The following is a 144,179-nucleotide window of genomic DNA, read 5'->3' on the forward strand; positions in this document are numbered from 1 at the left end:
CTATTTGCAGTTATCACCTCATTATTTCAGTATGTGGGCAGACTTGTTTGTCATGTACCGGAGTAGAAACCCGATCCGACTGTCAGCACGTAACAACTTGTTCAAACGATGAGGTATGTATAATATGACGATGGTTAATTGTTGATTTAGCAATGACGATAGAGTATGGTGGTTGATATGGCAATGGTAATTAGGTATGGATAACATGTCAATGAAGATGAGGTATGAATGATATGTTAATGAAAATACGGGAATGAATGATACTATTAGTTACAAAGTGTGCTAGTGACCTAAAACGGTATATATGGGGTTAGTAAATTCCATATGGGTTTAGAGCGAATGTATAGGAGGTAAAATAAATGTCAATGACGAAGGATGTGAATATGTCTATGACGATTATGTTTGGATAACTTGTCAAGACGAGTCGATACGGATGATATCTAATAGAGAATGATTGATATATCAATGACGATGAGGTATGGAAGATATGTAAGTAACGAAAGGTGTGAATGAAGATGAAGTATGAATGACATGTCAACGACGAGTCGATAAGATGATGTTTTGGTATAGATGAAATGTAAATGATTTTTTTGTATAGATGAAATGTAAATGATGTTTTGGTATAGATGAAATGTAAATGATGTTTTGGTATAGATGATATGTAAATGATGTTTTGGTATAGGTTATATGTCTATGATGTTTTGGTATATATGATATGTAAATGATGTTTTGGTATGGATGATATGTAAATGGTGTTTTGGTATAGGTGATACGTAAATGATGTTTTGGTATAGATGTTATGTAAATGATAATTTGGTATAGATGATATATAAATGATGTTTTGGTAAAGGTGATACGTAAAAGATGTTTTACTATAGGTGATATGTAAATGATTTTTTTGGTATAGATGATATGTAAATGATGCTTTGGTATCATAGATGATATGTAAATGATGTTTTTGTATAGATGATATGTAAATGATGTTTTGGTTTAGATGATATGTAAATGATGTTTTGGTATAGGTGATATGTATATAATGTTTTGGTATATATGATATGTAAATGATGTTTTGGTATATATGATATGTAAATGAAGTTTTGGTATAGATGATATGTAAATGATGTTTTGGTATAGGTGATACGTAAATGATGTTTTGGTATAGATGATATGTAAACGATGTTTTGGTATCATATATGATATGTAAATGATGTTTTGGTATATATGATATGCAAATAATGTTTTGGTATATATGATATGTAAATGATGTTTTGGTATATATGATATGTAAATGATGTTTTGGTATAGATGATATGTAAATGATGTTTTGGTATCATAGATGATGTGTAAATGATGTTTTTGTATCATAGATGATATGTAAATGATGTTTTGGTATCATAGATGATATGTAAATGATGTTTTGGTATCACAGATAATATGTAAATGATGTTTTGGTATCATAGATGATATGTAAACGATGTTTTGGTATCATATATGATATGTAAATGATGTTTTGGTATCATAGATGATATGTAAATGATGTTTTGGTATCATAGATGATATGTAAACGATGTTTTGGTATCATAAATGATATGTAAATGATGTTTTGGTATCATAGATGATATGTAAACGATGTTTGGTATCATAGATGATATGTAAACGATGTTTTGGTATCATATATGATAAGTAAACGATGTTTTGGTATATATGATAAGTAAACGATGTTTTGGTATATATGATATGTAAACGATGTTTTGGTATATATGATATGTTAACGATGTTTTGGTATCATAGATGATATGAAAACGATGTTTTGGTATCATAGATGATATGTAAATGATGTTTTGGTATCATAGATGATATGTAAATGATGTTTTGGTATCATAGATGATATGTAAACTATGTTTTGGTATCATAGATGATATGTAAATGATGTTTTGGTATAGATGATATGTTAACGATGTTTTGGTATCATAGATGATATGTAAATGATGTTTTGGTATAGATGATATGTAAATGATGTTTTGGTATAGATGATATGTAAATGATGTTTTGGTATCATAGATGATGTGTAAATGATGTTTTTGTATCATAGATGATGTGTAAATGATGTTTTTGTATCATAGATGATATGTAAACGATGTTTTGGTATCAAAGATGATATGTAAACGATGTTTTGGTATATATGATATGTAAACGATGTTTTGGTATATATGATATGTAAACGATGTTTTGGTATCATAGATGATATGTTAACGATGTTTTGGTATCATAGATGATATGTAAATGATGTTTTGGTATCATAGATGATATGTAAATGATGTTTTGGTATCATAGATGATATGTAAACGATGTTTGGTACCATAGATGATATGTTAATGATGTTTTGGTATCATAGATGATAAGTAAACGATGTTTTGGTATATATGATAAGTAAACGATGTTTTGGTATATATGATATGTAAACGATGTTTTGGTATAGGTGATACGTAAATGATGTTTTGGTATAGATGATATGTAAACGATGTTTTGGTATCATATATGATATGTAAATGATGTTTTGGTATATATAATATGCAAATAATGTTTTGGTATATATGATATGTTAACGATGTTTTGGTATATATGATATGTAAACGATGTTTTGGTATCATAGATGATATGTAAATGATGTTTTGGTATCATAGATGATATGTAAACGATGTTTTGGTATATATGATATGTAAACGATGTTTTGGTATCATAGATGATATGTAAATGATGTTTTGATATATATAATATGTAAACGATGTTTTGGTATCATAGATGATATGTTAACGATGTTTTGGTATCATAGATGATAAGTAAACGATGTTTTGGTATATATGATAAGTAAACGATGTTTTGGTATATATGATATGTAAACGATGTTTTGGTATATATGATATGTAAACATGTTTTGGTATCATAGATGATATGTAAACGATGTTTTGGTATCATAGATGATATGTAAATGATGTTTTGGTATCATAGATGATATGTAAATGATGTTTTGGTATATATGATATGTAAACGATGTTTTGGTATCATAGATATATGTAAATGATGTTTTGGTATAGATGATATGTAAACGATGTTTTGGTATCATAGATGATATGTAAATGATGTTTTGGTATAGATGATATGTAAATGATGTTTTGGTATCATAGATGATGTGTAAATGATGTTTTGGTATCATAGATGATGTGTAAATGATGTTTTTGTATCATAGATGATATGTAAACGATGTTTTGGTATATATGATATGTAAACGATGTTTTGGTATCATAGATGATATGTAAACGATGTTTTGGTATCATAGATGATATGTTAACGATGTTTTGGCATATATGATATGTAAACGATGTTTTGGTATCATAGATGATATGTAAATGATGTTTTGGTATCATAGATGATATGTAAACGATGTTTTGGTATCATAGATGATATGTAAACGATGTTTTGGTATCATAGATGATATGTAAATGATGTTTTGGTATATATGATATGTGAACGATGTTTTGGTATCATAGATGATATGTAAATGATGTTTTGGTATATATGATATGTAAACGATGTTTTGGTATCATAGATGATATGTAAATGATGTTTTGGTATCATAGATGATATGTAAATGATGTGTTGGTTTATATGATATGTAAATGATTTTTTTGGTATCATAGATGATATGTAAATGATGTTTTGGTATATATGATATGTAAACGATGTTTTGGTATCATAGATGATATGTAAATGATGTTTTGGTATCATAGATGATATGTAAATGATGTTTTGGTATATATGATATGTAAACGATGTTTTGGTATCATAGATGATATGTAAACGATGTTTTGGTATCATAGATGATATGTAAATGATGTTTTTTTCTATCATAGATGATATGTAAATGATGTTTTGGTATCATAGATGATATGTAAACGATGTTTTGGTATCATAGATGATATGTAAATGATGTTTTGGTATCATAGATGATATGTAAATGATGTTTTGGTATCATAGATGATATGTAAATGATGTTTTGGTATCATAGATGATATGTAAATGATGTTTTGGTGTTTTAGATGATATGTAAACGATGTTTTGGTATCATAGATGATATGTAAACGATGTTTTGGTATCATAGATGATATGTAAATGATGTTTTGGTATAGATGATATGTAAATGATTTTTTGGTATCATAGATGATATGTAAATGATGTTTTGGTATATATGATATGTAAATGATTTTTTGGTATCATAGATGATATGTAAATGATGTTTTGGTATATATGATATGTAAACGATGTTTTGGTATCATAGATGATATGTAAATGATGTTTTGGTATCATAGATGATATGTAAATGATGTTTTGGTATCATATATGATATGTAAGTGATGTTTTGGTATAGATGATATGTAAATGATGTTTTTGGTATCATAGATGATATGTAAATGATGTTTTGGTATATATGATATGTAAACGATGTTTTGGTATCGTAGATGCTATGTAAATGATGTTTTGGTATAGATGATATGTAAATGATGTTTTGGTATAGATGATATGTAAATGATGTTTTAGTATAGATGATATGTAAATGGATGTTTTGGTATATATGATGTGTAAATGATGTTTTGGTATCATTGATGATATGTAAACGATGTTTTGGTATCATAGATGATAAGTAAACGATGTTTTGGTATATATGATATGTAAATGATGTTTTGGTATAGATGATATGTAAATGATGTTTTGGTATATATGATATGTAAACGATGTTTTGGTATCATAGATGATATGTAAATGATGTTTTGGTATAGATGATATGTAAATGATGTTTTGGTATAGATGATATGTAAATGATGTTTTGGTATAGATGATATGTAAATGATGTTTTGGTATATATGATATGTAAATGATGTTTTGGTATCATAGATGATATGTAAACGATGTTTTGGTATCATAGATGATATGTAAATGATGTTTTGGTATCATAGATGATATGTAAATGAATACGGATAATAGATCATATTTCAAAGAAGATGGTCAAGAGATGATACAGCAATGTCGAAGATATATTTGGAAGATATATCAATGACCATATGAATACTTGGTACAGACGATTTGTCAATGACAAAGGTGTATGGATCATATGTCAATTGGAATTGGTTATAGATGTTTTTTCAAATAAAGATTGGATATCATCATAATCAATGGTATGTCATTTATGATGAGATATAGTTGATATGTCAACACAGATAGAGTATATTTCATATTTGCCAATGAGGAATGGTGTATGGATTATTTGCCAATGAGGATGGTGTATGGATTATTTGCCAATGAGGATGGTGTATGGATTATTTGCCAATGAGGATGATGTACGGATTATTTGCCAATGAGGATGATGTATGGATTATTTGCCAATGATGGTGGTGTATGGCTTATTTGCCAATGAGGATGTTGTAGGGATTATTTGCCAATGAGGATGGTGTGTCGATTATTTGCCAATGAGGTTGGTGTATGGATTATTTGCCAATGAGGATGGTGTATGGATTATTTGTCAAGGAGGGTAGTGTATGAATTATATGTCAATGGGGATGGTGTATGGATTATTTGCCAATGAGGATGGTGTATGGATTATTTGTCAATGATGATTGTGTATGAATAATATGTCAATGAGAATGGTGTATGGATTATTTGCCAATGAGGATGGTGTATGGATTATTTGCCAATGAGGATGGTGTATGGATTATTTGCCAATGAGGATGATGTACGGATTATTTGCCAATGAGGATGATGTATGGATTATTTGCCAATGATGGTGGTGTATGGCTTATTTGCCAATGAGGATGTTGTAGGGATTATTTGCCAATGAGGATGGTGTGTGGATTATTTGCCAATGAGGTTGGTGTATGGATTATTTGCCAATGAGGATGGTGTATGGATTATTTGTCAAGGAGGGTAGTGTATGAATTATATGTCAATGGGGATGGTGTATGGATTATTTGCCAATGAGGATGGTGTATGGATTATTTGTCAATGAGGATTGTGTATGAATTATATGTCAATGAGAATTGTGTATGGATTATTTGCCAATGAGGATGGTGTATGGATTATTTGTCAATGAGGATGGTGTATGGATTATATGCCAATGAGGATGGTGTAAGGATTATTTGCCGATGAGGATGGTGTATGGATTATTTGTCAATGAGGATGGTGTATGAATTATTTGTCAATGAGGATGGTGTATGAATTATATGTCAATGAGGATGGTGTATGAATTATATTTCAATGAGGATGGTGTATGGATTATTTGCCAATGAGGATGATGTACGGATTATTTGCCAATGAGGATGATGTATGGATTATTTGCCAATGAGGATGGTGGATGGATTATTTGCCAATGAGGATGTTGTAGGGATTATTTGCCAATGAGGATGGTGAGTGGATTATTTGCCAATGAGGATGGTGTATGGATTATTTGCCAATGAGGATGGTGTATGGATTATTTGTCAATGAGGATAGTGTATGAATTATATGTCAATGAGGATGGTGTATGGATTATTTGCCAATGAGGATGGTGTATGGATTATTTGTCAATGAGGATGGTGAATGAATTATATGTCAATGAGAATGGTGTATGGATTATTTGCCAATGAGGATGGTGTATGGATTATTTGTCAATGAGGATGGTGTATGGATTATATGCCAATGAGGATGGTGTAAGGATTATTTGCCGATGAGGATGGTGTATGGATTATTTGTCAATGAGGATGGTGTATGAATTATTTGTCAATGAGGATGGTGTATGAATATTATGCCAATGAGGATGATGTATGGATTATTTGCCAATGAGGATGGTGTATGGATTATTTGTCAATGAGGATGGTGTATGGATTATATGCCAATGAGGATGGTGTATGGATTATTTGCCGATGAGGATGGTGTATGGATTATTTGCCAATGAAGATGGAGTATGGATTATTTGTCAATGAGGATGGTGTATGAATTATATGCCAATGAGGATGGTGTATGGATTATATGCCAATGAGGATGATGTAAGGATTATTTGCCGATGAGGATGGTGTATGGATTATTTGCCAATGAGGATGGTGTATGGATTATTTGTCAATGAGGATGGTGTATGAATTATATGCCAATGAGGATGGTGTATGGATAATATATTAATGGTGTAAGGATTATTTTTTCGATGAGGATGGTGTATGGATTATTTGCCAATGAGGATGGTGTATGGATTATTTGTCGATGAGGATGGTGTATGAATTATATGCCAATGAGAATGGTGTATGTATTTTTTGCCGATGAGGATGGTGTATGGATTATTTGCTGATGAGGATTGAGAATAGACGACTTGCAATGGTGATAAGATTGCTCACAAAAGAAAAATATTTTTCTTTTTTTGATTAAAAACTTTTTTTTATTCAATAAGTTTGATTAAGGGGAGTGGGGGTTCAATGCCAAACGTATCTTTCGTAAAACCTAAATTAACTTTGATTATTTTTTGAGGAAATAAAAACCTTATTCTAATATGCTGTACCCAAAAGGTTCTTGCAATGATGGTAGTACAGGCTTATTCTCTTTTACAAACACAATCTATTTGTATTATTTTCTGGTATTTCATTTCACATATCTTGTACTGTACACGTTCTTTGCATGGGGCGAAAATCAGATGTAATTAGTCACTCAAACATGTAAATTATGCCAGTTATTTTGTTATAGAGATTTCCATTTCGATCGTTTAATTTTATCTATATATCAATATGAAAATAAGGAGATGGGGTATAATTGTCAATGATGCAACTATCCAAAAAATAAAATGGACGTAGGCAATAACGCATTTCACATAGAGAACAAAACAATCACCGTATTGCGTTTTTTTTCACGTTTTCTATTTATTATGAATTATTTCAGGTATGTTTTGTGCAAAAACAGACAACAGAATCTGGTTCAGTTTTGTATGATTTAGGATGTGCATATGAGCAGGTATTTACAAAATACAAGATGTGTACTAAATATTCTGGACTGATGTAAAATTCGTTTTCATATCAGCAGTTTTTCTTATCTCTTTAACGGATTTTTACCTTTAAATACACATTTTTTAATATGCAGATGCAGGTCAACCATGATTTAATGCATCGTGATAAAATATCATCAAAATCGAAAATAATGCATTTTGATTCTTACATCAATGAATCTTCTGTTTATTGTATCGCCTTATCCAACAATTTGTCAGTTTTGTAGACATAGCGTTGGCGGGATTTTAGGACGTCGAAGTGAAGGACATCACGTGTCTTGTACATCTTGTTGTAACGATACTTCAACTTGTAACATTGGTTTGAAATGTGAAAGTGATCATCATGGAACAGGTAAAAGACAATCCGTCTTGACCGATTTATTCGTAGTAAAATATGTATTCGATGTTATATCAATATCACTGACATCCAACCAATCGATATGCTTCTATCGTCTCCTCGATGCATGTTCACGTTGTGTAATGCTCGCCATGAGTGCGCAATGTCAATGGATCAAACTAAATAAATAAACTTGGTATATGCTCTTTTTTGGTAAGCACGCTGCATTTCGGAATTATCATGTGGTCCGATAAAGTGGCATATTTTCCCTGTTTAATACAAAGCAAGGTTGCTGTTCATGTTACTTATACATGTTATCGTTCATAATTTGCGTTACATTTGTCATTAATTTGGTCAATAAATCGCAATATTGCAAAAATTTCAAAATGAAGATATCCTTTGAAAAGTGAGGAAATAACATGAAAATCTATCTACAGATCACGAAGATGTAAATAAATACTTCAGGTTGATGAAACTAGCATAATATATAATTTCTTTAAATAGAAAATACATGTTTTTTTTGTAAAGGTTATATATTTAAAGACGGATTAAACAAATTCGATGCAACTTTTATAGCATTATATTTCTTTACAATGTATATGAATGCTTATATGTTTCGTACTGAATTTTGATTGTGTATGTACATTTTTTTTCAAAACAGGTTCCACCATGCCACGTGAATGTTCTGATATACAAGGACAGCATCCTGATGGTGTTTATAAGATATACCCGGATGGAATGTCAGCAGTTTTTGTCTTTTGTGATATGCATACTGACAATGGAAAATGGACGGTAAATTTCAATTTATCATGTTTATTATGATCATAAAAACTAAAAATGATAACCAAATCCAAAACAATATCCCACTGATGCAAAACACGGAAAAACTATCCAGCATGTAAAACAAAACTCCAGAAAATTTTCATTTGTATATCTTTCATGTTCTAGTAGCCTAATGTTCCAATCCTTTTGAAATATATTTATATTTCATATGTAAACTATGCATCAATTGTGTGTTTCTTACGTGATCAATACAATTACAGACATTAAAATTATTGGTTTATCTTGAAGTATATCATATTTAAAAAGATAACCTTCATATAAAACTAAAACAAATTAGTAAAATTCGATACTTTGATATGTCATCACGATAAACGTCATAGATTAAAACATTCGATTTAAACGTATTGCTTAAACATAATTAAGCCTTCTATATAGTCTGAAAATTTTGATAGTTACCATGTTTTCTGAATAAACAAAGTAGTTATGTAATTTACTGATGGCACTAATATGTATTTTGACATTCCCTCAGCAAAGATTTGGCTAATACATTTTGATTTTTGATTGCTTTCGATAAACTCAAATTCAAAATAGTTCCATCTCTTTTTTATCCGGATACATTCGTTCCATATGATATCAACCAACTTGCAACAGCGGATTTAAAGAGGATAGGGCGGGAGCCTCCCCTATTGAGCTTCATTTGTGATAAATGCATAGACATTTTAAAAGTTACAATCCAAACGTTGGCTTTCCAGGCCCCCTTTTCAAAATCCTGAATAAGCATATTTGTATCGACATCCTGACACCTCTACCAATAAATGCTTTGATTTACTAGAATAATTAGACTGTTGGTGCATGTATATAACCACCAACATACATAACCTTTTTATTGTGTTAGGTTATTCAAAGACGTATAAACGGATCGGTGAACTTTGAACAGAATTGGAAGACGTACAAAGAGGGCTTCGGTTATGCAAACGGTGAATATTGGTTAGGTAGGTTCTCTTTTATACTTCTTTCATTTGTAACACATAGTCAGATAAATGGCTATATAGATTTCATAACTAAGTCTTTTATACAGAGTATAGACGCTAATTATTGTGGACCAAATAAAGGCAACAGTAGTGTACCGCTAATCCAAAGTCATAAATAGATATAGACAAAACAAATTAGGTTTACAAACTAAATCCGAGGGAAACACACCAACCTTAAGAGAAAAAACAAAGGAACAACAAAAACACTGAAGTGAACAAAAACAAACGAGTACGCCTCACACACAGAAATGAAATATTAGATAACAACTGCCATTTTCATGACTTGGTAAAGGACATTTTAAGAAAAAGATGGTTGGTTGAACCTGTTTGTTTTGCCTTGCACATTTATGGCAATATTAAATATAACACTAAAATGACACCATAGCATGACACCATAGCATGACAGTAATACAGTAACAATATATGAAGGAACATTAAGAATTCGAACAAAATCGATCAAAACCATCGCACGTTTACTTCAGTAAAGTCTGAACAGCCAACCAACCTAGCAATCCCATATATTTCTTCTGCAATTAATTTTTAAAATTTTTATATACTAGATACGGACTATTATTTATAAAATATGTAACACCTAACTGAACAGTTGTTTCATTGGCACATCTTCTTTTTTATTTATAATTCATGTTGACGACGGAATGTACATCATGTATGACCCTACGTTTAAAGGTTGTAAATTTATTGGTTGTATTTAACGTCCTAACACATCTGGAGTATTTTGCGGTGACAATTAAAAAAAAATTAACAACACTTCTTCAATATGTGCAATTATATTCATCCCATTATATGCTTTTGTTTCATACACTTACTATTTCAGGCAATGATATAATACATGAAATAACCGTTCATAACCGACATGAATTAAGGATTGACATGGGTGACTTTGACGGTATCACTAAATACGCTAAATATACATTATTCAGTGTTGGGGATGAGACTAGTGAATACGAGTTGATGGTACTGGGATACACTGGAAATGCAGGTATATGTTAGCTCCGTTGTGTCCTTTGTTACATTCACATTACTTTATAACGTGTAACAGTACTTTTCTATCCCAAATTCCTGTAACTGTTTTGATGTTATATATGTTATTCTCATCGGAATTTGTCTAATGCTTAGTCCGTTTCTGTGTGTGTTACATTTTAATGTTGTGTCGTTGTTCTACGCTTATATTTAATGCGTTTCCCTCAGTTTTAGTTTCTTACCCCGATTTTGTTTTTGTCCATGGATTTACGGGTTTTGACCAGAGGTATACTGTTGTTGCCTTTATTTAGCAACAACTTAAATATAATCTACAACAATAACATCCATGGACAATGAAAAGAAACGGCGCCTATGTTGATATTATTTCTTCATGTTAAAATCACAATGAAGCCTCTTGGGACGTTTGATAAAGAAACCCTAATGTGCAGTATGATACAGAGCTAAATAGGAAGTGAACTTACTACGATTAGCTTCACTGCAGACATTGATATGAATAACTCAAATCTTTAACAAATGTGTAAAACATATATAAATCGAAAAGGAATCTTATTAAAGGGTATTTAAAAAAAATCATTATATAATCACGAAATTTATTTACAGATAATCTTTATAAAGAATGAACAAGAAATTGAACTTTGTAGTATCTGTGAAAACATTAGTCAATGTTTATGTTAAATCTAGAGACACTGTATGTAATACCTTCAAAATAATAGTCAAATAATCAAAATGTGGGAATTAATGGAAGAGCTGGTAATATCTAAATCTGGAAAACTGTTTTGTCAAATAACATCTCCCTTCTCTATTTTATTTTATTTCAATCCAATTTATAAATTGATAGGGTAAAATTCAATTAAATTTCAGGAGACTCGATGGCTTATCATGATGGTATGCTGTTTTCAACTTTTGATCGGGACAATGATAAGGATGTCAATAACTGTGCCAAGGCATGTCATGGAGGTTGGTGGTTCAAAGCTTGTCATCATGCTAACCTAAACGGCCGTTACCTTTCGGGAACTAGTCCATATGCAGATGGAATAAATTGGTATGCATGGCATGGATTCTACTACTCTCTTAAATCCGTGAAAATGATGATTAGAAAACTCCATTAAAGATTCATAAAAAAAATGTCTAGTATCTTATAACTTGTATAAGGAAGAGGAAAGTGATGCCTTTTATTTACGTTAAATAGTTTAATAGTAAAATTGTTGGCGGTATAAATATGAAACTTGTAAATGCAGGTGGGAAATGTTTATTTGATCAACCTACTGATAGTAGTCTATTGTTGTCCTATATAAAAAAGAAGATGTGCTATGATTGCCAATGAGACAACTATCCAGAAAAGACCAAAATGACACAGAAATTAACAACTATAGATCACCGGGTGGCCTTCATCAATGAGCAAAGCCCATACCACATAGTCAGCTATAAAAGGCCTCGATGAGACTATGTAAAACAATTCAAACGAGAAAACTAAAGGCCTTATTTATGTAAAAAAATGAACGAAAAACAAATATATAACACATAAACAAACGACAACCACTAAATTACAGGCTCCTGACTTGGGACAGGCACATACATAAATAATGTGGCGGAGTTAAACATGTTAGCGGAATCCCAACCCTTCCGCTAACTTGGGATAGTGGTATAACAGTATAGACGTCTTTTAATTGTTGTTGTTGAACCAACATGCCCAATAATCCACAAACTGAAACCAATAATTTTCGATTGTTATAAAAATCCGGCATTGTATTGTTTCCTTTTGATAATAAATATGCCATGAAAGAAATATATGTGAAAAAAATACTTTATGAAGAAGTCAGGAAACATAAAATGTATTTGACGCGTTTACTGTATATATAGCTATATTCATAATAAATTTAAAAAAAAATATTCTCATATCTTTATCATGGTTATACACCTGTTATGTAGAGTTGTCTTTGATCGTTTTTTAGGGATTATCTTCATAATGTAAATCGTGATAACTCCATTTCCAATGAAATATATGAACCTATATATATAAGTACGTCTGAGTCAGTGACAACTCTACAACAGATTTATCCATCGGATCGCCATCAATGATGGTGATACATGGCTGTGTACATAATGTATATACAACTCGTCTAAACATCAACCCAACAATGTTAGATCTGTAAATTTGCTTTCGCAAATTTTTGGTTCTTCCCTCGCCGGGATTCGAACCCATGCTACTGTGATATCGTGACACCAAATCGCCTGCACTGCAGCCGTCCCGCTAGACCACACGACCACCTGGGCTTCACAAAAGTGAAGCTTTCGGTGGGCATGTGTTACCTTTCCACGTCAGTTTTAATCTAGCGGCGTACTACAGTACATGATATACCGTATAGCGGGTTATTTTCGCGATTTTCATTGAATAAGGTATACGAAATATTTTTGCGGTTATTATTTTGGCGGTTTCGAAACTTTTATCAATACCTTTGCATGTACACTTTTAAATTGGCGGAATTTATTTTGGCGATTTTGTTCTATCCGCGAAAATAAGCGAAAATTTACACCCCGCGAAAATAACCCGCTATACGGTATAAGGCATGTAGATGTTATTGTTACAGATCAGCTAAATTATCTATAGTAATGGATCCTACAAATTCATGTAAGATACAGTCACAGAAAATAATTATATTCATAAGTACGTCTGAGTCAGTGAGACGGCTGTGTTTCTCAGTGTTCTTTGAATGTTTTGTTTTGTAGACAATTTTTGCTTGACTTTATAATATTTGCTTATTTCTACACCATTTTAATGGTCTCATGTGGCGATTGGCCGTATTGGCAATCATTCCACATATTGATCGTATAGTTTGTCGGCTCAATATTTTCGAAGATAGCGCTGTATCTATAGATGAGAAATATAAACGTCGTAATTAAACTTTACGTATTGTTAAGAGATAATGTCATTAAACGGTGTACTTTTATCTTGTTTTATATTTGGATTTTGCATTCATGTGCACCGTAAGTCACTTAATATTAGTACGATATAAAGAATTTCCATATCGATTTTGATTTTACCCATACAAGGAAATGCTGTTGTAGAATATATATATACAAATATTGAATTTCATTATTCATCAGAATAAAACATTTGCAAATGTATTTCAAATCAAACACAATATCACGCAAAACCATATTTCAACACATACTGTTGACCAAGAATGCTACAATATCATCGTAAAAACTATCGGATAAACTTTATAAGTTACTTTGGTACATGTATGAGCATGAAAGTTGTAATTTTAAGTGGTTTAATTATGTAAAATCTGTGTTTAATGATTGTGGCTTTTGTGAACTATATAATTTTCCGGAGCAAGTTGATTATAATTATAATTATATTAAAATTAATGTAAGGCAGCGTCTCCAGGACCAGTTTATTCAAAAATGGTTCTCAGATATAAACAATTCATCAAGGGGGGAATTTTATCTACACTTTAAAGAAGAGTTTTGCTTGGAACCATATCTGTTAAAATTAAGACGTGGTCATAGAGTAAACATATGTAAATTAAGGGTATGTAATACAAAGTTTCCCATCGAAACAGGAAGATGGAGAAATGTACCACGAAATGAAAGGATTTGTCCACTCTGTAAAGCTGGTCTTGGAGATGTATACCACTATATATGTAAATGTACCAACTGTGAAGTTAAGGATTTAAGGGGGAAGTTCATACCTCCATATTATTTAAAATATCCAAATGAAAAAAAAGTACTTGGCATGCTTAAAAATAGTAAAAGTAATGTGCTGTCTAAGCTGTCAATTTTTATTCAAAAGGTAGAAAAGATGCTTGTCTAATTTAAAACTGTAATAAACACAAACTTATTTTTGAAGATGTATAATTTAAAAATGTATTCTGTTTGTATTATGAACTATGTTGTAATTAATATTGTGTATATAAATATGCTCCTGTTACGCAGTCTTCTGCGGCTGAGTGTTCTCTAAAAAAACTAAAAACTAAACTAAAACAAAAAATGTCAAAAAGCTTAAAGTGCACTGTTATTTGAACAGATATATTCCATGGCAATATGCACACCGTATTGCCGTCGTCGGAAGTAGGTTTTGTATCAGCTCGACTGCGTCCGTCATAATTTTCTTGGCCTCTATGAAAGGGAATTATTTAATATTTGGTCTCCAACTTTTAATGATGTATTGTAGCGAGTCCGCAATTTATACATCTCTTATGTATCCACATTGTTTGTCGATAGCTTTTTGCAGTTATATCATCATTATTTCAGTATGTGGACAGATTTGTTTGTCATGTACCGGAGTAGAAACCTGATCCGATTGCCAACACGTTACAACTTGTACAAATGATGAGGTATGCATAATATAGCTTATGACAAAATAATTGAACTTGTCTGAATGAAAAAGAAATACAAATTATGCGCTGCTTGAATTTTATTTGCTGGATCGAAAAACAACTATGAGACAGGGCAACTTTCATCTGGATATAAAAAAAAACACAAGGAGATGTAGTATGATTGTCAATGGAACAAATATCCACAAGACTTCAAATGAAGTGAATGTAAGCAACTATAACTTAACTACCGAAAAACTTTCAACAGGAGAAAATCCATACCGTATCATCAGCTTTGTCATGTTTTCTATTACTTCAGGTATGTTTTGTCCAGAAGCACACCACAGAGTCTGGTTCAGTTTTGTATGATTTAGGATGTGCGTATGAACAGGTATCTATAAAATACAAAATGTATATAAAAGAATCTGGACAAATGAAAAATTCATTCTCAAATTAGTATAACGGTATGACATTACAATGCTTGCAAGGAGGTTATTGTTCACTTACTTACGGCGAATTATGCTCGATATTACGGATTTTGATGAAAAACGTGAACACCTACAATGCTTTGAACTACATCAAGCTATCCAAAGTCTTATATTAAGCTTTTACACTCACAGAGATACAGGCAATTAAGATAAAATTGTCAAATCATCTATAAATGTATTGAATAAACTTTAAAAACATCCAAAAGTTACAAATATATTATTTTTGATATTCAGATGCAGTTTAACTACTTCTTACTTCATACATTTAAAAGAAAAAGAAAAATTTCGCCCAATTACGTATACCTTGCTTTAATACATTCGGATTCTTAACATACCTTTTATTATTCAATCCATGGTAGTATTTTTAACACACATCTTTGTTAAGTTTTGCAGACACAGTATTGGAGGGATATTTGGAAGTCGAAGTGAAGGACATCACGTGACTTGTGAATCATGTTGTAATAACACAAGAACTTGTAATATTGATTTGAATTGTGAAAGCGATCATCATGTAATAGGTAAATCTCACAAACCTTTGAGTACTCGGACTGATACAAATTATCTAATTTAATTAGTGGTTTTGCATTCATCAAAAGTTTGACTACGATTTCCGTACTCAGGCAGAAAATCATCCAATCAAAATACTAGAATTGATTAAATTACTATAACATCATATATATTTCAATGAATAAAAATATGTTAGATTTCAAAAGTATACCTGTTTTTTTGGTACTGTCAATATTGTTTATACAATTTAAACAGAGAAAAGATAAAAAGAGGATAGAGGCATAGTTCAATGACATTGTGTCTTCATCAAATTGTCACTCGCATATCAGAGACAAACTAGTCACTGAATCCTGAAACTAAGCATACACGTATTTGTAAGCGAATTGTTTTTAAATATGAACTTATACATTCTACTGATAGTGATGTCTTTTGATCGCCTTTTAAGTGAAGCTATATAGTTTAATTGATAATACTTTTGTAAATTAAATTATCCATGAAATACAAAAAAATCTTAAATTGTCCGCTAATAAATTTTGAAAATTAAAATGAAACTAAATGTTTTAACTCTCTCAGACAAAGATGACTTTCGATGGATTTGCTTTTCGAAGAGATTTTCGGTACCAGGACTATAATTTTGTACGCCAGACACGCGTTTCGTCTACATAAGACTCATCAGTGGCGCTCATATCAAAATATCTATAAAGCCAAACAAGTACAAAGTTGAAGAGCATTGAGGATCTAAAATTCCAAAAAGTTTTGACAAATACGGATAAGGAAATATATGACAACTCGTTCAGGTTTTAGGCATCCTTGTCTTTCAAATAAATGGCTTTGGTGAGGGTAAAACCAGAAAAGCGCTTCTTGGCATTACATTTTTAGAGTATCTTTTTCACATTTTTTGTACATGTCCAATTTTTAACATATACTTATTATTTACACAATTATTAAAAAAATAAATTATTCAGCTTAATTTGTGCTGATTTTGTACATTTCTGCCGGTTTAAACAGGGTCCACGTTGCCACGTGAATGTTCTGATATACAAGGACAGCATCCTGATGGTGTGTATAAGATATATCCAGATGGAATATCAGCAGTTCCTGTGTTTTGTGATATGCATACCGAAAATGAAAAATGGACGGTAAATGTATACTCAATAATTACAAACAACACAGACTATGATAGACTGACAATGAATATTTGTACAAAATAAAGTTTCAAAATAACAAGCTTCTAAACACTGTTATAAATTGATAATATATAACTTAAAAAGCATAACAAATGTAGGTCCGTGTGCTTATTTTTGAGATATAAGCCATTGAAAATTTGGCGAGGAAAAAAATTCTCTAGACTTTTCGTACATTAAGCATTTGCACCCTTTTTCTAAATAAAATATATGAAAAAATAACCAAGATTTTAAACCATATTGTAATAACATTATGAAAATTAATTGGGAAAGTATTTAACGACACTACATGGATAAAACCAGAGAATTCCAGATAGCTTGCAAACATCTGTAAGTGTGACAATTAGTTATTTTATTTCTGAGTCAAATTTTACCAATGCAATTTTAAAAATTCATATTCTCCGTTCATTTGATTTATCTTGAAGAAGAGTCGAGATAACTTGTATTGCCTAAGCTGAAATAAATTGTAGGCACCATAATTACTACAATTTTGTAGACATTAAATCATGTAACATCAATTAATGTTTACCTTTATAATTGTTAGGTTATACAAAGACGTTTAAACGGATCGGTGAACTTTGAACAGAATTGGGATACGTACAAAGAGGGTTTCGGTTATCCAAACGGCGAATATTGGTTAGGTATATTTTGAATGAATAATATTGCATTGGTTAGACAGAATTAGTATGTATTTCTTTCCTTGTACGACATATTCAGTTATCATGTGTTGTAGATTTCATCCCTTTTGCACAAGGGAACGGTCTATTTATGTAAGTTAAGCTAGCAATGGTTAATATTACATCGAATGCTATCAAACATGTACTCAATTTTTATTTTGAATGACGTTTCCGGAGTACCTGAGATTCTCCCGTTTTTTTAGTGGGCTAAGTATTGCTCAATCTAGTTTTCTATATTGTGAGTCTGAATGCCCTCTTGGTATATTTTGTTTTTCTTTTACAGTCGACGTTAACGGGACATTTGAAATGTTTAATTTGATCATCAAAAACGTATTGCATTAGCATATGGATAACATAACTGTATTTAAAGAGTTGCCCCCGTTAATTTTGGATTTGACGGTTGCAAATATTCGTTTGATGGGTCTGCTTTGCGCCGCATGTAAAATTGCATTTGTGACCGCCAAATCGCTAGTTGGCGATGAATAAATCTACAAATACATCTCTGTTATTTCTTCAGTTTAAGGCTTATGCTAGGTATGCTTATTATTTACACAATTATTAAAAAAATAAATTATTCAGCTTAATTTGTGCTGATTTTGTACATTTCTGCCGGTTTAAACAGGGTCCACGTTGCCACGTGAATGTTCTGATATACAAGGACAGCATCCTGATGGTGTGTATAAGATATATCCAGATGGAATATCAGCAGTTCCTGTGTTTTGTGATATGCATACCGAAAATGAAAAATGGACGGTAAATGTATACTCAATAATTACAAACAAGGCTTATGCTAGGTATGCTCGTTGCCTTTATTTAGCTGTCATATCGACAGAATATCACATACTTCTACTACAATAGTCAGCTTTGAAATTTTAGTCATAGGAAACAATACGAAGGTGTGCCAAAATGTATTCAAATAAATGATACAAGTCTTACAGAAAGATGTGGTTTTTAAAGATTTTTTTTTTTATAACCTTTATAAGTTTTGATTAAAATAAGTAATTCTATTTCAAAATATGTCTTGTACCTTCGACTATACTATTATACTGTTCCAAGCATACACCTGTACAAAAAAAAAATATCAAATCCAACAGAATACTCCAAAAACCTATTTTTTATATAATCCTTCCGATGTTTATTTTCAAAATTTTCAGGCATTAAGCTTATTTCCTGAAATCTGATGATGATTATTCATTCTATTGCCAAACATAATTTTAGGCAATAAGTAAACTCTGGAATTTATGCATATTGGGTAATTTTTTCTTGATATAGAGTCGTTTCTTAATAATATTTCTAATTCTACATTTATGAACATACATTCATTTGACAGATCTTCGAATTTAGTAAGTTTATTTAGTAATTTGCATTTGAAAAACAGAATTAACTCATACTTTTTTTCTTGTTTGTGTGGTATTACCAAGTATCAAAAAGACTTAAAAAATGTAATTGTATCAAATTGAAAAAGAATAATTCTGTAGAATAATAATAATTATATTTCTTTAAAAATTTGTACACTTCATTAGACGAGCTGGTTTGAACTGGTCAAAAGTAGACCAAATTAAGATATTATTTTTTTTATCACATCATTTTTCTTTATTTTATTGGATACGTAAATTATCTTTGTTTATAGTTCCACAATTTTTGATAACAAAATGATTTTCTAACACTAATTTCTATCAAGTTTTTATATTTCTAAAATATTATTTGATGCACTTAAATATAAATAACAAATTTTACTAGGTAATTTATTTCTGGTCTCTTGTGGAGATTTGTTATATTGGCAATCATGCCACATCTTTGTTTTTTATATTTAGGATGACACTGGGCTCTGTACTTTTGCATCGTTAAAATCGGTGAAACTCGAGTTTGTTCTTCTGCTCATTTTCAAACGTAGGTTATTTTTTGCAGTAATAAAATAAAATAGTTGAAGTATTCAGTATTTATATGAAAGATGCACGATATTTTCCTATGATCTTTTAAGTACGAAACCGTGACGTTTCGAATTCAGGTCCCTCAAAACATAAAATGATTTTACCGATTACATATTTAATTTCAATTATTTACAATTCTAATATAAAACGTAGTCATATTTTTTTACTTATATTTTGTTTCAAAAAGTTTAAATCTACAATTATAATATAAACATTATTTATAACTGTTTATTTAAAACTAATAATTATTTTCTAATAATTAATTAAAATTTTCGGTTGAATTTGATACAATATATATTTTTTTTCATTTGCTATTTTTTTTACGCCAATACTTAGGACATCCCAGCTATTAAAATCCTCTGATAACTTCGATATGCAGCATGTTGAGAAATGTCGTAATTCGATCCTAACTACTAATATGTCATCATTTCTGTCCTAAAAATATCTCACAAGACTAATCTTGGGACAGTGTCGATAAACAAGCCACAGTTTTGATAATGTTATGTATGTTATTTACTCGCATTTACATTTTAGGTAATAAGCTTAATGCCTGCACACATTTTTCAGGATATAAGCTTAAATCCTAGGAGTTAATACTAATGCATAACATCATTTAGGCAATGGACTTACTGCCTAGGCGTTAGCTTATTGCATAGGATTTAAGCTTAATGCCTAATTTCACTTATTGCCGCTAACATATATTATAACGCAATTTCCAGAAACTTCCAATCAAATTGTGAACAACTCCATTTTTATTTTTTGATTTCTACAATACTTTTAACCAGAAAATCAACCTTTACGGTTTACGGTTAGTTATATATCAATTGAGGTTGATAAACGTCTTTTGTCAGAGTGATAACATTTCTTTTTTGACATCAATTTTCATAAATATTTACACATACCACCAATTATTTGAGATTCTTCATACATAATTTATGATATATTTTATTAGGAAATAATATTATTCATGAGCTAACCGTCCATAACCGCCATGAACTGAGAATTGACATGGAAGATTTTGAAGGTCACACCAAATACGCTAAATATTCATTATTTAGTGTTGGGGACGAGGCAAGTGAATACGAGATGACAGTGCTTGGATACAGTGGTGATGCAGGTATTTATATCGCTAACAAATCTTATTTATAATTTAAAATAAATAAAACTCTTGCAATCAGTGTGTATTTAGCAGTGACATGACTTATACTATGCTTGCTTTTGTTGCATTAATGCAAATAAATGACATAAATGCTGACATTGAACTTATACAAACATATCAAGAAACTAGACTAAAGTATAAACAAATCGAGAAATTATTTACAATATTACAATTTAGTACACATTTTCCCTATGAAATTATCTTTCTAATTCTAATGGAAAATACGAGTTTTTATCCAAATTTCACGATCCACTGAACATAGAAAATGGAACTTTTCCGCTATAGGTTAAAGGTCAATTAAGGAAGTTTCAGGTAACGTCTAACCAATTTAAAACTTAGTTCACATGTTTCCTATGATATTATCTGTTTAATTTTAACTATAATGATAGTGCGAGTTGGCAATGCTTGTACTATGGGCACATTCGAGTTACAACATAGACATAGTTTGCAGAAGTCATATGAGGCATATCCTGTTGTAATATTTGGTATATTCACATACCAAATGATCTTTAACTTCATAATTGATTGGTATTACAACTTTTTGATTTAAGTATCCAGTGTCATATGTGTATGTCCATGGATAGGAGTCTTCAGTCAAATGTTGCCATATGTTGGTGTTTGCAATCATTGTTTATTGTGGTATTACGATCAGCCTGTCGTGTTTCGCCTTGACTTATTTCACATTTTTAATCCGTTTTGTTTTTATCAATTTACTATATACAGTATTACAATTTTAATTGTGATCTGGAATTGATTTTAGCAGAAGTTTTTTTTCACATTGGAAATAAATCCAGATTTGATTGCTTTTATTATAATAAATCAATTATAAATTCTAATTTTAGGAGACTCGTTGTCACATCATGATGCTATGCTGTTTACTACGTTTGATAGAGACAACGACAAGAGTTCTGCTAACTGTGCTAAGGTATACCACGGAGGCTGGTGGTACTTAAATTGTCATATTGCTAACCTGAATGGACGTTATCTTTCTGGAACCAGTCCATACGGAGAGGGGATCAATTGGTATACATGGCATGGCTTCCATTACTCTCTTAAATCAGTGAAAATGATGATTAGAAACTACATTAAAGATTCATACTATCATATTTTGTTCTGTCAAATACATTTCTTATTGCATTGTCATTTGTCTACTACTATATTATGGTCCTCTAGATGTTGTTTGGTTTTTATTCGGTCGACATGTCGTTGTTGCATGTCATAGACGTCTTTTATTCATGAATTCAAAATGTCTTGATGCTAAGAAAAATATAACTCGTACTATTTCCAAACAAATACAAATAAGTCATAGAAGATATAAGTAATTATACCACACTTTACTGATTAAATCAATGCATATCTGTATTTTTGTGTTAGCTGTTTACATAACAAATGTTTAATGTATAATCAATTAAACCCTTACCCTAACCCTAATTCGTATCTTGGGAAAAACAAAATTGTAAAACACTTACGTCTTATGATCTCATCTATAATCAGTGATTTTCGCTTGCAGTATAGTAAGGGGATGAATTACAGAAGCTTCACAATCATTGAGATGAAACTGTTCAGTCAATGGTTCAGTTCAGTTCCGTATGCTTCTGATAATGTGCCCTTGTGAATTGTGGGACGGTTGAGGTAATCCGTTTGAAGCAGTTGGTTCTTAAGGAAGTTTTGTTTCATCATACCTTTTGCAAAATCATGAAATATTCACCATCTGGTCTTTGCAACACAACAACACTAGTTCAATAAAGTTAGGACCTATAGGTGTTATCTTTTATTTGGTCTCAAGTGGAAGGTTCTCATCGGCAATCAAACCATTTTTTTTAAACCACAAAACTCTTGATAATAAAATTAACGGTACCAATTTTCTTGCACCAGATGCGCATTTCGACAATACATGTCTCTTCAGTGATGCTCGTGGCCAAAATATTTGAAATCCAAAGCTTATATAAAAGATGAAAAGCTATAATCCAAAAGGTCCAAAAAGTACAGACGAAACATATCACCATTTTAACAGTTCTAGTTGTAGAGTTTATCAATTAAATGAAATTTAGACTGATTTTTTCCGAATTTGACTATAAAATGTGACATATCGATACAGAAACAAGTCTCAATTATTGCATGGGGACAATTGGTGACCGTAGGAAATACATGATACAATCTGTCGATAAACTGTACGGTCGAAACGGAAATCACTTGTTAAGGAGAAAATTGAGAGCCGTGTTGTAGTGGTTAGTGCATCGGACTACTAACACAAAGGTTCCTGGTTCGATTCCCGTTTGGGATGAAAATTTCAGGAACTCAATTTTCGGCTCTCCCTTGACACCATTTGCGAGTATGGTCTTGAGGAAACGATGATAGTCCGTCGGAAGGGGACGATAAATGGCTGACCCGTGTTAAGAGAGAACCATATCTCTTGCACGTTAAAGACACCCTTGTAGATTTCGAAAAAGAGTAGGCTAATGCCGCTACAAGGCAGCACTCGCACCCGCAAAGTGGAAAGGGATTAATATAAGTTGCAAAACTTGTTTCCTAATCCACTATAAATAAATATGTTTAAACTAAGGAGAAAATTTACACATTTATTCATCCCATTACAATTCCATTAGGTTTATCAAGCATTTTTACCTGTTTTATTAAAGAAGAAAAAAAACTTTATATTAGTAATAGCAATAGTATTTGCAATATGAGTTGTTAAAGGACCATTTATTTAAATAAGTAATGTTTAGTTTAAATGGCTACCTTTACTATCTTAATTCAGCGAAAATGATAATCAGAACACTACATTTAAGATTTGTATTATCATGTATCTTTTTTATATATTTTTCATTGCATAATCATTTGTCAATTACGGTCCTCAAGAGGTCATTAATTTGCATTGGGTCGTTTGGTTGCTGCGTCATTGACGAATAGCCAACGTCACTTTTTATACATGAAATGAAATCACATGGTATCAATTCCCGATAATAATAAATAAGACGTTGTATGATTTTTCCAAAGTATACAAATAATGCATAATAGATATAAGTAATAATTCCAAAATGTAATGCTAAAATCAATACATCACTGTATATTTTGTAGATTGTATATATATGATACATAATAAATGTGTACTTTATTATCAATTATATGAAACTTTGCATATTCGAAAGAAACACAAATACTGTAAAAAGCTCAAATCCTATATCTCAACTTAAGTCAATGATGTACGCCTGGAGTGTAGTACGGTGGAGGATTTGCAGTTGCTCCAAAATCGATGAGATGTGATTGCTCAGTCGATGGTGCAGTTGGTTGCGCATGCGTCTGATAATGTGCCCTTGTAAATTGAGGGACGAAATGTAAGGGCTGTGGTAATCCGTTAGAAGCAGTTGGTTGTTTAGGAAGTTTTGTTGCATCATACTCTTGCAAAATCCGGAAATATTCACCGTCAGGACTTTGAAGCACAACAAGTCCTGGTTCGATCTCATGGGCATAGCATGGCACTAACGGAATTTGTTGTCTTGCTGGAGTTATCGTCGTCCCCGGCGAATCTTCGTCACATTTACAACACCTCCATAGGTATACCAAAAGTACAATAATCATAACGAAACCAATTAACACGACTAACACGTTCTGGTTATTGTACTCCTCCCATCTGAAATGGACATTAATTTGTAAATATTTGCACAGTTACTTTTCCGACATCTAGCATTCTTTTAATTAATTTGTTTTAATAATAAAATTGTATTTTAAAAATGAATCAAACCAACGGTAAAGTTGGGGTTAGGAATATATAAAAATAAGAAGATGTGGTATGAATGAGACAACTATCCACCAAAGTTGGTGTTCATTATGACAAGTATACTTATTCCTTTAACTCTTAAAGTCTGAAATATAGGATAGAAATGAATGATATTCATGACATGAAAGCAGTAAGGTTTGTTACGCCAAATTTTGTTTTCTAAATGCTAGTATTCATTGTATTAATTGTGCCAATATTCGGAACTCATTTACGTCAATTTTCCTGTACACATACATGTATCTATCATACATATTAATGATTAATAAATATTTATTCTTATTTTTGGCTTATAATGAACCATTCATGCAATAATTGTTACACTAATCTCAATACTGAAGGAATGTATTCAAACACAATACAATAATCCGCGTATAATTTATTCAGTTCATCTTCAACACATTATGAAACGTATACAATTTCCTGTAAGTTTTAAAAACCAAACTAACATGAAAACCAATGAGTGATGGAAATCGATTTAGTATAAGAAAATGTGGAATTTTTCATTATAATAGTTTGATTTCAAACAAGAGCATTATGGTTTAAAGTCTTTATTTGAGATTTACCGACCGTTTTTGCTAAGTACTGTGGAGCTTGACAGAAACTGAATGGATTTCTCTCTTATTTTTTGAAGATATTTTCAAAGGCAATTTCAATGTCAAATATAGGCTCCAAGATATGTAAGTGTCTCCAATAATATGCATAAAGAAAACGATATGATAGAGATTAAATTATTGTGTATGAACAATGTATATGTGGTCCGATGGTAGATTTTTTTAAAAAGTATTCTATTAAATGTATAAAAATGAAGGAAGAGATTAGTCATTTTCCTACTATTTGGCGTAATCTTAAACTAGTATTTTAAATTTTACGCATATGATATTATGTAATTTTAAAACAAGTGCCGCAAACGTAGCATTAGCGAAAAATGTTGTGGCGCAAAAGGACGCATTTTTGGCGCAAACTGATTTCTCCCCCTAGTATTTTGTTCGCTTTAAAATTCCAAAACAATTTCAAAAAGATGAAAATTGAAAAGAAGAAAAAATGTAAACTAATCTAAAAACACTTACGAATCAAGATAGTAATCTCCCATTCTTCACTTTTTTTCTTCCTGAATAATAAAAATGCAAGTAAATGTTTTTTTTTTTTCAGAAACAATACATCTGTGCTGCTTATTATTATTTTTAATTAAAAATTGAAAAATACCGTCAAAATATAACCACTGGTGTTAAACTAATAATCGTAACTAAAATTACGACGATCCCAATATGGCGACAGCAGAAATTGGTAAATTATTTTCAGTATTTTTTTTCTCAAATATAGCCTGTTCTTGTCAAGAATTACTCAGCTGCAAGGGTTTTCTATACCATAACCATCATATTTGAAGCGTATCGGTGCACTATAATTGTCTAAGCGCTCAAGAAAATGATTTTACCAATTTCTGCCGTCGCCATATTGGGATTGTCGTTATTCAAGTCACGATTATCAGTTTTACACCAGTGATAACTGAACAATCACATCTATTTAATAATCCATAACTAGAAGTATTAACATACCATTAAAATTCATCACTGTACTCGTGAGGGTTAATGCAACAATGTATCATTAAACAACTCGCTTTCAAGATAAGAGTAAAAACAGAATGTTTACCATCTATGGTTCGACAAATAGTCCAGCAGTACATAGATGAGTTTTATTCAAGTCAATAGTTTTCTTTTCTTCTATCCTCTTCCTGAACATGCATGAACTATTTGCCACTGGACGTTAAGCAACCAACAATTAATCAATCAATCGTAATATATTCCATAGTCAATAGTTTTTTTTAATTTTAATTAGTATTTTGTCATTGAGTACATTCAGATGATGTATCTGTCAAAAAAAGCATGAACACCATCAGTGGTTGTCTTTGTTTGCTAATTCGCTGTTTCATCTAGAAATGTTTAGGTTCGAGTGTTCCTGATCCAGAAATAGCACTTCGTACGCAAACAAAAATATCAAGTGTTTATTTTCGTTCAGGGTAAAGACTATTGAGTCTTTCATTATTCTATCATTGTTCTTTCTACGAAATGAAAATAGTGTCAAGTCAGTGATCTTATTTCTATTGTTTATGACATTGTAAGCTGATTATAATCAAGACTTTTTGAAATATTACCCATAATGCTTTAGATAGGGTTGTGTAGCTAATTTTGGTACATTTGGGGACTATAGTTTGACTGCGAGAATAGCGAACAGAATCACAACAAGTTCTATTATGTCTTAGCTATTGTCTTCTCTGCATTAAAAAAATACCTAAGTAAAATCTCAAAACACCACTGTTTCATAAAAATTCACATTATCAACATTTTGTAATATCAAAACCGCTTACTACAGGTGAACATTTAAATATTATTGTTTTGACAGCTGTTCTATCATTTTCACCTACTGAAATATCGATTGCTGTACTGTTTCTTATCACCATCACGACCTTCTAAAACTGATTTTAACAAAATATCAAAAAATGGAGGGTGACGTTTGTATTTTAAGGAAATGAAAAGTATCGATGTGCTAAAAGTGCTTAAATAACAAACGGAATATGAAAAATAATCCTTTATTTTATTTTTAGGCCAATGCAGATTAACCGTTGTACATCTCTAAAAAGTTATTTTTTAAACATTAAAACAATGCATCCATGTTTGATTTTACAAAATTTATAAAGGTATGTCATGAAAAAATGATCGGAAAACTAATTAATGAAAAAAATAACTTACTTTCTATACATGTACGTTTACTTCACCATTAATTTATGTGATATGTATTGAACGAGAACACATGTTGCAGATGAAATATACAATTCATTATTACAAAATCAATGAGGGAAATATTTGTCGAATTAATCATTGATTTGAGCATTTAGTTTGTTTTTCTTTTATATCATTATGGTGTTTTTTACTAAAAGATTGCAAAAGTACTTTTTATCATTACTTATTGAACTTTTTGAAATATATTACGTGTTTAATTCAAAGGTTTCTAGTTATACTTTTGTTTTTTATACTTTATATGATTCATCATGTTAACATTGCTGTTTAATCCATATGTATAAATTCAATAAACGCTGACGAAAAGGAAACACATTTAAAACTATGTTCGATATTAGGTATGTCAGAGATCGTCATAACATACTAAACACATATAATATCCCCCTTCCCCCCTTTCCCCTAAACTTATAGCCTTAAAAGGCTCTAAATTTAATCAGCCGGGCTCATAATTCGAGTGTATAAGCTGAAGTCAAATCGAGCTTTAAGATATTTTGTCATATCAAACCGAATTTTGTCCGTTTTTTTACTCCTCCACAATAATGATTAACTTTCAAATTGTTTGCGAAACATCGCAACCGTTCAAAAAAATAAGCATAAATTGCATCATTAAGACGCTTACACATAATCTCGTCAACCAGTAGTTGTCAATTTTAAGCCAGTTAGCTTTCACTTGCAGAGCGTAGCGAGCCTTCGACAGAGAAAAAAATCGCCTGTTTTATGGCGCATACGCTTCAAGCTATTCAAGCTAAAAAAAAAAAGGATTAGCCAAGCTGAACAAGTTTTTTATCAGCTGCCAAATGCCATTTTTCAGAAAAACTTTGAAATCTTTTAATTTAAGAATATATATCACCAATATGGCATTAGGGCAATGATAATAGCTACAAATAAAAAACTATATACATTTGTATCAGTTATTCTTTGAAATATTGTAGTTTACTTCTTAAATTGGATTTTATAAAATTTAGAATTGAAATGGGGTTGTGTCAAAGAGACAACAACCCGACCATAGATCAAATAACAGCAGAAGGTCACCAACAGGTCCTGAATGCAGCGAGAATTCCCACACTTGGAGGCGTCCTTCAGCTGGCCCATAAACAAATATAAAAATATTTATTGTTTCTGTGTTTATATAAAAAGTTATTATATTTAACCGTGCATTTAATAATTTATAAATTTGGTGCGTCCGAAGCGCCGTCCTTTATCGGTAATGTTCACACCCAAACAGTTGAAAACCAACTCACAGATCTCTATATGTGAATATGCTAGGAGCTGTATGACTAAAAGGGACATAAAAAGAATACTTCTAACCAAGACCGCGAAAGTCAACTTTATCTGTTTTATTTTAATCTTTTTTACAAGGTCAATGGAAATATAGTTAAAAAAGACAACTTAGATTAAACTGGCTCCACCGTCATTATTCTTTTTTTTAAAGCTGAACCTTCGTTTCTCTTGAGCGTAACGGCCACTTCAAACTTCAAGTTAATAAGTGTAGTATATTATATAGCACTAGGACAGTGTACTAAGTCTAGTAGTTACAGTACGTACATTTCAGTTCATTAGATGAACTTTTATTTCATTGATAGCTTTCATTAAGGTATGAATGAGTGGGTACTTTATTTATTCTTTTTATAATTCTTTTAGTTCTTCTCTATTCTTTATTTATTTTTGCGCCTATTCCTCTATTCATTATATTTAAGCACCCAATCTCAATTCTATTACTATATATATTGACCTATTTTTACGCCCGATTTATGGGCATTATGTTTTCTGTTCTGTGCGTCTGTTCGTCCGTATGTCGTTTGTCCGTTCGTCCGTTCGATAATGCGTTATTTCGTCCGTCTGTCCTCTTACGAACGAACGGACGGACATACTAGAAAACATAATGCCCCTGTACTATCGTAGGTGGGGCAAAAAAATACCAAGGTAACACATTAGGCTGTTCTGTAAATACTAATAACAGTTTTTATTGATTGTCTTGATTCATTGTTTGATTGTGTTGTTATTGTTAATTTAGAGATAAGTTAACAGTTTTAACTGAGGTCATATATTATAGAAAAGTATTTACAAAACTGTTTATGTATCTCCCCTAATCTCACACATGTTATTGTTATTTATTTTTTACCGATTTTTCTATATTCTTTAAAGATTTTGCCCGTTTTATTCTTCTCCTACTTTGGTCATTTTGAACCATATTTCTGTAGACCCTTTCTCTCAATAATATTACAAATTCTAAAACATATTAGTTAAAACATAGGCTGTACTGTAAACAATATTTTTATTGATTATTTTGATTCACTGTTTTATTGTATTTTTATTGTTGATTTAAATATAACTGAGGTCAAATGTTATAGAATATCATTGACAAAAACTGTTACAGTATACATCCACCCTACTCTGACACATACTATGGGTGTTATTGCTATTCGTTACTGCCTTTAGATAAAGATGAAAAAGGCGTTTTATAGCCTTGTTTACAAAGTTTCAGTCTTCAAAATTAGCTTTGGGTCGTAACTGGGATTTTTTTTTAATTCCGTTTACAATGTTTTGTCTACGACCAGCTACGAACTTAAATGTTCAGGTAAATCGGTCAGTTCATATTTGATCATATCTATGGACTATTATTGTACTTTAAAGTACGTAGACGTTTATAATATTCTAGCGGTTTTTATTACTTTTTCAACTTTTTCATAATTATATTTTTGAAAATTAGTTTTTAACGTAATCAGAGTTCAATAGTTTTATGATATTGTCTTTAGTTTTAATTTGGTCTTATAGTTTTGATTTACATTTTGATGTCGAATTTCAGCATTTAAAACTTTCAAGTGATAAAATATTTGAGGTTTGCTTTACGTCCAGTCGCAAATATTTCACACGATGAATATAAACAAACGGAATTGAAATCACTTACGGACCCTAAGATAACAGATAAAATGAGTCCCTTTCGTGCTGAGATCGTCGCACTGTCTGTACACGATTCATCTCTAATTTTTCCCTTTTTAACGGACGTGTGCGTTCTTAAACATACAATACAGACACATGTTTTTACTGTCATTCGGGAGAAGACCTTTAGTGACCAAATTTATATTCCTAGTCACCCAAGGGGGGGGGGGGGGATAAAAAAAAGTTGCATGATGCTATCCACATTCTTATGTAATGATTATGCATTCTGTACCAAGGAAAGTGTATAGCAACTAATTGCTTTTACATTATCTTATCGGGGCCTTTTATAGCTGACTATGCGGTATGGGCTTTGCTCATTGTTGAAGGCCGTACGGTGACCTATAGTTGTTAATGTTTGTGTCATTGTGGTCTTTTGTGGATAGTTGTCTCATTGGCAATCATATCACATCTTCTTTTTTATAAGTTTTCTATCGAAACTGTCAAGAAAGTAAACGATTCCGTGCTAATAGGGTAAACTTGTACCTCGTACAAATAAGTTCAAAATTTTTATGACATTGTACTAAGTATAATAAAGAGACGATTGTCAATATGATAACTATCTACAAACAAATCAAGAAAGTTCTATATACATATCCGGGGTTCAACGACCACCCGTAAAAGTACGAATTGCGTGTACTGCATTATATAGCCTTGGAATGCACTGGTAAACAAAAATATAAAAAATCAATTTATAGTCAAGATTTATCCGTCTTGCAGACAGTTTTCTTCAAATTTGAATAGTAAATTACTTAGTCATAATATGCTTCCCGATTTTTACGAACCAAAAAAATGGCATTGACGTATTTCAGAAAATTCCAAACAGTCCTCGTGGTCTTGTTTACCATATAATTAGACAAATTTCGTCAACAAAATTATGCCAGGAGGTAATAGTTTACAATATCAGACCGCAAAGATAGTGAATAATCCCCGGGCAATAATACGATTATCCGTAAATATCAATAAATTTACAAATGTTTACCATAGCCGAAATCTGAGACGATATGAGCAGTTTATAATTTGTAATTTCACAAAACCGCATGTAAAAATTTAAATTTTACATTGTTCTTTAACACTAGTAGATGCTATTATAGTTTTTACTGCTAGCATATTCTTGATATATTGTAAACACAGTCTGCAGCGTTTTGCACTCGCTATATATACTCCAGTGATTTGTAAATCAAAAGTTGACCAGAAGATTTATATTTCAAGTACTTTTATACTGAAGCATCCAACAGAGTAAACGATCGGGAGCAAAATTATTACTCGTATCTGGATAAACAAGAAGACCACGTGATGTAAAGAGACCACCTAGCTCAATCTCTATTTGTGTGCAAAAAAAATAAGTAAAAATAATCAATGAGACTAATAACATTGTTAGGTTGTGTTATGCTGGTGTGTATGCTTGAGGCAGCGCCATCTGGAAGTGTGGACGGTAACAAACAAAATGGTAAGATTTACTATATTTTTTTCAACTATTTTTTTAACCGGATTGTACCATAAGCATTTAGTATTACGTTATAAATCTAAAGTAAATATGTAACCCTTCTCATTCTTAATAAAAAAAAAAAATTCTATAAAACACAAAACAATAACTCGTCCTTTGCCTTTTGTAGCATGTACCCAAATTAGGGTCTTTATTGAGGGGTGGGGTGGGGGGCTCTGTATTCTTTATTTTCTATACCATTCTTCTCTATTCTTTATAATTTTGGCGATTAGATATTCTCTATTCTAATTTTTTGGCCTCTTTGTCTCTATTCTTTATTTTTCTGGCCCTTAATTCTGCACATTTTGGCCATTTGTCTTTCATCTGTAAACCCTATCTACACCCTCCCAAATTGACAAACTAATAAAAAACAAGTCAATAGTTGTATAAGTTCATATTTTTACATATGGTATCAAAGTTTTCTTAGCAATTTTACTTGAAATCATCTTGTCTTTGTCTATCTGTTTTTGCCATGCAATAAAGGCTTTACGTTAAGAAAGCAAAGCTGAACTTTTACTTCTGTAAATATTTAATGTGAGTTGTATGTTACTCAGTTACTTCAAATATTATTAATGTGAAGATGAAAAGTTAAGGCTTCACCGGTTGCGGGCTGAAACGATTCCGATTCTCGATCCAAATAACGAGATGGGGTATGACTTGATATCCACCATAGTAATCTATTACTAGTATATAATAAATGGTTCCCGACATGAAAATTTGAAACAATCATACGAGAAAACTATAAGTTGCTTTCTGTATCATTTTCTCCAAATTTAATGTATTTATGCACAAAGTCATCATTAACTTGGTGTGAAACTTTCTTATTTAAAGCAATGACAGTGGAAAATGTCAGCATTTTAAGCATAACGGGATTTTCTTATTATCTATATATGTCGGAGAACGATAAAGACAGCGCCTCTTTAATTCTTATAAAGCAATGATACGTATATTCGACAATCAAGGCATATAGTAAGTTATCTTTCGACCAAAACAAAATTCCAGATAACCGCCTCTCGGCAATAAACGTCTTGGAATGTCTGTAATGTTGTCTGTCATGGTGACTTGCGAAACTTCAAAGTAGGTTCATGTACATGATTGATGCAATCAGACAGAATTAGGTCAAAATGTCTTTCCATAAAATATGTTTATCAAAAGAGGTCAGTTAAGTTCCTCGAGTTTCAAGAAAATCACAACTGGAGAATAATCATGGGGAGCTAAAATATAAACAGAGAAAATAAAATTTAAAGATGAAGACCTCCCAGAACAACAGTTATATAGATATAAATTATTTGGATAAATTTAGCGGATTTTTTTTTTAAATCTACCAATTATCACTAGCGGATCTAGAAATTTCCATTAGTGGGGGCCCACTGACAGCCTAATAGGGGACCCGCTCCAGTCACACTTCAGTGAGTCCCTATATAAGCAACCATTGTTTAAAAAAAAAAAAAAAAAGGGGGCCGGGCCCCTTGTCCCCCCCCTAAATTTGCCTCTGATTATCCCGAAATCAACAAATGACAAAACGTTCATAGTAAGCTACATGTTTTTCCCTTTAGATACAGGCTTTTTTTTTTTGGTTCACATGTCGTTTCCAAAATAATGGAATTTTATGCGACAGTCGTACAAGTGAGAGGTTTTGCTAGCTATAAAAGCAACTTTAAACCACTATTTTCGTTATACAGATTTGATTTTTTTTTTTTTTTTTTAATGCCACTTTTAAGCACAGCTTTAGGGCTATTTCATGGCGGTCATGCCAGTTTGATGCCAGTTTAATTGGTTGAGGAAGCCGGAGTGGGCAGAGAAAACCACCGAACTTCGAAAGAAAAATTGACCATCATAGTCAATTAAGATTCGAGTCGAGTATACCCACAATAATCGTACCAAGACAGTTGTTATCCATTTGTTTGATGTGTTTTTGATTTTGCAATTTGATTAGGGACTTTCCGTTTTAATTTCCCTCTGAATTTTGTATTTTTATTATCTTACCTTTTTTTATGGATTGTTGATGGGGTTCATAAGTGTTTCTCGTTTGTCGTTTTTTATGTAGATTAAACCGTTGGTTTAACCGTTTGAATAGTTTTACACTAGTCGTTTTGGGGCCCATTTATACATGAAGATTGCTGTTCGATGTGAGCCAAGGCTCCGTGTTAAAGACCGTACTTTGACCTATAATTGTTTACTTTTACAAAATGTGAATTAAAAGGAGAGTTGTCTCATTGGGACTCATACATGTACCACATCTTCTTATATCTATTGTGCATGTTAAAAAGCTGTTTGTATTTATCTCAAATTAACACGTTTCCCTCCTGGATATAAATATGTTACGATATATAAAGATGAAATATTTTACTACAGTAGTAAAATGTATCATCTTTATATATCGCATCAACATACAATTGAACACACCCTACGTACACGTGGGTAGTATTTCTTTTTTATATTTGAAGTCAGAAAAAAATCTAATTATTTATGCTAATTATGTTAATTTTGTTGTTTATCATATCATGTATAGCCGGAGGGTATCATGTTTTTAAATATAGATGTATTTTGATAAAAGATCATTCCGCCCTTACTAAAAAAATAATTATCATACCACAATTCAAACGTACTGCAATGTGCGTATTTGCGTGGTGGGATGTGCACTTAGCTCTCAAGACTATTATGCGGGACTGTTTTTATATAATTCACTCTATTTTCAGGGCCAAAGATATACGAAGAGTCGTTTTTCTACAGTTTGTTTTTGAAGCTAATGTCCAGTGGCTCCTTAATACAATGGATTGTAAGTATCTGTCATATATCAAGTCACCGAGGATATCGAAATGTAATTTTCAACAATCTATGAACGCAGGTTTGGTTTTATGCATGTAAGGGTGACGGTCAGTGGTGGATCCAGGATATTTATAACGGAGGGGGCAACATTTCCGAAATTTCTGCAATATATATAGATAATTATTCTATTCGCCGAGTTTATGCTAATAAATAATCATTCAAATGCGCCTGCGTTCTCTACTGAATTTAAACTGATGACATTAGTCTTTTACAAATGAAACAAGTATTAACTAACCAAATCCAAGTATTTAGTTACATGTACGTAAGAATACATATACACCAATACATGTTTGATACATACATGTAAACACGTAAACATACTATAATGAATTTTCCTCGGAGTTCAGTATTTTTGTGTTTTTACTTTATACTATTATTATTACAATAATGATTTGTAAAGATTAAATAAGCAAATAAATTTAATTGGATGTTTCAAAAGGTCCTAGAGACAATGATTTTATCAGAAACGAAATATTTTAATATGATAAATTGACATGATAAAGGTATCTTGACCTTAACAAGTGGCGCCACCATATTGTTCATGTAAGGGTGACGGTCGGTAACTTTTACAACGTTTACACTCGCTGTATTTGTTTGCATCTGTAAGGAACATGATGTTGAGTGGTCGTCGTTTCTGGATTTGTTTATATAGATTAGACCATTGGTTTTACTACTTAAATAGATTTACACTATTCGTCACAACTCGGCCGATTCCGTACCTCATCTAGAAGGAGAGTAGCGGAGTAACCCGAGGATTGCCGAATGAGTTTTACACCAGACATTTTAGGTGCTTTATATAGCTTGCTGTTTCAAGTTGTGAGGCAAGACTCCTATAATGTTTACTTTTGTGACTTACATTGTACATGTACGTGGATAGTTGTCTCATAAGCACTCATACAGCATATTTTTAAATCGTTTTATAATTATTTTGCAGAATCAGAAGTTTATGAGGCCTTCAGGCAGCAGTTCTGGTTTATCATTTGGTAAGTAATATTAACATTGAAAAAATGTATTGAAATTATAGCCATTGAATATTAAACACGGCTAAGGAAATAATAATGCCCTTAAAAGGTTGTGATACCAATACAGATACAGATGATACCAAGTCAGAATAAAAAAACAAAACATTGAAATAATAACATATTCAACACACAACACACATAAATACTAATATTAATTAAATTGAACCAACTAAATTAGACTGTCAATTCAGACGATCTAAAGGTTCAGTAGTTCCTTCTTCACGGGTTACAACCGCCGTTGTACAAATGTAACATGGAATATTATAGGATGATTGTGAAAAAGCAAATCACGTATTTAGAATCATCTTTATTTTGTCATGCTATGATAGACCAAACTATTTATTGTTGGTTTTTTTTGCTGTGCATATACTGAGTCCATATTGAATAAATGGATTCCCATATCCTGCGTGTTTCAGTTTTGATAATTACTACAGTGAAACCTGCCCAAACCGAACAGCCACGGGACTTTGCGTTTTGTTCGGTTTTCACAAGTGTTCGGATTATAGAGGAATAACGGAATTCGGTGTTGACAGGGTTCGGTTTTGTCTGGTTAGATTAACGTTAATTAATATGAAAATTGTTCGGTTTACATTGAAATTCGGTTTTATCAGGGTTCGGTTTACCCAGGTTTCACTGTATTGATCACTGTTTTGTTGTTGAATCTTTCCATTTTTTGTTGTTAATCTTTTGATCGCAGTTTCTGTTTATCTTCGATTCAAATTAAAGTTGTTTTGAAAATGCAAGAATTTGCATCAAAGCCATGTCACTAACAACTAAATATGCATGAAATATGTCACTGTAAGCTAAGCAACAAACTATCAATCAATCTTAAACAACCTCAACATGTGTAACTTTTTGATTATTTGTATTAAATCCAGGTGCAAATGGTAGTAACAACAGACAAACAGCAAATCAAGTAGAAACGACTTCCCCAAGTTTGACCTTTGTGAGAGACCTTGACCCTAATGTTAAAGTTCAAACAAGCACTTCTGCAGTGAAAGATCTGACAGTTGAAAGGGATCATATGAATCCTACCCCGACGCAAAATCAGGTTGTAACGGACTCGAGAACAACAAAAAGGAAAGACAAATTTACAATGCCAATTGTTCTTTTAACTGGTCCCGAAGCCGAAAAGATAAAGGTACCAGATCACACAACAGAAGGCCTAACTGTGGTTAGAGACTATATGCAAGATGGCGGCAAAAAAGTCAAACGTCACATGTCAAGGAAGAAGAGAGCTCATCGATATCAATTACCGATCGTAAGACTGGGTTCAAAGGTTAAATACAACAATCCCTCTGATCAGGCATCTCAAACATCACCACTGACCGATGACGACGGACAAGATTTAGTTATTGTCCGGGATAAGTCGAATCAACCAAAAACCGTTACATTTAAATTTGTGCCATGTGGGAATGGTCAAATGTGTATTGTGTTTAATTAAAGAGACATTACTAAGTCATGCAAATATTTTTTAAAGTATGGTTTCGATGTGAAATCAAATGATCTTTAGCTTGCGGCTAAACTAACGTTTACCTGTTCTCAAAGTACAGGCAGTGTTGATAGTATAAGATGAACAAACTGATCAATATTTCATCTTTTGTTGGTTTTTCATGATTTATGGATACGTCCAGTGTATATATTTATACGTATATCTATATAAAATTTAATGCTATAAAGCATACTTTTTTTTTAAATAATTTATTAAGTGCTACAATTAGTGCTGACATTTGTACATAATTAATTTTTCATACATTTTATAACATAACAATATTTTCTTAACTGATGTCTTTTTCAATAGTAAATCAAACGGGTAAATAACCAGTCATTGATTTTTCACAAAAAAGATACATTGTATGTACCTGAAACATTGAATTGGAGCCAAAGCGAGTTTGTATACATGGTAAACAGGTACTCTTTTAACGGTGTCCCTGAACATTTGTATATTTTTTTTTATTACAAAAATGAGTCATATCTTGGGATGTAAAAGACATCATTTACATGGTCTCGTATTTTTTCACACTTTTTATATTTTTATATATTCTATTCTTTGTAAATATGAAGATTTTTCTGATGCTATATTTTATGCCAAACGGTTAATAAAACCATTGAATACAGATACAATTGTACTTTGTGAAAGGGCTTACACATTGCGAATAGCAATTGGTTATAAATATGATGCTTTTTTTGCTTTAGCTTAACGCCTGTAGTTCTAATTGTTCAAATGGGATCAACATCTCTCTTATCAATTGCTCTTTACTGTTTCCAATTATACAAAATAGACTAGTTGCTATATAAAAAGAGCTATTTAAGGCATCCATACACATGGAGCAGAAAGATATTTTTCAGGTAATCGGGATAGGGCCTTTTTTTTCCTCAGAATTCGAAATAAACACTTATCGAGACTCGTAAACTCAAATTGAATACTTATAGGGACTCTGAAATTCATCAATTATTTTCTCAGGGTCCTAGACAGAATGTTTAATTTTTTAAAGGGATTCGGGAAAAAACCCTCCCTTCCCCTAACACATCACTTAAAATATCTTAATATTTTTACCGCTAATAAACCATTAGATTATGATGATATAATTTGAAAGCATAATACAAATGCAGATAGATGTAATAGTCTCAAAATGTAAGGGTGTTTATTGTGGAAACATGCTAATTTCAGCTATAGTTTTGAAAATCTTTTTTTTTTCTTTTCAGAAATCATAAAATCAGCAGCAGTATGTTGATATATCATAAAAAATATTAGACAAGTTGACCATCTCTAAACTCTAACGACGTTAATTTGACCAAATACTGTACCTGTACATGCACATTTAAAAAAACAACTGTCCTTCATATTATCATATTTGTATATAAGCTTTGTTCATGTTTTCTCTTATATTTGTTGTTGTATATGTGTTGTTGAAACAATAAAATTTAAACTTCTGTTTGTTTTTCTTGCAGATAATATCTTGTTCGATTATCAGATTGGTCATATGACCACAAGGGGACAATCTGGTTTACATATGATGTCCAATTTTGTTGTTATTTACTCACCTATCTTTCATAGACTTCCACCAATTATAAAGATCACAGATTATAAATTACAATAAGAATTCAATACTTCGTTAATTACGGGACTATCATTACCATTGATGAAATCTGGGGAGAGGGGATTTTGAAAATGAACAAGTTTGGCGTGTAAAAACTGAACATAAACAACTTTGTACATGAAAATGAAAACTCTGCAACATGAAATGATGGAGGAAACAAATGTGTACATAAAAGAGAGCATGCGCAGCAACATATACAAATGAATGATCAATCAGAATAAACCCACCAGCCACATCATATATAACAAATTGTCGCCCCCCCCCTGATTTTCAGACAGGATTTACGCGAATACCTCGATTTTATCTTCTTGCAGATTAAATTTTCGTAAGTTTGATCTCTAGACCGTTATAACGAAGAATAACAATGAAAAAGTATTTTGAAAAAAAATACTTAATTGAAAGTGGTCTAGCCAAGTCCAGATAAAAAAGAGCTCTATTAAACACTTTTCTAATCAATTCCCGACATTATTATACACACACTCAATCTTAACAAGAGGAGATAACAATCACATCGCTTTTCTAAAAACCTGATTGGTTGGGTTTTGCTTGCTTGATACCCAGTGTCAAATATTTCATGTATATCAAGGAATGGGCAAGTTACAGTTCATTTTATTAGAGCGGGTCAACATGGTTAGAGAGCTGAAATTTTTGAAAGCAACTGGGAAAAAAGTTTAATAATACTTCTTTTCCACGGGTCACTCAGTTTTCAAATCTCAATTCCGGACGGGCGTCAGTAAATCTGATGTCTTTAGCAATGCCGAACAGGAACATAGTTTCATTACCGTCTCCACGGAGACGGGATTAAGAATTGAACGGTGGACAGTATGTGAGGTGAATGCTATCTACTTCTTGATTGGAAGATAATGCCGACCGTAGAAGAACCAGTATACTCCAGTTGTCTTTGTTTACTGAATAAAGTACGTTCATTGGTTTAGAAACTTGAACCTAGTAAATGTATTCTAAATCCCGTAAGGTATCGGATTTGAACTCTTTATTTTAGTACTTTCTTCATTTCTACAAATCTTGACTTATTTAACACGGTTTCATAATTTCTAGATCAATAAAATATGGTTTAAAAATATAAAATAGCATAACTGTGGCGTAAAAATGATTGGAAGTTCGTCGCTATATTTGTTTTTTATCTGCCGGAAACAGCCGAGTCTGTCCGATATGCTAATTTTCGCGCGCTTTTCATCAATCTTTGTTGACAGCGAACAGAAAACACATTTTTACAAAAGACAGAAGAAATTACAAGCCAGAAAAGGTAAAAGTGTTAATCATGCGGTGTTTTACGCTAGGAAATATACACCAATCGTCCAGTGGCTTTGATTGTTATGGTAAAGGATACCAATGCACAATAATTGCTGCAGTTGCAATATTTGCATTTTTATCTGGCAGGTTTTCCCAACCTGAGAGATGGACCCCACAAAATATTGATCAAATAGTGTTAAATGGAAGCATGTTATATGATAATATTATGCACCGTCAAAACCCCAGATATTAAGCCCATTCTGACATCCCAAATTATCTGGAAATGTGGAACATAATATACGAAACGACTGTTCATGATGACATTTTTTATGGGGTAGTTGGTCATCAAGGAAACTATGAGTCATTGGCAATAGATATCCGAACAGCATTACACGAAGCTTTGCAAGTATCCCACACACTTGTTTTTACTGCATCAGATTACACAATATCTATCTTCTTGCACAACTCAGAAATTTATGTTTTTGATTCCCATCAACGCAATGAATTAGGGCTTGTAAATTCAACAAGGGGTGCAGCTGTTTTATTAAGGTTCTCTACTATTGATGAATGTGTGAGATACCTTGAGGTTATGTATCATAATGCAGTGTTTAATCTGTCACCCTTAGTTGTAAACCTGCAAAATACACAAATTCAAGGTGCTTCATATGGTAGTAGCTACAATCATTTTGATAGTACAGGAATTCAAGGTGACACTTTTGGCAGTAGCAACAATGATAATGATAATACACAAGCTCAAGTGGCTTCATATGACAGAATCTCCGATGCAGACCATAACACATATTATGCAGCAAGTAAAATCTTCAAAACAATTGTCAATTCACCCCGTAAGAGTTATTGCCCTTTAAAGACAATTTTAAACAATGTGTCCATCAATTTTTTTAACATTCAAGAATCTTCTCTATAAAACTGGTGAGCATTTCAGGCTCTTGAGAGCCTTTTGTTTATTGTATATATGTATATTATTCATATAATCTGTTTCAAATATCAGATTTTTATTCCCCTCTAGCTGTTGAGTGCAATGTAACATATCAAAAATTTTCACTTTATCTTGACATAAGAAATACAAATTTTCCCATTTTCTTAAAAATTAAAAAAATAATATTTTCCAATGTATTCAGTATTACTTTCATAGTCTATCTACTAACTACTACTAACACATTTAAGTGTGCAATTATACATTCACAACTGTCATACATTAATTGTTTTATTATATTGTTTAAGTTTATGATTTAGCAAGTATTATACCATTATCTAAGATTTGAAAACCAGTTTCAAAAAGATAATAAAAGTTTTCAAAAACTAAACATATGACTTTGTTTTTTATTCAGAAATCTTTTTACCCGAAGATTCTGTATTTACAGCATAGCATTTATTGAAAAACACTTATATCCATTGAAAAACACTATATCAGTCAATGATAATTTCATATCTATACCTATAAATACTAATATACCCTACATTAACATATACATTTCAATTTTACTGAATAATTCCCATTCAGATATATATTCCATATACAAACTTTATACAATGTATATACACACTTATCATTTAATTCTGCAAGGAGACGGCTAGCTTTTTGGAAAAGCTAATACTTGTATAAAGTTGTGATCGTTCTGAAATTTGTTCAATGGTACATTCAACAAACCGTATAGAAACTGACATGCCATGACAAAAAAATAACAAACGATCAGTTAACTAAACAAAATACTACATATAAAATTTAAAAAAAGCCGTGTAACATAAGGTCAGAGAACACAGTTTATTTCTTATTGCATTTCTTTTTGACATGCAATTAATGGTTATTAAAAAAAATATATCAAAATTGTAAAAACTTCATCAGCTTTAACTCAAAATAAGGACACTTTTTTGTTGAGGGGGTTTTGAATTCTTTAGACAGTTTCCGAAATACTAAGTTTTGACCTATTTTATCTGGACCAAATAACTACTTGCCTTTAAAAGTCGTAACCCAATTTTTTGCAGTTTAGTTTCATCCTTCTACTGCCTACTTGAATAATAAACCATGAAGAAATAAATTTGGAAAGTGTATAAAAAATGGGTAGTAACACACTGTTTACCCTTAGGACTATATATACTAGTTGTTCCGTGACCATTAGTGGTCGTGTGTAATATCTTAATGTGTTTTCTTTGTTATTTTGTGAATAGGATTTTATTGCTAGTCTGTTGACATTGTTCTTTCTTAGCCATGGCGTTGTCAATTTATTTTCCACTTATCAGTTTGAATGTCTTTCCGGTATTTTTCGCCTTCCATTTATAAGGAATCTAATCCATTCTGGGTAATATTTCCGAAAACGTACACCAAAACGTTATGATTGGTTTAAAACGTTATAAATCCTAAAAATTCAACCATTGGCGACTGTGACGTAATTTTAACTTTGATGTACGAACAATGAGATTACCCATAGCCCTCTATATTCTGAAAAAGCGAATTGACAAAGTTTAATGAGATATAAAAAGATGTGGTATGAGACATCCAAGTCAAAATTTATTAAAGTTCGACACGGAGCCTTAGCTCACACAAAACAGCAAGCTACAAAAGAGCCCCCCAAAATGGCTAGTGTAAAACCAAGGGTCTGATCCATATAAAAATAAGAGAAACGAGAAGCTCTCATGAACCACACCAACAAACGACAACCACTAAAACACAGGTCCCTTACTTACGACATGTGCTAAGTTTATATGTCTTTTTTTTCTTTTTTTTGTCTTTGATATTGCTGGAACATTGGCATATACATGTACCACACATGTATCATACATATTCTAATATAAAATTGAATAAAACCTCAGAAAATCGTCTGGTAATATATCTTTGCAACATGAATCATTATTTTTCTCAACAAAATGAAGCAGCAATTATTTTTTTTTACAAAAACCGGAAGGTTGATTCTAGATTTTTGATACGGTCGTAATTCTAGAAAACGGCGGATATACTGTCTCCTGAAAAGATGAACAAATATTGTTTGGTCTATTCTATTTAAAGAAAAAAGATAACTCGAGAGAAATATGATTTATTGTAGATAAATAGGAGAATTATTTTTCTATTTCTAAAGACCCTGGAGCCGACACTGAAAACAATACGAATCGCACAGGTAAGGATCTTTCTGACGTATTGATCCGTCTTATATTAACAGATTAGGACGTAGGACAAGTCCTTTCCGAATTCTATTATTTAATTTATTTCACTTGACTGGGCGGAGTTTAACCGGTTCGCTCATAATAAACCAGTCCATCTATAGATAGGTGTGTTAGGATAAACTCATCAATGAAGTGTCCAGTAATTCTTTTGTAAATTCCTTTGATGACACTGATAGGTGATTAGAAATCAGTAATAATTATAACGGCAATCATCCTTATCACAAACATCTTCAAATAGACTGTCCTTATGCAATTTAAAACCTAGCTCCGCCCGATCAGTTGAAATAACATTGGTAATATAAGTTTGTCTGTCAATCTTTACAAAACTTCACAGCATCACTGTTTCATATGCGCACTTCTAAAATTTGAAGAATACCATTGGGTTTTTATCAACATATATAAAGCAAATATGTCTGCCTATCTTTAGGAATTACTAGATTTGATCGTATGACTGCTTCATGTGAATACTTTTAATTTCTTAGAACACCTTGTATAGAAGATTTCTAAATACGAGCAAACAAAAAATTCATTAAGATGGCTCAATTCTTTAAACTTGTTAGGGATTTTTATTAATTATTGTAAAGATGAACTGGAGGGTCATTTGTTATAAATATGACAAAATATCATTAAGTATTGTTATAAATTACAATCTATTTATTTTATGTTGGTTAGAGATGTCCCTCGATGCAAAATTTGACCATACTACAAATGTATGAAAAGTTTGCGACATTGTATAAATCTACAACAATTTATATTTACAGCTCACAATAACATGCTGATTTTATATATACGTGTACCATTAATCATTGTTTTCCATACATCAAAAACAATATTTTATTTAGTAAAGTTTGCCGTTTGTTTAAGGAACAGTCTGTACAAAGTGGCTATTTGGTTCTTTGATCCATTTTTTTGTATTTTAATATATGTACTTTGATCAAGCTATGAAATTATTTATTTATCAAATATGAAATTCTAAATATTACATTAACATAGTTACGCCACGCCTTTCTTTGCACAGATTGTGTTTGCAATTGTGTTTCCTTTTTTGTTTTTACTGCATTATTTATCAAATTAAAATAACGAATCCATTTCAAAGCATTAATACGTTTAGACAAAAGAGGGGGACAGAAAGGAAACAGAAGCGTTTTGTAATATATCTGTTATAATTTCTTTCATGTACACCGTTTAATCTCCCGTGGTGAGCCTTTTGAAATAGATATAAAATGAGGTTTATTCTTACCATATGCAATTAAGTTACTAGAACTCTTTCAAGATGTTGTACGCGACGCTGATGCTCTATGCGCTTGTAGTTGCAATAGCTAAAGGTACAGGTAAGTCGACTGCGTTATTTAACATTTTCAGATTGTTTATTTTTCTTTGTTTTTTCTTCTTGTTGGTAAATTTTGTTCCAATTGTCTATAGCATTTTTAAACTTTTGTTCATGAAATTGCCAAATAAGGATCTTTCTGTCAATTTTATAATTCTATAAGTCTGTCTGTCAATCTTTTTTAAAATAAAAAACAAATCATTCAGAAGGCTCAATTCTTTAAATATTTTAGGCATTTTTATTAATTATTGTAAAGATGAACTGGAGGGTCATTTGTTATTAAATATGATAAAATAACATTAAGTTGTGTTTAAATTTCAGAAAATCGTCTGGTAATATATCTTTGCAACATGAAACATTATCCATACAAACAAAATGAAGCAGCATTTTTTTTTGTGTTATATATTCTAATTTAAATTATTTTATGTTGGTTAGAGATGTTCCTCGATGGAAAATTTGACCAAACTACAAAATTATGTATGTAAAATTTGAGACGTATAAATCTACAACAATTTATATTTACAGCTCACAATAACATGCTGATTTTATAGATACGTGTACCATTAATCATTGTTTTCCATACATCAAAAACAATATTTTATTTATTAAAGTTTGCCGTTTGTTTAAGGAACAGTCTGTACAAAGTGGCTATTTGGTTCTTTGATCCATTTTTTGTATTTTAATATATGTACTTTGATCAAGCTAGGAAATTATTTATTTATCAAATATGAAATTCTAAATATTACATTAACATAGTTACGCCACGCCTTTCTTTGCACAGATTGTGTTTGCAATTGTGTTTCCTTTTTTGTTTTTACTGCATTATTTATCAAATTAAAATAACGAATCCATTTCAAAGCATTAATACGTTTAGACAAAAGAGGGGGACAGAAAGGAAACAGAAGCGTTTTGTAATATATCTGTTATAATTTCTTTCATGTACACCGTTTAATCTCCCGTGGTAAGCCTTTTGAAATAGATATAAAATGAGGTTTATTCTTACCATATGCAATTAAGTTACTAGAACTCTTTCAAGATGTTGTACGCGACGCTGATGCTCTCTGCGCTTGTAGTTGCAATAGCTAAAGGTACAGGTAAGTCGACTGCGTTATTTAACATTTTCAGACTGTTTATTTTTCTTTGTTTTTTCTTCTTGTTGGTAAGTTTTGTTCCAATTGTCTATAGCATTTTTTAACTTTTGTTCCTGAAATTGCCAGCTTAAACTTTTATATGTAAAATGGTATGCATTAAGATGCGTCAATGGTGATGACATATTGCTAGTACAAACATTATTGCTATACAAACGGTCAAATAACTATATATTGTCCGGAATATGGCCATTGTTATATTATAGTTCGTTTCTGTGTGTGTTACATTTTAACGTTGTGTTTCCGTTGTGTCCTTTGTTTTCTCTTATATTTTAGTGTGAATTCACATAACTATAGACGTGTCACGTCATGTATTTGGTTTTGATGTTATATTTGTTATTCTCATCGGATTTTGTCTATTGCTTAAACCGTTTCTGTGTTTGTTATATTTTAAAATGTTGTGTCGTTGTTCTCCTCTTATATTAAATGCGTTTCCCTCGGTTTTTGTCCATGGATTTATGAATTTTGAACAGCGGTATACTACTGTTGCCTTTATTTGTTTGACACATTATGAGCATAAACTGCAAAGTTTTTCGGACATTTTTATTTGCATCGCTTTATATTTGTAGATACATGTATTATAGAAGATGAATTATTGTCTAACTCAGTATATTTCCTTTTTTTACAAATGACATAATAATATGTTTATATATTATTTCTATACTTAGTCTAGTATTTTCATCTTTCTTCTAATATGGGTTTGTGCCTTTTATTTGGAGGTTTGATTTTACGTTTAAATTATATGATAGTCTTCAATTCTATGTTTACACCAAGACGACCCTTTCTGTGCACTAAAGAGATTTGTAAGATTTGAATCGAGAAAGAACTTAATTAATTTAAATTTTCATTAGACAACCCCTGTGAGATTAATGTATGCAATAATGGAGGAACATGTATCCACCTGTATGATGATAACGTGGTTTGCTCATGCGCAATCGGATACAGAGGTTTAACGTGTGACGGTAAATATGGAATTTATTGCAAAATAAACTACAATCAAAACAATGGTCGAATTGCGATTAATTACATGATACTTTTAAAAAACAGAAAACACCTACACTGGAAAACATCGTTTCATAACGTCAATCAACGAAGAATACTTCCCTAAAAAACTGTACATACGGATTTAAAGTGTACAGAGTTACAAGATGTTTTGACGCATTAATGTAAATATAACGGAATTTGATGAGACTGACATTAAAGTGAGAGGGTTAGCGCTATAGAACCAAGTTTAATCCACCATTTTCTACATTTGAAAATGCCTGTACCAAGTCAGGAATATGACAGTTCTTGTTCATTCGTTTATGATGCGTTTTGTGATTTAATTTTGCCATGTGATTATGGACTTTCCGAATGGATTTTCCTCTAGGTATAGTTTTTTTGTAATTTTACTTTTTTTATACTACAAGTATTTTGACAAATAACATCATTCAAAGGAAATCGGAAATCCATAGAAACACGCTGATTGAAACAAAAATATCAAATAATGTAAGAAATATTATGTACAGTATTTCTGTCCTCAAAGCTGACCATAGACCAGTCGGCTGTTGTGATACTTCATGTTAAAGCGAAATTATTATATACAAATGAATTCCAAAGCAATAAGATAATTAATAAGAACTGGAAATCAATTTAAACTAAGTCAACTGTTTTATGATTAATCAATTTTCAAATGTTTTATTTTACTAACATTGTTTGAACTGGAATAATGTTAAATGAATCTGACACATTATTTACATAAGCAGTTTAAAAAAATCACATTTTTCCATGTTGAGAAAATTGTTTGATGATTGGTTGACGAGTTTTCTGGAGCACTGGATCAATGAAATTTTTCTCAAGCATGCCCATAGTTTTTTTAAATGGACGCTACTCTCAATATCAGATATTTAATAAAAATAACCGCATTCGCCACAACTCGCCCGATTTCGTACCTCACCGAACGATAGAAGGAGAGTAGCGGAGTTACCCGAGGATTGCCGATTGAAAATAACTGCACATCTTCTAGTCGGAATTAAACGAAGTTTTAAGGATATTGCTATTAATATAATCGTATTGGCTTTGATTTCAGATAAAGAGTTTTATTTCACTGGCAATAGCGATGATCCATGTGACCCTGATCCATGTGAGCACGGAACTTGTAAGAATTTAAATAAAAACACAATCCAATGTGTATGTGATGCTGGATACAGTGGACGATTTTGTGACGGTAAATCTATAATTTTTCTTTAGGATTTTTTTTTTTACATGAAATATTTAAGTTATATTATTGGCTCCCCGAGTGTCTAAGTGGTAACTGTCTTCTGTTAATGTCGCAAGGTCTCTTGTTCAACCTAAGCAAAATTCATGCGGCTTTTAATTGTAATTGTAAGTACTGACTGGTATACTTACAGTTAGTCTAAATAATAATGACGTCTGGCAGGGCTATTAAAAAAAAAATATAGATTTCTGGGACACTTTCTACCAATGAGATGATATAACTATCAATTTTACGTCCATTGCATATCAACCCAACGAGACAAACCACTTAGGTGGAAGGTGATGCTTACATTACTTTAACCAAAAGCGTTATCGTTGTAATGCAAAACACTCGTGGCTAAGATATGTCAATTTTTAGTTTTATGTTGCATGAACACATTTCCATTCTCCAGGATTTAGATTTCTATATCTTTATAAATCAAATCACACAACATGCACTATGTCAACATTAGTTTCATTCTATCTTTAATGCAACAGATGCATTACATACAGGGATAAACAAATATATTTATAAAAAAAAGCCCATACCGCATAGTAAGCTACAAAAAGCACTGATTTAAAAAAATAAAATAAGAAGAGGGTGTATAGTTACCAAAGAGACAAAGCTGCACAAGAGACCAAGTGACACAGAATGAACAACTATAGGTCACCATACGGCTTTCAACAAGGAGCATTGCCTATACCACACAGTCTGCTATAAAAGTTCTGAAATGACAAATGTAAGACAATTCAAATGAGAAAACTAACGGCATAACTTAAGAATAAACTATTGAACGAAAACAAATATGTTACACAGTAACGAACGAATTACAGATTCCGTTTAAAAACAATTTATAACTTTAACCATATTGTTTATAACACATGCCAATATTTCAGTTAATCCCTGTGATGCGGATCCATGTAAAAACGGAGGAGTATGTTTCACTAATGGTATAGGATACTACTGTGCGTGTACAGAGTTTTCTTACGGGAAAAATTGTGAAGGTATATAGATTAACATATAGTTGTCATGTATCATACACATTAAAGAACAAGCAATAGTATGCCAGCTATGTAACGTGGTCGATGCGTTAAAACACAGGCTAAGCAAATATAATATGTCCCTATAAAAACAATGAAAGAAGTAGAAGATGAATATTTTATTCCACACTTTATAAATGTAGCGTGTTCGACGTTCATGAACATATATGGCTCGCGTATACATGTTGGTGTACACCATGTGATAACGAAGATTAATTGTCAAGTCTATTCTATGCGACTGTCATACAAGTGAGAGGTTTAGCTAGCTATAAAACCAGGTTTAAGCAATAATTTTCTACATAAGAAATTGGCTGTACCAAATTAGGAATATGACAGTTGTTAATCAATTCGTTTGAAGTGTTTGAGCTTTTGTTTTGATTTTGCCATATGATAAGGGATTTTCCACGGTATTTTTGTTAATTATTTTTTTTTTAACTACAGCTGTAATTGGCTGTCCAGACACCACCTTACTGTCTGGGGATTGTGAGGATACGTGTTCTTCGATAGGCTGTTCAACTGGACAAATCTGCTGCTCAAATGGCTGCGGAAAGGAATGCATGCAGCTTGTCATTGGTAAGTATCTAATTTTGACATTTTTTCTTAAATAAAGAAATTCTGTATATATAAAAACAGGTGAAATAACTCTATAGATCACTTTGTTAAATGCTCTTTAAACACATTACTTCAATAATTTAATGGTGGATGTAACGCGTCTTCTGATTGGCTGACGTTATTTTGTTATCAGCGCATAGACATAATTTAGTCATGTGACCGTGACGTCATCAACGAATTTTCATGGTTTTCTACGATTTAAAATGGAATTTAGAAATGAATTATAAGAAATGACTGTGATATTTTTTCTGTCTATTCGAAATAACATAAAAAATGTGGTGCAGACTGTTAAATAACCCGCTACGCGCGTTATTCAGTGTGCACCAAATTTTATATGTTATTTCGTCATAGACAGAAAAAATATTACAGTCATTCCTTAAATAATTAAATTACCTGAATGTTTCAACATAATATTTCATTTTTAATTGGCAAATAGCAATTTTCACAGTTTTATATTGAAGGAGAATACTAGAACAGCAGAACAACAGTATAATTTTCAAAAGGTTAAAGTCTACTATTGATACAAAATAATCATAAATAATTGACAATTAATTTAAAATTACGATACAGATGATGTTTTATCTATTTATTTCAATGATATCTGCGACAATAGTCATTAAGGTGGTACATAACACTACAGGGATATAACTCTGTTAAGTCAGCTAAACGTTTTAAAAACGTTGTGTTGTAAAGGGAATATTAGGCTTCTCAGTGATCAAAATTTGTGTTTGTCAAACTGCTATATAACCAGTGTAATTTTTCTGATAAAATGGTTGGTTCAAAATTTTTGAAATTTGTATATTTTTGTTAAAGGGTCAAAGTAAATGCTGTGTAAAAATTTAATGAAAATTAACGAGTCAAATTAATTTAAGTGAAGGTGTTGGGAACAACCTTAAACTGAATATTGGAAACTTTTATCGTTTAAACTGTAGATTTTTAACATGCAAAATGGGGCCACGTGTGATATTGTTGAAAACTATTATTGCTTATATTGTAGATACTAAACACGCATGCACAGACAACCTGTGCCAAAATGGGGCCACTTGTGAGATCGTTGATTCTCTCCATTACCAATGCAAATGCCAGTCTGGATATACAGGGCCATTTTGTGAACAATGTAAGCTGTCAATTTTATTAAAAAAGAGAAAGAGAAACAAAAACCCAAAACATTTACAACGGATTCCATTGAGTGTGTAGCCAAAGGTAATATATTTGGTTGGCTTGCTTGTTAGCTGAACCATGAAGTCATTGTTTGGTTAGGTAAACTTCCCTACTTTAAAAATAGACTAGTTCGACAGAAAAACAAACTATCTGTCTGTTGGACTATGCTACTTCGAAAGGAGGGTAGTATACATGACCTAATAATGATTTCACGGTTCAGCTAACAAACAAGCTAACCAAAGATATTACCTTTCGCTATACACTGAATGAAATCTACTGTAAAAGACAAAAAACTATCTACACATCACTGCATAAAAAAATGAAGATCGAGTAACTTGTGTATGACGCTGGTGTGAGTGCCTGTGTTCAGGAAGGATAATGACAGTATTTCCACATTTGATAATCCCATTTTGCTCATAACAAGGTAGAATCCAGTTTTAAGCAGAACCCACTAATAGCATATTCATTTTTATTATGAATTGGTATGTGTTGGAAAATCGAATGAAGACAAAATACACAATCATGGCATTGTTTCTTTAAAAAAAAAAAAGTGACCAGCTGAATTTTCTTTGTTGCACTTTAATGGTCTTTCTAAAGAAAGGTGGAGGTTTACCAAGCAAAGAAACACATTTTATAATTGACATTACTATATAAATGTATTTTCTTTTCTTAAGGTTTAACCAAACCTAAACCTTGTGATGCCAGTCCTTGTTTCCATGGTACCTGTTATGACATTGGAGACAACTATTATTGTGTCTGTGATACTGGTTACAGTGGCTCCACCTGCTATCGTTAGTTCATTTATAATAATCACGCTATTTGAAATTTCAAATACTTCATTAAGTGCCAGTCTTTGTAAGAATCAGGCAATTTAGGTAAAAATCAATAATTAACCCACCGAGCTAATCATGCTATTTAATACTTACCATCATCCTGCGTAAAAAATATTAGACTTTCGTTTGTGTGTGTCTTGTAATATAAAAAAAAACTTGGTTAGAAAGTAGGTTAGAATGATAGCAAAATACAGAGTTATCTCCCCTTATTCATCAATTCCCAGTGCATTTCAACCAAATTGTATCATCTATTACCAGAATAGAAAACGGAAATGAATGTTTTTTTTGTACATAACTACATATTGGGACCTGAAATTAATGTCAAATTGAGTGAGGTTTTTTGGTCATGTTTTCACCACTGCCTGATTCTTAGGCAGACCGGCACTTAATTCTGTAAATGTAATCATTGAAACTAGTTCTGACCTGTTTGATACAGTACAACATTATTTAAGTCACATGATTTAAGTCACATGTACTTTGCCGCCATATTTTTTGTTAACATTGCACTTGGCATTTGCCTTGGTATTAGCAGAAAAAATAGATTCTCCAACTTACCCCGTTGACAACAATATCAATTATCTATTGCTATGCACATTTACAAAATACCAAATGATTAAATCGGCATATGTTTCAGTTGATTGATATGACTGGTTGAAGTCATATGATCTCTTTTAAAAAATAAAGCGTTATTTAATAATTTTGTTGACACTGATAGCTGTATGTGTAGTACTTTTGTTTTATTGTAGACCAAAACTACCCTTGCACATCCCCAAATCCTTGTGTAAACGGGTTTTGCGGTGTCACTTCTGAAGGCTATAAATGCTTTTGTATGATTGGTTACACTGGAGAACATTGCGGTAATTTATTTAGAATCTTTTGTACTTACAAATTAAAATGATGCCTTAGTGGTCAGTATCACATTTCATAGCAAATAACATATATCATTTTAACACAGTTATGACTGCTGTAACCATATTTCTACTATTTTACCGATTATGTCTGTTTTGTTCATGCGTCGTGTAAAAATAACGGAATTTGATGCAACTGTCATATAAGTGAGAGGTTTAGCGCTATAAAACCAGGGTCAATGCACCATTTTCTACAGTTGCATGTTTCAAATCAGGAATATGATAGTTGTTATCCATTTGATTAGGGACTTTCCGTTTTGAATTTTCCCTGGAGTTCAGTATTTTTGTGATTTTTCTTTTTTTTTATATGAACAGACCAAATAGTGTAAGTTACTTTGAAAATAGTTTACAATACCATGACTATCTGATATTTTGGGTCTGGATAGGTAATAAATTTCTGTATTCTTTAAACTAGTATGTCATTTTCCTCTATTTTATTAATTGGCTGCCAAATATGTTTTTCATTTTTGTAAATTTAAACTCTTTATTCTCTTTTGTTTACTTTGTGTGTCCCACTTTTCTTTTTATTTCATTCAGTTTACCAATTTGTATGTTACGTTGGTCCATTTTCTTATAATGTAAACCCCCTTGAGTATATGATTGAGTAAACATATGTTTTGTTGTAGGCGTTACAGTTATTACTCGATTTATTTCACTTGACTTGGCGGAGTTTAACCGGTTCGCTCATATTAAACCAGTCCATCTCTAGATAGGTGTTTTAGGATAAACTCATAAATGAAGTGTCCAGTCATTGTTTTGTAAATTCCTTTGATGACACTGATAGATGATAAGAAATCAGTAATATGTATAACGGCAATCATCTTTATCACACAAATCTTTAAATAGACCTATGCAAATTAAAACGTAAGCTCCACCCGATCAGTTGAAATAACATTGGTAATACCTACATTACTTCCTTGTCCACTAGTCTCCAATGGATTGCTGTTTCATCATCAATCATACACATATACTCTGTTGTCAATTTTGTAGATGTTTCAACAAACCCTTGTGATACCAACCCATGCCATAATCATGGAACGTGTATCAAAAAGAGTCAGACAACATACACCTGTGACTGTCAGTATGGATATACTGGGCTAAGATGTGAAGGTAAATATACACAACTAACTGCAATTAATATATATCATAAAGAAAGCTTGAGATAAAATTGTAGTATACTAAAATGATAAAACCATATATGGTAAAAAGTGCTTTGACAATTTTCTTTAATCGATATTTGAATTTTATCATGCCAAAAAAGGTATATTTACTGAAATATTCAGTTTATACGATACATACTTTAACTCTTAAAATTTATTTGACGATACTGATACAATGTGATAGTTGGCGTGTGTTAATGGAATTCAAAAGACATAAAAAATGCTTTTAATGTAAATCGACACTTAATAGAGTAGATTGATTGCTAATTGTTTTATTCTAAGTGGCATTTATTTTGAATTTATTTCATGGATATTCAGGACGACATGCACGAACCATCAATATAAAATTATGTAGATGTGATATGATTGTCAATGAGACAACTATCTACCCAAACTGAAGTTGTGTGGAAATAAGCTATTATAGGTCACCATCCATTATTATCACAACTAGACTAACCCGATATTTCGAAGTAAAATCGTGATTACCTGTTATTTGAGTTTAATATATACATAATTATAGTGTTTTCACTTAAATACTTTTACATACCTAAACAGAGAAATGCTTGGTTAAAACATTATTCGACACTTTAATAATGAAGTTTTCCTAGAATTTATACAAGTTAAATGGAAATCTTTACGATTCTCGTTCATGTCAGTTACACTAATAAATGTTTTACCACGAAACTGTTGCCTTTGGACTGGTTATATGCACTATGCAATAAGTTAAGCCTGCAATCATAAGCAGTCGAGATTTTATCACCATAAACATCCAAATAAATAAACAAAGCATATTCATCTACATTAACCGACCGTGAAAGTCCCTCATAGACAGTCAAGTCCGTTTCAAACTATCCTCCTCTTACACATATATCAATAGATGATTCAATAGTTTTTCCAATATATGTTCCGATAGATGTGATAATAGATGATGTTCCATGTCCTTGTGACCCAAACCCATGTAACAATGGTGGACTATGCACTGAAACAGGGACGACTACATTTTCGTGTGATTGTGGATCGCAATGGACAGGAGACCGGTGTGACGGTAAGAATAAAATTGAAAATTGAAAATTGAAATGTCGAATGTGTCAAAGAGACAAAAAAACAATCAAAGAGCACTTCTTTTAGGTCTTCAAAGCAGCAAGAATATTCCGCACCCACAAGTTGACCTCAGCTGGCCCCTAGATACAAATGTGTACTAGTTCATTGAAAATGGACATCATACTGAACTTCAAAACATATAAATGTACTGAATTAAAACTAACCAGAAGAAGGCCAGAGGATCCTGAATTTGAACAGTCTGGGTTCAACACGTTAATATACATGCAAATTTTCTTTAAAGACAACTGCAATAAAGATTACTGGGTTAGGATTAACATGATAAAGACGACGGGTGCCACATGTGAATCAGGATCTGTTTTTCACCTCCGGAATACATATAATACCCCCTCCCCCTGTTTTGGAAGGATTCGTGTTGCTTAGTGTTTTGTGTACTTTAATTTGTCTGTTTTTTTCTCCCCTTTTTGGATATGATGTCGTCAGTTTATATTTGACTGGTGAGTTTGAATGTCCCTCTAAAATCTTTCGCCTATCTATTACGTTTAGAGCGCTTAAAAAATTGTTTTGAACAGTATATTTATCAGGATCGGATGAATGGAAACAATCAACTGGGTTTGTGGTAGAAGTAGAAACAATGCCCTTTTAAAACAGACCGTAATTTGTCTTTTGGGGTATTTGTGTTATTGTGTTGCTGTCTCATTAAGCGCATTTTTTTTTTATTCATTCTTTTACCTTCATCTTAAATACTTCGTATACAATTATGTATGGTTTCTCATTTCAGTTCATATACCAGGCCCTTGTGACCCAAACCCATGCTACAACGGTGGCCTATGCACTGAGACAGGAACGACTACATTTTCGTGTGATTGTGGATCGCAATGGACAGGAGACCGATGTGACGGTAAAATAAAATTGAAATTGAAATGTGGAATGTGTAAAAGAGACAACAACCCCACGTAATAGCAGATAACAGCCGAAGGTCACAAATGGGTATTCAACGCAGCGAGAATATCCCGCACACGGGGTACGCTGCAGCTGGCCCATACATACTAGTACTAGTTCAGTGAAAATGGATGTCATACTAAACTCAAAAACATATAAATGAACTAAACTCTTTTATAAACAAAAGAATAACAAAGGCAAAAAGATCCTGACATGTGACATACAGGCTTAAACAGATAAATCTACATGTAACTTTACTTAAAAATGAACTGCAATAAAGATTACCGGGTTAGCATTAACACGAGCAAAACGATGGGTGCCACATGTGTAGCAGGATTTGTTTTTCCTTCCGGAATACATGAGATCACCCCCAGTTTTGCAAGGATAAGTGTTTTGTGTACTTTTATTTGTCTGTTGGTTTGTTTCTTTATAGCCATGGTGTCGTCAGTTAATATTCGACTGATGAGTTCGAATGTCCCTCTGATATCTTTCGCCTGTATTTTGTTTTGAACAGTATACAGTATCAATCAGACAGATTGGTAACAATCAACTGAATATGTGATAGAAGTAGAAATATTTCCCTGTAACAGACCTGTATATATCTTTTTGGGTATTTTTATTGGTGTGTTTCTGTCTCATTCAGCGCAAATGAATTTTTATTTTTCATTTGTTTTACCTTCATCTAAAAACTTTGTAAACAATTATGTATGGTTTTTCATTTCAGTTCATATACCAGGCCCTTGTGATCCAAACCCATGTAAACACGGTGGAACATGCACTAAAACCGGATCAGATAATTTTATGTGCCACTGTAGACGGATATGGTCTGGCGATAGCTGCGAAGGTTAAATAATACAGATACTAGTAATATGAACATTTGAAACACTAAATCTGATTATTTCAAGAGAGTGAATAAGATAAAGATTGACAAAAATATTGGTTTTATGTGGAAATTGACAATACATTGATTTATCATTAATTTCAATAATGAATATATATCAAATATAGGTTTTAGTTTAAGGTTCAATTCTTCTAAATGTATCGGTCGACATATATCTTTTGATAAATCTTATAATGCACGAAAAATGCAATTGCTAAAATACCGTTTTAAAAGGCACCATCTAATACCATTTTGCTCCGTTATAAAGTCTAGGTTGAATGTAAACATAGCGGTATTAATCGACATGTCCGATTCTTACTACTTTAAAAATTGACAACTCTTTCAGGAGAAAGTGCGTCTGAAATGAGTTTTTAATATTTTGATTTCTAGTTTTGGATAAGTCTATTAGAAAAAAAAAAAAAAAAAACTATCAGAGCTAGGTTACACATAACAATTTCGGGGTGTAGAGTGCAGACTGGAAACTGTGAATTGGTAAAAGAGATAACAACCTAAACAAAAAGCAGATACCAGTCCAAGACCAACAATGTGTCTTCAAGGCAGCGAGTAAAATTGAGCACTCATACAAGCTTAGCTCGTCTTTAAACTATACTATATACTAGTTCTGCGAAATGTACGACACACAATGAATGTGCTTATAATAGTCGTAATTAGATAATGAGTCTGTTAATGCGTTTGCTGTAAGAAGTGAAGCCTATTTATATACGGCCAAAATAGGACGTTTGAATGAACTCTTACTGAAACCGGAAGTAGAAATGACCATTCGCTAATTTTTTGTCATGGAAGTCTTCTTTTTAATGTTGATTTAATCATGTATGTTTTCATATGTGTCATTTTCATCCTGGATTGTATAGTCTTCCATTCTTTTACGTTTTTAACATTCTAGTTTACTAGCAACACAGCCGGAACACCTTTCTCTTCATCGTATTAGATAAAACCATATCGTTTCAGATTTCAAATGCCCCGATTATACATGTTCCTCAAGCGAATATTACACAGGATGTCACCCAAAAGGATGCGACATAAAAAGCTGCCCGAATTATCCGAACGCTTATTGCTGGTAAGATACCTTTTTCGCATTTAATTTTATTGAGTCTTACAAATAAATTTAGCAAACTGCAAAATCTGGATACAGGTTTGAGACTGCGCATCATACTTAAGAGAAAAGCACACACGTCAACGGAACATATATTTTATTTTGCTTCCCCAGTCCCATTGTTTGAAATAAGTTTGTTGAATGAATGTCTGCTGCCTATAAAAGTCCAACGATAATTCGTGCATACCTTGAACGTAAATATCACAGAAGACAGACAGCATATTTTCTCAATGAATTGCTTTAGTAAACTCACCCAGACAAATAAAATAGAGAAAGGAAATGGGGAATGTGCCAAAGCGACAACAACCCGACCATAGAGTAGACAATAACCGAAGGCCACCAATGAGTCTTCAATGTAGCTAGAAACTCCCGCACCCGGAGCCGTCCTTCAGCTGGCCCCTTGAAAATGTGTATACTAGTACAGTGATAATGGACGTCATACTAAGCTCCGAATTATACAAAAGAAACTAGAATTAAAAATCATACAAGACTAACAAAGACCAGAGGCTCCCGACTTGGACAGGCACACAAACGCGGCGGGGTTAAACATGTTTATGAGATCTCAACTCTCACCTATACCTCTAGCCAATGTAGAAAAGTAAACGCATAACAATACGCACATTAAAATTCACTTAAGGAGAAGTCCGAGTCCGCTGTCAGAAGATGTAACAAAAGAAAATAAACAAAATGACAATAATACATAAATAACAACAGAATACTAGCAGCTAACTGACATGCCAGCTCCAGATCTCAATTAAACTGATTGAAAGAATAAATAAAATGACAGTAATACACAAATAACAACAGACTACTAGCAGTTAACTGACATGCCAGCTCCAGACCTCAATTAAACTGGTTGAAAGATTATGTCTTCATCTTATTAATATCAGGCACAATCCCTCCGGTTAGGGATTTAGTATTATACTACCATAAATTTATGAGAAAAACATAACCCGTGTCATGCCAACAAAAGTTTGATGGATTAAGCTATTATATTTATATTCCTTTTGGTCATATTGCTTTTAAACTGTTTCGTTTCATACACATTCTTGGCTTTCAAGTGTTCTACTTTGACAAATTTATGTGATGTATAAAATTTTCTGACGTCAGACATTCAAATCAATGAATGTTTTCGTAGAAAGTAGATGTTTTTGTGTTCTGGTAAATTGTTCCTTTTAAAATTGTTATACGATGATGACTGATGTACCCATATTTTGACTTTTTATATTTATTGTGTTTGTTTATCTAACGCATCAATGTAAATATAACGGGTTTTGATGAGACTGTCATTCAAGTCAGAGGGTTAGCGCTATAGAACCAGGTTTAATCCACCATTTTCCACATTTGAAAATGCCTGTACCAAGTCAGGAATATGACAGTTCTTGTCCATACGTATTTGATGCGTTTTGTTATTTGATTTTGCCATGTGATTATGGACTCTCCGAATTGATTTTCCTCTAAGTTCAGTATTTTTGTGATTTTACTTTTTCTTTAAACGTTTCAGATAAAGATTAATTCAGAGAAGCTTGTAATTTACAAAATGTTGTTTTCACCTTTTATTTTATACATTTTATACTTTCACTGAGTAGGTACATTAAATCAGTTTTCGATATTTCTTATGCGTATCACAGTTAATTGTAATTGATTAACAATTCAATTCAAATATTTATTGCAATTAGATCATACAATTTTATCAAGTGACAGAACTATCAGAAAGTTAAATCATAAGTTAAGCAAATAGGTATTTTTCTCTATATCTTTGTAATCGAAATACATTTTTCTAATACTGCTGTTAATAATCAAAATGTTAATAAATCTTCCCTTTTCAATTAATATATTGCGGACAATTTTTCTTAATTTTGTTTTTATCTTCTTATAACAGTTTAACATTGGTTAATATTCTCTATTAATAGTAACAATTATTGTGGCGGATGCAATGCTGTGTTTTATACTAGAGGAAAAGGTAGAAAGATACCATATTCACAGTGTGACAGTGATGGAAAGTAAGTTTTACTCTTGTATACTATACAATGTTTGTCCAAATTTAATGAAAACTAGACAAGCCAAATTTTTTTAGTAAAAGTATCTCATTGTACAAAAATATTATGTTAATACTGTAATTGTAATCAGAAGTACCAGGATTATAATTTAGTACGCCAGACGCGCGTTTCGTCTACATAAGACTAATCAGTTACGCTCAAGTGGAAATATTTATAAAGCAAAACAAGTACAAAGTTGAAGAGCATTGAGGATCCAAAATTCCAAAAAGTTGTGCCAAAATACGGCAAAGGTAATCTATGCCTGGAATAAGAAAATCCTTAGTTTTTCGAAAAATTCAAAGTATTGTAAACAGGAAATTTATAAAAATAACCAGATGATTAATATTCACCGAAATGTTGACTACTGGGCTGGTGATACTCTCGGGGAAGAAACGTCCACCAGCAGTGGCATCGACCTAGTGTTTTAAAAAGTTATTCAAGTATCAGGATTATTATTAAGTACGCCAGACGCGCGTTTCGTCTAATATTCGTATTGAAAACAAACATATTATATGAGTGTTATCAAAAGTGCAATTGAACGTCTTTTGAGTTTGACTGTCCCTTTGGTATCTTTCGTCCCTCTTTTACAATACGCTAATAAAGTTTAACTTAACAATAGATATAGGAAGATGTGGTGTGAGTGCCAATGAGACAACTCTCCATCCACATAACAATTTAAAAAGTAAACCATTATAGGTTAAAGTACGGCCTTCAACACGGAGCCCAGTCTCACACCGACCAACAAGCTATAAAGGGCCCCAAAATTACTAGTGTTAAACCATTCAAACGGGAAAAACCCAACGGTCTAATCTATATTTAACTTAACAATAACATGTTTTAACTTTACAATACTATGGTGTAAATTTGCGGTCTTGACGTTTATTGCACTTGGACTATTTTGTTCTATATTTAACTTATTAGTCTAAAAAATAAATAATTATAAATTGAAAGGTGTAACTTTTTGTTTAAGTAACAGATGATAGCTGCTACCACCTAGAGTAAAACACGATTTTTTTTGGTTCTATCAGAAGCTGAACTATTTCTTATTGTTTTATGAAATGAAGATGAAAAAGTACTTTTCAAATGTTTAGTGTAATCAAGATCCAATATACTGGCAATAAATAACGTTTTCTACACGTCAACAGTTTGACAACAGTTGCACAGCCGGATTTGTTCATAAAACTCCATAAATAATTATTGTGTAACTTTTAATTGCATTTGTGGTATTCAATGTCCTCCACCTCGTTTTTCCTTTTGACATTTTTAATCGATTATAATTGATGAGACGAAACGCGCGTCTGATATATACAAATGATAACCATGTATCTATGTGTAGTGTATCCACACCGCTCGACTTATAATTAGTCTTTAACTCGGATGCTCTGTTGGTACTGCCTATTGAATAGATGTTGACAATTTTATCCGAACAATTTTTTTTAATTTCAGATTAAAAGACATTATAATATTTTTTTTTCATATTTCAGGTAAATATGAAGACAAGAAACAGAGTGAATATTTATAGAAAAGGACAAACACCAATACAAATCGAAGTAAAACACACTTTTTTTGTGCTAGTAGTTTAAATGATGTATTTTGATACCAAATAAAGAATTTGAACTTGATATTCTAAGCTTGTAGTTTAGTTAAATTGATTTTTTTTATCACGTCAGAAATAAATGACAAATATGTATTGCGAAACAAGAGGTTCCATGGAGCGGTACCTCTCACTTGGTATTTTCCCATAACAATTGAAAAAAATTACAGTCAAGAACTTTGATTTGAAGTCAGTGGTCATTACATATTGATTACCACCATGCAGGTTTGAGTTGAACACTTTTCAATACTGTTTTCAAGATAAGCAAAACTGAAAAAAAGGCTTACATTAGGAATCTTACGTGGGGAAGGACAACTCCGGTAAAAAACATAATTAAGGATTTCTTTTATTAAGATATATATTGTTGATATTGTGTTGGTGATGATTTCTTCGGGAAAATCGTAAAAAAAGGACTTATGTATCCATAAGTGATGTTGGCCATGCATATTAAACAAAGTAATATTTTGTGGTCTATATTTGCCTCTCCTAAAAAACGGTCGAAAACACTAGTAGGTAAAACTCATTGAGTGTTTTTGCACGTGTTGTCATTAGAAATACCACTGACCGTCAAATTGCATTGAAGAAACATAATCTTAAAGTAAATCTTAAACATCATGGTAATACAATGTAATATAAATATACTGAACGTAAAAAAACCCGGTTTTTAATAATTGATACGGCAAAAGTCTAACCAGCTCAGATAACACATTTCAAATTTAGCCAGAAATTTTTTTTGTCGTTTAATTCCTGCCAAAATTTTTTAAAATATTTCTTGGGTATAAATCTTTGAAATCACAAAATTTTATCGAATTTGACCGTTTGAAATTTTCAAAATTTGTCAACAAGATGGCAAACAAGGCACACGAAAAAAGTAGAATTTTGGGACAAATTCATTTTCCACTTACGAAACCTCTTACAGACTGTTTTTGCAGTCTTTTAATGTGTAACAGTTAAAGGAGTGCTGTCCCAATAATAATTGTTGTAATTATATAAAAAAAAACAACACATAAATATTCAGTATGGACGAGTATTCTTGGGACGAGTTGACATAATTTTTTATCCCAACTATTTTTTTGGTTTCTCTCCCCAGACTACAAAATGCCCCTGGCATCATAGCAGACGCTATTAGAAATCATTGGTTTAACATGTAACTATCGAAGTACTATATTTGTGTTAATGTAGATTATCTATTTGCATAAGTCTGTACTATGATTGATGTTCAGATAATATCTTCTAGAATATAGCATTTTATATTGGGAAAAAAAAATCAAAAACAAACAGTAAGTAAAAACTCAAAGACTAAGCACTAAAACCATATTACTACATTATTTACTTCGTATGTTCAAATCAAATTTCCCAAACCTTCAAAGTTTTTTTCTTTTCTAAATGATGCCACAAGGTATTTCATAGTCAGTAAAATTGCTCCAGAACTCATCAGACTCAGTTCATTGTCATTGGTGTTTTTTTAAGCATTTCATGAATGGTAATTTTCTACCTTTTTATCACCATCATTAAAAAGATGTTCTTTAGTTTAATGTTTGATGGTGTCAAACATGTACAGCTTACTTGTTCTGTGTGCATCATTCTCATAGCCAAATGTAAACCACATAAATGCTTGATCACTGTTAAATTCACTGCTATGTTAAAACGCACTAATGACTTTTAATACATGTGTAAGAGTTGTCTTCCATATACCAGGTCTACCCCCTTAAGGAATACTGAAAACTCAATCTCTCATTTAGACTGATTGAACAACACATACTTATATTAATATGGCTGTCATTCGAAAACAATTGTCATGGTCAAGTATTACGAATGGAACATAAAGGTACCAGACATTAAAAGAAATCGAGAAGACACATGCAGCACCAATACATAATTTCATTTTATTAATTATAAAGATAAACATTGGATAAAACTGTCTGACAAAATAGTTCAAACATTCTGATCACTATCGAAAATATATCAACATTAAAAAGTGCACTGTTGGTTGGAAAAAACTTTACGACAAAAGAGATGATTTCAGCTTCTTCTTTGTGAATTTCATATACAATTATAAAGTTATAAAGCCAAACAGGTAAACAGTCAAAGAACATTGAGGATGCAAGATTCCAAAAAGTTGAGCCAAATATGATAAGGTAATCTATGCCTGTGATAAGAAAATCCTTAGTTGAGGACAAATTCTAAGTTTTGTAAAAAGGAAATTTATAAAAATGACCAAATAGTTGATATTCAAGTCAACACCAAAGTGTTGAAAACTGGACTATTGATAACGTCGGGAACGAAACGTCCACCAACCATCGAACTATTAGTATAAATACTAAGGAACCAGAATTATAGTTTTGCACGCCAGACGCAGGTTTCGTTTTCATAATACTCATTAGTGACGCTCATAGCAAAATAGTTGTAAAGCTAAACAAGTACAAAGTTGAGGAGCATTGCAGATTAAAAAAAATCCAAAAAGTTGTGGTAAATACGGCTAATGTAATATATATATAAACAAGAGGCTGTCACAACGACAGCAAACCGGATTTATTAACATTTATTTGTGTCCTGGCAATATCACAAGAACCATTACTGATGATTGGTGAAAGTGAAAATCGTCAATATCAAATTTGACCTTTATTTTGTCATCAGTATCAACATATTAAAATTTGAAAAGCTTTGGTTAAATGGTTCATGAGAAATGCACGGACACGACTGGAAACACCATTTTTTCAATCTTTCAAGAACCATAACTCCTGAACGGTAAAAGTCAAAATCGTCATTATTGAACTTGACCTCCATTAAGTCATCAGTAACAACATATTAAAATTTGGGAAGCTTCGGTAGAACAGTTCATGAGTTAATGCACGGACACGACTGGAAACGCCATTTTACGATCTTTCAAGAACCATAACCACTGAACAGTAAAAGTCAAAATCATCATTATTGAATTTGACCTCTATTTTGTCATCAGTAACAACATATTAGAATTTGAAAAGCTTTGGTTGAATGGTTCATGAGAAAATGCACGGACACGACTGGAAACATCATTTTTCAATCTTTCAAGAACCAGAACTCCTGAACGGTAAAAGTCAAAATCGTAATTATTGAACTTGACCTCCATTTTGTCACCAGTAACAATATATTAAAATTTGGGAAGCTTTGGTAGAACAGTTCATGCGTAAATGCACGGACACGACTGGAAACGCCATTTTTCAATCTTTCAAGAACCATAACTCCTGAACGGTAAAAGGCAAAATCGCCATTATTGAACTTGACCTTCATTTAGTTGTCAGTAACAACATATTAAAATTTTAAAAGTTTTGGTTGAACGGTTCATGAGTTAATGCACGGACAACATTTGATTGCCGTCCGCCCGACCGACCGCCCGCCCGCCGAGCATCCCTAAATCAATAACCGACATTTTTGTCACAAAAATCCGTTTAAAAAGAAGATGTGGTATGATTGCCAATGAGACAACTGTCCACGAGAGACCAACATTACACAGACATTACCAACTATCATGACTATAGGTCACCGTATGGCCTTCAACAACCAGCAAAGCCCATACCGCATAGTCAGCTGTAAAAGGCCCCGATATGACAATGTTAGACTATTTCAACGATAAACCTAACAAACTTATTTATATGGAAAAAAATATCAAAAAACTAATATGTAGCACATAAACAAACGACAACCACTGATTTACAGGCTCCTGACGTTGTACAGGCACATACACAAATAATGTGGCGGGGTTGCTGGGGATACGAAAATCCTTAGTTTTGGAATAATTCAAAGTTTTGTAAACAGGAATTTAAAAAAACGACCACATAATTGATATTCATGTCAACACCGAAGTACTGGCTACTGGGCTGGTGATACCTTCGGGGACGAAACATCCGCCAGTAGTGGCAGTGGCATCAACCCAGTTGTGTTAATAGTTATCAAAGGTACCAGAATTATAATTTAGTCTTCACACGACTCATCAGTGACGCTCATCTCAAACTAGTAGTAAAGTTAAACAAAGTTGAATAGTATTGAGGATCCAATTGAGTAACATTATATACAAGATCCCATGAAATAAGAGAAACAAATAAAGTATGTAAATCTGATTTTGCACATACAGATACTACTTTCCTTGTTGATACATGCCCATCCGTCGTACAAATACACTTTAATCGGAAAACTTTCTGTAAAAAAAATACTCATATTGAACAATTTTAGGAAAAATTTGTCCAGCAGAATATAGCATAAATAGTCAAACTGAGAAAATAAAATACTTAGATATTTCAAATGTCCTAAATGAATAGGATGGACAACTTGGAAAAGTGGCTGGTGCTGGTTTGGTGCTGAAGGTACATCCTTTGTAGGATCAGAAACGGACAGTGTGGCAATGTCCTTTTACAGTAGAAGAACAGTCTGTCGTTGTTAAGCTTCTGGGAGGGAGTTTTTTTTGGTGACTGTAGTGATCATTCCAGAGTCAAACTTCTGTGCTAAACTTACTCTCCAAGTTTCAAGTCTCTAGTATTTAACTCTTCACTTCCACCGCCTCTGTTGTCAGGTGTATTAGCTGTGCACTCGGGAATAGCTCTGAAAATAGTGGTTGTAATATCATAAACACTGCCAGAAAGAGAATCGCCAAGGGAGTTATTACAGTTCACCAACCATGGCGATCTGCAGTTTTTAGAATCTTATTGCGGTTTTTGAAAGAGTCAAATTCTAATCTTGACAATAAATAATATCGAGTCAAGTGATCGTGTCACTCGGAACTAAACTATTCAAATAAATTTATGTTGCTTAGGGATGTCTCTCGATGCAAAATTTGACCTACACTATGTAACATTTCGACTTAGTATTAATCTACTCATCAACAACACTTTATTTACAGCACGCGATAACACGCTGATTAAAGCATACGTGCATCATTAATCATTTTAATTTTTCTTCTCCATATCTCAAACATATTTTCTAATTTTAGAATAATACTCCATTAACAAGGACACAGTCTGTACAACGCCTTTATTTGAGTTTTTAATCCAATCCATTTGTTTCTACATTTCTTTACAGCTTGATCAAACCAGAAATATAAATATAAAATATTATCATTAAAATAATACTTGTAACGACACGCCTATCCTTACACAAATTGTGTTTGAACTGATATTTGTTTTACTGCAATTCATATCCAATTAAAATCACTGATGTAAAATTATATCTGTTCATCAACCTCGGAGACCGAGTCTATGACACGTGGCGTAGCGTCGAATTTAGCAGAAAGAATATGAAATGCAAATTAAAAATTTATCAAAATTAAGACAAAGTTTTTTATGACGTATTCAACCTGTCATGCAAATGAGAGGTTTAGCACTATAACACCAGGTTCAACCAGTCATTTTCTACATTTGAAAAAGTCTGTTCCAAGTCAGGAATATGACAGTTGTTGTCCATTCGTTTGATGTGGGGTTTTTTATTGTATTTTTCTTCTGAAGTTTCATTCTCATTGAAATCTCGTTCTGCAATTGTTTTTCAAAACTTGTGATACAAGTGAAAAATATCAATGAATTCACAGAATGTTTTAATCAAACTAAACTCTGTGAAAAAAAATTGATTTACAAAAAGTATACTTTATGAGTAATAAATATTTAAAATTTATTAACCGATGAAAATCATTATACAACAATTTTGAGATCCTGTGTGAGAGGTACAAGAAACTATTTTATCATGAAAAAAAATCTTAGATATGAATTTTTGATAACAAAAGAGATGAAATAATATGCAATTTGTTCTTAAAACAGAAAAATCACAAATTTACAAAAGTGACAGCATGGCAAATTTGACCCAAAAAAACCCAAACTTACATTAAAACCTATCTATAGTTTTTTTAGACTCAGAATTGTCCACTTTATCTTTTTTGAAATTTGAAAAAAGTTTAATTGTGAAAATGTCATATTTTCTCATGATAATAGCCCCAAAATGGGTAAAGAGAGATAAAAAAGGGGATATTATCACAATTGTGTCCTTTCAAAGAGCCGTAGCAAAAAAAAAAGAAAAAAAGAGCACCACCATCTGATCTTTTCTTTACCAATTCTCGTTTTACAGTAATATAAACCAAAAATCAGGTTAAGAAAAAAGTTAAAATCTTTTCTTTTCGGCTCCTTATACGTGTACATCATTAAATTTTATAGTGACAAGTTGTTAATTCGTCTACCTAACTGATTACATTTCTTTGTGTTTCTATTGTAAGAAATATGTTTGTAGTGAAGGTAACTACCTTGACGATAATAATTTAATCCGCTGGTCACTTATCCATTTTTATACTGTTTTTGATATAGTCTTCTGTATGGAATATTGAGGTTGCGAAAAGATGCAAAACCAACTATTTCATAATAAATCGTGAGAAACTTAAGTTATATATGATCAAAAGGGGGCTATGGGTTAGTCTTCTACAGCCTCTGTTTCCACCACTCGATATAATACGGAGCACACATTTTAGGTTCTTTCCGACATTTTGGCAGCTGTTTATAACTTTCAAAACGTAGGACATACTTCCCCTAAATTATCTTACAAGGACCGTTTTCTTTTAGTTTCTCAACTTTCACAAAACTTCACAGAAAAACTGTTTCATATGAAAAACATTAGAACACCATGGCGTTTTGCAAAACATAGTAAGCAAATAAGTCTGCCGATCTTAACAAAATTTGATTTAATAACTGATTACCGTGCGTACATTTGTACTTAAAGTTTTTATAGCACCATGCATAGCTTATCTCTTAACATGTAGGCAAAAAAACCAATTAAGATGGCCCAAAACTGTTATTTGAATAATGGCAATGTTTTTTTTTTATTTCATTGCAGACATGAATAGTAGGTAATTTTTAACTGACAATATTAACATGACATATTGCGTTTTGTCGTAGATGACAATTCAATTTATTTTATGTTAGTCAGGGATGTCCATCAATGCACAGTTTGACCAATCAATGGAAAATGTGCGACATAGTATAATCTACGTATACTCCTCAACAACAATTAATGTACATCTCGCAATAACATGCTGATTTGAAGGGTTCGGGTATGAATGATTATTTTATTTTTTAGCTTCATATACCACGATTAAATTCTAATTTTGGAATAGTTTTCCATTAAAACACAACGTGGTAATGTGAGTTTTTGATCCATTCTTTTTTAACATTTCTTGACACTTTGATCAAACCAGATATATATGTATTAATAGAATATAAAATATTAATATTAAAATAATAGTAGTAGCGACACGCCTATATTTACACATATTGAACAGATATTTGTTTTTACAGCAATAAATATCAAATTAAAATAACTGATGTGGAATTGTACAGTTTACCAACCTCGGAGTCTTAGTGCACGTGGCGCAGTGGCCAATATAAACCGGAAGACTATGACAACGCAAAATAAAAATTAATTAAAATTTAGATGACATATTAAGGATGTACATGTATTCTTCTAACGTTTCAGTGTCATTGAAATCAGGTTATGAAATTAATTTCTAAAACTTGTGATACAAGTGAAAAATATCAATGAATTTAAAAAATGTAATAATCAAACTAAACTTTGGAAAAAATCGTGTATCTACAATAAGTAAAGTTTGTGAGTATTTTATTCAAAATTACCTATCAAGACATTCATTTCTTGCCATCATTTGAGAACATGGGAGGTACAACAAATAATTTTACCAGAAAAATGTACATCCCATGCCACTCTTTTTCTTTTCAAATGTCTGAGATTTGTATTTTTGCTATGGTTAATAATAATAATAAAAAAAAGATAAAGTTATATGCATTTTGTTCTAAAAACAGAGAAAAATGAAACATTTACAAAATGGAAAATCATAATAAACCTTTTTTTTATGATATAAGCACCTACCAATTTTATTCATATTGGTCCACTTCACTTTATTGAAAGTAGGAAACACATTTAAATTGTGGAAACATCGTTTTTTTCTTTAACGATAATAGTCCAAAATGGGTAAAAACTGATGAAACATGAAAATATCATCAAAATTGAGTACTTTCAAATTGTCGTAGCAAAAAACATAAATAGAAGCGCACCACCATCTGAATTCGTCTTTACTTATCATCTTTTTACGTTCATATAAACCCCTAAAATCAGGTTTGAAAAAGGGGAATTGGTGAGTCTTCTACAGCCCCCGTATACACCACTGAAACAATACGAATCACACATTTTAGATTATTTCCGATATTTTTAACCCTTATATTAACTGACTAAGACATAGGACAAAATTTCCCCACGAAATTATCACACGAAGCCATTTTCTATAAGTTTATCAATCTTTACAAAATTTCATAGCATAACTGGTTCATATGAAATTAAAACATTTAAGAACAGCATTGAGTGTTTGTAAACATAATATTAAACAAATAAGTCTGCCGATCTTTGCTAAATTTGATAGAATTACTGCTACACGTACGTTCTTAAAACACCATGCATAGAGTATCTCTAAACATATAAGGAAATAACACATAAATGTTATCCTGTGCCCAAGTACCTTTTGATCACTTTCCTGAAATTCTCCAGAGATCAAATCTTTAACAAAACTTCATTCTAAAACAGTTTACATACTTTCAATCACATTCAAAATGCCCGCGATTTCGCGGATGTTTTCTAGTTATTTTTTATGATCCTTTGTTGATATTTTTTAGGAATGCATATTCCATAGAGCAAAGTGACAGATCTAAGCCAAATTATCACCTTGACTCTGAAGATTACAAATACTTCAGAGAATAAATCATTCAGAGATATCAAATTACAACACATCAAACCGCAAGAAATTAATCAACAGGAAGAAATTAAACTAAACATTTCTGAAGACGAAAGTGCTGCCATCAGTAATTCAAAAAATAGTTGTGGAATTTTCTTTTGCCAAGTTTCTGGTTATACCAAAAGTTTTCTTTAACTTTAACTTTAACTCTAAAACATAAATCTTTAGAAGACCACATTATCATTTGGAACTGTCGCACCAAATCGAAGTGCCAATCTACTAGTGACACATTTAAAAAAAAACTGAAATGCACTGAAAGTAACCGGGGCAGTTGGTCATTGTTTCAACTTGAGTATGAATGCTGAGGAAACAGACACAAATAAACTGAAGAAAGATGGGCCTTTAAATCCAGAAAGGCTAATGTCACCTTCTCCACAGACCAATAAGTTTTTTTTAAACGAAACATTTCAAATTGTGCAAATCACTGGCAAAAAAGAGGATCCAGTTTATGTTTCTTCAGAAATGCAGTCAACAGTGTTGAATGGGAAGAGACGGTTAAGGCATGAAGAATGTTTAGTACCACAACAAATTGCTAGTTACTTTTATCGTTATTTAAGACACATAAACTCCAAGTATAATGATGGTAAAGCTGCTAAATCAGAAAATGAAGCATCAGTTATAACACAAAAACATATTGGCTAATATTAATGCAGACACATAAACCTGTGGTGACTTATCTCAATATTTTGTGATGTAAAGGATGTCTCTCGATGTAAAATTTACCACATTGTATAAATCTATTCCTCAACAACAATTGATTTACAGCACGCAATACCTTGCTGATTTTAAGGGTTCGTGTATCAATATTCATTTTATATTTTATATCTACTAACATCAAACCTATTTAAAAAAAATATCTTCATACATCAAACGCATTTTAGAATATTAGAATAATTCTCCGTTTTTTATTCATTTTTTACATTTCTTTACACTTTGATTCAACCAAAAATGTATGTATTTATAGAATATAAAATATTTACATTATAATATTAATAATAACGACACGCCTTTCTTTACACATATTGTGAACTGTAAAAATTTTGAGGTTACAATAACTGATGTGAAATTGTATCAGTTCATCAACCTCGGAGACCGACTTGCACGTAGCATAGAGGCGAATATAACAAGGAGGATGCAAATTAAAAAATAATCGAAATTCAGATAACATTTTAAAGGATGTATTCACATGATGTTTCAATCTCATTGAAATCTCGTTCTGGAATTGTTTCCATTACTTGGATACAAGTGGAAAGTATCAATGAGTTTATAAAATTTAACCAAACTAAACTCTGTAAAAACTTATATATATATATATATATATATATATATAGATTATGAGTAATACATTTTTCTAATTTTATGACCTATAAAATCATCCATTATTGCCAACATTTTGAGAAAAACGGATACAAAAAAAAACTTTACCAAAAAAATATACATCCAATACCGTTTTTTTCTTTTCAAATTTCTTAGATATGTGTCTTCAATTATTCGTAACAAGCACAGAGAAAGATCACAAATTTACAAAATTGGAGGCATGGTAAATTTGACACGAAAAAGCATCAAAATATCAACAAACTTTTATATATTAAAACCTACCTATAATTTTTATAAGTTTAATTTATACTGTTTTTTATATAGTCTTCTGTATGGAATATAAAGTTCAATTGAGGGTGCAAAAAGATGCAAAACCAACTATTTCATAATAAATCATGAGAAAATTCAGTTATATACTATCAAAAGAGAGCGATGAGTTAGTCTTCTTCAGCCACTGTTTCCGCCACTCGATATAATACGGAGCACACATTTTAAATTCTTTCCGACATAATGGCAGCTTTTAATAACTTTCAAAACGTAGGACATATTTCCTCTAAATTATCTTACAAGGACCGTTTTCTTTTAGTTTCTCAACCTTCACAAAACTTCACAGAAAAACTGTCTCATATGAAAAAATAAATAAATTAGAACACTATGGCGTATTGCCAAACATAGTAAGCAAATAATTCTGCCGATCTTAACAAAATTTGATTTAATAACTGCTTAAGTTATAACTGCTAAGTCTTTATAACACCATGCATAGCTTATCTCTTAAAATGTAGGCAAAAACACATTAAGATGCCCCAAAACTGTCATTTGTATTTACGGCAATGTTTTTTTAAATCATTGCAGACATGAATAGTATGTAATTTTTAACTAACAATATTAACATGATACATTACGTTTTGTCGTAGATTACAATTTAATTTATTTTAAGTTAGTCAGGGATGTCCATCAATGCACAGTTTGACCAATCAATGGAAAATGTGCGACATAGTATAATCTACGTATACTCCTCAACAACAATTCATGTACATCTCACAATAAAATGCTGATTTAAAGGATTCGTGTATGAATGATTATTATATTTTTTAGCTTCATATACCACGGTTAAATTCTAATTTTGGAATAGTTTTCCATTAAAACAGTCTGTACAACGTGGTAATGTGAGTTTTTGATCCATTCTTTTTTAACATTTCTTGACACTTTGATCAAACCAGATATATATGTATTAATAGAATATACAATATTAACATTAAAATAATAATAGTAGCGACACGCCTATCTTTACACATATTGAACTGATATTTGTTTTTAGTGCAATAAATATCAAATTAAAATAACTGATGTTGAATTATACATTTCACCAACCTCGGAGACCGAGTTTGAGTGCACGTTAGGCAATGGCGAATATAACCCGGCAGACTATGAATACGCAAAAATAAAAATTATTCAAAATTCAGATGACATATTTAAAGGATGTATTCTTCTATCGTTTCAGTCTCATTGAAATCAAGGAATGAAATTAATTTCTAAAACATGTGATACAAGTGAAAAGTATCAATGAATTTTAAAAATGTAATAATCAAACTAAACTTAGGAAAAAAATGTGTATTTACAATATGTATATTTTGTGAGTATTTTATTCAAAATTACCTATCAAGACATTCATTTCTAACCATCATTTGAGAACATGGGAGGTACAAGAAATGATTTTACCAGAACAATGTTCATCCCATACCACTAATTTTCTTTTCAAATGTCTGAGATTTATATTTTTGCTATTGTTTATAATAAAAAAAAGGATTAAGTTCTATGCATTTTGTTCTAAAAACAGAGAAAAATGAAACATTTACAAAATTTCTAACATGGAAAATCATAAGAAAGCTTTTTCATTATATTAACATCTACCAATTTTATTCAGAGTGGTCCACTTCACTTTTTTGAAAGTAGGAAAAACATTTAAATTGTGAAAACATCATTTTTTTCTCTCACGATATTGTCCAAAATGGGTACAAACTGATGAAACATGAGAATATCATCAAAATTGTGTACTTTCATATTGTCGTAGCAAAAAAAGTAAGGAGAAGCGCACCACCATCTGAATTCGTCTTTACTTATCATCTTTTTATATTCATATAAACCCCAAAATAAGGTTTAAAAAAGGGGAATTGATAAGTCTTCTTCAATCACTGTATCCGCCACTGAAAACAATACGAATCACACATTTCAGATTATTTCCGATATTTTGAACCCTTATATTAACTGACATAGGGCAAAATTTCCCCACGAAATTATCACACGAGGCCCTTTTTTGTATAAGTTTATCAATCTTTACATAATTTCATAGCATAACTGTTTCATATGAAATCAAAACATTTAGGAACACCATCGCGTGTTTCTAAACATAATATTATATATTAAATAAATAAGTCTGCCGATCTTTTCTAAATTTGATAGAATTACTGCTACACGTGCGTTCTTATAACACCATGCATTGCGTATCTCTAAACCTATAAAAAAAAATAACACATCAATGTTGTCATGTGCCAAAGTACCTTTTGATCACTTTCCTGAAATTCTCTAGTGATCAAATCTTTAACAAGATATACTTTCATTCACATTCTAAATGCTCGCGATTTCGCGGATGTTTTCTAGTTAGTTTTATGATCCTTCGTTGATATTTTTTAGGAATGCATATTCCATAGAGCAAAGTGACATTTCTAAGCCAATATGTCACCATGACTCTAAAGATTACAAATACTTCAGAGAATAAATCATTCAGAGATATCAAAATACAACACATGAAACCGCAAGAAATTAATCAAAAGGAAGAAATTAAACTGGATATTTCTGAAGACGACAGTACTGCCATCAGTAATTCAGAAAACAGTGGTGGAATTTTTTGTTGCCCAGTTTTTGGTTGTACCAAAAGTTTTCTAAAACATAAATCTTTAGAAGACCACATTATCATTTTGAACTGTCGCTTCAAATCGAAGTGCCAATCTTCCAGTGACACATTAAAAACCTAAATGCACTGAAAGTAACCGGGGCTGTTGGTCATTGTATCAACTTGAGTTTGAATGCTGAGGAAACAACAGACACAAATAAACTGAAGAAAGAATGGGCTTTAAATCCAGAAAGGCTCATGTGATCTTTTCCACAGACCAAAAAGTATTTTTTAAACGAAAAATTTCCAAATGTGCAAATCACTGGCAAACAAGAGGATCCAGTTTCTGTTTCTTCAGAAATGCAGTCAGAAGTGTTGAAAGGTAAGAGACGGTTAAGGCGTGAAGTATTTTTAGTACCACAACCAATTGCTAGTTACTTTTCTCGTTATTCAAGACAGATAAACTCCAAGTATAATGATGGTATAGCTGCTAAATCAGAAAATGAAGCATCAGTTTTTGCACAAGAAGTATTGGCAAACAATATTGTAGTCACATAAACCTGTGGTGTCTATCACAATATTTTGTAACAGAAAGGATGTCACTCGATGCAAAATTTGACCAAACTATGTAAAATTTACGACATTGTATAAATCTACTCCTAAACAACAATTGCTTTACAGCACGCAATGACATGCTGATTTTAAGGGTTCGTGTATCAATCATTTTTTGTCAATAATCATTTTCTATTCGTAATCTACTTATATCAAACCTATTTGAAAAAATTATCTACATACATCAAGCGCATTTTATAATTTTAGAATAATTCTCCATTAACAAGTATAACGCGTTTTTTTTATCCATTTTTTACATTTCTTTACACTTTGATTCAGCTAGAAATGTATGTATTTATAGAATATAAAATATTTACATTATAAGAATAATAGTAACGACACGCCTATCTTTACACATATTGTGAATCGTTAAAAGTTTGAGGTTAAAAAAACTGATGGGATATTGTATCAGTTCATCAACTTTGGAGACCGACTTGCACGTGGCATAGAGGCGAATATAACAAGACATATGCAAATAAAAAAAATAATAAAAATTCAGATAACAAGTTTAAGGATGTATTCTTATCATGATGTTTCAATCTCAATAAAATCTCGTTCTGGAATTATTTCGATAACTTGAATACTTGATAATTGTCCAAAATGGGTAAAAAATGATGAAACATGAGAAAATCACCAAAATTGGGTACTTTCAAAAAAATACTTCAAAAGTCAGTCTGATGACGGAAACATTATCTGAACACCTATTTTGTCGTTTTTTCTCCCAAAATAACTCAATCTGAATACTCATAAGTCTTAAAATGGATGACAAATGCGACTATAAAAAAGAAGATGTGGTATGATTCCCAATTTGAAAAATGTCCACAAGAGACCACAATGACAGAGACTTTAACAACTATATGTCACCATACGGTCTTCAACAATAAGCAAACCCATACCGCATAGGCAGTTATAAAAGGCCCCGATATGACAATGTAAAACTATTATAACGGCCTTATTTATATAATAAATGAACCAAAAACAAATATACAACACATAAGCAAACAACAACCACTGAATTATAGGCTCCTGACTTGGGACAGGCACATACATAAAAAATGTGGCGGGGTTAAACATTTTAGCGAGATCCCAACTCTCTCCCTAACCTGGGACAGTGGTTATGCATGTCACCTATAGAAAACAGAGGCATGGTGATAAATTTATTGAGAAAGGAAGAGACGCGACAAACAGAATGAGGTCTAGTATAGATGTTTGACGTCATGGGTACCACCTTGACGATAATAAGTTAATCCGCTGGACACTTATCCCTTCCTTTTGATACTATTTATATAAATATAAGGGTCTTATCTGTATTGTCTTTTAAAAAGTGTTTTTATATTTTTTTCTTTACAAAGCATTCATTGATACGATGTAACTTTATAAAAGATTCATACGAAAATCACAAATTACTACCGCGAAATGTGTACAAAAAGGGAAATCCGATTTTAAACTATCGTTAAGGTGACTGTAAATCACAAGCAAGATGACCGTACCAGTACCAGCGATTCTTAACAAGGGTGGCCGTAGTTTGTTAAAAGATGACCGTAATATTTTAAGGATGACCGTAGAAGAAAATAAGACGTGCTATAAACACATAGTTCATCATATGTATCTTTTTTTTTTTTTACTTTTTTTACGGTGGATGATATTATTTTTAAAATGAACGTACAACAAGTACATTAACAAGTGATGGACATGCAACAAAATCACGACCAAAAGGCACCTTACAAGTGAAATAAAAAGAAATGGAATGCACAGCCTTCAATTACAAGCCAAAAGCTTTATTTTTTATTTTTGGGATACCTTCTAATGACATTTAATATATACACCTTTTTAAAAATGCAAATGCTTATACATCTATTGATATATCGTTTCAACTACCATTGTATATGTTCTTTATTTCTTGAAGTACATGTGTTATCATTATATCACTGCAAATTCACATCATCGATTGTAGACAGCATTTTGATACACACTGTAGACAATCATGTTGGCCAACTAACATTTAGTTTTAGAAAGTTTTGGATGAAAACACTGGTCAGTCTGCTTATCGGTTCATTCATTTCGGAGTTGAAGTAACAAACCTAAAGTGATGTTAAAAAGAAGCTATAAGCCAAAAATAAATTAGGAAGAACAAACTATATCATTCATAGGGGTTCCTTAAATTTAAAAGTCAGTGAAAGAGAGGCGAAACTTACCAGAGGGACAGTCAGACTCATAGATCGAAAAATAACTGACAACGCCATGGCTAAAAATGAAAAAGGCCAACAGACAAATTATAGTACACAAGACACAACATAGAAAACTAAAGAGTAAAACAGTGAACGTTATGAAATATTGCCAAATATTGAAGCAAAACTAAAAAGGATAGGGAGATATAGGCTCGATTACCGGATATTCATATGTTTAAATAAAATGTTTGTTTTTCAATTTTTCGTAGTTTCGCTGTCAATTTGAATTAAAGTTTTAACGTCGATATCAATAAATAGTTCATTGTTAACGAGCAATATGCAAATAACTATCATTGTCATAAACTCAAAATACGGCACATACAATGTAGTTAAAAAGAAATTTATATCCGCTAACCGAGACCCTATTGATACAAACTCAACAAAAAGCTTATAAAACAAATACGGATATTCTTAAAATTGACGGCCATCCTTTAAAAGTTACGGTCATTCTTTATAAATACAGTATTCTTTATAAATGACGGTAATAATTTACCAATCACGGTCATCCTTGATATATGTTATGGTCATCTTGATAATATTTAAATGATGATTTAAGGTCATCTTAGCGATTTTTTTCAAATCGAATTTCCTGTTTAGTGTGCATTTCTCGTAAGTCATTTGTGATTTCCATTTGAATCTTTTATAAATTTACATCATACAAATGTATGCTTTGTTTAGAACATAATATTAGAAACACTTTAACAGACAATACGGATACTGACCTCTTTTTTTCATCCGCCATCTTGGGATGTCCGTGAATTGAATAACGGTCATTAGCTTTAACCCACTGTTGTATAGCTGCGTTTACCAATACTGATTTTGACTTTTCGCTCCACATACCTAAAACTATTTTTAACTTTAGATTAATTTTCCTTTAAAAAACAGTCTGTGTCAACGTTGTAATTTGAGGTTTCACGTCAATTATTTTAATTTGCTATTTATTGCAGTTAGAGAAAAAAACAATCAATCCAAACACAATATGCGTAAAAATAGGCTATTCGTTTATATTATAATGTAAATATTTTATAATCAATGAATGATTTGATCAACGTGTAAAGAAATGTAATAAATGGACCAAAACCTAAAATTACCGCGTTTAACAGACGGTTTTTTTTAAAACAGATTTATAAAATCCGAAATTGTATTTGATATATAGAGAAAAAAAGTAAAAATGTTTAATGATACACATATCCTTTAAATCAGCATTTATCGCGTGCTGTTAAATTTTTGCTGAGGAGTAGATTTATACAATCTTGCATATTTTCCATATTTGGTCAATGTGCATCGAGAGACATCCCTAACCATCAATCAAAAATGATTTGAATTGTAATCTATAATGACAAAAAGTAAAATAAAAAAAATCTTGAACTCCGAGGAAAATTCAATCAGAAAGCCCCTCAAGCATAATATATCATATGCTACTATTGTTTGTTAGAAAGGACCCTTCTATTCATGTAACAGTGTAAGCAGTGGTTTTAATAACATTGCCAACTATAAAAAAAAAAGTTTTGAGACAGCCAAATGTATAATTTGCTTATATGTTTAGATATACGCTATGCACGGTGTTCTAAAAACTTAAAGTACGCACATGAAGCATTAATTTTATGAAATGAAGTAAAGATCGGCAGACTTATTTGCTAATTATGTTTAGAAATACTAAATGGTGTTCTAAAATTTTAAAACTTCATAAAAAGCAATTATGCTTTGAATTTGTAAAGATCGATAAACTTGTAGAAAATGGTCTTGTGTGAAAATTTAAGGGAAATTTTTACTACGTCTTAGTCAGTTGATTCAAGGGGGCCAAGACGTTAGAAAGAACCTTAAATTTGTGATTCGTATTGTTTTCATTGGTGAATATGGGGACTGTAGACCACTAATACACAAACACCTTTTTTTTCTCTAAACTTCACTAAATAAATTTTCTCGTGATTTATTATGTGTGAAATAAAATAGTGCAGAAAGTGATTTAGCATTTTTTCGGAGTATCAATACTTTGAGCTTTTTCAAAAAGGTCCAAACAGTAACAGACCTAAAACTTTAAAACCTTAATTGATATTAGCACAGCATAAATAAGTATATATATATATAAACAGTATTAAGACAAAAGGATTAGTTTCCAGCTTATTTTCGTCAAGGTTGTATCCATGACGTTGAATGTCTTTCTAACAATAGAAACACAAAGAAATGTAAAAAGTTCGATAAACGGATTAATAGATTGTCACTATAGCATTTAACATAGTATGTTTTCGGAATTTTGATTTCTTTCTAATTTGCTTTTTCTCAACATTACTGATTATATTTGCCACTAGTCAGCTTAAGCTCATTCTCTCAGTTTTCTGATTTGATGAAATTTTTGCATCCGTTATAGCCGTGGGTACAAGTATTCTAATTGCCATGTGTTGTTGCGAATTGTGTTGTATTTGGTACGCACGCTTTGATCGGCGATTGAATGTTCACTTATTAAATTTTGACTTTCATATTTACTGTTAGAAATTTCTTCTTTGAGTCTTTGAATTCCGTGTTTAATATGTTTGATTTAATGACGGTCTTTTATCAAATCACAAACCCCGATGGATCGCTATCCTTAAAGTTGTCCGGGGAGGTTGGGTGCTTGCATGCCTCAGTGACCCAGAGAGCTAAGCAAGCTGGAGCTTCGTCTCCTGTATTTTTCATGTTTAATAGGGCTCTTCACGGTTAGTTCCGCCATATTGGATAGGGGCAGATTTTCATAATAGAGGTAAAAATGGTGTGAAAAATACGGGGAAACATCATTAAAACAGAGCTGTTGCTTGGAAACACACATAGGATTTCCCACACTTGCATACTATTTCCACCTTCTTCCTAAAAATCTGCCCCCTATCCAATATGGCCGAACTAACCGTGAAGAGCCCTATTAACGACAGTCTTTCATCTGAGCACATTTCAAATCCTTTGTTCATCTGCATATTGGGTTGGTTGACCTGAGGTTGATGAAGTGATACAATTTCACATCAGTTATTTTAATTTGATATTTATTCAAGTAAAGGGAAGAAAAACACATCAGTTCAAACGCAATATGTGTTTAAATAGGCGTGTCGTTTTTATTATAAATTATAATGTTTATATTTTATATTCGATGAATACATTAATATCTGGTTTGATGAAAGTGTAAAGAAATGTTAAAAATGGATGAAAAACTCAAATTTCCACGTTGTACAGATTGCTTTTTTAAATAAAGAATTATTCTAAAAAAAATATTTTTTTTTATATACTGAGTGCCAATGAAAACGCAACACTTGGTTTTTCCAAAATAAAATTTATATTAGAAATGATAATCTTTCAAAATAAATTGTTCTTGAAAATTAACAATTCTAACAAAAGATCGATATCAAACAAAAATGTTTCATTGTCATCTTTCAGACGCTATAGGTAAACGAAACATCCAATGTCGAATCATCAACTCACAGTCCTAACAAAACATGTTACAACCCCGTTGTGCAGCACAATCTCGACAGCGCCGTGGAATTGATCATCCCGGACGTTTAATGTGATCTCGAGGAATGTTGTTCCACTTGTCCCGCATATCAAACTCAAGCTGACTTTATGATATTGGTGGTGTTTGTCGTCGTCTAAACCATGTCCAATCTGATGCAAAATTTGCTCGATCGGACCAAAATCGGGCGAAACACATGACTTTTGGCCAAGATTGGTGCCAAATGCCAATGTTACCATTACTGACGGGTTTGGGTAACATTGAATGATTTTTGGTTTACAGAATTCAATATTTACGCTTTACGTCCATTTAGATGTCACTGAGGAAAGACTATGGTGCTCTTTAACAATTTCTGCGCAAATGGTGCTTTACTAAAATTGCTCCAAAGGATCTACTGTGACCACCATTGAACTCTCGTGACCTTTGTACACCCATCAGAGTCAATATCGAATATGTTTAAGACCAAACGTATCGGTCTGGCTGAACGTTTCTTGCTTTTTGTACCCGGGATGTTGCTTAACATTAAATGATCCATTTTGGTTGAATTTTTGGATGATTTGGATTATTGTAGATGCTACAACTTCAGTCTTCTCGTAATTGTATGCTTTGAAAGGCTTCATTGGATCATGCTCAAAACTGCAGGTCGCTAGTTGTCAGAAAGTCCTGGCATTTACTCAGATGTTTATTGCAGTTTCCTTACAATAAGGGCGGGAAAATTCATGACATTAGCCAAGCTTTAAATGACGAAATCGTGAAAGAGATGCGTATGTTGAAAAGCGGTGAACCATAAAGTTGTCGTCAATGGTCTTAAAAAGTAATTTTAAACCAACTATACAAAGTTTTAATATAAATAAAATAAAAAATAAGCATGTGTGCTGCAGATAAATTGTTGTTGAGTATTAGATTAATACAGGGTCACAAATATTCCATAGTTCGGTCAAATTGTGAATTGAGGGACATCCCTAACCAATATACATTTAATTTGAATTTCTGGGGTAAGAGTTGAAATAGAAAAATATTTAATTTTCTCAGTTTTACTATTTGGGCTATCTTCTGCTGGACATAAGTTTGCTAACATTGTTTCAACATGAGGTATTTTATTTAGAGAAGTTTTCTGATCAAAGAGTCTTTGGACGACGGATGGGCCTGTGTCTTTACTCTCTATACTGTTACTATTTAATGTGTAGATATTAATTGCTTTAGGGGTCTGTATTAACTTATTTGGGATATGATCCAACTAGCATTTGGGTGGATTTTGAGGCATAATAGAACTATTAATAAAGAACAACTAAGTGTACAAAGATTTGAAAACAATGTGAAGTCGTGTACTTAAAAATAACCAACTATATGTCATATTTTTTTTTAGACACAAGCATATCATCCACAATACTAGATTCATTATCTGTAATACTAGTGTGTTTACCATGGAAATCACCTATGGTTCTACCATTAGGATTATAAAGCCTGATCCCTTACAACAATTCAGTAGATACTTTCCATTAATGTTGACAAGTTTGGTGTCAATGTTATTCCTTGATATATTTTGATCAGAAATATATTGTGGATCATCTTGATTGGAAGTGCGGTATTGGCTTTGCTCATTGTTGAAGGCCGTACGGTGACCTATAGTTGTTAGTTTATGTGCCATTGTAGTCTCTTGTAGAGTGTTGTCTCATTGACATTCATACCACTTTTTCTTTTTTTAATATATATCAAGTAAGTTCTAGATCACTCACAGAAAGTTCTTATAACATGAATAATATGCTTAATATTTCAAATACTCTTACTTAATACAATATACGTTCTTTGTTGATATGAGGAAGTATTTTATGGATCAAATTTATTTGCAACCTTAAAATAATGTAACGCAATTGATTTTTAACAGATGTTGAAAAACATTTTGTTTAGTTAGTTTTATTTTAGATACAACTTTAATAGTCTAAAATTGTATTAGTATTTTTATTACTGAGTTTTTGCCATTTACTGGCATGACTATTCTAAGACACCTATTTAAATATTCCAACTTGATAACCATTTAGGACATATCTTATTTTAGGACACGTTTACACGACTGAGGACTGCATGTAAGACGTGTCCTAAAACCACGCTAAAACAAACAAATATTTAAATATTATCACAGAACCCACAAGGAGCAGAACAATCAAAATTAATTTCATACTAATAATTACAAGTGATAACAAGAAGAATACAACAAGCACATTAGTTAGTTTTTGTTAATAATATAACATGTCCTAGTCCCAGGACAACGTCGTTGACACGGCCCCTGATTTAAAGGATACGTGTTTCATTCATATATTTTTTTATCAATATAATATCAAAAGACATTCTAATTTTAGAATTAATCCATTTTGTTTTACATTTTTTAAACTTTGATCAAGCCAGAAATGCATTTATCAAATGAATATCAACTAATAAATTTAGACATTCAAATAATAACGACACGCCTATTTTTACACATATTGTGTTTGAATTTATGTTTCCATACTGCAATAATCATCAAATTAAAATAAAAAAAAATATTTCAAAGCATTGACACGTTTATACAAAAAAGGGAAGCAAGAAGGAAAGAGAAACGTTAGGTAGTATATATTTTAATCTCTTAAATTAAATATATTCTGTTTAATTTCCCATAAGTATCCCCTTCGAAAGCGATATAAAAAGGTGTTTTTTTTCAACCATATTCAATCCAGTTGGTCTTTCAAGATGCTGTACGATAAGCTATTGCTTTGTGCTCTTGTAGTTGTAATAGCTCAAGGTAAGATCTGTTAACTGTATTATTTACAAAACTGACCCATGGATGAGATTATCCTGAGATAGAGTCTTTAACATTAATACTCCTAACCATGCATATAGATGCTTTCGGCAAGATTTTTTTCGTAATGTTTTTTTTTTTTTTTTTTTATATTAATGCTCTTTTTTTGTAAATGAATAACTAAGTGATATTAATGATTCTAATTTATACAAAACACGCACATGATGCAAATAATTGGACACCCTGCATCTTTGATGAGTTTTGGTTCTATACTACATTTAGTACTGAATTAAATTATCATTGATATGGTCATAATTATAAATAAACAGTTAACAATACTTTGAAATTTTGAAAAAAACTAAGGTTTTCCCTACCCCAGGAATAGATTACCTTAGCTGTTTTTGCAAAACCTTTTGGATTTTTTTTGCCCTCAATGATAATCAACTTCGTACTTTATTTGGCCTTTTAATCTTTGTTTTATTCGAGCGTCACTGATGAGTCTTTTGTTGACGGAACGCACGTCTGGTGCAAATATTAAATTTTATTCCTGGTATCTATAAGGAGTTTATTTACAACCACTGGGTCCATGCCACTGCTGGTAGAGTTTTTCTTCCTCGAGGATATCACCGGCCCAGTAGTCAACACTTTTGTGTTGACATGAATGATCATGAGTACTATTGTTTGTTTGTCTTTTTGTGTTTTAGCCATGGCGTTGTCAGTTTATAATCGATTGAGGAGTTTGACTGTCCCTCTGGTATCTTTCTTCCCTCTTCTATCATTGATATGGCCATAATTATTCAGCAACTGTTTACAAAACTTTGAAATTTTCAAAAACTAAGGTTTTCCTACCCCAGGAATAGATTAACTAAGCTGTATTTGGCAATACCTTTTGGAATTTTTGGTCCTCAATGCTCTTCAATTTTGTACTTCATTTGGCCTTTTTAACTTTTTATATTCGACCGTCACTGATAAGTCTTTTGTAGACGAAACGCGCGTTTGATGCAAATACACAATTTTAATTCTGGTATCTATGATGCGTTTATTAATATTTCTAATTAAAAAAATATTCTGTGTACGGATTTTCAGATATTTTACAATTTAAAGCCCCCAAAAAACTAAAACAGCATATTTTTCGCCGCCGTTTATGTGCATTCATTAAATTTACATTTTCTTGCCAATTATGAAATTACAACTGCACATTTTTTGATTGAATGACCTCCATATAACATTGATAGACAAATATTTTTAAAAGATATTATTATGTTTAATAAGAACATAGTTGGGCTGAATACTAAAGAAAATTTCTGTAGTTAATGACAAATGAAGATAGACACATTTTAATCAATTTTGATCATTTTCCTACTAAACATGCTAAAGAGCAAAACGATTGTCTTGTTTTAATAATAAACACAAGTAATTGATTCATTCACTGATTTGTATAAATTATAATATAATTCCTCTTTCCAAAGCGCTTCCAAATGTACATTCAATTCTTATAATCTTAAAATTCTCCATCAATCCGAAAGACTAAAGAAAATATTCCCCGATCCGCCTATCGTGGTATTTAAACGTAATAACAACATAAAAGACATCTTAGTGCACAATAAGCATATTTTATCAACAAACTAATGGATGTGGACCATGTGGTAAAAATTGTGCATTATGCTCACATATAAATGAAACCAAGGTATTTTGTGACAACACCGGCAACGAATATACCAATCAGGGACAAATAAATTGTAAAACGTAGGCGTGATATACATGATATATGCAATTAATTGTACAAAATGTGAAAAAGTAATATATGTAGGACAAACGGGTGATACGCTATATCAACAAATGCTATTGAACTTTTCAAAAATACGAACAAGGAAAACAGAAGATCCAGTAGCCAACCATTTCATTCAGAACAATCATTCAATGACAAATTTGAAAGTTACCGCCATAAAGAGAGTATTTGGGACAGAAACTTGCAGAAAACTAAAGAAGCCTTTTGGATGAAACAATTAAAAACTTTAGAACCTGAAGGACTCAACACAATGTATGAACGATAATAAATATATTTATATTAAAAAAGCGAAAAACGCGGCAAATGAACGTCATAGAAGTTATTATAACGTAATGTATCCAAACGCTGTAATTGTTGTTTCAATGGTGTAAGTTATGGCCGAAACGTATGGGAATATCACAGTAGCATGCGTTCGAATCCCGGCGAGGGAAGAACAAAAAAATTGAGAAAGCAAATTTACAGATCTAACATTATTGGGTTGATGTTTAGACGAATTAAATATATAAATATATATAGATAACGAGTTAAATAAATGTATACATGTATATACGAATACGAATACAAATTTGTTTATTATAGTGACATTGTGTATATATACAGTATAACAGTAATATATGTCAATACAATGTTTGTACGCCTGGCCAATTGGACCTATACGTCACTTAAAAATATACATCTTTAAATCATTTCATAGTAGAGTCATATAGTTCAATTATATACATAAATGAATTGTCTGCGGTTTGTAAATGCTTGTAAAATATATTTAGTTGTCCTTCTTTGAAAATAAATTAAAAGTTGTATTAATTGTTCACGGTGTGGCAATGATAAATATAAATATATATATTCATATTTATTACATTACAACATTTTTTTTATTCTAACAATTTGTAATTTGATTTGATATTTATTCTGTCATTCATTTAATTTTCTTTGTGTATTTGTTATAATCTTTATGCCTCTCGGGGCCCAAAATTTGATCAGTCAGTTTATCTCATATCTTACCTTAACTTATATTTGAGAATGAGCGTATCTTTGGAAATGCAAATGCTACCCGTTCATTTTAGCTCACCTGGCCCAAAGGGCCAAGTGAGCTTTTTTCATCACTTGGCGTCCGGCGACCGTCGTCGTCGTTAACTTTTACAAAAATCTTCTCTGAAACTGCTGGACAAAATTTAACCAAAGTTGGCCACAATCAACATTGGGGTATGTAGTTTAAAAATGTGTCCGGTTACTAGGCCAACAAACCAAGTTGGTCACCATGGCTAAAAATAGAACAAAGGGTTAAACTGTAAATTTTTGCTTATAACTCTGAAACCAAAGCATTTAGAGCAAATCTGTCACGAAATAAAATTCAAGTCAATCAAGTAAAAGTCTGTTTGCCCTGAAATTTCAGATGAATTGGAAGTTGAGTTTCCCCCCTCTTAAGATCCTCTGTTTTTTTTATCAATTGATTGATTGTTAGTTGATAAACGTCCTGATCGAATATGTCATGCACAATTAGGACGAGAACAAGTTAATAATAAATAAAATAGGAAATCTTGTAAAAATAAAGGCCGGGCTGATGGTCAGGGAGATTTGGACTGCCAATGGAAAATGAGGATGAATTGGATATGGACAGATATTTTGCCTCACAACAGGCCACCTACGGACCACTCAAATAGTTGTTGCCAAGGTTCTTAACGTGCAAAGAAAGTGGTACTCTCTGTACACGCGACATCAGATTAAACGTCCCCATTCTGACCGGACGTGGCTGCAAACTTGATACATCCCACACAGCTAAACAGACGTCCAACTTTGGCAAGCGTTATACAGCCGGTCGGAAGAAGAATGATTGACGTGTTTGCCTGCTTTACGCCGCATAAGCACAAAAGGTTATATCGCGATGGGAGCTAATTCGAATATTTTTATAATTTAAAGTATATTTTAAAAAACATACTCTAATAAACTTAAATTCTAGGCTAAAGGGAATTGGTTATTTAAAAAAAACAATCAACACTAAATTAACGAATAATAATTAAAATCGGTTTAAATGAATACAACATTATTATATTTTATATAATCCAACTTCTTTAAAGAATAAAACGTATTTGTATAATATATATAGGAAAACTATTGAATAAATCAAACATATTTTCTGACATTGAAATGCTTCCTACGAATATCAGCAAAGTCAACGCAATTATTTAAAACATGTTTGATAGTATACTTGCAGTTGCTAGGTATACATTGAGGTTTATCTTCCTTTTTGAAAGATACTCGTGTGTTTTTCTGCTATTACCAAAACGTCATTGGACAAAATATCAATCACAGCCATTGGAAAATGGAGATAAATTACTGTCAAAAATATAACCTTAGGGGAGAGGACGCATTGAAGAAAAGACCGATATGACAGTAGGATTTCTATTCAAACTCATATGCAATCTTCGTTACGCGTAATTTCATGGTTAACTTGTTGACTCAAAGACACGATATATCATGTCCATTACATGGTGTGTATTTGAAACAACACCAAAAAAACATAAAATCTACACATTGTGATTCTGTGACAAAAAAGGGTTGAAACCCCTGAAACAGGTTTCAATTGGACTGGTGGTACTCACGGATTTAAGTCTGTTATCACAAGAATACCAAGAATACCATATATTATTCCACCTTGGAGTATCAAACAATTTATTAAGCTTGTTCATGTTCAAATATCATTTTAATAGATCCTGCGCCACTCGATTGTGACTCAAACCCATGCAACAACGGCGGAGAGTGCACTGATTTAACGGCTGGTGAATTTCATTGTGAGTGTGATCTGGAATGGACAGGACCCACATGTAACGGTAGGATTTCTATACATTACTGTTAACCAACTTATTTTCACGAGCGATTTATTTTCGCGGCTTTCGCGAGTAGAAAAAAAAACGCGAATTTTAATCGCCGGGAATATGTAAAACGTCCATTATTCCTTATTAAACTCCATCAAGTAAATCAGAATATCGCGAAATTAAATACCCGCGAAGTGGTCTAGAAAGGGTAAAACGCGAAATAAAGTATCCGTGAAAATAAGTTGGTTTACGGTAATCATTTCCGATATGTATTACTCTTTATTCCCTCGTGGTTTTGTCTAAACTTAATACACGACTGATATGAAATTTCAAGAAAAATGATATATTGAATTATTTTCTCTAATACATGCTTTTTAACTTAACAGTAACTTTCTTTCTGGCAAGTCAAATTTAAATAATTTGTTGTTTGCGTAACGTTCAGCGCCAAATATTACATGCATGTTAAGGACGAAAACTTTTAATCACTATATACAATAGATAGGTGCTGTAATAGAGGCATACCAGGATGGCTGTCGAAATAAAATTAAGCTTGTTCATGTTCAAGTATCTTTTTTATAGACGCTGTGCCACCTGGTTGTGACTCAAACCCATGCCTTAACGGTGGAGAGTGCACTAATTTAACGCCTGGTGAATTTCATTGTGATTGTGGTCTGGCATGGACAGGAACCACATGCAACGGTAGGATTTCTTTACAAAAATCATTTCAAATATTTTATATAACTCTTTATTCCCTCGTGATTCTCTCTAAACTTTTTACAAGGCTAATGTGAAATTTCAAAGAAAGAATAATCACTATCTGTTTTTGTGAATATGAATATATGTGTACGCATGACTGCACGTGGATGCGTACTTGTACATCCCACCCAGCCAAATGGACGCTTCAAAGCGAGGGTTATACAGCCGGTCGGACAAACGGCAATGGTGGTCATTTCTCTTTTCCCCAATCACTTTAGGGGAAGGAGCGCATAGAAGAAAGGACAATATGATAGTAGAATTTCTATTCAAACTCATCTGTAATCTTCGTTACTCGTAATTTCACAGTTAACTTGTTTGCTCAACGCCATGATCTATCATGTATATTACATCGTATTTAGTTAGAAGACCAGATAAACATTAAATCCACATATTGTGTTTTGATGCTAAAAGGGTTGATTCCCCTGAGACAGGTTTTAATTGGACTGGTTTTACTGACGGATTTAAGTCTGTTATCTAAAGAATACTATATATTATTTCTTCTTGTAGTATTTAAAAATGAAATATGCTTGTTCATATTCAAATATTTTTTTATAGACGCTGTGCCACCTGGTTGCGACTCAAACCCATGCCTGAACGGTGGAGAGTGCACTAATTTAACGCCTGGCGAATTTCATTGTGATTGTGGTCTGGCATGGACAGGAACCACATGCAACGGTAGGATTTCTTTACAAAAATCATTTCAAATATTTTATATAACTCTTTATTCCCTCGTGATTCTCTCTAAACTTTTTAGAAGGCTAATGTGAAATTTCAAAGAAAGAACAATCACTATCTGTTTTTGTGAATATGAATATATGTGTACGCATGACTGCACGTGGATGCGTACTTGTACATCCCATCCAGCCAAATGGACGCTTCAAAGCGAGGGTTATACAGCCGGTCGGACAAACGGCAATGGTGGTCATTTCTCTTTTCCCCAATCACTTTAGGGGAAGGAGCGCATAGTAGAAAGGACAATATGATAGTAGAATTTTTATTCAAACTCATCTGTAATCTTCGTTACTCGTAATTTCACAGTTAACTTGTTTGCTCAACGCCATGATCTATCATGTGTATTACATCGTATTTAGTTAGAAGACCAGATAAACATTAAATCCACATATTGTGTTTTGATGCTAAAAGGGTTGATTCCCCTGAGACAGGTTTTAATTGGACTGGTTTTACTGACGGATTTAAGTCTGTTATCTAAAGAATACTATATATTATTTCTTCTTGTAGTATTTAAAAATGAAATATGCTTGTTCATATTCAAATATTTTTTTATAGACGCTCTGCCACCTGGTTGCGACTCAAACCCATGCCTGAACGGTGGAGAGTGCACTAATTTAACGCCTGGTGAATTTCATTGTGATTGTGGTCTGGCATGGACAGGAACCACATGCAACGGTAGGATTTCTTTACAAAAAATCATTTCAAATATTTTATATAACTCTTTATTACTTCGTGATTCTCTCTAAACTTTTTACAAGACTAATGTGAAATTTCAAAGAAAGAACAATCACTATCTGTTTTTGTGAATATGAATATATGTGTACGCATGACTGGACGTGTATGCGTACTTGTACATCCCACCCAGCCGTCGGAGAAACGGCAATGGTGGTCATTTTTCTTTTCCCCAATCACTTTAGGGGAAGGAGCGCATAGAAGAAAAGCCAATATGACAGTAGGATTTCTATTCAAATTCATCGGCAATCTTCGTCACTCGAAATTTCACAGTTCAACTTGTTTGCTCAACGCCATGGTCTATCATGTATATTACATCGTACTTATTTAGAAGAAGACCAGCTAAACATTAAATCCACATATTGTGTGTTTTGTGCTAAAAGGGTTGATTCCCCTGAGACAGGCTTTAATTGGACTGGTTTCACTCACGGATTTAAGTCTGTTATCTCAAGAATACTATGTATTATTTCATCTTGTAGTATTTAAAAATGAAATATGCTTGTTCATGTCCAAATATTGTTTTTTTTATAGACGCTGTGCCACCTGGTTGCGACTCAAACCCATGCCTGAACGGTGGAGAGTGCACTAATTTAACGCCTGGTGAATTTCATTGTGATTGTGGTCTGGCATGGACAGGAACCACATGCAACGGTAAAATTTCTTTACAAAAATCATTTCAAATATTTTATATAACTCTTTACTCCTTCGTGATTCTCTCTAAACTTTTACAAGACTAATGTGAAATTTCAAAGAAAGAACAATCACTATCTGTTTTTGTGAATATGAATATGTGTGTACGCATGACTGCACGTGGATGCGTACTTGTACATCCCACCCAGCCAAATGAACGCTTCAATGGGAGGGTAATACAGCCGATCGGAGAAACGCCAATGGTGGTCATTTCTCTATTCCCCAATCACTTCTAGGGGAAGGAGCGCATAGTAAAAAGGTCAATATGACAGTAGGATTTCTATTCAAACTCATCTGCAATCTTCGTTACTCGTAATTTCACAGTTAACTTGTTTGCTCAACGCCATGATCTATCATATATATTACATCGTATTTATTTAGAAGACCAGATAAACATTAAATCCACATATTGTGTTTTGATGCTAAAAGGGTTGATTCCCCTGAGACAGGTTTTAATTGGACTGGTTTTACTCACGGATTTAAGTCTGTTATCTAAAGAATACTATATATTATTTCTTCGTGTAGTATTTAAAAATGAAATATGCTTGTTCATATTCAAATATTTTTTTATAGACGCTGTGCCACCTGGTTGCGACTCAAACCCATGCCTGAACGGTGGAGAGTGCACTAATTTAACGCCTGGTGAATTTCATTGTGATTGTGGTCTGGCATGGACAGGAACCACATGCAACGGTAGGATTTCTTTACAAAAAATCATTTCAAATATTTTATATAACTCTTTATTACTTCGTGATTCTCTCTAAACTTTTTACAAGACTAATGTGAAATTTCAAAGAAAGAACAATCACTATCTGTTTTTGTGAATATGAATATATGTGTACGCATGACTGGACGTGGATGCGTACTTGTACATCCCACCCAGCCAAATGAACGCTTCAATGAGAGGGTTATTAAGGCCGATCGGAGAAACGCCAATGGTGGTCATTTCTCTATTCCCCAAACACTTCTAGGGGAAGAAGCGCATAGTAAAAAGGTCAATATGACAGTAGGATTTCTATTCAAACTCATCTGCAATCTTCGTTACTCGTAATTTCACAGTTTACTTGTTTGCTCAACGCAATGATCTATCATGTATATGACATTGTATTTATTTAAAAGAAGACCAGATAAACATTAAATCCACATATTGTGTTTTTGTGCTAAAAGGGTTGATTCCCCTGAGACAGGCTTTAATTGGACTGGTTTCACTCACGGATTTAAGTCTGTTATCTCAAGAATACTATTTATTATTTCATCTTGTAATATTTAAAAAATGAAATATGCTTGTTCATGTCCAAATATTTTTTTTATAGACGCTGTGCCACCTGGTTGCGACTCAAACCCATGCCTGAACGGTGGAGAGTGCACTAATTTAACACCTGGTGAATTTCATTGTGATTGTGGTCTGGCATGGACAGGAACCACATGCAACGGTAGGATTTCTTTACAAAAACATTTCAAATATTTTATATAACTCTTTATTCCTTCGTGATTCTCTCTAAATCTTTTACAAGACTAATGTGAAATTTCAAAGAAAGAACAATCACTATCTGTTTTAGTGAATATGAATATGTGTGTACGCATGACTGCACGTGGATGCGTACTTGTACATCCCACCAAGCCAAAAAGACACTTCAATGCGAGGGTTATACAGCCGGTCGGAGAAACGGCAATGGTGGTCATTTCTCTTTTCCCCCATCACTTTAGGGGAAGGAACGCATAATAGAAAAGCCAATATGACAGTAGGATTTCTATTCAAACTCATCTGCAATCTTCGTTACTCGTAATTTCACAGTTGACTTGTTTGCTCAACGCCATGATATATCATATATATTACATCGTATTTATTTAGAAGAAGACCAGATCAACATTAAATCCACATATTGTGTTTTTGTGCAAAAAGGGGTTGATTCCCCTGAGACAGGTTTTAATTGGACTGGTTTTACTCACGGATTTAAGTCTGTTATCTCAAGAATACTATATATTATTTCATCTTGTAGTATTTAAGAATGAAATATGCTTGCTTATGTTCAAATATTTATTTTTATAGACGCTGTGCCACCTGGTTGTGACTCAAACCCATGCCTGAATGGTGGAGAGTGCACTAATTTAACGCCTGGTGAATTTCATTGTGATTGTGGTCTGGCATGGACAGGAACCACATGCAACGGTAGGATTTCTTTACAAAAATCATTTGAAATATTTTATAACTCTTTTTTCCTATGTGATTCTCTCTGAAATTTCATATTAGTCTTTTAAACTTTTTTCAAGACTAATATGAAATTTCAAAGAAAGAACAATCACTATCTGTCTTTGTGAATATGAATATATGTGTACGCATGACTGCACATGAATGCGTTCTTGTACATCCCACCCAGCCAGATGAACGCTTCAATGCGAGGGTTATACAGCCGGTCGGAGAAACGGCAATGGTGGTCATTTCTCTTTTCCCCAATTACTTTAGGGTAAGGAGCGCATAGTAGAAAAGCCAATATGACAGTAGGATTTCTATTCAAATTCATCGACAATCTTTGTTACTCGAAATTTCACAGTTCAACTTGTTTGCTCAACGCCATGACCTATCATGTATATTACATCGTATTTATTTAGAAGAAGACCAGATAAACATTAAATCCACATATTGTGTTTTTGTGCTAAAAGGGTTGATTCCCCTGAGACAGGCTTTAATTGGACTGGTTTCACGCACGGATTTAAGTCTGTTATCTCAAGAATACTATGTATTATTTCATCTTGTAGTATTTAAAAATGAAATATGCTTGTTCATGTCCAAATATTGTTTTTTTATAGACGCTGTGCCACCTGGTTGCGACTCAAACCCATGCCTGAACGGTGGAGAGTGCACTAATTTAACGCCTGGTGAATTTCATTGTGATTGTGGTCTGGCATGGACAGGAACCACATGCAACGGTAGGATTTCTTTACAAAAATCATTTCAAATATTTTATATAACTCTTTACTCCTTCGTGATTCTCTCTAAACTTTTACAAGACTAATGTGAAATTTCAAAGAAAAAACAATCACTATCTGTTTTGGTGAATATGAATATGTGTGTACGCATGACTGCACGTGGATGCGTACTTGTACATCCCACCCAGCCAAATGAACGCTTCAATGGGAGGGTAATACAGCCGATCGGAGAAACGCCAATGGTGGTCATTTCTCTATTCCCCAATCACTTCTAGGGGAAGGAGCGCATAGTAAAAAGGTCAATATGACAGTAGGATTTCTATTCAAACTCATCTGCAATCTTCGTTACTCGTAATTTCACAGTTAACTTGTTTGCTCAACGCCATGATCTATCATATATATTACATCGTATTTATTTAGAAGACCAGATAAACATTAAATCCACATATTGTGTTTTTGTGCTAAAAGGGTTGATTCCCCTGAGACAGGTTATTATTGGACTGGTTTTACTCACGGATTTAAGTCTGTTATCTCAAGAATACTATACATTTTTTCTTTTAGTAGTATTTAAAAATGAAATATGCTTGTTCATATTCAAATATTTTTTTTATAGACGCTGTGCCACCTGGTTGCGACTCAAACCCATGCCTGAACGGTGGAGAGTGCACTAATTTAACGCCTGGTGAATTTCATTGTGATTGTGGTCTGGCATGGACAGGAACCACATGCAACGGTAGGATTTCTTTACAAAAATCATTTCAAATATTTTATAACTCTTTTTTCCCGCGTGAATCTCTGTAAACGTTTTACAAGACTAATGTGAAATTTCAAAGAAAGAACAATCACTATCTGTTCTTGTGAATATGAATATGTGTGTACTCATGACTGCACGTGGATGCGTACTTGTACATCCCAACAAGCCAAATGAACGCTTCAATGCGAGGGTTATACAGCCGATCGGAGAAACGCCAATGGTGGTCATTTTTCTATTCTCCAATCACTTTTAGGGAAAGGAGCGCAGACAAAAAAGGTCAATATGACAGTAGGATTTCTATTCAAACTCATCTGCAATCTTCGTAACTCGTAATTTCCTGGTTACTTGTTTGCTCAACGCCATGATCTTTCATGTATATTACATCGTATTTATTTAGAAGAAGACCAGATAAACATTAAATCCACATATTGTGTGTTTTTGTGCTAAAAGGGTTGATTCCCCTGAGACAGACTTTAATTGGACTGGTTTCACTCACGGATTTAAGTCTGTTATCTCAAGAATACTATATATTATTTCTTCTTGTAGAATTTAAAAATAAAATATGCTTGTTCATATTCAAATATTTTTTTTATAGACGCTGTGCCACCTGGTTGCGACTCAAACCCATGCCTGAACGGTGGAGTGTGCACTAATTTAACACCTGGTGAATTTCATTGTGATTGTGGTCTGGCATGGACAGGAACCACATGCAACGGTAGGATTTCTTTACAAAAATGATTTCAAATATTTTATATAACTCTTTATTCCTTCGTGATTCTCTCTAAATCTTTTACAAGACTAATGTGAAATTTCAAAGAAAGAACAATCACTATCTGTTTTTGTGAATATGAATATGTGTGTACGCATGACTGCACGTGGATGCGTACTTGTACATCCCAACAAGCCAAATGAACGCTTCAATGCGAGGGTTATCCAGCCGATCGGAGAAACGCCAATGGTGGTCATTTGCTATTCCCCAATCACTTCTAGGGGAAGGAGCGCATAATAGAAAAGCCAATATGACAGTAGGATTTCTATTCAAACTCATCTGCAATCTTCGTAACTCGTAATTTCACAGTTTACTTGTTTGCTCAACGCCATGATCTATCATGTATACTACATCGTATTTATTTAAAATAAGACCAGATAAACATTAAATCTACATATTGTGTTTTTGTGCTTAAAGGGTTGATTCCCCCGGGACAGGTTTTAATTGGACTAGTTTGACTATCGGATTTAAGTCTGTTATCTCAAGAATACTATATATTATTTCATCTTGTAGTATTTAAAGATGAAATATGCTTGTTCATATTCAAATATTTTTTATAGACGCTGTGCCACCTGGTTGCGACTCAAACCCATGCCTGAACGGTGGAGAGTGCACTAATTTAACGCCTGGCGAATTTCATTGTGATTGTGGTCTGGCATGGACAGGAACCACATGCAACGGTAGAATTTCTCTACTAAAATCATTTCAAATATTTTTTTACTCTTTATTCCTTCGTGATTCTCTCTAAACTTTTTACAAGACTAATATGAAATTTTAAAGAAAGAACAATCACTATCTGTTTTCGTAAATATAAATATAAGACCAGATAAACATTAAATCCACATATTGTGTTTTTGTGCTAAAAGGGTTGATTCCCCTGAGACAGGTTTTAATTGGACTTGTTTTACTCACGGATTTAAGTCTGTTATCTGAAGAATACTATATATTATTTTTTCTTGTAGTATTTAAAAATGAAATATGCTTGTTCATATTCAAATATTTTTTTTAAAAGACGCTGTGCCACCTGGTTGCGACTCAAACCCATGCCTGAACGGTGGAGAGTGCACTAATTTAACACCTGGTTATGTTCTTTTTCACGGGTTCAACCGAACATAAAGCATTTCTTTTCTATACAAGGCTTAATAACACAAAACACAAATATACTATGGGATGTAGGTTTGCAGCATCCAGTCTTTTAATAATTTCATTCGGAACATAAGAACATGTGAAAAAACAAAATTTAGAATGGCAGGTATTACGCCAAAAGACAGTCCTTATCACATTATCTTCACTAGAAGTATGATCAACATCCTGAACAATCTACAAAATATAATTACAAAAATTAGAAACAATTCACAACTACATGTAAATGAAAGAAAAGAAAAAAATGATTAAATACTGTAACTTTGGACAGTATACATGTGCATCTTTTGAATTGTACAATTCTATAAGAATAATCTTAATATACGTTTGAAAGACAGTACCAGTCCTATAGAACAACCATTGGTTTTTTTTTTTTTTTTTTTTTTTTTTCAAAACAAAAAATAAAAAATAAAAGTCAAACAGATCTTAACAGCAATTGATTTAAACGTGTAGACTGATTGAATGCAAACCGTCGAATGATTTAATTCCCGCTTAGGTATGCACGGGTGAATCCACCCGTGCAAATTACTACGCATAACGGTATTCGTTAAGCCTTATAACGAAAAGAAATTTATTTATGTTCTTTTTCACGGGTTCAACCGAACATAAAGCATTTCTTTTCTATACAAGGCTTAATAACACAAAACACAAATATACTATGGGATGTAGGTTTGCAGCATCCAGTCGAGACAAAAGGCAAAAGAGTGCCAAGGTATAAGAAACAGAAGCGCCTCCTCTTCGTAAACTATACAAACTAAATTGTTTTTGTCTAACCCTATTGCGCTTAAAGCTTATCTGGCTCTAGTATAAGATGAAGGCTTATATATTTTACTCAATACTAAGGTATCTTCTTGGGCCTGCAAAGAACAAAAATGTACTCCCTACTGAAGAATCAATCTTAAGACTTGCTGATTAAGTGAATAAGTCGGTTTATCAGTACTTGCTATCATAACTATACTACCTTGTCAATAAATATCGGTCTTGCTATTATGAACTATAGTGTCAACGTGTGTTTTATGAAAACTGATATCACTCATTATTATAAGCGAGAGTTCTTTGTATCTAAAAAATCAAGCATAAGCCAATTATAACATACAAAGTAACATACAGTTGGACAGGTTAGAATTATCATGATACAGGTTAAATTCTTTCTTTTGTATGGGTTTCGCCTATCCACCAAGTACAGATAATCACGACCAGGTCCGTGATACAAGCGGCCAGGTCCGCATATTAAACACATGTGCATTGTACAATCTACAGTTACAATACCAAAAAACATAAACCGGCAAGGTCCACATAAAGAAATTTTTACTTAAAATCCATTCATTCATCTTAGCATCAAGTTTCAATACAAGACATGGAAAGATATGCAATATCCTATCAAGATTTGCAATATCCTATCCTTCAAGGACAGAAAATCACGACCAGGTCCGTGATACAAGCGGCTAGGTCCGCATATTTAACACATGTACAATGTATAATCTACAGTTAAAAAATCAAGGTCCGCATCAAGAAATTTTTACTCAAAATTCCTTCATTCATTTTAGCATCAAGTTTCAATACAAACATGGAAAGATATGCAATATCCTATCCTTCAAGGACAGAAAATCACGACCAGGTCCGTGATACAAGCGGCCAGGTCCGCATATAAAACACATGTACACTGTACAATCTACAGTTACAACATCAATAAACAAAAAAAAGCGGCAAGGTCCGCACAAAGATAGTTTTACTCAAAATTCATTCATTCATTTTAGCATCAAGTTCCAATACAAGACATGGAAATATATGCAATGTCCTATCCTTCAAGTACAGAAAATCACGGCCAGGTCCGTGATACAAAGCGGCCAGGTCCGCATATTTAACACAGTTACAACATAAAAAAAAAAAAAACGGCAAGGTCCGCACAAAGATATTTTTACTCAAAATTCATTCATTCATTTTAGCATCAAGTTTCAATACAATGCATGAAAAGATATGCAAAATCCTATCCTTCAAGGACAGAACAACATCACGGCCAGGTCCGCATATTACTCACATGTACACTGTATAATCTACAGTCACAATATCAAAAATTAAAAGGCAGCAAGGTCCGCATAAAGATTTTTTTCTCAAAATTCATTCATTCACTTTAGCAACAAGTTTCAATACAAGCACATTTGAAATAAACCTATATTCGTTTAAGACCGAATTCTCAGCACATCCCCCGATGAAATAAATAGAAGGGGTTTCATAATCAACAAAGTCTTGCACTAAACCAACAAACTTGCCGGTGTCAACAGACTGCAGTATCGGCCAGAAAACTGTCGTTTTCATGTAAAGGATACCCAATGTACCGTTAGCTTTACATATAACTGAATATGTTTTACAGTGTAAGCTATTAACGATACATGTGACAAGAGCAAATTATTATCGATTGACCAGTCAAACGTGAGTGTATCAATTATAAAATGTACCTTTTGTTAAAGGATTAAAAAAAAAACAACTTTGAATTATATCTTGGGAGTTAAAAGCATTGTCACTTTAAGCAAACCGATCTAAGCTATTTAAAAGTCCAAATATTTTATCAAAATAATGGAAAAATCTATCGGACAACGACCAATCGTCAAAATCAAATATTGTCTTAAACTGATCCTCGGTAGTATTTAAAGTTCTTGGTATCCACTCAATTTTTAAACACATCGAATTTTCTATACAAAAATAACAAATCTCAATAGCTAGATTGGGCAAATCCAGTTTCATACTGCCAACTTCAGATATTTTAGCTACGTTTTGTTAATCAGTGAGTAGTTTAAAATTTATTTTAAAAAGATCCGAAAGCTTTCCAAGTCAGAATCACTGCCTTTAATTCTCGCCAAGTTGACCTTGAGATTTTAGTGAGACACGAGATCTAACTTAACTCCAGAGTCCCAAGAGGATCGATCATTTACTAAATGATGAAGGTGTCTTGTCAACATTTTACATAATTTACCTAATACGGGTGATAATGCAATGAGTTTACCAATATCCGCTGCAACTTTCCTTGCAGTCGTATTACAAAGATTTATAAGTGCTAAAAACAATACTATTCAAAATATTCGTACATTTTCTGTTCAGGTACACTTAAAGTATCCCTATGTAAATCCCACACAAAAAAAAACCAATATAGTCTAAACTTTTGAATGGCTTCCACACACTTTTTCTATAATTTGGCAAAAACACAGCTTACAATATAAATCAGACAATATTTCTTTTGACACTTTTAACATAAATGTTTCAGTATTTTCAAATCCAAGCCTATAATCTAGATGTACAATTATATTGAATCCTTTACTGTTTACTATGCCAATATTTTACAAGAGGGCGTACCATTTTAGTGAAAATGGAACAAGCTGAGCTCAGCACAAAAGACAAAGCTGAAGTGTTATATTTAACTTTTATGCATACGTTTTGGATTCATTTACAACCTCGTATTTAATTTTAAATAACATTTCGTATTGAAGTACGTGTCTGATGTCAAGAATCAACACCAATAAAGGATTAACAACAAAAGGGGGAGTGCTAACTTCCTTAGCGACTCACGTAAAACACCAAAAATACAGAAGTAGGTGCATCGGTAATTTTTAAAAAAAAATAGCCAGATTCAAGTATAGGCAAAACTAATTTTTTTAAACTGAACTCGGCCAATAAAAGTTTTTCTTTCCAAAAATGTAGGCTATAATATAAATGACATTTTAATAAATAACTCATTGTCATACTCAGATGTGTCTAAACATAAATTAAAGTCAATCAAAGATAATACCTCATTTGCAACTGCTGGTGTTGTAAGACCGCTCATTTCGGGACAGTTAGACGACCAATGTCCAGTGGAAAACAACGAGAAAGCATCAGCTGTAGGGTTGCTGGTAGGGTTATCATCTTCTCTCCTATGATGACTTCTTGCAGGTGCACGTTCATGAGTACTTTGGATTTCCTCGTCAGACATGAAGGAGAAAAAGTCAAACAGATCTTAACAGCAATTGATTTAAACGTGTAGACTGATTGAATGCAAACCGTCGAATGATTTAATTCCCGCTTAGGTATGCACGGGTGAATCCACCCGTGCAAATTACTACGCATAACGGTATTCGTTAAGCCTTATAACGAAAAGAAATTTATTGAATTTCATTGTGATTGTGGTCTGGCATGGACAGGAACCACATGCAACGGTAGGATTTCTTTACAAAAATCATTTCAAATATTTTATATAACTCTTTTTTCCCGCGTGATTCTCTCTAAACTTTTTACAAGACTAATGTGAAATTTCAAAGAAAGAACAATCACTATCTGTTTTTGTGAATATGAATATATGTATACGCATGACTGGACGTGGATACGTACTTGTACATCCCACCCAGCCAAATGAACGCTTCAATGCGAGGGTCATACAGCCGATCGGAGAAACTCCGATGGTGGTAATTTTTCTATTCCCCAATCACTTCTAGGGAAAGGAGCGCATAGTAAAAAGGTCAATATGACAGTAGGATTTCTATTCGAACTCATCTGCAATCTTCGTTACTCGTAATTTCACAGTTAACTTGTTTGCTCAACGCCATGATCTATCATGTATATTACATCGTATTTATTTAGAAGAAGACCAGATAAACATTTAATCCACATATTGTGTTTTTGGTGCTGAAATGGTTGATTCCCCTGAGACAGGCTTTAATTGGACTGGTTTCACTCACGGATTTAAGTCTGTTATCTCAAGAATACTATATATTATTTCTTCTTGTAGTATTTAAAAATGAAATATGCTTGTTCATATTCAAACATTTTTCTTTATAGACGCTGTGCCACCTGGTTGCGACTCAAACCCATGCCTGAATGGTGGAGAGTGCACTAATTTAACACCTGGTGAATTTCATTGTGATTGTGGTCTGGCATGGACAGGAACCACATGCAACGGTAGGATTTCTTTACAAAAATCATTTCAAATATTTTATATAACTCTTTATTCCCTCGTGATTCTCTCTAAACTTTTTACAAGGCTAATGTGAAATTTCAAAGAAAGAATAATCACTATCTGTTTTTGTGAATATGAATATATGTGTACGCATGACTGCACGTGGATGCGTACTTGTACATCCCACCCAGCCAAATGGACGCTTCAAAGCGAGGGTTATACAGCCGGTCGGACAAACGGCAATGGTGGTCATTTCTCTTTTCCCCAATCACTTTAGGGGAAGGAGCGCATAGAAGAAAGGACAATATGATAGTAGAATTTCTATTCAAACTCATCTGTAATCTTCGTTACTCGTAATTTCACAGTTAACTTGTTTGCTCAACGCCATGATCTATCATGTATATTACATCGTATTTAGTTAGAAGACCAGATAAACATTAAATCCACATATTGTGTTTTGATGCTAAAAGGGTTGATTCCCCTGAGACAGGTTTTAATTGGACTGGTTTTACTGACGGATTTAAGTCTGTTATCTAAAGAATACTATATATTATTTCTTCTTGTAGTATTTAAAAATGAAATATGCTTGTTCATATTCAAATATTTTTTTATAGACGCTGTGCCACCTGGTTGCGACTCAAACCCATGCCTGAACGGTGGAGAGTGCACTAATTTAACGCCTGGCGAATTTCATTGTGATTGTGGTCTGGCATGGACAGGAACCACATGCAACGGTAGGATTTCTTTACAAAAATCATTTCAAATATTTTATATAACTCTTTATTCCCTCGTGATTCTCTCTAAACTTTTTAGAAGGCTAATGTGAAATTTCAAAGAAAGAACAATCACTATCTGTTTTTGTGAATATGAATATATGTGTACGCATGACTGCACGTGGATGCGTACTTGTACATCCCATCCAGCCAAATGGACGCTTCAAAGCGAGGGTTATACAGCCGGTCGGACAAACGGCAATGGTGGTCATTTCTCTTTTCCCCAATCACTTTAGGGGAAGGAGCGCATAGTAGAAAGGACAATATGATAGTAGAATTGTTATTCAAACTCATCTGTAATCTTCGTTACTCGTAATTTCACAGTTAACTTGTTTGCTCAACGCCATGATCTATCATGTGTATTACATCGTATTTAGTTAGAAGACCAGATAAACATTAAATCCACATATTGTGTTTTGATGCTAAAAGGGTTGATTCCCCTGAGACAGGTTTTAATTGGACTGGTTTTACTGACGGATTTAAGTCTGTTATCTAAAGAATACTATATATTATTTCTTCTTGTAGTATTTAAAAATGAAATATGCTTGTTCATATTCAAATATTTTTTTATAGACGCTCTGCCACCTGGTTGCGACTCAAACCCATGCCTGAACGGTGGAGAGTGCACTAATTTAACGCCTGGTGAATTTCATTGTGATTGTGGTCTGGCATGGACAGGAACCACATGCAACGGTAGGATTTCTTTACAAAAAATCATTTCAAATATTTTATATAACTCTTTATTACTTCGTGATTCTCTCTAAACTTTTTACAAGACTAATGTGAAATTTCAAAGAAAGAACAATCACTATCTGTTTTTGTGAATATGAATATATGTGTACGCATGACTGGACGTGTATGCGTACTTGTACATCCCACCCAGCCGTCGGAGAAACGGCAATGGTGGTCATTTTTCTTTTCCCCAATCACTTTAGGGGAAGGAGCGCATAGAAGAAAAGCCAATATGACAGTAGGATTTCTATTCAAATTCATCGGCAATCTTCGTCACTCGAAATTTCACAGTTCAACTTGTTTGCTCAACGCCATGGTCTATCATGTATATTACATCGTACTTATTTAGAAGAAGACCAGCTAAACATTAAATCCACATATTGTGTGTTTTGTGCTAAAAGGGTTGATTCCCCTGAGACAGGCTTTAATTGGACTGGTTTCACTCACGGATTTAAGTCTGTTATCTCAAGAATACTATGTATTATTTCATCTTGTAGTATTTAAAAATGAAATATGCTTGTTCATGTCCAAATATTGTTTTTTTTATAGACGCTGTGCCACCTGGTTGCGACTCAAACCCATGCCTGAACGGTGGAGAGTGCACTAATTTAACACCTGGTGAATTTCATTGTGATTGTGGCCTGGCATGGACAGGAACCACATGCAACGGTAGGATTTCTTTACAAAAATATTTTATATCTCTTTTTTCCCGCGTGATTCTCTCTAAACTTTTTACAAGACTAATGTGAAATTTCAAAGAAAGAACAATCACTATTTGTTTTGATGTATATGAATATATGTGTACGCATGACTGGACGTGGATACGTACTTGTACATCCCACCCAGCCAAATGAACGCTTCAATGCGAGGGTCATACAGCCGATCGGAGAAACTCCAATGGTGGTAATTTTTCTATTCCCCAATCACTTCTAGGGGAAGGAGCGCATAGTAAAAAGGTCAATATGACAGTAGGATTTCTATTCTAACTCATTTGCAATCTACGTTACTCGTAATTTCACAGTTAACTGGTTTGCTCAACGCCATGATCTATCATGTATATTACATCGTATTTATTTAGAAGAAGACCAGATAAACATTTAATCCACATATTGTGTTTTAGGTGCTGAAAGGGTTGATTCCCCCGAGACAGGCTTTAATTGGACTGGTTTCACTCACTGATTTAAGTCTGTCATCTCAAGAATACTATGTATTATTTCATCTTGTAATATTTAAAAAATGAAATATGCTTGTTCATGTCCAAATATTTTTCTTTATAGACGCTGTGCCACCTGGTTGCGACTCAAACCCATGCCTGAATGGTGGAGAGTGCACTAATTTAACACCTGGTGAATTTCATTGTGATTGTGGTCTGGCATGGACAGGAACCACATGCAACGGTAGGATTTCTTTACAAAAATCATTTCAAATATTTTATATAACTCTTTATTCCTTCGTGATTATCTCTAAACTTTTTACAAGACTAATGTGAAATTTCAAAGAAAGAACAATCACTATCTGTTTTAGTGAATATGAATATATGTGTATGCATGACTTGACGTGGATGAGTACTTGTACATCCCACCCAGCCAAATGAACGCTTCAATGCGAGGGTTATACAGCCGGTCGGAGAAACGGCAATGGTGGTCATTTCTCTTTTCCCCATTACTTTAGGGGAAGGAGCGCATAGTAGATAAGCCAATATGACAGTAGGATTTCTATTCTAACTCATCTGCAATCTTCGTTACTCGTAATTTCACAGTTAACTTGTTTGCTCAACGCCATGATCTATCATGTATATTACATCGTATTTATTTAGAAGAAGACCAGATAAACATTAAATCCACATATTGTGTTTTTGGTGCTGAAAGGGTTGATTCCCCTGAGACAGGCTTTAATTGGACTGGTTTCACTCACGGATTTAAATCTGTTATCTCAAGAATACTATGTATTATTTCATCTTGTAATATTTAAAAAATGAAATATGCTTGTTCATGTCCAAATATTTTTCTTTATAGACGCTGTGCCACCTGGTTGCGACTCAAACCCATGCCTGAACGGTGGAGAGTGCACTAATTTAACACCTGGTGAATTTCATTGTGATTGTGGTCTGGCATGGACAGGAACCACATGCAACGGTAGGATTTCTTTCCAAAAATAATTTCAAATATTTTATATAACTCTTTTTTCCCGCGTGATTCTCTCTAAACTTTTTACAAGACTAATGTGAAATTTCAAGGAAAGAACAATCACTATCTGTTTTTGTGAATATGAATATATGTGTACGCTTGACTGGACGTAGATACGTACTTGTACATCCCACCCAGCCAAATGGACGCTTCAATGCGAGGGTTATACAGCCAGTCGGAGAAACGGCAATGGTGGTCATTTCTCTTTTCCCCATCACTTTAGGGGAAGGAGCGCATAGTAGAAAAGCCAATATGACAGTAGGATTTCTATTCAAACTCATCTGTAATCTTCGTTACTCGTAATTTCACAGTTAACTTGTTTGCTCAACGCCATGATCTATCATGTATATTACATCATGTTTATTTAGAAGAAGACCAGATAAACATTAAATCCACATATTGTGTTTTTGTGCTAAAAGTCTTGATTCCCCTGATACAGGTTTTAATTGGACTGGTTTTACTCACGGATTTAAGTCTGTTATCTCAAGAATACTATATATTATTTCTTCTTGTAGTATTTAAAAATGAAATATGCTTGTTCATATTCAAATATTTTTTTTATAGACGCTGTGCCACCTGGTTGCGACTCAAACCCATGCCTGAACGGTGGAGAGTGCACTAATTTAACGCCTGGTGAATTTCATTGTGATTGTGGTCTGGCATGGACAGGAACCACATGCAACGGTAGGATTTCTTTACAAAAAACATTTTAAATATTTTATAACTCTTTTTTCCCGCGTGACTCTCAAGACTAATATGAAATTTCAAAGAAAGAACAATCACTATCTGTTTTTGTGAATATGAATGTGTGTGTACGCATGACTGCACGTGGATGCGTACTTGTAAATCCCGCCCAGCCAAATGGACGCTTTAATGCGACGGTTTTACGGCCACTCGGAGAAACGGCAATCGTGGTCATTTCTCTATTCCCCAATCACTCTTCGGGAGAGAGCGCACTGGAGAAAAGGCTTATATGACAGTGGTATTCCACCTTGGGTATCAAACATTGAAATAAGCTTGTTCCTGTTCAATTATAATTTAAAAGAGGCTGTGCCCCCCAGTTCCGGATGATGGACAAACTATTGTAAAATGGGATAGAAATATATATTTGTTGTATAGAAACATGTCACCGACAAGTGTCTTCTAGGTATTTGTTGTGTTTTAAGGCTGTCCCAGGTTCTATTGTGTTCCTCTTTTCTTTTTTAAGCTTGTATCGCCCAACTTGCACATTGCTTTCTACGTATAACATGATGTATTTTATCTACTTTCAGTTATAAAACCAAACCCTTGTGACCCAAACCCATGTCAACACGGTGGAACATGCACACAGACCGGACCAGTTTCTTTTATGTGCCACTGTAGACGAATGTGGTATGGTGATAGATGTGAAGGTAAATATTTAAGAACACTTCAACTTTAATATAACTTTATGATGATGTATATGAGAGATGCTACTGGTACTTGAATTTACAGTCAAATCACTACAGTAAGTTGGATACATATTGACCTGATGTGGCATACATGTAAATCTGAAAGAAATTTTAGGCTAGAATCCTTATTTTAACACCTAAAGTTACATATTGATAACGTAAGTAATCTCTGATTTCATGAACAGTCACATAAGCAGACAGTGAACATAACTTGCTTTTCATTCTTAAAAAAGCCTGAGGTAATACGAATCTACCAATGAAGGTGACTGGGGAACATAAACATGGTCTTTTTCCAACAGGAATTTTAACCCTTGCCAAAGTGGATATAACAGCCACTTCCGGTCAGAATGGTGATGTTGTGAGGCATACCTTAAAAACTAAGGATTTTCTTATCCCAGGCATATATATTACCTTAGCCGTATTTGGCACGACTTTTTGGGATTTTGGATTCTCAATGCTCTTCAACTTTGTACTTTTTTGGTTTTATAAATATTTTAATTTGAGCGTCACTGATGAGTTTTATTTAGACGAACCGCGCGTCTGGCTACTAAATTATAATCCTGGTACCTTTGATAACTGTTTTCTGACCAATATTTGTTCATAATTTTTTATTATTAATTTGTCCTAGCCCTGAACATGCATGAAATGTTTGCCATTGGGCGTTTAGCAAATGAGAATCACTCAATCAACCATGTAATTCTACTTTATAGCTCACTGGGTTCTGAAGAGCCCCATGTAAGCTTATGCCATCACTTGGAGTGCGTTGTCGTCGTAAACTATTTAAAAAATCTACTGGGCAAAATTCCTTCAACATGTTCAAAATTCTATTAAATATTTCTAAAGGTAACTAGTTTATAAATTGTATCCGTTTTGAAAAATATGGCCGACATGGCTAAATTAGAACTCAGGATTAAAATCCAGTTTTCGGCTTAAATCTAAAAATCAAAAGCTATTAGAGCAAATCTGACATGGGGTAAAAATGTTCAATAGGTCAAGACCTATCAGCCCTGAAGTTTTCAGACGAATCGAACAATCCATTGTTGAGTTGCTGCCAGTGAATCGGTAGTTTTAACTAATTTTTTTTCAGTATTTTGTTAATATTTTGAATATCATTATAGATATTTATTACTGTAAATATCAAATATGTTCGGCAGGTAAGATCTATAAAAAAAGGTAAATATGACCCCTTAATGAGTTATTGCCCTTTAAAGACACTTTTACACAATTTGTTCATCTAGTTTGCTAACATTTCAAAATCTTCTCTGAAATAATGTTGAATCCATTTTGTTTGTTTTGTGTCCGTCTTTTATCTTCCTGGTTTGTAATTATCTTGACATAGATATAGGAAGATGTGGTGTGAGTGCCAATGAGACAACTCTCCATCCAAATAACAATTTAAAAAGTAAACCATTATAGGTTAAAGTACGGCCTTCTAACCTTACATGCAACACAATCGATGCACTTTTTTTATCCATTTATTGATTATGTCTTATTGTTTCAGATTTCAAATGTCCCGATTTAACATGTTCTCCGAGTGAATATTACACAAGATGTCACAACAAAGGATGCGATATAAAAAGATGCCCGAACTATCCGAACGCCCATTGCTGGTAAGATTTAATGTTTATTTATATCAAATTGTTGCATGATTGATTGATCAATAATTGCCTTACGCTGCATTAGTATAAACTCGCGGTGAGAGCTGTCTCAATATTAGAACAATTAATAAAAGTAGGAAGATGTGGTATGATTATGAATGAGACAACACTCCAATCAAGCCACAATGTGACAAAACTTAACATTTAAAGGTACAACCTTCAACAAGGAATCATGGCTCACATCGAACAATATAAAGAGGGCCTAGAAATTACAATTCGTCAAAAAAATAGTTACAGCGATTTTTTTAATGCCTACAATTTTTGAACTGAGTTAACTTGTCAAGTCAAAAATGAAAGGTAACAGATTGAGTTAACGTTTTTTGAACGAAGATAATGCAATCATATTTCTATTAATTTTGACATACCCTAGTCAACTGACTCAGGCAATCAGTACCCCTCTCCCATTTTTAAGAAATTGTCGGGATCCTCTACTAATAAAGGTAAATTCAGATACGTGCTTATAACGCATGTTAGAGTTGTTGAGATATTTTATTCGATACAGGTAAACTTTAAAGGTAAATTAAAATAGTTTCTAATTACTGAAGGGTGAATGGGGAATACAAATATTCTTCCGACCGGCAGTAAAACACAAGCAAAAGTGGGTTGGCTGTGCGGGCTACGTTAGGTCAGTATTGGGACGTTAAATCAGGTGCCTCGTATCAGTTTCTTGAAATTGAATAACTGCAAAATTTGTGTTTGTCATATTTTCTTATAGTAACAAATGTTGTGACGGGTGCAAAACTGTATTCTACACTAGCGGAAGAGGAAGAAAGATACCATATTGGCAGTGCGGCAGTAAGTACAACTTATCTCCCAAGTTTTGGTGGGGTTCGTGTTGTTTATTCTTTAGTTTTCTATGTTGTGTCATGTGTACTATTGTTTTTCTGTTTGTCTTTTTCATTTTTAGCCATGGCGTTGTCAGTTTGTTTTAGATTTATGAGTTTGACTGTCCCTTTGGTATCTTTCGTCCCTCTTTTTTTTGAATATTTACTTTCGTATTAAACGGTATTTATATAATATAAAAAAAGACAGACACATCACGTAAACTACAGAATGAACTTTAAGAATCCTATCAAAAGCGGATGCTATCGGGTGCTAAAATATTATACAAATAATGATATGTAATAATCGATATGATTTAAAATATTTTTCAAAATAATTAATTACATTTCATTCAATTTAAGATAAACGATTCCATAATATCTTGTGACTTTACAATATTATGATGTAATTTTCGATCTTAAATGAATTTTAGTTTGAATCGTAACTGTAGTCAAGAAATTCCCACATATTTCTTTTCTTTATAAGGCCTTCCCTTCTCTTTATTTAAAAAAGGGAGAAAAGTACCTTACAGTAGATACAAGATTCGAAATAATGGCATGAAATAAATTTTGCACCATGTCAATAGTTTGGCATAGATACTGTCTGTTTTATTTATGATATTCTCTCAATAATTGTCTCACCTACACTTGTAGTTAAGGACCGCCATCCTTTCAACAATATACTGTATTTGAGCTGTTTTGGTGGGTTCTTACATATTCGAGTGTAACTTTTGACCGGTAACACGCGTCTGGTGTTTATAATTTTAAGCCTGGAATCTATGAGGATTTTATCTTACAGGAGTAAATTCAGTAAAAAATATCCCATTAACTTCAATGTTAACCTACTCGTTCAATTTCATATTTCATTCATTAAAGTACAAATGTTGCCCCATCTTTTACAACCATCAAAACATAGGGTCATGCGGCATTTTCGGGCCTTCCACATGGCTTTGTTTACAATCACTGTAGTCTCGCACTTAATTCCTACAATAAACCCCATCACTTTTCAATAATGTTTCTAAACCAAAAAAATTCATTCAGCTTTTTTAATTATTTTTTTTAACCTCAGATTTGATCCATCTTAAAAAAAAATATTGCACACTTCATCTACCAATCGTTGCAGCACAGGTCTTCAATTTTGTACTGAAAGCTCTCCCCCAAATGGGCTGTCCCTGCTGTACTGAATTAACTCCTACACCATGTACACCAACAGGTAACTAATGAGTCTGTCGCTCTGTTTCTATTGCTTATTAAATATATGTCAATATTTCACCTTAACAAACATGTTTATAAGTATGTTTCCTTCCGATAACAAATTTGATTTTCTTCTCGTCTATTTTCAGATTTTGGTAACTACTTAGACCAGAAGTGGAGTGTACAAAGATACAAATAGACAACATAGTTCTTGTACTAGTAGCATACATGTTGCTTTATTGCAAATAAAGAGATTCAACAATATATTATTGTAGTTTAGTTTAATATAAAACAATTTTTTTGGTCTTGTCTAAATATATGAAAAATATATTACCGAAAACCAGAGGTACCATGAAGCTGTACGTTTATTTGACATTTAAAAAAAAATAAAAACAGGTAAAAAGAACTGGATGATGTGTCAGTAAATATCTCATATTGATCTTCATTTTTCGTTCTAAAGGAAGTTAGATGCTCAGGTAAAAAAAAAAGAATTGTTTATAACATAGGTATATATTGATAGGAGATTAATTCAGGAATCAAAAAAGCAAAAATATATAGGGATCAATGTGCTTCTTTTCTAGATATAAGCCATTGTAGTTTTGGCGGGAAAATGTTCTCTCTTGATTTTTCAGTGTCCAGTTAAAGTTCTCAAATATTATTAAATATAAATAAATGAGATTTTATAGGACTTTTACAAATGTCTTATAATTATACATGTAAAAGATTTATAAAAGAAAAATGAGGGTCAATTTTTAAATCATTCAAATGAATAAAAACCAAAGGTCTCCGAAAATCTGACAAAAAATCCAAAACATGACAAGCAAACATACTTAAGTTTAATTCTATCTATCATGGTTGTCAATAATTAGGTTTGTTCCGTTCTTTTACGCAAATTTAATAGTGCGTTTATTTATTGGAACGGCACATATTTGTTTCCACCTAGAGCGATTCGATCCAAAAAAATTGCTTTATCTGTCCTATTAGAAACGAAATAATTCACGGGGGCTTGAACATATAGTGATTTTACCACGGGTTGCCCCTTATGTCGATATTTACCCCTTCGTTATCGCTTTCGCTCAGGGGTAAAATATTTGTCCTAAAGGGCCAAACCGTGGTAAAATCACGATAAATTCAAGCCCCCATAAAATTTCTTTATTACTGATATAAGGAGTAGAATGGTGATTTCGCCAGTACTGACGAAATACTATTTGGATGATTATGTTGGCTAATTTACTCATTTCGTACTACAAACCAGATTATTTATTCGGACATTACACTTATATGTAGATCTTTTTAAATGATGGTTTTGCTACTTAAAAAAATCACTCTTTTTACTGAAGTTACAGATAAAGCACAAAGTCGTCATTCATGTGCAAAACTAGCGAATACGCCAATATCACTAATTTGCAGACCTGTTGGTGACCTTCTGCTGTTGTCTGCTCTATTGTCGGGTTGTTGTCTCTTTGACACATTCCCCATTTCCATTTTTAATTTTACTTGTTCTGCCTGCCAATTTGAGGTAACTTCTCTTTTTCCTTTTTTTTTTAACATATATTCAACGAATATTTGTATTAGATGAATCTTACTCTCAGGGAGTGTGTCATGCACTTCTGGACAATTAATTTTCCTCGTGGAACTTGCGAAAAGGAGTTAGAAAATACCAACGGCAGGGTTACGCTGTATTTATCAAATCTTTTAGGAATTGTAGGTCCTCAAAGGTCTCTCTCTAACTTCGTCTTTTATTTGTTGTCATTTAACTTTTATTTTATTCGAGTGTCACTGATGAGTCTTTTGTAGACGAAATGCGCGTCTGACGCACATACACAATTTCAATCCTGGTATCATACAAATTTTTTATCCTGGCAACTATGATGAATTTATTTACTTCCTCTAAATTATTTCAGACTTTCCCTCAAGTAGAAAACAAGATCGTAAATTTGCAACTACAGTAGATTATAACCATTCAGTCAGTACTTCCAAAGAATTAAGCATTCAAACTGTAGTTTAAATTCTTTTTTGCCAGGTGAGTCGCCGGTCAACAATAATACCCGTATGACAAGTGAAAAATCCCTTAAAATTCAAGTTTCTGATGGCATCTCATTGGGAGCCATTATATAAAAAATAGATAAAGAGAAAACATGGTTCCAATAATAAATCGTTATTAAAAGTTTATCGTCTTCTCGTGAAGAAGACCCGTTAAGTCTATTTGTTAGTAACAGGAATGTTTTGTTGAATAGTACGCAAAGGTCAAACAAACCTTCACTTTTCACTGTGTCCATTGAACCGTGGACAACTGCAATTCTTGTATTTTCTTATATTTCAAAAAATGATCAACAATCTATTGTTTAACTTAAATGGAACACATGCACTATCCAGGACCTAGTAACAAAAGCAAAAAAGGTGATGCACCAGACAATGAGCTCAATTTGCCTTCTTTACCTATAGGCTTTACCTTATAAAAAATAAAAAAAAAAATGTTTGGGTCTCATTATGATTTACCGCTAAGTTTAGAAAAAGCTTGAAGAATTAGTACTGAAAGGATATTATATATATATTATTGAGTATCGAGGAGTGCACTATTAAACATAATAAATAGCTAGTATATACATGTATCATAATGTTCACCATTATTCATTGGAATGGTCCATGCATTAATAAAACAAGGCGAGGAACACTTTGTAGACTAAATATAATTTTCTTTCCGGAAACATTGTGTTACAAGAGTGCACACACTGAAATGTCTCGGCCTCTTTACTCGACATTGATATTATGTCAATAGTACTAAAAAAAGCTTTACTAAACTATCACATAAACCTAACATGATCAAAGAAAATGAGTTCAAGGACTTTGATCTGAGCGTTACTGATGAGAATTATGTAGACGAAACGCGTGTCTAGCGTATTACATTATAATCCTGGTACCTTTGATAACTATCAGACAAACCATACGAGTAATGAAGGTACAATAATTCATTACACTTTATATAGTTGACCTATTGCTAATGGTTTCGAAGAAACAGACTTCAATCAAGAAAACTAAACCTTTATGAATGACCAATGAAACATGAAAATAAGGTCAAGGTCAGATGAACCACGGGAGGCTGACAAGTACACCTTTCAATCAATATATGAATTCAATATAGCTTGTAGTATCCGAGATATGGGTGGCCAAGAAAAGTTAACCTTGTTCACTAATCCATGAAATGAGGTCGAGGTCAAATAATAACTATCTGACGGGCATTAGGACATGGCAAGGTACATACAAACCAAATATATATACCCGTTGGCGTATTTTGTTTTCAAGTAGTCACTGAACTACGAATATATCAACACCAAAGGCCATGTGACAGACGTTAACTTCATAACAAAAGGCATCTATATACAAATTATGAAGCCCTTTCTAATTTGTAAAACTTTCAAGGAGATAAACGCTGCAGCCGGCGGATTAGTATCCTTTTGTGCAACTGTCTGCGACAAATGTCGTGGGCTCGACCAAACTGACCAAGACCATCTACCTCTAGTAGGCTGCAAAACTGCTGATGTTTCTATACAGATAACCAAATCACAAAGAGGTAAAGCATATTAATGTCATTTTGTAGTTCCAGCTACTTCAATAACATGATTTGTTGACCTCATTAGTTTTTATGGCAGTTGCTATAATGTTTTTAATATGAATTATAAGCATAAACGAATATCAAGTGTTGAAACAGAATCAATATGTAATAACAAAATAAAGCTGACTGGGGAGCGTTCTCAGTCGTCTGTTATGAACATTGTAATCTTGATATGAAATCTGACAATATAGAAGAAACATGTTAAAGACTTACTAAGAAAAATTTTTCGATTTTGGGCTGCTTTAAGTATGATGTCCGCCATTATACATTTTATAGGAAGTGAGACATTTTTTTCAAATGCCTTCCTATCTGACAAAAAAAGAGTAATAGTTGAAGAAGGTTGATGGCAAATTTCATGCTTGTAACATGATGTGCACAATACGTCTGAAATATGCTTGGAGCCGCTGGACTATTGGATCAGCTTGCTTTGCAAGAACATTCTTGAAGTTGTATGTCTCTCCTGCAAATAATGTATTTGAAAATTAATTTAGTTTCTCCCCAAAAGTTGTAGTTCTTTATGCCTCAGAACCTCCAGGGAGAATCAATGCTAGTTTGCATCCATCTTTTTGGTATTCTATGATGCCTGATGATGATATCACTATAAAATGAATTACTTCGTTCAGGAATACAACGGGGTAAAACTGCAAAAAAAGATTTTCTCTTATAAATTCTGCATACATTTTATTTCCATTGAGACAGGAAATGGGGTATGTGTCGAGGCGACAACAACCCGACCAAAGAGCTGACTACAGCCGAAGCCCACAAATGGCTCCCCAATGCAGCGATAATTCCCGCATGCGTAGGTGTCCTTCAGCTGGCCCCTAAAAATATTCATACTAGTTCAATGATAATGGACGTCATACTGAACTCCGAATTATACACAAGAAACTAAAATTAAAAATCAGCCAAGACTAACAAAGGTCAGAGGCTCCTGACTTGGGACAGGCGAAAAATTGCGGCGGGGTTAAACATGTTTTTAATATCTCAACCCTCCCCCTATAACTCTAGCCAATGTAGAAAAGTAAACGCATGACAATTCACACATTAAAATTCAGTTCAAGAGAAGTCCGAGTCCGATGTCAAAAGATGTAACAAAAGAAAATAAATAAAATGACAATAATACATAAATAATAACAGACTACAAGCAGTTAACTGACAAGCCAGCTCCAGACCTCAATTAAACTGATTGAAAGATTATGTCTTCATTATGTGAATATCAGGCAAAATCCTTTCCGTGAGGGGTTTAGTATCTAACTATCATAAATTATATATGAGAAAAAACATAACTCGTGTCATGCCAACAACTGTTTAAAAAAAAATGTGTTCAGTTCCGATGCAAAGACCCTATAAGTGAATCACTATGAACACCAAAATATGAAATCTTTACTGACCTGATAACAGTATCGTAACCCGTTTGTGATATCGAAAACCCTGCTGTAATAATTTTTCAGTAATACGTAAATTTCTCTCGTTAAAATCTCTAACACTGTTACATACACGAGCGAATCGTACAAAATGAGATAAATAAACAATAGAAAAACTATTACACCAGGGTTTTCGATATCACAAACTAGTCGAAACATTTACTAAATTTTATCATCGGTATAAGGACATCATTCGTAAATATAGCTCAACATGCAGTCTTCTTATACGTTCAGGTATTTCACATCCAATATTTTATAAAACTATTCTTTATAAGACACAAAACTGTCAGTATTCTCCTCAGAAGCTAACAAAATCTTTAAATAGACTTATTTAGAATGGATATAGTTACGTTACTGTTGTCACGATTGCATATTTTGGCGTTAATATTGATTCACCTATAGGGTCTTTGTATTGGAACTAAACACATTTATTATAAATAAACCAGTTGTTGGCATGGCACGGGTTATGTTCCTCTCATATATGTTATGATGGTATGATACTAAACCCTTCACGGGGAGGATTGTGCCTGATATTTATATCATGAAGACATAGTTTCCATTCAGTGTAATTAAAGTCTGGAGCTGGGATGTCAGTTAACTGCTAATAGTCTGATGTTATTTATGTATTATTGTCATTTTGTTTATTTTCTTGTTTACATCTTCAGACATCAGACTCGGACTTCTCTTGAACTGAATTTTATTGTGCGTATTGGTAGGCGCTTACTTTTCTGCATTTTCTAGAGGTATAGGGGGAGAATTGAGATCTCACAAACATGTTTAACCCCGCTGCGTTTTTTGCGACTGTCTCAAGTCATGAGCCTCTGGCCTTTGTGAGCCTTGTATTATTTTAACTTTTAGTTTCTTGTGTACAATTTGGAGTTTAGTATGGCGTTTATTATCACTGAACTAGTATATATTTGTTTAGGGGCCAGCTGGAGGACGCCTCCCTGTGCGAGAATTTCTCGTTGCATTGAAGGCCTGTTGGTGATCTTCTGCTGTTGTCTGCTCTATGGTCGGGTTGTTGCCTCTTTGCCACATTCCCTATTTCCATTCTCAATTTTTAAATACTAGTATCCAATATTTCTAAATGTTCAAAGCTAACAAAATATAATTTTGTACCCGAATTTGGATCAACTTGAAAGCTTGGACCAAAATCAATCATTTTACTACATGTTACGTAAATATTATATATACATTTGTATATACAATATATGAATTTATATTAAAGAGCACTTAGAACAACCGTGTGTCTACCTCTACTATTCATATTTTTGGACATTTAAAACATGTTTAAAAACTAAACATGCTAAACACCTGGAGTTTATTATGTGTTAAAATCAAATTTATTTCTATACTTTGGACCTCTATGATTTATTGCTTGTCATTGTGTAAACTAAATAAAAAATATCAAGTCAATATCTTCGAGAATGACTGAAAAAAGAATGAAAATGATTATTTAAGTGAATTTCAAGTACCATAACTCTGCACAAAATCTTTAAACATGATCTGTAACTTGTCTGATAAAACTATATACCAACTTTCATAATAATATCCTTGTTCTTCAAGCATGATTTTTTGTTGATGCTGGAAACACATCATTTAAGGACATTTTCGAAGTCAACGGACCATAACTCTGCATTAAATCATCAAAGCAGAACAAAATTGGAATATGATCTGTTATTTGTCATAATACTTTATACCTGTGCCAAATATCAAATCAATATCTTCAAGCATGAACAAGTGTGGAACATTGATTTGCCGACCTGATGGATGGACGGACAAAGTGCAAACCTAAACAGAAGTCACCGTTCCACATTGGGGGACTTATAAATCTCATTAATATTTTTATCCTATGTCAGATTTTCTTTAATTGCTTAAGTTTCAGAGATACATGTTTAAGTAAAAAAATCAACATTTTACCCCTATGATCTATTTTTAGCCATGTTGGTTGTCTTAGCTGGCAGAAAGTCGGACATTTTTTTAAACTACATATCCCAATGATGATTTTACAAGCAAACATACCAACATTTGACCAAGTGGTTGTGTTCACATGTTGCAGGAATAACCTCAGTAATGACAGTCAGTCTATACCTTTAAATAGTTAATACACAAAATGACAAAGCATTGTACAATTGAAATATTTAACATAAGTTTTCTTTAGATCAACATTATAATCACTTTATATTTAGATAGCTAAAGTATTATGAAAAGACTAAGTTATGATTGTAAAACGTTTGTTATGCTCCTATCTCGTGTATCTTGTGTGCAATGAGAATAAACATTTTACATTTTTACAATACAAATAGCGTTTCATAACTTCTTTATAGATGACTTTATATGTTTATATTTAAGCAAACTAAAATAGTTCATCAATTTTTATTTTTTTTTACATTTCCTTGCAGGTTATTCCAATTTAATATACTGAAACATGTACACGTAAAATAATAAATGATATGATGAAATGTTTTTAAAATCCTCTAATTCTTTTAAGGCATGATATATTAAAAATATGCACTCCATTTTGTACTCGGATGTCTGTTAATAGTCCGGCTGATTAGTGAAAAAAATGTGGGTTTGATGATAAAAGCACCAAATTTGGCATGGTAGTAGTTCTAAGTATTTCAAAACATATAAGCTATAGACCTACCTTGCAATTTCAATATGGCGGGTTTTTTTTCAAGATGGCCGCCATAAAATATCAAAATCTGCATATATAACTTATATAAGGTCAGTTTCATGTCCAAATTTGTCGTGATAGTAGTGAGAGGTGTTGCAAAAAAATAGAAACTATGAATACATCTTGCAATTTCAATATGGCGGGTTTTTTTTCAAGATGGCCGCCATAAAAAATCAAAATCAGCAAATATTACTTAAACATGTTGAAATTTGGGATTTGAGTAGTCCTGGATCATTGGTAAAATAATACCTATGGAAATCTGTTTTAATTTCAAAATGGCAGCTTTTTCCAAGATGGATGCAATATGATATCAAAATCAACACATATACATAACTAGTTACACTGAGTTTTGTTTTTACGTACCATCAGTAACACTAAGTGTCCTTTGCTACATAATGCATTTTTATACATGTTATACTTATGCAAAGCAACATTGACTCTCTCAACATTGAAAGATTTGCGAAGAAATTATAGAAAATCGTAACTGTGATGACCAGAAATGTAGCCTACAACAGAAATGACGTGTAGATACTGGCGTTTTTCAAATATCTGAACTAGAATGAAAACTTCTAGACTCAAACAGCTTCTTTATGATTAGGTGGAAGGGGAAATAGTATTAACATGATTAATCTTAAAATAATTGAAGTTATATGATGCTTGGTATGACCTCATGGCATGCCATTAGCAATGCCAGAGGCGAATCCAGCAATTTAAACAACTATATGTCCCCTTTCAAATGCATTGAGCTGCCACAAAAAGGGGATTTTCCGACCTCCGTAACCCTCCCCTGGATCTGTCAATGAATGCAGTTACTTCATCTAGTCAAATATTATTTTGTTGATGCAAATAAACAGGGCAACTACAACACATTTGTATGACTACGATACATGAATAAGCTGCACATACAGAAAGTTCACAAAGACATTATGTAGTCATGATGACGTTTATGTACTAGTTTGATCCAATTATTCTTTTATCTAAAGTTACGGAACTAGAAGATTCCATCTATTCAATATTTAATATGTGTAACCTATCTGAATTCTGGTGTTTTTACAACACCAGCCATGGACATAATTGCCAACAACTACAGCTAGAGAATCGTTACACACACGTAGGACAAACATTGCCTTATTTCAGCATTTTTTTCTGTCGATCTTTAATAATTCGTCTTAACCATATGGTTCGAAATGATTGTATTTTTCTTATATTCTCTGGTACTTCGACCAATATATGAGGTGCTAGCACAACATTTTGTACCATTGCTATGACATATTCACAATAAATATTAGTATAGACTAAGAATTATTCTAAACTAACCAAATATAACAATGCGTTTCATACTTACATTAAGTAAAACTATTTTAAGGATAGCACTCTGTCAATTGTCTTGCCAGAAAAAACATGTATGCTAATTTGGTAAAACTAGTCAATTGTGCAACTCTCTCTGTACATGGTATATATACACAGCATGCACTAGTCAACAAAATGAAAACAAAGATGGGTTGAAGCAGATGACAAGGGAAACTATTAAGTATGTTTTGACATCGTTCCACGCATGTAAGCCTACAAGACAAATGGCCATCCGCATTGCATAATATTTCAGTAAGAGGTCAAATATGTCACTACGAATCGATAGTCTCTAAGTACAATCCAGCAATGTGTCAATTGTTTTCCTTGACATGTAACAATTATTAATTGTGATCAATCTTCCTTTGTTATTGCTGATGCCAAATTGGATCAGTGGAAAACGGTGATCATTTTACTTTAGATATATATATATATATATATATACAACTCGTCACAACATTAACCCAACAATGTTAGATCTGTGTAAATTTGCTTTCGCAAATTTTTGGTTCTTCCCTCGCCGGGATTCGAACCTATGCTACTGTGATATCGTGAAACCATATATATATATATATATATAGTAATTGCATTATTGAGAAGCTTACGTGATTGGTTAGAAAACTGTAATTGAACATAGTTTTTCGTGAACAGCAGATTCTTTTCACAAGGCTCTCATGCATCAAAGAAAGAATTAATTAGGATAAATGGAGTCCACGTAACCTCTACTTATTTGAAACATTAGTGATTGAAGTAGACATTTGTATGTTAGAAGATTAAGATAAGTTTCATTCTTATGTATAAAGGTGTTATTATGCTGCTTATTCTGTGGTTCGTAGCATTTTTATTCCATTTATCATAGTGTATGTGTGCTATGGTATGTGATGTTCCATTAACTATGTACAGTTCTAGTATTGAAAACGTGATTTGAAAATGGTATATGTAGATCAAGCAATGAGTATAATTAAACACTTGTAAAACAAGAAGGCCGGGTTATCGTCTTGAATGTTATTTATAATACCGTACAAATACAGCTCATGCATAGGAAGTCTTTTACAGATATAGATATATATACCCTATTGGATTATATCACAAGGTATCGGCATTTTGCATGAGCTCGTAAAATTGAAGATACTCTAGCGGTAGATAAAAATGTGGGAGGATTATGATTGTATGTACTTTTCTTTTTCAAGTGTTGTGAAGAGCTGTGCAAAGACAAAATGGGTAATACTTGGCACACATTTTTAAAACTACTGTAAAAAATATGTTGTTGTTTAAATGTTAATACTAGGGGTTGATCTAACATGTTCAAGGAGGTTCAGCAGGTGTTATTGGTAAAATAGCTGGATGAGTCATATCAAGTATAATCAAATTAGAAACATGTTGATTTATGTTAAGTATACCACGTTTTTTTTAATTTTGTTATCTTATATTTGACAAAATACGAAAAGTTGAAATGAAATCAGGATTGTCATTTCTGTATGATAGACACTATTGCTTTAAAAACTTATTTGTAGACAACACAGATATAAAAAAAAAAAATAAGGATCAAATTACACAGCATTGACAAATTTTCTTTAGGAAAAAATACATGTACTATGAATCGGACAAGGAGAGGTAGAACATGTGGTATTGGCTTTACTCATAGTTGAAGACCGTCTTGTAACTTATAGCTGTTAAATTTTGTGACATTTGGTCTCTTGTTAAGATTCGTCTTTATCTAAAATCATAATTTGTGATTTAGATGGTACACAGTCAAACAAATCGTGAAGGCGTCATGAAAACGTTCGAATGTTTCCATTGATGGGATGTTTGATTAAAATATCGTACAAGCCATGTACTATTGAAACACAATTCTTAGAACGTAGTATCAGTTTCTAAAATCAATTCGAAGAATGAAATGAATATCAAAAGAGCTCTATTTAGGTTTATTTTAGATAAAAAAAAAAAAAAAAATCATTTTTGGCGGCCATTTTGAAATGTCTGCTATTTTTTTTTTATAAAATTTAAATACCGCCATGACTTACTTTAAACGTTGAATCACATTTGTTAGGCTTTAAAAATATTAGATTTGAATATTATTTGCTGTGATTTAAAACTATTTAAAACTAGTAACTGATATTTTGACTGATTGGCAGCCATCTTGAAAATGGCCGCCATATTGGATTTTTTCAGGGTGGTTCCATAGCTTAAATTAACTACCATATAAAGTTCTACCATTGTGCAAAGTTTCATGCTTTTATCATCAAACCCACAATTCTTTAAAAAAAATGTAAAGACCCGTCGAAATTGCATTTACTTGATAAATTCAACAACACCTACCGTTATCTTGATGATATTTTTTCGTTAAATAATCAAAAAATTTCTCAATATACTGCTAAAATTTACCCCAAGGAACTTACTTTAAATAAATCAAATGTATTCGGTAATAACTGTCCTTTCCTGGATTTAGATATGGTGATGATTTTAAGATGGTGATGTTCCTTTGGCACCATCTTACGGTGTTTATATTTCACAACTTGTTCGCTGTGCCCGTGTCTGTTGTGACGTTTTTGATTTTAACGAACGCAACCTATGTATTACTGGTAAATTATTAAACCAGGGATATCGTTACCATAAATTACTTAAAACTTTTACTAAATTTTTCCATAGATATAAAGATTTGGTTTTGAAGTTTGGTTATACCTGTAGAAAACTTATTTGAAACGGGATAGCACATCCTTATTTTTACGGAAATGTTGTTAACCGTGCCCTGAAATTTAGAAATAAAACATGTAAACGTGTTGCTCCTTTAAATAAACTTATTCTTAAAGGTTGCCTATTCAACACTGTGATAAGATCATTGAATATTGTTTTTATTGGTATAAATATTATAATATCTGTTATCAGAAGATTAAAAGCTAACTAAATTTTACTAGTATGTAATATATACATTTTCATGGATCTACAATCTGTCGATACCTGTAAGTTGGCATTGCACAAGGTCATGTTTTTCTCTGGCTGTTTATGACGTCTTTACACTAAATCCATTGTATGTTGGATGTGTACGGATTGATTGCTTAGTCTTAAAGGCATGATTTTTTTATGAGTTGTTAATGGCTTTGAACTAGCTGTCAGACATCTGCGAGTACACTCAGATCTGTTCATTGTGTCTTTTTGTGTCGGGATGTATAAGTACCCGGCCACGTCCACTTTTATTTTTTGTCTATCTGATGAGTTAAGCATTTTAACTGATTTTTATAGTTTGTTCTTATGTTGTACTGTTATAACACTGTCCCAGGTTAGGGGGAGGGTTAGGATCCCGCCACATTATTTATGCATGTGCCTGTCCCAAGTCAGGAGCCTGTTATTCAGTGGTTGTCGTTTGTTTATGTGTTACATATTTGTTTTTCGTTATTTTTTTTACATAAATAAGGCCGTTAGTTTTCTCGCTTGAAGTGTTTTACATTGTCTTATCGGGGGCTTTTATATCTTACTATATGCGGTATGGGCTTTGTTCATTGTTGAAGGCCGTACGGTGACCTATAATTGTTAATGTTTGTGTCATTTTGGTCTTGTGGATAGTTGTCTCATTGGCAATCATACCACATCTTCTTTTTTATACAAATAAGCTTGACTATAAGTATATGATAAATATATAAGGTTACTCAACACCAGCCCATTAGTCAGCACTTCGGTGTTGACAGGAATATCAATTATGTGGTCATTTTTATAAATTTCTCGATTACAAGTCTGAATTTTTCGAAAAAATAAGGATTTTCTTATCCCTGGAATAGATTAACTTAGCCGTATTTGGCACAACTTTTTTGGAATTTTCCTTGTTCTATATGTCTACAGGGGAGTACAATTTCTACTAATGGATTACCCAATAAATTAGAACCTGATTCTAAATGCTGGTGAGTTCTTTTTATAATATCTTCATTCAGGTATACATCTGCACCGATATTAATAGAATGCAATCAATAGTCAAATATATTGACTAAAGAGGAATTTAACAATGTCACCATTTTCGTTAAATTTCAGATTGTCATTATTTAATAAAAGAACTTGAAAATTAAGTGTATGTTGCATCAGGTTTCATGACCCCTTTTAAATGAGAAAGAATTTCAATGACTGGTACACGTTAGTTTAAATTGATTTAGTTTGTATCATGATCTTTATATTGATTAATTGATTTTAAAAATAAACTCATTTTGCCTCAAACTGAAGTTTTAATAGATTTTATTATTTTTGTGTGATCTGAACATAAAACATGTCGTGCTTTATTATTTAAAACAGATCTCGCCATGACATAGTCGTTTTGCTGATACGGCACAAACCAATCACCAATCAGTCAATCAATCAACTTACTGGTAAATAAACTCATGATAGACGCCAGGATTTAAATTCTATATTTAAGTCAGACGCCCGTTTCGGCTCATCAGTGACGCTCGAATAAAAAAATGTTGAAAAGTCGTAAAAAAGTGCGAAGTTGTAGAGCGTTGAGGACCAAACATTCATAAACGTTGTGCCAAATAAAGCTAAGGTAATCTATTCCTGAAATAGAAACCCCTAAGTATATCGAAAACTAAAAGTTTTTCAAACAGTTAGATTATAATTATGATCATATAAATAATAACTCAAGTTAACACAGAAGTGCTGACTACTGGACTTGTGATACCCTCGGGAAATTAAAACGCCACCATCAGTGGCATCGAACCATCCATTTATTACGTTTGATAAATTCTGAGAAGCAGCGGCAAGATCTTCAATACAGAAATGGTTGGAAAATGAAAACATCACATTGATTGATTTTTGGTATTTTAACGCCACCTTTTAGCACCACATTTATCCCAAATTTATGTATTTCGTTTTGATGTTATATTTGTCAATCTCATAAGATTTTGTCTTATGCTTAGTCCGTTTCTGTGTGTGTTACATTTTAATATTGTGTCGTTGTTCTCCTCTTCTATTTAATGCGTTTCCCTCAGTTTAGTTTGTTACCCCGATATTGGTTTTTTTTGTCCATGAATCTATGAGTTTTGACTTTCCATTTATAATTTCCTCGGTATCGGTTTACGAGATTGGTTTATTGGTGCACAACTATTAAGTTTTCTGTTGCGTGGTGTTGTTTTGTTTTTGTGTTGTGTTTAATTAAATATTACAAAAGAAAAATCAAATTGTATTTAATATAATCCACTCTGTTATCATGTTTATACAAACAGACACTCACTAATACATTTTTAAAAAGTCACGTTACAGTAAAACCTGGCTAAACAGAATCCTGCGTAAACCGAAAACCTGTATAAACCAAACTTGTTCTTTAGCACCGTCATATCAAATTGTATGCATTATCAACCTGATTAAACCGAACATCGGTCAAAACCGAACAAAATCATAAATCCCGAAGAGGTTCGGTTTAAATAGGTTTCACTGTACAATGTTCTTTTCCAATATTAGACACAGGTTTGTTATGTTTTCAGATCAGAAGTTTCTACATAAATATATCTCTTTTAACACCGGTTCAATTCCTTCGACAACAATTATTTGGCGAATGGATAGAATACTGCTGAATCAAGACAGAATCATGTGACTTGTCGGTGCGATGTTGTTATATTCCTTGTTTATCTGTTCATTACAGTTTATTGTAATGGCCAAATTCATACTATCATTGATTATGTCGTCTTGAATGTCAGCTTGGTCCAACTAAATAATAGAAAATTTTCCTTTTTTATTAGACAGCTTGCAATTGATTTGCAGCCAAAATACTGTGGATTCATCAATATTCGTGGGATAGCAATTTTCTTGGATTTCGTGGTTACATGTGAACCAGGAATTTAAATGTTCAACGAAGTAAAAATATTCTATTGGTCTGTATGCAGACTTTGGAAAAAACAGGATATTAAATATCCAAGAAAATACAAATTTCTTCAAACCATGAAAATTGCTATCTACAAAAATAAATGAATCCACAGTAATCCACAACAAAAATGTATTTAAGGATGTACACCTTTGAGGAGCCAAAAATTTCTAGAATTAAACTTTTTTTCTTAACCTGATTTTTGGGTTTATAAGACTGTAACAAAATATTTTGTGAAGAAAAAATCAAATGGTGGTGCACTTCTTTTTTTGCTACGACTCTTTGAAAATGCCAAATTTTGATGTTTTTCCCATTTTTCATCGATTTTTACCTATTTTTGGGCTATTATCGTGAAAAAATCACAGTTCCACGATTTAACTTTTTTTCATACTTTCTATAAAGATGAATTGGACCAATCTGAATAAATTTACTAAAAAACTATAGGTAGGTGTTAATATAAGAAAGTTTTATCATATTTTTACGTTGTTTTGTGTAAATTTTACCATGCTGTCAATTTTGTATTTTTGTGATTTTTCTCAGTTTTCAGAACAAAATGCATATTATTTCAACTTTTTTGTTACAAATGATTGAAAAAATACATATCTAAGAAATGTGAAAAGACCAAAATGATATGGGATGTACATGATTCTTGTAAAATTATTGTTTGCCTCCCTAACCCATTTTATTAAAATTTTGGCTAAAAATACTGACTTGATTGGTCATAAAATTTGAAAACTGGATTACTAAAAAAACGTTCATTGTAAATACACATTTTTTAGTTATGTTTGATTCAATATTTTTTTAAATTCATTGATATTTTCCACTTGTATCTCTTGTTTTGGAAATAATTCAAGAACGAGATTTCAACGAGACTGAACGAGACTGAAAAGTCAGAAGAATACATCCTTATTCCAAAAATATTTGGATTAAACTTAAATTTAATAATTATTCAAACTACCAAGGACTTGTCATCTCAATCATATTCATAGGACATTTCTTTTACGAATTTTTAATTGTATGTGACATCTATTATAATCATACGAAGGACAATAACCTACTAATTAGTATAATGTAACATGTGTAACGTTCTTAGTTTCATACTGACACATTTCGTTTAGCTACTAAGATGATATGACAACGAACTGACAAGTCCTTCATTTCACCTGCTTGGTGGGGACGCAGAATTACAAATTCTTAAGTCTTGGCTTTGAACCGTACCTCCTTGAACATTATGAAGGGACAAGGAAATGTTATTTGCTATCCGAGTTGTCTTCTCATCTTTTCGGAACACTTGATATTCCAACCGATAGTTGTAGGGGTTATTTTGCCAAACATTTAGTTTTTGTAGAGCGTTGTAGAGCTCCATAGCAATTGTGTGTCTCTTGGGCGTTTGAAAGTTTATGCCTCAAAGTTGTGTTCAAAAATGATTATGCTGAGTGTTTCTGTCTTTCTCTTATAAAGAAAAAAATATATTTACGTGTGAAATTCTGCTTGTTTTGTTCATGAAACTTCTCAGTGCTGTCAAAGCTGTTATAATCGTAATAGATGCAACCATCCCACTGATTATAACAGCTATATATGTGTAAGATGAGTCTAATTGTAGGAAAAATAAAAAAATAAATTATTTGAGCTCCATTAAAAAATAAATAATACAACGCTATAATGGTTCTTTACGGTGAGGGCCTATCAATCGATTTGTATATTCAGTACAAAAGTGGCTACTGGTTCTCTTTCAATGAGTACAAAATGTTATAACGATCTAGATATCACTTTGTTAATAGTTTATGGTATTTTTTATACAATATTTGTAAAGTGTCTAAGTTAGCTAATTAGTATTAGTGATAAAGTGAGTGGTAAAGTGATAAAGTAGTCTACCTACAATAATAACAGCTGTATAAATATATATATCTGCTTACAAATGTTTACAAAAAACTATTTATTGAATTTCTCCAATTTTTCTTAATATATCTTGTAGAAAGTCAGGAAAATGTTCATCGTTATCTTATAGTTTGTTTCTTGTTTGCATTTTAGTGTTTCTGTTGTGTCGTTGTTTTTCTCTGATATTTGATGTGTTCCCCTCAGTTTTAGTTTGTTACTCGTATTTGTTTTTTCTACATCAATTTATGAATTTCGGACAGGGCTATTCTACGTTGCCTTACATTTGTACATACAAAGACATGCAAAATGTTACACATTTCAATTGATTCGTTGCTCCAATATTTATGATTTCTCATCTCCATTACTAATTCAAATCCATATGACTTGTGTAATGTGACTTGCCATTGGTTTTGGTCTTATGCTTGACTTTGTCGATGATTGATTCAATCGTTAAATCCATAGCTGATGATTTCATAGTACTATACTCTTTGCTATAAGACGAGGATTCGTTGTATGTTCTCGTTACTCCTAAATGTGATCGGTCGTATATAAAACATGATCCATATTAATCTTTATTGCATGTTTAATATAATATATTAACATACATGGATCTGTCTGGTATGACTATTGTACTCGAATAATATTCATGACATATAATAACCTACCGCTAATAATGTAACTGATATTGATTATCTTTCTAGTTTTATTACGTTCAGAACTCAGAAATATGATCATTAATGGGGCGAAAGGATAGTATATGTTCGAAATGCTGTGGGAATAAATAAATATAACATATGGTAAAGCATTTAATGTTTTCTTTGGATATGACGATCATATGTATCAACGGTATTTTTTGCGTATCTGACGCCTTGTTTCTAGTTTTACGTATATGTTTATCTTTTTTTTAATTTATATATGCATTGGTGGTCAATATAAGAAGATCTTGCTCAATTAGGATTTATGACGGCATGACGTCACACATAACCATGTAAGAAGCGCCGCAGCAGAAAAAAAATGCAAGTTTATCAGAAGATATCAAGAATTTTATGTTAAATACAGACGCACAGAATACAAGAAAGTTTAAGCAACAAGCTATGAAGAAGTTCGAAAAATATTGATTTTTTCAATAACATGTATAAACTTTTGCAAACTGCAATTTAAAAAAACACAGAAAGAACATTGAATGCAATTTTCCTAATATATTATTTACATAATTATGTAATGTATAGATTAGGGACTTTCACTCAATCAATACGTTATATATGGACCTGTTATATTATATTGACACTCGGAATTCGTCCCCGGTCAATATAATTTGAACAGGGTCATATATAACGTATTGAACTCGACAAATGTCCATAATTAATGAATATAACATATGGTGTACCAATAATACTTTTTTCATTGGATATGATGATCACGTGTTTCAAAGGTTATTTCACGTACATATGTATCTGACGCCCTGTTTCTATTTTTAACGTATATTGACGCTTTGTTTCTATTTATATGTATATTAGAGGTCAATATAAAAAAAAATTACTAAATTTAGATATCTGACGTCATGACGTCACAAATGAAAGCCACGGAAGAAGCACCGTATCAGAAAAGAAATTTCCTAAGTTTATTAGGAGATTTCAAGAGTTTTATGTTAAATAAAGACTTAGACTATTATATTTACTTAGTATAAAAGTCCCAGATGCAGACGAAAAGAATACAAGAATGATATTGTAACAAGCTATCAAGATGTTAACAAAATTATTGGGCGGTCTATTTTCAATAACATGTTAAATTTTTTGCAAAATAACGTTATTTTTCTGTTATATAATTTACATATTTAAATAAAGGACTTTCACTCAGTCAATACGTTATATAAGGACATGTTAGATTATTTTGACCCTAGAAGTTCGTCCCCAATAGATATAATGTGAACAGGTCCATACAAAACGTATCTACCTCGTCAAAAGTCCAAAATTGAGAAGTATTTTATCAGCAATGATTTAGGATGATATTGATACTTTGCTAATTCATTAATGATTTCCTATCTATAATCAGTATAAATATATATACGAATTGAAATATTTGACTTGCCATTGTTCTTGGTTTTATGCTCTACTTTGTCAATGGTTGATTCCAGGGCTAGGGTTGTGTCAATCGTTAAATCCATAGACATGACAGAGGATGATTTCATTGAAAGAAACTCTTTGCAAAAACACCATGAATCATTTTGTATGTTCTTAACTGCTAAACGTGAACCGTCGTCTATAAAAAAAAATGTGACATATTTATCGTTATTGTAAAATTGAAATATATATAAACAAATGATGCATCAACGTGATATGTTTAACTCTTTCTCCAATCTTATGTGTATCTTATCCATTTAAAAAAAACAATTTGTGCACTTCCGTGTTTCTGCTGTTTTATTGTTTCCCTCTTATACTGGATGTGTTTACCTCAGTTTTAGTTTGAAACTCGCATTTTTTCCCCTCAATCGATTTATGGATTTGAACAGCGGTATACTACTGTTGCCTTTATTTAACAGTTGAGATATATGTGAAAAATGACACGTTTATATTTGGTTTAGTAATATATCTGGTCGGAATATTTTACTCGAAGTATTATTTGTGTGATCAAGGAAATAGTGCCTTCATAATGCTACTGATATTGATTATCTTTCCTGTTTTGTAATGTGAAAAACCCCGTGCATTTTAACCTACGCAGTTCTTTTATTATCGCAACTGAACATATCGTAGTTCGACTACTTTTACATGTCAAGCATACTCTGCATTTGAATTTCTATGTACACATAAAAAAGTAAGTATATGACTTGCTGTGACGGACAATATTTCGTTTAAACATATTGCATTGTATATTGGTGAAAGGAAATACAATTACGTTACCTTGAAAGAGTTCCAAAATATCTTTAGTTGTAAAAACCAAACAAAAAACAATAGTATGAAATACACCCGAACCATCATTGATGCGCTGAAAGAAGTCTTAAGTTACGACAAAAACATATTACTCAACATTATCACTTCGATGACTTTTAAAGGGTGTGCAATTTTTTTCCCAAACATTATTTTTTTCTTTTAAGGTGGTACCGAACACTTTAACTAAAATCAATTTGGCTCGCTTAATTTTCTTAACATTTGGCAAAGTAATTACTTTGACCCTTTGACAAAAATATAAGAATTTCAAAAAATTAGCAGTTTGAAAAACACTAATTTTGATCATTGTGACGCTTTATATTGCCTTCACAAGGCAACGTTATTAAAACATTTACCTGATATTGCAGAGTTATCTCCCTGTAGTGTTAGGTACTACCCTTATAAAAAAAAAACGCCGAGAAAAAGCTTTAGCTGTTGTGGCAACCATTTACTTTGAAACTGTTACTGTTTCTCCTGGTTTACTGGGGGAATCGTTTTTTTTATATAATAATCCCCTTCAAACTATCATCTATATGGAATTTTGAATGCACATTACACCCTATCCTACTGAAAAATTGAACTGTTATATCTTTTAGAATCTGTCTGCGACAAGTGCCTGTCATGAGGAATTGTCTATCATGGTAATACTTCAAGGTAAATGTTTCGTTAACCGCCTCTCTCGAAACTGTTTTAGAAATTTCTTGATTGTTCTACAAATGATTCTGATCACATTTTTAAGTTTGTAACTCAAAACACAATCATTTGACTCATTGATATTAATTGAAGTCTAATTTTGCCTAACAGACGGTTCCTGTTCCCCGAAAGAAGAGAATAATCCAAATTTACATACAACTGTTACATGCAGGTGGTGTAAAATGGGATAAAATTGGGACCGTTCTTTAATTCAATAACGAACAATGGCTAGTTCTAAAACGAATTAATTCAAAATTAAGGTTGTTTCATGGAGGTTGATGTCAAAATAAATTTGATTAAAAGAATAAAGAGGTATATCATAATGATATAAAATGATTTCAACAGTAAGCAAAAACAACAACACATCAAACATGATAAGTTAAAACTTGTCTACAAAGAGAACAACTAGCCTGAGCAATTAAAGTCGGTGTTAGGAAGAGATAATCCTTTACGACATGTAAATCTATATCGATTCGGTTCTTTGACAATTTTTATAATCCATCTATAGGTTGAAGCAGACAAGCAGTCACAGTCAAAACATTCGCTACAATCTCTAAAAAAATAAGAAGCATAATATAGTTTAAGTATTCTGTAGTTTGAATTTTATATTTTACTTAATAACATTAATATTTATTACGGTTTAGAAAGTTCTATAACAGATTGTCGTGTTCTTGTAAAAGAATGAATTCTCGACAAGTCAAGAAAATACAGTTGTTTAGATGAATTTAGCTATTTATTTTAGGTATTTGTGACATACAGCTCTTCAACGGTTTCGGTACTTATACATCTTCGGATTTCAAATGTTTGGCTTTGAGCGTTCCTGACGAAGGTAAATCCAGAAAAGCGCCTCGGACGCAAGAAATTAATAACGTGTTGTTTTCAATATTGTTATCGTTTGATGGGTTTGATCTTTTAATTTTGCCATTTGATTAGGGACTTTTCGGTTTGATCTTTTAATTTTGCCATTTGATAAGGGGCTTTTCGGTTTCATCTTTTAATTTTGCCATTTGATTAGGGACTTTTCGGTTTGATCTTTTAATTTTGCCATTTAATTAGGGACTTTTCGGTTGGATCTTTTGGATTTCAGTAATTTTGTGCTTTTATTTTTTTCATATATTATATTGTAAATGTGATGCTTTCGAGGATATATCACTTAAGAATCGCTACACTTCAAAATCATGCAGAGAGTGGTTTATAATGATTTGAAATTCTACTAGTGAACATTTATATTTTTATCACAAGGCAAATCTATTTGTTATTGGTTTGAAGGGATATAATTCCATTTTTTTAAACGTATGTTTAAATCACAAATATGACAGTTGTTATCGATTCGTTAGATGTGTTTGAACTTTTGATTTTGTATTTTGTCTTATGATAACTGATAATCCTATATATATATATATATATATATTTTATTTTCATAATTTTTGAAAGAAAAAACAGGGTACCAATGTTTAATGTATTAAAAGTCTAGAGAAAACCAAGTCCCGCCAAATTTGCAATTGCTAATATCTCTAAAACAAACCCTTCATTTTTTCTTATTTTTATTTTTCTATTCATAAAGTAGCAATAGGTTACAGTTGATAATTTTTGTGTCATTTTGGTTTATTGAGGAGAATTGTCTCATTAGCCATCATACCATATCTTCTTTTTTTATATTTTTAAACAGAGAAGCCAACATCCTTTACATACATACTCTTATGATCAAAGTAATTTAACACTTACATTATTGTCAATGCCACGTTGTTTTCGAAAACCCCATCAGGTAGGCTTGTTAGATTGTTTTTTGATAAATCCCTCAATTAAATAAAACAACATTTTGTTTTCAATTAAATGTCCTAGACTTCGAAACAAGTTCTTACAGGAGAGTATTTTGTGATTTTACTGTTTTTATATATCATAAATGCAAGTAAATATTATGTATGTCGATAGTTAAGGATATTCCTAAATTTGAATTAAAAAAGTGACGTTGTGTCGTGGTTTTTTGTTCTTCTTCTAGTTGATTAGTTTTCCTCTCTTTTTTATTTGGGTATCCATATGTGTTTTTGATTAATCGAGTTATAACTATTTAACTTCGATATACTACCACTTATTTAAGGTAGATTCAAATATCTTGAATATGTAAATTGTGTTAACAAAATTTTGATTCACACAAAAAAAATGTATGTGATTCTCTCAATGACAAAATAATTTTCAACAGAAAATCAGAATAACCATGACAACGTGTTGTGTTCTACTTCCGACTTGTTTGTTGTTATTCACTTCGAGTGTTGTTCAAAATAATACAAAGAAGCTAATGTTATCCATTAACTTCCAGTTTCCGCTATACAGACGATTTTCTAAGGCTTAATTATTCATAAATTAGGTGAATATTTAAACACAACTATCTTATCTGAATAAAAATCAGGAATACCACAAACACTTTTCTTGACTTTCATTCATAAATAAGATGGATTGTTGATAATTAAACTGTTAAACAAATGAAATGATTTCAGCTTTCAACTGAGATGTTTCTATTTTATATAAAGCAACATTTTAGCAGTGTTTCATATATAGTTTATACTTACTTGTTGAAACTATATGAAACAGCTTGTGTAAATATCATATGTTTTTGAATAAAGTTACTGCTTTCGAGGAAGCTATTTATTAATTAGTCAAAAGATGTAAAGTTACAGTATTATTTTCGAAAATTTTACGGATGTCATCATGGATTTATAAATTGATATGAAATATCTCTGTCACAGATGACTACCAATATGCTTTATTTGTCGGATCCACAATCTTGTCCTATAGTGTCGATTGTCACATCACCTAACACAAGTAAGTATGATCATTGTCTCTCACATACCTGATTAAAGCGACTGCCACCCCCTTCCAGCGTGGGATTTATGTTGGTTGGTAACATTATTTGTATCTATCGTATACTTAGCATGTAGTAATCTCTGTATTGTTTAAGACAGGTGTCTATCTTATGGTAGAATTTTCTATTTTTGCCGTAGTATTGTCGGTTTCTGATCGACTCATGCATGTTGATTGTCCCTTTTGTATCTTTTGCTTCGTGTAATAACTAGATAGTCAGTTTGGGATTCGATAGCAATGGTAAACAATACTTACAGATTTTCCAACTCAACATTCGAGGAAAACACATTAAGTGGCAAAGTCGTCAATGAGTTCCTAACTATGGACCTTTAAAAATGTATTTGAATAATACCGGTAAAAAAATATAAATACAAAAATCAAAAGAAATAAGTATCCGCCTTTATTAACCCGAACATAGAGTATGTGTGTGCATATTGATAGTTAAAAAAGATTGTCGTAAAAGAACGAAACTTGCCATACCTTTCAATATTGCAACACAATGTTATTGTAAATATCAGATTTTGATCTGTAAAGAGAAAATCTTTAATCTTGTTATTTTATTTATCTCAATCTAAAGATGTAGTAATGAATTTCTTTTTTTTATTATATATATTAGACCGTTGGTTTTCTCGTTGAAATGTTTTACACTAGTAATTTTGGGGCCCCTTCATAGCTTGTTGTTCGGTGTGAGCTAAGGCTCCGTGTTGAACAGTACATTGACCTGTAATGGTTTACTTTTGTCTCATTGGAACTCATACCACATCTTCCTATATCTACTTATTTCGCTGTATTGGATACCACAATGACATCAGTGGTTTCACAAACACCAAAAAAGCCTTATATTGCTAAGCCAATCAAACTCTTTACAAATCATTAAGCTTTTTTTTTATATCTTAATGCATTACAAAAATGTTTACCCGACTGTGAGACTCAACTTTCAAAAAAAGAGGACATATGCTTTCTTTGAGCTATCACCTAAGGGGTTCATAGGAGCAGATTTTAAGTAATTTCTCCGAAAAATTTACAATTATCATCATGAGTTTGTTAAAAGTTATGGAATATATGAACCGCAGATGACTTTTTAATATGCTCCTGTTGGCGGGGTCAACATTCTATCATAAAGTATCGATTGACATATAATCGAAAATTAATAGAATTATCCCTTACCATGTGAAACACGACCGAATTCTGTATCTCCCGCCTTCGTGTAAAAACAAACTGATCAGTATTTTTACATTCATGTTCAATCTTTCTTTAATTAACTGATTTTAATTTGAAATCATTGAAAACTATGCCACTTAATCATACAAATCAATGTGAACCGTTTATGCCAGAGAACACTATAGTTATTGTGTCATTATAGAGCTTGTATGTTCGGCACCAACAAAATAGAATTAACTGGATAAATTCTGCTGTACCAATGTTGTATCCAAAGATAAGGATAACAAGTCTTTGTTAGGGAAATACTATCATGTAAGCTAACATACCTACATTTTTACAGTTATATTGTACTTACAAATGAGTCAATGCCACATTGTATCTGAAAACATCATCAGGTAAGCTGGTTAACTTGTTGTCATCTAAATTCCTAAATGTAATAAATCAAACCAGTGTTTCCCAATAACATGACGTGTATTTCGAAAATTTATATAAATAAATGACAAAGTATAGAAAGATATAAATACAAGTACATATAATGTGTCGACGCTTAAGGAAAATCTACTTTAAATCGACGAACAAAATGAGGAATTATAAAAAAATGATTTTACAACAAGTAATGCATGTGTTTTGACAGCAATTGTTTGCCAGACCTTTATTCTAAAGTTCCTTTGAAGTGCAACAATGTATGACAATACTATAAATATGTGTTGCGACTGACAAAACTAAACACAATTTAGATCGGCAACCATGATATTTGCTAGTTCCCCCAAGGGTGACTGGGGAACAGAAATATGGTCACCTGGTACTGTGAAAGTACTTTTATTCGTGCGGTACAAATTTTCGTGGTTTTCGTGGATGACTTAATCCACGAATTTAAGTGTCCAACGAAATAAAATATGTTACTGTTTTCTTTAGGTGACATATGTATGGCCTAAATAACACCTTAATGGTCTTTAATCTGTTGCTCACTTTATTATGGGTCAATTAGTGTTATCACTACGATTTACACGGATCAATGTTTACTTTGCAATTTCCTAAATCATGTAAATCCAGACTATTTGTAGCCTGGCTTTTTTTATTTTTAGAAAAGAAAAATCAACGAATTTTTAAATCCACGAACATGTAAATTTTCCTCAAACCAAGAAAATTGATACCCACGAATTAAAGTACTTTCACAGTGTATTCATTCTTCATTATTCATATCTTTTAAAAACCTAAAGGCATACAAATGGCTGTTTTCCACTGAAGTTGAATTATTTCTTTCTTTCAAATATTAATGAAGAACATTTTCTTTTCAAGCAACTTTTCCCTATATTCAGCATATTTTACGAAACAGAACCAATCCGGTCTACAAAAATAACTGAAATCGACAGACGATTCGTAATTTCTATTAAAATAAAGAAAGTTTATTTTATTCAACACAAACAAAAGTGAAAGTATATTTCTCGTTATATTATTAGGATATTAAAATACAAAGAAATTAAGCCTTTTATTCATTTAATTACAAAAACATTGCCATTTTACAAGAAACACATCTAAATGAAGAAACTAGGGCTAGTCTATAAAACGAACCTTTTTTTTTAACTGCTGTAATATAACTACGACAAGTAAGGGGGTAGCAATATGTATCAACAAATATGCAGATAGTTATCAAAGGTACCAGGATTATAATTTAGTACGCCAGACGCGCGTTTCGTCTACATAAGACTCATAAGTGGCGCTCATATACATTGAGGTTATTAATCAATTCTGCGATAATGACGGAAGACTTATTTTATTAAAATGTGAAAACGGACAATATAATATTGTCTTTAGTTTGTCAAGGGAGACAACAAGAAAATAAGAAAGCGAATTAGAACACTTAACGACAAACAAGGATGAACAATTAAATAAAAATGAAACACTAACAAATAATATAAAACAATTAGAATTACAGTTAGGCACAATTTATAAATATAAAGCAAAGGGGGCTCAAATTAGATCAAGAGATAAATGGATAGAACTAGGGGAAAGTAATTATTCGATAGATAATAAAATACATAGCATCAAACTATCACAATGAGCTGAGGAAATAACTCTGTGTTGTAGTTCAAAATTAGCGATATCTAAAGCTATGAATATAATTGAAACATTTGGTGCTTTTTCAGGGTTGAAGCTAAAGCGTTATAAAACAGAAGGAATTTGAATTGGGGTGCTTAAAAACAGCGTAGATAAGATTGAGGGCATACGCTGGACAGACAAAAACGTCAAAGCTTTAGGCATTTATTTTTGATCACGATAGACTTCAATGTGAACAATTAAATTGGGAACTTAAAATAGATATCATAAATTAAAACATTGAAAAAAACAAAAAATTAACAATGGTTGGGGAAAATAGTGATCATAAAATGTTTAATGCTACCAAAATTTACATTTGTGGCTACTTCGTGAAAGAAATTGAAAGCTGCTGTTTCACATATTTTGGAAGGAAAATGATAAAGTAAAAAGAAACACACTCATTGTCAAATGAACAAGAAAACGTGTTTTAGAAATCCACATTTATTGCATGTAAATGTTATGTAATTCGTCTAACATACACATTCAAACATTTTACGTATCTCATCTCGAATTTGTTAATTATTATGGAATATATATGTTACAGACGACTACTGATATACCTCTATTGTCATAGCCACGATATTGTCCTGTTGTCTCATAATGTACATTGTAACACTAGTAAGATGTAGCATTGCATCTTACCATGGGGAAAACGATCGTTTCTACATATGGACCATGATCTGCCTATATGTCAGCGCGGTGTTTATGTCGTTCATTTAAATTATATATCTGTGTTGTTTTGTAGACCGTAGTATTATTGTAGATTTTTCGATTTTCCGGGTTATGCATTTTGATTGTCCTTTGAGTATCGCCCGCTCTAATATAATAACAAGCTACTCAGCTTGGGATTTGATAGTAATGATAGAATATACTTACAGGTCTTGCAAATCAGCGTTAGAGGAGAACAGATTGAGTGGCAAGGTTGTCAGATAATTCCAATATAAGTATCTTTTAAAGTTTAAGTATAAATAAAATCGGGAAAAGTATACGAAATTCAAAAAAATAAAAGTATACGAAATTCAAAAAAATAAAAGTATACGAAATTCAAAAAAATAAAAGTATACGAAATTCAAAAAAATAAAAATGTACAACTGATTGAAATTCAACAGCATGTATTCCTGTAGAAAACGTAAAAATGCCTGTACCAAGTCAGGAATATGACAGTTCTTGTAAATTCGTTTTTGATGCGTTTTATTATTTGATTTTGCCGTGTGATTATGGACTTTCCGAATTGATTTTCAGTACAGTATTTTGGTGATTTTACTTTTTTTGTTCCATTATATGAAATAGTCAAACATCTGAAAAGTTACATTATTAAGCTCTAAAATAAAATTGAGAAAGGAAATGATGAATATGTCAAAGCTACAACCACCCGACCATAGAGCAGATAACAGCCGAAGGCAACCAATGGGTCTTCAATGTAGCGAGAATTCCCGCACCCGTAGGTGTCCTCCAGCTGGCCCCTAAAAATATGCATAATAGTACAGTGATAATGGACGTCATACTTAACTCCGAATTATACACAAGAAACTAAAATTTAAAATCATACAAGACTAACAAAGGCCAGAGGCTCCTGACTTGGGACAGGCGCAAAATTGCAGGTTTGATATCCCATGTTCTAGATATAGAGTTATACCAGGTCAGGAATATGACTGTTGTTCTCAATTTGTTTGATGAATTTTAAATTTTGACGTTAGATTATGGATTTTTTTTTCAACTGTAAACGTTTGTTCTTTAGCATTTGCAATTTTAAACAAATATGATTAAAATGGTAGTAGTTTTACATGAGTATATTTTACGATGATCATTTTTAATAGTTCTAAATGATCTTTTAATCCGCAGTATCCTAACTAATGATCAGCTGACATTATTACAGTGCTTTAACAGTTAGTTAATTTTCATTATTCAATTAGTAATTACTTGTTATAACATGGCAGTTTCAGGAATGACTTGTTTTTACTAAGTGCACCAGGTAGTATATATACAATTTAAATTTTAGTAATCAGGTCAAATTCCTATTTACTGAAATAATACAAACCCTTAAATGTGATATTACTCGGAGAAACATACTCATTATGCATGAGCTGCTGAAATATTGCTCCTTAAAAATGGAAATGTTGCAATTGGGAAGCTCAAAGCAGGTTGATACAATTCTTTTGTTGTTTTCAACCGATTCTGATTATTATTATCTAGATGTAAGGCGAGATATGAAACAGACATCATGGCATCTGTTGTATTCGTTGTCTTAAGTTCGATTGGATACATTTGACTACTTTATTGAGAGAACGTCATCAAAATAGCGAAAGGGAAATTGAACAAATATTACTATTTTTTTTTCATTCTTTCTAAGAAATTGAGCAAACATACTGACATGATCACGTCTATTAACGTTGAGTCGTTTGTGTTTTCTCTTATTTTTGAGATATTTAGATAAGACGTGGCACGGTACTTGTCTATCCAGAATTCATGTATTTGGTTTTGATGTTATATTTGTTATTCTCGTGGTGTTTTGTCTGTTGCTTGGTCCGTTTCTGTGTGTGTTGCGTTTCGGTGTTGTGTCGTTGTTCTCTTATATTTAATGCGTTTCCCTCGGTTTTAGTTTGTTACCCCGATTTTGTTTTTTGTCCATGGATTTATGAGTTTTGAACAGCGGTAAATTACTGTTACCTTTAGTTAACTTACAATGTTGTCAATGCCACATTGTTCTTGAAAACATCATCTGGTAAGCTAAATAGATTGTTGTTCGATAAATCCCTACATAAAAAAAAATAAAAGAAAAATGTTAATTAAATGTTTAGAAATAGAAAACTTACGGAAAAATAGAGGAAGTACTTATTGGAGAGTAATTTGTATAAAGATAAGTACTGTTAATCTGTCAACAGTCGAAGAAGGACTAACAAATTGTGCACGAATATATAAAACGGTGAGGCAAAGTCACATCGTGTCAATTTATTGACTTAGCTGATCATTAAAGAAAAACTTCGCTTACAATGGAAAAAATACACTATCTTCATTGTGAATAAAAATCGAATTGAAATATTAACGTTTTAGTCTCTTATAAAAGTGATAAACATCTATTTAAATTACATGCATACGTGATGTCTCCGAAATAATAAGACCATTTGGCATCTATAAATCACCAAAAAAAAACCAAGCAAGGACTAACGAAGTCGTAATTCCGATTCAATAACACTTGACAAGAAAACGATTGTTTTTTCTGACAAGGATATGGTAAAAGCATTCATGGTTTATATAGGTTTATCAAAATAGAAATTTTCGGGACATGGCAGTGCTTCATATTGATGCGGATCAATCTTACGAAAAGGTAAAATAGATGAAAAAGTCGGCCATTTGAATATCAATTGTTTTGTACTATCTTTGGTCTATCGTTTATAAATGTATGATATTTTGTTTATTGTGTAAATAATAACTTATTTCTTTTTGTATGCAAAATCGTCATATACATGGAGGAAATACAGATTCGTTCATGATAATATAAAGTCGATTTCGGATTCAACCTAAGTTTCTAGTCGAAGTTCTGTATCAAATAAAAATAAAAATTCAAGTTCATCAGTCTTTGTGTAATACATGAACATGAATTTGATTCGGTCCTTCTCGAATTTGATCCGCATTGCTAAGGGAATTATTGCCAAATGTTATGTTTAATTAGACATATGTGTCTTAGGTGACTCCTTCTCTTACAAGTATGTCACAATTTCGTAATGCAGTTTGTTTAATTCACCGCTTCACTGATGTGTGTATCAGTGTTCATTGCTAGTTACTTAGAATTTTCCGTATATAAACTATAAACATGATTAAGTATGATGAGCATTATGTGTTAATTTTTTGTCTCACGGTCAACAGCGATATATTAAACTCATATATGTAAAACTATACTTTTGTTTTCAATATTCAACATTTAATATTCGTTTTCATCATTCAACATACGTTTTAACCTTCGTTTTCAACATTCAACATTCGTTTTCAACATTCAACATTAGTTTTCAACATTCAACATTCGTTTGAAACATTTGATTTTTCAATATTCCAGATTTGGATTTTCTACTTTCAACGTTCGTTTTCAACATTTGTTTTCAACATTTTATTTGTAACATTCAAAATTCGTTTTCAACTAACATCATTCGTTTCAACAAACATCATTCGTTTTCAACATTTTAATTTCAACATTTGATTTTCAACTTTCAACATTCGTTTTCAACTTTCGACATTCGTTTTTAACATTTAACATTCGTTTTTAACAATGTTGAAAGTTTAAAACGAATGATGAAAGTAAAAAATCAAATGTTAAAAACAAACGTTGAATGTTTAAAAGGAATGTTGAATGTTGAAAACAAAAAAAAAGTTGAAAGTTTAAAACGAAAGTTTAAAACGAAAGTAGAAAACGAAAATTGAAACAAAAGTTGAGAACGAAAGTTGAAAACAAATATTGAATGTTGAAAACAATGTTAAAAAAACGAAAGTTGAAAAAAAAATGTTGAATGTTGAAAGTTGAAAAAAAAATGTTGAATGTTGAAAGTTCAAATCGAAATTTTGAAACCAAATGTTGAATGTTTCAAATGTTTGAGGAAACGATGATAGTCCGTCGGAAGGGGACGATAAATGGCTGACCCGTGTTAAGAGAGAGCCATATCTCTTGCACGTTAATGACACCCTTGCAGATTTCGTAAAAGAGTAGGCTAATGCCGCTACAAGGCAGCACTCGCACTCGCAAAGTGGAAAGGGATTAATATAAGTAGCAAAACTTGTTTCCCAATCCACTTTAAATAAATATGTTTAAACTAATGTTTCAAATGAATGTTGAAATTGAAATCTGTGAATATTGAAAACGAATTTTAAAAGTTAAAAAACAAATGTAACATGCTCAAAACTAATGTTGAATGTTTATAACGAATATTGAATGTTTAAAACGAATGTTGAATGTTTAAACGAATGTTGAATGCTGAAAACGAATGTTGATTGTTGAAATCCGAACGTTGAAAACGAATGTTAAATATTGAAAGTGAATTCTGAATGTTAAAAAACGCATGTTGAATGTTCAAAAAGAATGTTGAATGTTTAAACGAATATTGAAGCTGAAAGTATAAAATCGAATGTTGAAAACGAATGGTAGATGTAGAAAACACATGTTGAAAGTTGATAATCTGAATGGAATGTTGAAAGTTGAAAATCAAATGTTCAAATCTAATGTTGAATTTAAAACAAATGTTGAATGTTGAAATCCGAATATTGAACACGAATGTTAAATATTGAAAACAAATATTGAATGTTGAAAACGAATGTTGAAAACGAATGTTGAATACGGAATGTTGAAATTTTGTTTTACAAAAAAACAATTAATGTTGAATGTTGAAAATGAATGCTACAAATAAACGAATGTTGAAAATGAATGTTGATAATGAATGTTGAATATTGAAAACAAATTTTGAAAGATGAAAACGAATGTTAAATTCGAAATGTTGAAAAAAATTTAATAAAATATTTTACAAAAAGAAACATTTTTAATGTTGAATGTTGAAAAAATAGCTTAAAAATAATAAAAAAAAATGAATGTTGAATGTTGAATATTGAATATTGAACCAACTTGACATCCATGATTAAAATAAAGATCTTTAATGTAGTTGCTTTGTTTATCGAAAGTATGAACATAGTTAAATTACCTACTTATATTTAGGTTGTTCTAGATCAGTTAAAAAGCAAGTTTATCTCAATTGTCACTTGTAATGTTTCAGTGTGCTTCGTTGAAATAGCAAGCAAAATTGCGATAAAGCGTGAATATATATTGTATAAAGTTCTTTTCAAACGAATGATATTGTCAAATTCCTGTTCCGACATGCATGAAATATATACCAGTGAACGTTAAAATATGACTGTTTTTTTAATATATATATATATACGCAACATATAAACATTCAAGGTTACCTTGTTTCTATCTTATTTATATACAAGATGTTTAACATGTACATATCCATACTCAAAGCTTTCCCTATTCCTACACATTACTATAAAAGTTAATATACATAGATATTTAATGCAGATAAACCCGAGGGTATCATTAGCTCAGTAGTCAGTACTTCGGTACTGTCATGACTTATAACAAACCTTTCGAAAGGGTCCATTCGTTAATTAACTTTCAATTATAAAGAATCTTAGGTTTCATCTCCCTCATACTAAGTTGACCATTGATGAATTTAGCTATTGCTTTTATGTTTTTTTGTCATTAAGTTCTTTCAAATGTTTGACTTTGAGCGTTCCTAATGAAGGTAAATCCAGAAAAGCGCTGGGGACGCATGCTACTATTTAACGTGTTGTTTCAATTATTTTCTACAGCCCTGGAGGCCGATACACATAGAGTGCATGTAAAAAAACTCGCATATGCTGAATTCCAAACTTCAGTGGTTAATTTATGAAATAGAAGAAGAGATAACAATCGGTATCACAGTTAATGTGCCATTTCGATCAAGCTTCATGAATTGATTATAGAATATTTAAGATAACAGAGAAGGACTATGCTTGCCAATGCGATTAACTATGCAACCCAGACGACATAATCTCAAATATTGATATTGTAACATACAGTGTAACAACTGAATCTGTAATTCTTCTGAAATGTATGTGATTAACGTCGTTTGAACCACGTAGTTGCAGGGAACTCATACCGCCTTAAGTTTATTTTTTATTAAGTAAATAATATCCTGTCTGTCAACAGACATACTACAAAATGTAATATGGATACTTACAGATGAATCAATTTCATATTATTCTTGAAAGCATGTGCAGGTACGCTAAATAAAGAGTTGGTTGATATATCCCTACATTAAAATAACAAAAATAACAGA

General features: G+C 32.3%; 6 protein-coding genes and 1 long non-coding RNA gene across 7 annotated transcripts; 6 read left to right on the forward strand and 1 right to left on the reverse strand.

Moving 5' to 3' along the window:
- Window positions 1–9,125: 9,125 nt before the first annotated feature.
- LOC134717627 (protein scabrous-like) lies at window positions 9,126–22,690 on the forward strand. The gene is made up of 8 exons (XM_063580121.1): window positions 9,126–9,179; window positions 10,066–10,162; window positions 11,037–11,201; window positions 12,065–12,298; window positions 17,526–17,656; window positions 18,246–18,342; window positions 21,262–21,426; window positions 22,311–22,690. The coding sequence occupies exons 1-8, from the start codon at window positions 9,126–9,128 to the stop codon at window positions 22,688–22,690; spliced, it is 1,323 nt and encodes a 440-aa protein (XP_063436191.1).
- A 1,412-nt stretch (window positions 22,691–24,102) lies between these two features.
- Window positions 24,103–28,079, reverse strand: LOC134719430 (uncharacterized). Its single transcript, XM_063582430.1, has 3 exons — window positions 27,991–28,079; window positions 26,314–26,354; window positions 24,103–25,099 (listed from the first exon to the last, which is right to left on the reverse strand). Exons 2-3 carry the CDS (start codon window positions 26,334–26,336, stop codon window positions 24,664–24,666), a joined length of 459 nt encoding a protein of 152 aa, XP_063438500.1. The 5' UTR covers window positions 26,337–26,354; window positions 27,991–28,079; the 3' UTR covers window positions 24,103–24,663.
- Window positions 28,080–31,965: 3,886 nt separating this feature from the next.
- On the forward strand, window positions 31,966–39,246 carry LOC134718552 (uncharacterized). The gene is made up of 4 exons (XM_063581155.1): window positions 31,966–32,425; window positions 35,161–35,240; window positions 36,225–36,273; window positions 37,191–39,246. Exons 1-4 carry the CDS (start codon window positions 32,335–32,337, stop codon window positions 37,754–37,756), a joined length of 786 nt encoding a protein of 261 aa, XP_063437225.1. The 5' UTR covers window positions 31,966–32,334; the 3' UTR covers window positions 37,757–39,246.
- A 6,950-nt stretch (window positions 39,247–46,196) lies between these two features.
- LOC134717628 (adhesive plaque matrix protein 2-like) lies at window positions 46,197–54,857 on the forward strand. Its single transcript, XM_063580122.1, has 10 exons — window positions 46,197–46,262; window positions 47,168–47,278; window positions 48,385–48,522; window positions 49,449–49,556; window positions 50,034–50,165; window positions 51,202–51,321; window positions 52,040–52,156; window positions 52,945–53,055; window positions 54,097–54,216; window positions 54,787–54,857. The coding sequence occupies exons 1-10, from the start codon at window positions 46,205–46,207 to the stop codon at window positions 54,855–54,857; spliced, it is 1,086 nt and encodes a 361-aa protein (XP_063436192.1). The 5' UTR covers window positions 46,197–46,204.
- A 336-nt stretch (window positions 54,858–55,193) lies between these two features.
- On the forward strand, window positions 55,194–57,120 carry LOC134717629 (uncharacterized). The gene is made up of 3 exons (XM_063580123.1): window positions 55,194–55,311; window positions 56,107–56,226; window positions 56,992–57,120. Exons 1-3 carry the CDS (start codon window positions 55,195–55,197, stop codon window positions 57,118–57,120), a joined length of 366 nt encoding a protein of 121 aa, XP_063436193.1. The 5' UTR covers window position 55,194.
- A 1,000-nt stretch (window positions 57,121–58,120) lies between these two features.
- Window positions 58,121–61,833, forward strand: LOC134718559 (uncharacterized). The gene is made up of 3 exons (XR_010107408.1): window positions 58,121–58,225; window positions 60,175–60,264; window positions 61,785–61,833. It is a non-coding gene; the product is annotated as an uncharacterized LOC134718559 (long non-coding RNA).
- A 22,107-nt stretch (window positions 61,834–83,940) lies between these two features.
- LOC134717630 (neurogenic locus notch homolog protein 1-like) lies at window positions 83,941–112,821 on the forward strand. The gene is made up of 20 exons (XM_063580124.1): window positions 83,941–83,992; window positions 89,171–89,290; window positions 89,903–90,022; window positions 90,635–90,754; window positions 91,343–91,462; window positions 92,075–92,194; window positions 92,815–92,934; window positions 93,552–93,671; window positions 94,310–94,429; window positions 95,043–95,162; window positions 95,779–95,898; window positions 101,902–102,021; window positions 102,634–102,753; window positions 103,366–103,485; window positions 104,074–104,193; window positions 104,802–104,921; window positions 105,540–105,659; window positions 106,275–106,394; window positions 106,982–107,101; window positions 112,718–112,821. Exons 1-20 carry the CDS (start codon window positions 83,941–83,943, stop codon window positions 112,819–112,821), a joined length of 2,316 nt encoding a protein of 771 aa, XP_063436194.1.
- The last annotated feature ends 31,358 nt before the right edge of the window (window positions 112,822–144,179 follow it).

This window comes from Mytilus trossulus, chromosome 5 (assembly GCF_036588685.1).
Source record: "Mytilus trossulus isolate FHL-02 chromosome 5, PNRI_Mtr1.1.1.hap1, whole genome shotgun sequence".
NCBI classification, from domain to species: Eukaryota; Metazoa; Mollusca; class Bivalvia; order Mytilida; family Mytilidae; genus Mytilus; species Mytilus trossulus.

Coding starts and splice junctions, on each gene's coding strand:
- LOC134717627 (XM_063580121.1), top strand. CDS start 9,126: ATGTCAGCAGTTTTTGTCTTTTGTGATATGCATACTGACAATGGAAAA. Junction 10,163..11,036: donor AAACGGTGAATATTGGTTAG/GTAGGTTCTCTT, acceptor TTACTATTTCAG/GCAATGATATAATACATGAA. Junction 12,299..17,525: donor ATCCGTGAAAATGATGATTA/GAAAACTCCATT, acceptor CGGTTTAAACAG/GGTCCACGTTGCCACGTGAA.
- LOC134719430 (XM_063582430.1), bottom strand. CDS start 26,336: ATGGGAGATTACTATCTTGATTC. Junction 25,100..26,313: donor GGAGATTACTATCTTGATTC/GTAAGTGTTTTT, acceptor TGTCCATTTCAG/ATGGGAGGAGTACAATAACC.
- LOC134718552 (XM_063581155.1), top strand. CDS start 32,335: ATGAGACTAATAACATTGTTAGGTTGTGTTATGCTGGTGTGTATGCTT. Junction 35,241..36,224: donor GCTCCTTAATACAATGGATT/GTAAGTATCTGT, acceptor ATTATTTTGCAG/AATCAGAAGTTTATGAGGCC. Junction 36,274..37,190: donor CAGTTCTGGTTTATCATTTG/GTAAGTAATATT, acceptor TATTAAATCCAG/GTGCAAATGGTAGTAACAAC.
- LOC134717628 (XM_063580122.1), top strand. CDS start 46,205: ATGTTGTACGCGACGCTGATGCTCTCTGCGCTTGTAGTTGCAATAGCT. Junction 46,263..47,167: donor TGCAATAGCTAAAGGTACAG/GTAAGTCGACTG, acceptor AATTTTCATTAG/ACAACCCCTGTGAGATTAAT. Junction 52,157..52,944: donor CAGTGGCTCCACCTGCTATC/GTTAGTTCATTT, acceptor GTTTTATTGTAG/ACCAAAACTACCCTTGCACA.
- LOC134717629 (XM_063580123.1), top strand. CDS start 55,195: ATGTTCCATGTCCTTGTGACCCAAACCCATGTAACAATGGTGGACTAT. Junction 55,312..56,106: donor GACAGGAGACCGGTGTGACG/GTAAGAATAAAA, acceptor TTCTCATTTCAG/TTCATATACCAGGCCCTTGT. Junction 56,227..56,991: donor GACAGGAGACCGATGTGACG/GTAAAATAAAAT, acceptor TTTTCATTTCAG/TTCATATACCAGGCCCTTGT.
- LOC134717630 (XM_063580124.1), top strand. CDS start 83,941: ATGCTGTACGATAAGCTATTGCTTTGTGCTCTTGTAGTTGTAATAGCT. Junction 93,672..94,309: donor GACAGGAACCACATGCAACG/GTAGGATTTCTT, acceptor GTTTTTTTATAG/ACGCTGTGCCACCTGGTTGC. Junction 102,022..102,633: donor GACAGGAACCACATGCAACG/GTAGGATTTCTT, acceptor ATTTTTTTATAG/ACGCTGTGCCACCTGGTTGC.